This window comes from Harpegnathos saltator, unplaced genomic scaffold (genome assembly GCF_003227715.2).
Source record: "Harpegnathos saltator strain DR-91 unplaced genomic scaffold, Hsal_v8.6 scaffold103, whole genome shotgun sequence".
NCBI lineage: Eukaryota > Metazoa > Arthropoda > Insecta > Hymenoptera > Formicidae > Harpegnathos > Harpegnathos saltator.
The window spans coordinates 277,827-416,204 of record NW_020229877.1 but is presented as its reverse complement, the minus strand read 5'-3'; the positions used below and the strand labels follow the sequence as shown (position 1 = coordinate 416,204).

Genomic DNA, 138,378 nt, shown 5'->3' with positions numbered 1-138,378 from the left:
ACCGCTCTCTTAAAAATTGCCTCGGGACATTTATCGCGCAAACAATCGTCTCGCATGAGCGAGTCACTTTATGTTGCAAATGAGCGAGCCGGTCCGCGTTACACGAGCGCGACAAGTTTTCTTCCGTCGCCGTGCGGAGAGAGCAGATTGAAGATACGCACTGTGGTTGGTGGTGGGCAAGTCGCGTTCATCGTCGCGCGCTTTATATACCTAGCACACACGTCCGAGGACGATTCTCGCCCGAATCATCGTTTCCCCGCATTCGGCTCAATTTTCCGACCTAACGTGTAATTTCGCGGCACCCTCAGGCAAGTGTTTTGTACCGCGCTGCAAAGCAGTGTCTCTCAAACGTCATCCACCTTTCATCCTCTCGCACTTTTAATCTTCTCCACTCTCTTTCATCCGCGGAGAAGAGCGCACGCGCGTCAGTGTGAGAGCAATCCGTAATAATATCAAAGTTAAAACTTTATCCCGGTAAGCGTATGGGGTGTCACACATTGTCAATTTCTCTTCACCGACTCGAGCACATGGAGGCGGATCAAGCGCGCGTCTGCGTGTGCAATCGAGGTGATTATAATAATAAAACGTCGTAAATAATCGTGGTGCAAATTTAAACGCGAATCCGCGTTTGATTGACACAAAGCAGACGCGTGAGTTCGGGGAAACGGAGCGGCGGGTTTCGCCCCTGACGAAGTTAATTTTCGAGTCTCCGAGCCGAGACAAAACTAGGCGAGAAAGAAGTGGGGGGAGAGAGGGAAGAGGACGCGAATCACACGACTGAGATAAAACCGCAACATCATGGAGAACCCAGATTTTTTCTCACGTGCCTCCGCTCGAGAGACACTGCTGCAGGAGGGCTCGAACGAGTCATTTAGGGGTTGTTAGTTCCGCCGCGGGAAAAACACGGACAGGGGAAGCGAGTGGGCATGCAGATGCAGCCAGGCGTGCATACACTGTTCTCCCATGCGTTTCCCGGTTACATCCCCCGGTCGTGTTCACGCTAGAGGAAGAAACGGACTGCGACGTCCGTCTGCTGGATACTTAAGCGTGACGTGCAATTACTCCGACTAGCGCAAGAAAGAAAACATGTTTATGAACTTATGCAGGAAAACGGAAGAGATGCCCGCTGACCTGGAAAGCCTCGGAAAATAGAGATCATCCCCGATTTTCCCTCCGACGATTTTGCTGCAACGCGTTTTGTCGCGCATTAATCATTTTCAATGGCGAATTCTTCTCGGATCGGAGCGGACAGGATGGTCGCCGCCGGTGCGCCGACAACTTTTGATAAACGATAAACTATCACGAGTGAAGGGATGAAAAAGCAGGACGAGCAGGAAATTTGCTTACGTGTATCGCGAATATTAAGCACATACTCGCGGCCCGTAAATAATCACATTCTCCGATTTCGTTCGCGAGCCACTTCCTCCCTCCCTCCCTCTGCTATCTGGATATTCAAATAACGCGATGAAATTTAAATATTTATCTCGCGTGTGGAGCGCTCGCATGCGACAGGCGGTGAGGCGGCGCGGGTCGTGCCCGACTAAAATCCACGGCGACATTTGCATTCTCGTGTCGCGCGGACGGGCCGGAAATTTAAATATATTCGCGCGGCGAGCGATTGTGTCGCGCCGCCTTTAGACGCGGATGAACTTATACCTGGTCTTTTCACCTTTTCCCCGCTGGCGCGAACCGCGAGAGCCCGCATCGAGCCGGCTCGAATCAAAGGTCAATGGGGAACAGCCGCCTTTGTTTAGTCGATAACGCGAGAGCCGCGAATAGAATCGCCCGCGAAATTCTGCACGATCGGCCCCCGTCCCGCCGCGCCGCACCGCCGAATCTTCGCACTCACGCATTCGCGCTCAAATGCCACGTTCTCTCGTACGTTAACATTTTACGGCTAATCCGGTAAATCGTCATTAAACGCGAGACTGTGACAGCCAATCTGGAAATTCGTAGCGACCTCTCTCTGTCTTGCCAGTCTCGCCGAGTCTTCTCGGTGAAAGTTGCCAAACTGGCGAAATTGGCGAAATATGACACTTCAAAGCGATGAAATATTACATCCGATATAATTATAAGCAATTTGAAAAAGAAAATATAAAACAGTTCCGCCTGTTCGCTTGTTCGCTTGTCAACGGTCAACGGGTTATCCGTCGAACACGTCGAACACGTCGAGCGATTCCACGAGAAATAAGCGGTATGCAATCAAGGTAATGCTTTAAGAAGAATAACCGAGGAAACGCAACGGCGCGGCGATGTGATAAACTCAAAAGCGGCGGAGCCACTTTTATCAATTCCTTCGAAAGTCCATTTATGTCGCTGAGGATGGCCGAAACGCGCGAAAGGTGCGCCGGCCACATTTTCATGAATGAAACGTCCGTGTAATCGATTGCGACACTTCTTGCGGCTGAATGGAGGCAGTTTAAGAATGAGCACGTCGCAGCTCCTACTACTCTCCTCTCGTTCTCTTTCTCTTTGGCCACCGTCGGTGGTGTCGCAATCGTGGATCTGCTCGAAACAAGTCGTTACCTTTTTCAACGCGCACGCGAGGACCGGCCCGACCTTTAATTCGCCCGGCGAGAGAACATTCTCCATTTTACTTGCGTCGTTGAATCGTACGCTAATTTTGTATAGAGCGCGAACGAAGGCGATTAGACAGACTCTCGCGTCAGAGTCGCGCGCGCATTTAATTCGTTTCACCGTCGGGTATTTTCATTTCTCGCGCATTCAAGTCCAATGCTCTCGTGTCTACCTGCGGCCGCACGTGACAATAATTAATCAACCTAATTCCGACAATTTTTCTTCGTTCATTTAGCTGTTTTCTCCGCGACGTCATTTCGAGGCACGGGGTTCTTACCGCGAGGCGATTGCCAAAGTTGCTGCGCATATACGTGGCGAACAACACAGATATTTTTCTTCATAATCAAGGAATCGTTCTTAGAAACGATCGAAAGTCTTGGCGCAAAAATCAGTGCTAAACACACCGAAAATTCCGCGCGCGTCGCCGACGAAACACCGAGGACCGATTAATCTCATTAAAGGCCAGGAAGTAAGTCGACTTTGGCGACGTACTTATGGAAAACGACGGCAGCTAAAAAATTAGTTATTACCTACTAAAGGACACTCTCTAGCGGGGCTCGAGGATGGCGCGCCGAGCCGTCGCCTTTGTCGCCTCGACGCGACGCGACGAAACGCGTAACGCCACTCTAATGGATGCCCTTGTCGTGCGATGACGCTCGCGGCGAGGCACCGAATGCATTTAGAAAGGTCGTTAAGAACTTTTTATAGGAGCACACCGTGCACCACCCGGTGTATCTCGTGAGGGTGAGGTAGCGGGATCCTCCACGGCGCGCCCTCGAGCTCTTCAAGTCCCCTCTCGTGTCGTTGTACACGGTGGCGCATTCAGAACGTATCGCCCCGTTAATCTCTCCGAGTCTTCGAAAAAAAGAGGGGAAGGAAAACGGGGGAGTTTCGACGTGGAAACAATTTGCAGCCGCCCGCGCCGGCGCCGTGCCAAGAGTGAGGAGAGAGAGAGAGAGAGAGGAAGAGAGAAACCGAGAGCTTTCTTCTATTACCTCGTGGCCTTGAACGAGCACTCTCGCGATTACAAGAGAGAGAGACCGAGGCTCGCTCGTCGATTTTCAAAATGATCAGCACGATAATTCACGATAAAGCCAGTCGCGTGTTACCGGTCGGCCGGGCTACGAGCGCGAATGATTCATCATCGTTGCCGTAGGTCACGCGACGGCTAACATTGAGGGCTTAATCACTCGCGTGACGCAACGCGCAATGATACTTAGGAAATCGGGGGAATAAAAAAGGCTGTTTGATGCAAAGCGAGAATGGACGAAGCGAGCGAGGCGCAAAATCGACGGTGAAACTTACTTCACGGGTTCGCGGAAATCTGACAAATTTCCCGCGTACGCACGTAGCTTTCGCCGGAAGCTTTCTTGCAGCGCGACCAACTTTGCTACGGCCAGAGAAAGAGAGAGAGAGAGAGAGAGAGAGAGAGAGAGAGAGAGAGAGAGAGAGAGAGAGAGAGAGAGAGAGAGAGAGAGAGAGAGTGAGAGAGACAGAGACAGACAGACAGAGAGAGAGAGAGAGAGAGTGAGAGAGACAGAGACAGAGACAGACAGACAGAGAGAGAGAGAGAGAGAGAGAGAGAGAGAGAGAGAGAGAGAGAGAGGGAGGGAGAGAGAGAGAGAGAGAGAGAGAGAGAAAGTTACCAGAGTTATAATCGTCTATTTAATAACGGCTACCAGATTGAGCTGACGCTAATAAATTGATAGAGGATGGAGCACGCTCCTCCGTAGAGGAATGAAGAGCCCGTAAATCCGCCGAAGAGCGCGCTCACGGATTCATAGTTCAATCAAAAAGTTCTAAACGGCCCGCTCGTGTATTCATTAGCCGTTGGTGTAATCGGCGCCATAAATTCCGTCGCCAACATCGCGTACGTGAAACGCGGCCAGAGTCAGGCTGGGCGTCGAAGTCGCTCTCCGCAATGTCGGTATTTATAGGCGTCATGCCGTTTGCTCTGTATTAGCCCAATTTGCCGCGCTTCCCCGCGCCCACCAATTAGCGGATTAGCCGGTGCATAACACTCACGCTTTATCGGCCACGCGAATCGCGAATTCCAGCTCCGGCGAACGACCCGGACGTTTTAGCCCGGCGTAGCCACGAATTTGACACTGTCGAAAGAAAAAGAGCGAGCGCGCGCGCGAGAGAGCAGCTGTATTTTTAGAAAAAACTGCCGCAACTCCAACGCTATGCAGTCGCGGGCATCGCGCGTCGGAGTGAATGGCAAGAGCATGTTGGTCGCGTCGCGAATGTGAAACGATACTCTAGCCGAGTGATATACTGATCTCGCAAACCGTAATGACAAATGCCCGACTGCCCGCGGGCTGATGGGAGAAATCTTGCGATTGTCCTTTGTTCGCGCGTTGGGACAATCACGCTTGCATCCGTGTGTGACCAAAGTCACGGCGAAACAGCGGATTAATTACGCGCGCGCGCGCGATCAGGCGCCACGACGAAATTCATGTCGCCGAGCTCGCGCCGAGCTCGACTCGAAACACAGCCTTTTAATTCGGCGATTATGAAAATGAGCGTCGTCCCGAGGGACGAGATTTTTCATTTCGCTTGTGACACCACGACCGCGACGTCGACTTTAGTGTAGCCAAGCTGTTTCGCAGGTGCAAAACTTTTATGCTGCCAAAAAATCGTTCACTATGGTCGCGTCGCGCGTCTCTATCTAGAGACTACCGCGAGACGAGAAACGACGGCGAGAAACGACGGCGAGATCCGACGCGCCCATTCGCTCGTTCACACACGGTGCATCTCCCTACCGCATGATTTACATTTTCCGCAACCTATATATTCTCCCTCTGTCGTACGCCAAAACCTATTCTCGTAGTCGGTCAGCAGCGCGATTTTCGCCGTCCCCGTCGCGCGTCGCGCGTCGCGCGTCACGCGACCGCTTCATTTTCGTTCAAGAAACTAATTGAGAAACTCGTCGCCGGGAAATGCCGACCTCGAACAATTCGAGGTCCAGCCGCGCGCGTAAGAGTATTTCAATACGTCGAGAAATATTCCGCCGAGCAAAACGGCGCCTCGACGTGTTGCAATGTACGTGAAAATTGTGCACGGCCGAAACTTTCCTTTTCCTTTTCTCGCCGGGTGACATATGCAGGGCGAAGGACGCTTCAAAGATGTAAATATCTCTGAAATGTTCGCGCTGTGTGTGTTCAATTAAAACGGAACTCTACGATGATTTATTCGCGGCCAGTTATGCATTTAGGCGCAAACATCTCCTCGCGTTATCCCCCCGTCCGGCACTGGGCGGAATTAATAGGCTTTGGCGTCCAACTTCTTCGTTATTACGGGGCAATTATCGTACGGTGTAACGATGGCGATACGTACGTGAGTGCCACGAAACGAGGTATCCCATAAACCTCGCACGGGACCTTTGATCGCGCGGCGATTACTCAAAGTTAGTGCACGCGCGCGTTTCGCAAATGATACTAAAACCCGCACTTATAAGCCGTCGATTCTCGAGAATCGTAATTACTAATTTCGCGTGCTGCCTTTCGGGAGCGTAAATCAATGCGCAACGATTGGGAATTGGTAGAAATTTAATTACGGAATCATTGATCCCGCGTATTAATTGCCGGCTTGATTAATGTTACTTATGCACCGTTTGTCATAGCTAGTTTGCAGCTCGCCTTAATCGAGACTATTTACGGCGCGATCTACCGCGGGTTTAAAATCTACGCGGATCATTCAAACTTTAATAGCCTCTATACACACTGTGTTGTGGCGTTAACGTTAACGGTCGACACGATCTAAAGCGTTTCTCGAATTTAAAACTCGCTCTTTGACTCTTGCTCGTATCATTGCGCGAACAATGTTCAATAGCTACCTGAATATACACAACTGATCGTCCAAAACGACCAGCGTTCAAACGAATCGCGCGATTCGACTGCAAGTTTTATTCGTGATCGCGCGCTCCTGTTTCATCGCGAAAATATCTGAAAGTTCGATATTATTTGAAAATACACACGAAGGGAGAGAAGTTTCCGCTTTTGGCGGAATCCGATTCACGTGTCGATTCGGGAGAGTCGTTTTACCAAAAGTTTCGCTCGGACATCATTCGACGCGCCTTTTGAAAAATGTCGTTACACCTGTTTCCAGCGTCAGCAGGTTCATCGACCCTGCTGCTCGCGCCACCTGCACCTGTCACTACTGCTCCCCCCTTCCAACCATCGAAATTCCACAGATGAGTTAGCGAAATATTATTTTAGACTAACTAGACGGCTTCATTCAACGAAATAAACCGTAAGATCAAACTGTCGCCGGTCTCTTTGTTAGCAGATTCGGTTGTTACGGCTGCAACTTCGTAGTAAAAATGAGACGTTAGAAGGAACAATTCCGAAGAAAAGCAACCCTCGCGCAGGACGCGGAAAATTTATAGACCTTCGTGGTCCAAGTTAACACGTGCGTCCGATAGACCGCGGGTGCATCTGGATGCGTATGCTCGAAAACAAAACGCAGCTCGAAACACGAGTAGCAGTGTCTTTCACGAGCGACGGCTCCAACTCGAATGTCGACTCGCTGTATAAACATGTGTCAAGCTACGGATGAAGTAGGAACGGAAAGAGGCTTCCCGATCTATTACGCGCGGCTTCGAAGAAATCCCAAAAGATTGCTCGATATATTTTTTCCTTACTTTCTCAAACATTCTCTGTAACTTATTAGGGAGAATCGAAAATTTAATTCGCGAGATATAATTATACCATTCGCGTTTGTTCCCGAGTGAGAGAAACGAGAAGCAGAATTTCAATGACTCATAAATTCACGTACCATGTGGAAAGGTTCACTTCGTGTCGATCGATCTGCTAGGAGAGATACCGATTCTCATACCGATAATTCAATATGTATCGAGGCTCGACCTCGACGTATGACTACAAAGGGTTAAACGACTCGAAAACGCGTGCTTTCCACTTTGTTTGCTGCTTATTCGAGCATCGATTCCCGCATAACCGGTCTCGACTTAACCCGTGAATACTCCGGTAAAATCTTAAGTGTTAATGGCCGTACCGAGCGCGTCCGGCAAACGCACGTAATTTCATTAGCACTCTGAATTTTCTATGCGTTTACATTTTTCCACTCATGCAATGCGACGGTAGAAAGCCCGCTTGTGAAAATCGCGTTTGTATGTGACTTCACCGCGCCAACTAGAAAATATCGGCGAACCTAATACGCGCGATCCGACATGCAGTCTGTGGAGCTTGCATAAAAAAGTGTCACGCGAGTCTTATTAAGCACTAAGATACCCAGCATCATGAGACGATTAAAATAAATCGCGTCGATCGCTGGAACTTTATGGAAAGAAAGAAAGAAAGAAAGAAAAAGGACGTTTCTATAAATATATCACGCGCGTTATTATTAACCACTATGTAGCCGGTTGCGCTCACTTCTGTCTGCCCCGTTGGCGTGTAATCTCCCAACGTTATACATAAAGCCGTGTAAATGTTAATTAGCGGCCGTTTACCGGCGGGTTCTCATTTTAGAAACCGCCTCTGCGCGCTAATACGTTTCGATGTTCAACCGACGTCGCGATAAATTACGAGATGCATTCCTCTTTCGCGAAATATGAAAGGACAAGATCACAGGCGCTGCTACATTCTACCGCGGCAGTTAAGCGGTTATACCCGCGAAGAAAAGATCGGTCGCGGTGATACTTCTAAAATTAGCGCACCGCCGCGTAACTTCCTCTCTCTCTCTCTCCCTCTCTCTCTCTCTCTCTCTCTCTCTCTCTCTCTCTCTCTCTCTCTCTCTCTCTCTCTCTCTCTCTCTCTCTTTCTCTCTCTCTCTCCGTGGCGCGGCCGCGAATGTCGCGCGTAAATTCCTGCGTGCCGACGTGGACTCGCGTGAATTAATCGCCGTGGGGCTTCGGAAAAGTTAAAACGCGGAGGAAGCGCACTCAGCGCGCAAAGTAATCCCAGCCGATGCCGTAAATTTTCCAGCCACTCGTCGTTCCGCCGCGCGTTCCCGCGTCACCGGCCGTTAGCGCGAGACGAGCAAACCTGGCCGGATGATGATTTTCCGCGCGGCCACGCATTTGCGCCAAGCGAGATCATTATCCGCGATTAGGATTGTGAAACGTCTCGAGAAACGTGAAGCCACGACGCGATACCCGACTTTACGTCGACGCGAGACAAGTCGATAAGAGCGTGATCGAGATATAGCCCAAGTCGTCGTGCTTCCCTTCTTCTTAGTAAAACGCCCTAAATATATATCTGCATATTTCTGTCGATAATGCAATTTCGTAACTTGATAGAAAAATGCCGCTCGAGAAACAAGAATCTTCAATTGCTCTCTCGTCTCAAGCTCATCATCAATCATCCCCCTAAAATATTTTTACCGTTTCTCTCAGTAATACAACTTTATCACTGTCTGACATCCTATATAGAGAAGAATGACTCTCAAAAAATAAGAATCTTCAATATTCCGTCTTACTCGTAAATTCCATTTTCTATACTCCCCCCCCTCCCCCGTTCCTGCAGAGCGCAATCAACAGAGTCACATATTCCCGGAATTCAATTTTCACACAAGACCAGAGATAAATTATCGGAATATTCACTTACCGCAGTTTCGCAGTTTGCGGAGGCGTATCGAAAACGCGTTTACATCCGCGCGCGCGCGCGAGCAACTCTAGCGGCGAGTCGATAGCCCGCCGATGCATCTCTTTCTCTCTCCCCCGCGGTGAGATTGCAACGCGCTTAATAAAGCCGTGATGTATCTGGCCGGGTTATCAATTAGCGGCGAACGCGCTTAATCCGCGGCGCGGAGGCATCGATAACGCTCGGCGGAGATGGAAGTCTTAATCGGTGCGGCGGGTTCGCCGCGGAGGAAATTTATACCCCACGTCACGGTTTCTCGTGCTGGTCGCGCGTTATCGCGGCGCCCCCGGTATTACCGCTTTTTCCGTCGTCTCTCGGCGCGACGTCGGAGACGCGTTGGGCATTAATTAAGGGCCCGGCGCGCAGCAGGTGTTACGATAATTCCCTCCAATTGGCCCCGAGACGAGGCTCATTATGCGCGGCTATGCCTCGCGTTATATGCGGGCCACATACGCGAGATTGCGTCGCACGGAATTATTTATCCAACTGTCAATAATGTTGCTCACGCGGAGGACTCACACGTAAACGCGCAACGTACGCTGTCACTGTGATTTATCACAACGTGGACAAGCCGCGTCGTTTGATTCATCGAAGACGACCGAGCGATCGTCGCTGCTTTTGCTTTTTCTTTTTCTTCATTTCTCTAATACGCTATCGACGCGCTATTAATCTCTCGAGGGGAGAGATTTCACCTGGCCCTTCCTTCTCGCCGCTGTGTTTGCGGAATTGCAACGTCAATCGCAACGCTGACACGCTGTCGGTATAGCATGACAGCCGTTTGACTCGCTTGTCGCGGTAATGTCGACATGCAATTACCATGCGTCATATGGGTATAGACCCCGAATTCCATAACTATCACTAAACTTGATAAACTGATGACTGTACGCCATCAAAGGGCACTAGCAACCTCGCATTCCATCGCTTTCCTCGTCGGATATCTTTTCATCGTACTTAATATTTAAATCGCTGTATGCATTCGAGTCGAAATTTTGCTTCTACATTTATCCCGCAAGTTTCGTCCTATTCAGTCAATGAGCAATCTATCGTCCTCTTTCAATGCTACAATAACAATATTTACTGCTATTCTACTGCCTCTACTGAAGCTTAAAGATTAATGGGTGAATGTGTATGTGTAAGGGTATGTAAAGGTATGTGTAACGGATATATAATAAAATAACACACTTTATTTTCTCAATATGTTCTTTTTTCTTCTTTTCGAGCTGAAAAGAAAAGAATTATAAGAACAATTGTATATCTAGAAGCTTCAATAGCAATTTGAATTTGAATTCGGAACGACAAGAGAATTGGACAAAAAAAATTGGAAAGAACACGACAGTGAACAAGCTCATAACGAGACTTGCAGGGGCCAAGAAATATTATTAAATGAAAAATCAATATTTGCAAGACTTACGATAGATGAATATTAAATTTCGAATCGCATATGTTAAACATATGAAAAAGCGGTAGTATATTCCACAGAAATTCAAGTAACACAGTATAAACAAACGAGATAAAATCACGTTTCATAAAATACAATTCACTATTCAAGGCACGTAAAAAAGGAGCAAATAACATTTATTTGCCGTCATCGCGCGATGGCATTTTTAATTGCGATGAAACGGGAAAACGATTAATGGTTATCCGTTCCGCGTTTCACGAAGCTCTCTTTCACTCGCCAAAGGGACGACGTAATGGCCGCGGAACGCGCGTTAAAAATAATTTCGAGCGCGCTGCCCTTTAAAAAACGAACGCTCGCGCGGAGTCGTCGTCGTCGTCGTCGTCGTCGTCGTCGTCGTTGTCGTCGTCGTTGTGAAATACGATCGCGGTTGAGTGTCACTCGTTATATTCCGACACAAAGGGTTAACGCGCGACTCGAGCGATGACCCAGAGTTAACCCAAAGCTAACCGAGGGCATTCTCAGAGTTGGCCCTCAGGGTTAGCCCTTGTCTCCGGGAAATAAATAAATCATTTTCAGTGGAAGAGCGCGAGGGTCCTGGCTGTGTGTCAGCTAACCGGTAGGACCGATGCAATTTGCCAGCCATCATCTTTTAACGCGTATAACTAGTGCCCTTCTTTATTAAGTTACGCCGGAAACCCGGGAGAGAAATCCAAGTTTTAAGTAACTGACGCGACACATGATGCACGAGCAGGAAGACTTAAATTTCTCCACTCGAGAGATGTTTTTTTTCCAAGAAATAACATGGCCGCGTAAAAAGATCTGCTCGAGTGCTTTCAAGAGGCACGATTTATTTTCATTCTCTACGCTCGTTATCTTTCGTGTTAATTAGAAAAAAAAAACATTCCAAAATCAATAGAAACGTCGAATTAAAACTCGCGACGTTAATAAAATGACTCTCTCGATAATAAAAGAGATCATTCGGGCAAGGTAAAATCGTACTTTTTTATCTTTCTCTCAACATCTATTTTATCTGCAGCTAAAACAGAGATGGGGCAACTTTTTTAATTATCCATAATTGAAAGCCATAATTGTGAAAGGCATAATTGAAAGCATAGAGGGGAACATTGATGTAAAAACTATCGAGATCTCTTTTTTCACTTGTATCAAGGTACCGAACAAAAGTGCACCTTGTGGCAACATTCTTTTCATAGAAGACTGCTTCAAAACCCGGCGAACCGAGCGGACACTTTTTTTTCGCGGAGGAAGAATTGCGCGCTGTCGCTGCAGCAATGTAATGCAATGAGTAAATCGGCGATCAGGCCGATGATTGTGTTTTCACTCACCGTTTCGATGGCTTCCAGCGCCGCTTCAGCACTCCCAGCATGAGGAGACCGATGAGAACGAGGCCTAGACGCCAACGGGCTTCCGACTCGCAGCTACGTATGAAGCACCAGCACCAACAACACAACCGATCACTACCGGGACCACACAACCACCGGATGACCTCGTCGATCTTTCCGGAGGATCTCTATCGGCCCGCACGAGTCACACCATGATCGCCCCCGCGAATGAGTTCTTTCTTTCGCGCGCGGTCTCTTCTCAAGTCTCTCACGACTTCCGCCGACACCGACCGATCGAGCTAGCCGATGATGGGATGGACGGCAACGACGGGATGGATCGTCAGCCGTGTGTTCGACGCTTTTGCGAAATCGCCACTTTCAGTCACGGTACGGCACGGATCGCGTTCTCCGGCTCCCTGCCCGGCAGCTTCTTGTCATCCTCGTTACTGCGCGCCCTTATTCGCCGGACATCTGGAAGCAGAGTGACAAAGGCACGTAAGATCGACGTGGGGTTTTAAAACGTGCGTGACACTGGGCGTGTTGCGCGGGACTAGGTTGTTAAGCGCGTCAGTAGGAATTCTCTTAATTTCTCTTCCCCAGAAGAGAAGAACTTGTCTCTAGAAGAAAGCGGCGTTGCGACCGACCTTGACTTGAGAATTTTCGAATCAATTGACGCGGTATGCGTAAGAAAATATAGCGAGTTCAAAGAGTACTTCAGTCACGATTACAGCGACGTTTATTGTCCGAAAATCCGACGAAGATCCGCTGAACGAGTCTTTGGAAAAGCTGCGAAGGTATACGGGTACGAGAGTTCATCGACGTTGGGACGCAACGATAAATCAGAGATATTATTTCAGCTTGAAATTATAGCTGAGTGAGATATTTGTAAACGCGACGCACGGTGATATTATTTCTCGCGGAAAATAAATTCCGAGCCCGATCGTGCGTTGCTTCGCCAGAGGAAATTCGAAAACAGGTAACAATAATTCCACACGATCGTTAACGTACGCATTTTACACCAAACATTGCTCGCACGATAATTTACTTTTTTCATTGGTGCGACGCGGTGCGATATCACGTTGCTCCATTTTACGACGCGAACGCGCATCACGTAACACAACACACGCTCGCAAAGATTCTATTTTCCATTCACAAAGGATCGCATAAATGATAAAGTGTGTCGTTCCGAAAATATTTATACCGACGGTCGCGGAATAATTTACGGTCCTTCGCGGGATCGTCGTCCTGAGTGAAAATCTGATCGATAACACGAGCGCCGCTTCCTCAAAGAAACGTTCCAAGTGCGATTATTTGAATATCGAAAATCACTTTTACATAGCTGCTTAATTGGCCGAGGAGAATCGAGCCCGCTCGAGCCGAGCCGCCGCGCGGAACCCGTTGATTAAGGGTCGAATAATAAATCACGTCCTTTTAATTAAGACGATAATTAATCGGCAGCACTCTCTTCAAGTGCGCGCGTCTTTTATGAACTGTCCGAAAAAATTGATTCGCCTCGAAAAAGACGCGTTTTTCCCTTTCAACGGAGAGCAATAACGAGATGCTCTTGATTTGTGCGCGAATTATCTCGAATACGAATTTATTATTCCTACTGCAAGTTGAGGATGTGCGTCGTTGTTATTTTACTATAATTATGTTCCATTAGAAGCAGCCGGTTTCAATAAAAGTTGAACTGAACGAATTTTAATTATGTAGCTCGTTAATTGTGAGCTTGAAAATTGCAAGTCGAATCTCAAACTAATTATCCACACGAAGGGATACGCGAGCGAGAGAGAGAGAGAGAGAGAGAGAGAGAGAGAGAGAGAGAGAGAGAGAGATCGACACGTTTCTTTCTTTTCTCACGTGGATTGAAAATATTTTGCAAGGATTTTTTTCTCGCAATCATCCGACATTAAATCTGTACGTAGGTGTAAGAAAAATACTTCGTGATTGATACACGTGGACAAACAAGAGCGAAATAGAATTTTATTTTTCGCTCGGAAAAAGGTAGAAAAACAAACGATTTTGCGCGTTGCGGTACGAGCGAAATGCAAACATTGATTTCCGATCTGCGGCGTGGCGAGCTGGGAAATGACGTTCGTATCCCAGCGCGTCAGAGCGACCTTGCTTTGCTTTCTGAGACTATTGGTTTGTAACCAATCACGATCGATGCAGCTGAACATCCAATTGCTGCGAAATTGCATAACCCGCGCTGAAAGGCTATTTCGATCGTTTCGAGCGTTCAGCGTGCGTAAGTAAGGGCAAAGTACAAATATGAATAGACCGAGCGGTATTTTATTTGCCGTGCCGCTTAAACGTCGCATCGCATCGACGACGGCTATCATAATGTACAAGCGTGATACACGAACGCAAATAACACGACTGTAATGACTTCGCGCCGGCGGACAGATACTAAAAAGAGCATCGTGGAAGATTAATGACTACCACTGAGAATTGTCGTACAATTCGAATCGTGCATAGGAAAGTGTATACGCGCGCGGACGACGTACCGCGCGGATTCTCACCTTTCTCGCATTGGAGATGTAGAAATAAACCCTGTGTAAAATTAAAACCCGACATTATCTCCGTTTACGTCGTTAATAATGAGCGCGCATCGAAAATAACATATGGTATCGTCACGGTAATTTTCTGGGCTGGGATAACAGTTTCGCCCAGTTTCGTTTTCAGTAAAAGTGAAGTAAATCGTAGGCATCCATTTTACAATCTGGTGAATTAACGCATCGCCACCGCCGCGGATGGGGACGAAGCTGGTTTTTCTTTAATGACCTTGCTCCGCGCGACATTCAAGGGGATATTCGTACAGAGCGCGAGATTCTTCGTATTTCTAATCAATGGACTGCTGCAGAATTTTCTCTCTATGCATTATCGTCTCGTTATAAATCAATTAAACACGCCAGGCATAGTTATAAATGGAAGATTCGTTCTGTCAATTAATAACAACTTGCTGATATCGAAAAAAAAAAAAAACTATGCTAATACTCGAACCGGTTGTGATATCTGATTGCAGTAATTTATTTGCATGTTATAATAGCTTAAGCTACGCGGCGATAAATTTCATGAAATATTGCAAATCGTATCGGTAATCGGATTACATGTTAGAGATAAAAGTCGAATACTGCAGCATTATCGTACGCTGAAACGCATTCTTGAAATATTCATGCCGAATTCGACCGCATCGATACACAAAATCGACCCACCGATTAAATGGAGCGAATTACGCCGCCGCGCTATGTTCGTATAAAAAGGCGGAAAAATTACGAGATTAATTACGAGAAAAATTGCGAGATGTATTTTCGCAACCATAGCGCTCTTACCTGACCTAACCTGTCTTTCGAAAATTCGAACGATCCGTCACTCGAATGGCTCAATTCCAGGCGATAGCGACGCGTCGATATTCGCGACGAAGCCGACGTACCTAGTAATTTGTAACAACTACGCCATTACGGCGTATAGTATTATTGAGATACTTGAGCGGCGCAAGGTGCCTCGAATATTCGACTGTTTGAAACATATCGCGCGCTCGTACATACCTCGTCCAGCTTGACCTCTGTGAAGTTTGTGTAGCCCAAAGCAGCGTGTGTGTGTGTGTGTGTGTGTTGGAGAGAACGAGTAATTAATGCCGAACGTTGATCAACGGGAACCGCGAACGCGCACCGATCCGTGCACGCACGAACAAGTATCCATCGATAATGGCCGCTCATCGAGATCAAGTTCCGCGTGAAGTTGGCCGCGACAGACGCGACAAACGACGCCGTTGTTTCCTACGCCGCGCGACTACGACTCAACCCCCCCCCCGTGTTTCCGATCGTTTCCGCTGCGAAAAGAGATCGCACCATCGATTCAAAAGGCCTGCCGCGAGCCGCGACCGGCTCCGGCAGCCGGGGGATCACCGACGCGATCAATAATTGCGTGCGCTTTCGAAATTGGAGCATCGCGCTGAGAGACTTCTCGCTATATCCAAGTAGTCGGTTGATCGAGAATTTTCCTCCACCTACGCGCGCGCGCGCGCGCGCACGCACGCACGCACGCACCGTCACGTGACTCCACGCTCGGATCGTTCAAATTTGTCGAAACGTACGAGATGCAAATATGGCGAAGTGTAAAGAAAGGATATATCGATCGGCTCAGTGCTTACCTCATTTCGCCGGTTTCGAGGAATCCAAAGGCAGCGCGCGACCGCCGGATTAGGACAGAGGATCCACCAGCAGCAGCAGCAGCAGTAGCAACAGCACTACCACCACCACTACCTCAGGAGACGTGCGATGCGATTGGGGATCCTGCTGTTGGCACGGCCGGCTTCCTACGCATCTCGGCTCGCTCGGAAAACGACGCGAGGCACGACGTCTCTGCGACCGCGCGCACGCGACGAGACGTTCTCGAAATTCGACCCGGTGACCGCGATTCGCGCGATGTGCGGAACGAACGAACGAGCGGAGTGAGACTGACTGACTGACTGACTGACTACGAGAACGTAGCACGGCGGGGCTGAGTGTATATTCACTTTAACGCGCGCGCACGAAACGAAGCGATACGGATCGGGAATACACACCGTCTGCACGTCGAACTCGGACTAAGCGCCTGTGAGAGACGGAGAGGACACGCGCCGAGCAGCCCCCACTCCCTCCCCAGCGTGCGCACTGGGCGTCTCCCCTCTACTCGACCGGGCAGCCGACCTTCTCCCTCCACAGGGAAACGACGACAGGTGCGGCGAGAGCCTCCGCGAGCCGAGCGAGTTCCCAGAATGGTACGTAAGCAATGCCGAGTTTTTTTGCCGATGTTTGGAAACTGTATTGTCTCATCCGTGTTGACGACGTTTGTTTTGACCTGCAGCGATCGAGATTCGATGTGGCGGCGAGTTTCGAGCGAAAGGCGCGAGACCCGACGCGACGTTGAACATCGATGAATACGTAGATCCACGCACGCTGAGAAGAAAATAGGTATTCAAAAATGTTTCTGCCGAACGTCGCACGTTAACAGTGACATTTGCTTCCGATTAAGATGTGTCATTTGTAAAACTTACGTTCTAGAGTAGATTTTTCTCACCCTTCGCACCCGAATGTGTATGAATCGTCAATAGTAGCCGATGCGAGCCGCGAGAATGGACGGGACGAGACGAGCGTCGAGGGTCGAGCGTCAAGCTTCCGCGTGAAATTAGCTGACGGTCGCGAGAAGTAACGACGCCATGAAAATGTTCAAATGATCAACCTCGAGCGACCAATCCATAGCATTCCGTGGAATGGGAGAAACGACTGGAAAGGACGCTCGGTGCTCTCCGAATATTTGTAGCCGGCATCATCGAGGAAATCCGTCGAGTAAGTTACGAATGTCACGCAAATCAGTGGAATTTGCGAGAACGGCACGTATCGCTATGCATTTGAGATCCATTAAAATCGCTCGCGAGGCGAGTGCTGCGCGAGCGACTGCATTCGTCTTTCTCGCGACGCGCGATTGTAGGTTAAGAGTCTTTTTGTCATTTGAGTATTTTGTGCATCAGGCTATTCGTAGGTAATTTATATTCGCCCAAGTTCGAAATACATTTTGATGCACCCAATGCACATGGATGCAACGCACGGCACTGACGCGAGCCCAGCTTAAGGCACTGACACCGAACACTTCCGCGATGCAACGGCACATTTTTTTTCTCTCACCGAGATGTAAGGTGCAACGCGGTGGCGCGTTATCTTATCGCGAGCGATTTTCGCTAATGCATTCCAACGTCGTAAAACGTACAGCCGGGAGGGGGGGGGAGGGGAGTCGGTGTGATTCGGTCAACAGTGAGATTAGACTTCATTTGCGCGATAGCTGGCATCCCTAGAATGCATCACTAGCATCCGCGATCCCGTTGTTCATCGTACATATTTTCAGAAGATTCAGAAGATTCTACGCGTGACAAACATATCAAAATATGCGACGAGTTTTCTCATTGCAGTATATTATGGTGACTCGATACACATGGATAAAAGCGACTGTGACCGATAAGATAAGATAAATAATGTATCTCGCGTGTGTGTTGACCTAAACTCTCCGGGAAATCGCGCGGAAATGTGCTACTGAATTAATCATACTTGGCGATATGTGCAGCCCGATGATGGCTACGTTGCATCGGCGGCGGCGAATATTTCCGATCTGTCACAAAATGTAAAGACAAGATAATCTTCCAAGTTGTCGATTCACGTAGGCACGAAGGTGAATTATGACGGCGCTCGTGAGCGCAGAATTACTCCATTGAATCGACGGTGAAGAACTTTTCGACGCGATTCGAAGCGAGCGAACGCGAGCGTAATTGCAGATTGCCGCTTCTTTAAGTACGATTCCGCGTGCAATTTGTCGGATACGTTAGCGGCCATTTATCACACGCTGCAAAATTAATTTAGATGCGTACAACTACGCCGCAATACAGCGGCGGTAGCGTTAAATGCCTCGGACATTTAACATCTGTCTACGCCATGCATGTGCGCACGCTACGCGCCTATGCAAATTCATGTGTTTTACTCCCTTGCAGCATCCATTCGAAGCGGAGCAGTGAAACCGCGCGAATGCCGGTTAACGTATTCAACGGCGTACAAGATATATATACTGCGGCTCGCCCACAACGAGAATCGCGCAAAAATGCAAGACATTTTCCCCGCGCCTAATCGCCTGCGCGCGTTCGCGTACATTACGTACAGATTTTCATAAATCATCTTCGTAAACACGCCGAGGGGCTTAAACCTAACCTAACCTAACCGGCGAGACGTGTCGGAACAATTACGCCGTTCGCGAAAAACACTGCAAGATATTTTTGCAATTGTAGCGATTACAATGAATAATCTCAGCTGTGAAAGTTCGGCGCGAGAGACGTGCTTGCTTCGACGTGCAACGACGTGAATCCTGCTTTCCCCTTTCCTCGATTTCACGTCTCAATATCGCAATTCGGATTTTGACGACTACCGGAAAAAAGGAAATCCGGTCATTCCCGGTGCGAATATATGCATGAAGACACGTGTCAAGTGTTTTCCGGCGCATCCCGTCAATTTCCCGCCGCCCCGAATTCTCACCGAAAGTCCATCCTCGGAAATGAGCGTGTTTTTACATTCAAATGAGATTTAGCTCGGGCCCGCGTCGTCTAATTTTGCAAATACCGTCGTCGCCGCCGTCTTCATCGTCCTCGCCGTCAGTAGACAGTGGACGCTGATCGTGCGCAACAACGGCGTGCCAATTGTTTCAGCTCTGACTCACCCTGTCACATGACACGCGCTCATTTCTCGGGGACTCGTCCGAGCTCGAGCGGCACGCCGAGCACAGCTGAGCCGCCGGCCTCGACGACGCTCCTCGCCAGCGGATGCATCGATTTTTCCCGCTGCCGCCCGCACCGCGCAGCACCCGAGAACTGCAGCTCCGCGCGCGGATGCATCGCCTTGCACGGCTGGACTACTTGCCAACACCCCTTCCCATCCAGGTCCGATTCCCCACGTACTTCGTCAAGCGAAAGGACGGAAACGCGCGGGCAACGTTCCATCGAAAATTTTGACGACCGCAAAAGCTGACGTAAAAGACATTTTATCCAACAATGAGAAAGAGAAAAAGAGGAAGAAAGCGCACAGGAAGTTTCTCTTACGTTCCGCTCCGGTTTCCGTCCGCGGTCGTGTGCATACGTGTGTGTGTGTGTGTGTGTGTTTAAATATAATGAACTTCATCAAAGAGATACATTGCCGCTGAAAGAACAGGACTCCTTTAAAAAGTACAGGCGGTCATTAGCACGAGATTTATAGCAGGAAATTTTCGTGGGATCTCAACATGAAATTAGTTCGTTGTAAATTTAACTTCGGAATTAGCGCGGAGTAACCTTACGTGAGAGCTTCGCATAAAAAAGTAATTCTATAAGAACTTAAATGCGGAATCGATACGTAGGAACAGGAAGTTAATCACGTGCGTTATTCACGATATTAAGCGTGCATCGCAATGGCCGGGATCTTCGTGCCGTGAATCGTGACGCGCTATCGAGGAAATCATGGGAAAAAGAATGGAAAAGAGGAATGGATGGGATGGGAGAGGGGTAGTGAATCATTTCTCATCAGGAGACAGGATCAAAGAATTCGGGGTCAAGTTCAGCCAGCGTGAATGATGGGCCAAACGAAAGAAGCTGCAGGTGAACGTCGCCGATGCGGTCGGCCACGTTAACGACTATGCGCACGGGACTGGTTTCTCAAGATTTCACGGCCCTTCGGACAGGTAGTCCCCGCAGGACATGCGCGAGCAAGGGTGGAAGAAATCGAAGGGCTCGAACCCGTCATTGAAACTGATCGCTCGACGCGGGCGGTATCGCTCTTCGCGTTTTATTCATGAGCGATCGTCCACTTTCGAACGATCATGCCGCGTCTGCGCGATGGTGGGGCCCACCTGTGGGCCCGAAATAACACCGTCGAATCGTAACTACGAATCGAGGCGCATAGCGCGTTTGTCAACTCTTAAGTGCACAATGTATCACTTTGAACAGCTCGTTCGAGTAACGTCTCTTGGAAGCCTGAAGCTAATGATTTTTAGGGATTCCGGCGAGGAGCGTAATTAAGTCGGAATTTATTATGGAAAATATGTCATCATATTTTGAAAGTTTTACAAATATTTATCGACGACAGATTCGTGAAAATTAAAATCATTGCTTCCGGAACAGATGCACTTTATATATGTTCGTATAAATTGCAGCGTTTCCTACAAGTTTCATCACGTAAAGGATTAATACTTAGAACATTTCCTGTTTAATTATTTCAAGATGGATGTTTATATATACTTTATCTCTTTTTTTTTTTCTTTTTTCTTTCTTATTGCTACTTTAATTGTATAATGGGATTTCACTGATGCAAAACTTTCTGTATTGGAGGGTATAATAAAACACGGGGATCTCATCTCTTGCCTGCAAGACGATGCCTAACACTCGACAGTTTTACTATCGAGAGGGACTCTCGCGTGGAGAGTAAAACTTTCAAGCTAGTGTCCATTGAAAGTTTCATGCTCCATTCTGTGTCTGGACGCGAGTGGCTTTCAGATAATAAAACTCTCAAGTTAAACACAGCGGGATCCCTTGCGTAGATTGCAAATAGATTTTGCGCAAATTAAAATAAATTTCAGTTCCTACGCAGATTGTCGTATTTCACGGATACTACTCGTTAGGTATGATTAAACAAAATATAATTAATGCTAACTCGGCACAGGGCCTTTTAATCAAGTTCGCAACGCCGAAATCCTTTTATATCCGTAAAATATTAATACAGCTAGAGTACATATAATAAAATTCTCCTTTTTTCTGCTTTGTTTATATATTTGCTCGCTTACAATTATATTAATTAATTGAGAATGAGAATTGAATCTGTCTGAAACGTACACAACAGATACATCTTAACTACACATCGCTCTCTAATAATATGTACAAAACAACAATTAAATAATTATTAATTTCTGTTTATCATCTTCTCATTACAGTCTTGAAGCTGAATCGACGAGAGGAAGAGACGGCGAAGGCTAGTCAAAGCTGTTCAAACATCTCTGTTAGACTTTCGACCACGGTGAACGTTTCTCGAACGACCTGGTACTCTGGTGCAGGGTAAGTAACTCAACTAATGATCTTTAAATATTTCGATACCCCGAGGGCAAATAACGCGTTTCAATATCGCGAGAGTACACTGCGACTTGAATGAAGTTCGAGCGATGTCGGAGCGAGCGACTTCAAGTCGAATGTATCCGTACGTCACTCGTCTCACAATCAATCGATCATCGTTGTCCGGCGTGACATCAGCGAGAAAAGGGTCGAGCGACATTGCGAACGGAAGCGGTAGAAAGTCGTAATTGATTTTCGGCCGATGCACTCGCGTCAGTCTCGTCTTTATATTCTCGGCACGGAGAAGAGACGAGAATGAAAGAGAAAGAAGCAGAAAGACAGAGAGTATCGAATGTTCCCTTCAGTCTTTCATTCACTGTCTCACCGAAGCCGGACCATCTGGTCTTCCACCTGCGTTCAGCCAACTGTTTCTTTGCCATCGCGTCGCAACCAGGGCGGATCCGGTTTTCATTCGGGCCCCTTGCAATATTTTATCTCGCGACGACAAGCATAGCGAGCGAGGCAATGTCGACGCATGTTTAAAAGCTTTCGAAGCTTCGCTCCTTCTTTGTCGCTCCCTGGTCGGACAAACGAAATTTCGCACTTCAGTGTTGAAACAATCTAAGACCCCTGATACGAATGTGAATGTGTGCGAGTTTCTCGTGGATATTTTCAAAAATTATCTCGCAAGCAGTCTCCTGACTTCTGACGTCGAAGCTTGTACCTTTATATCAAATTTTTCTTTCAACTTTTCATAAACTTCTATAACCTCGGGAAATGTGCAGAAAATAACGAGTTTTGTAATAAACTTTCTTTCTTCTGCTGTGTTCGCGGAGAGATATTGTGAAGTTCAGCTTACATAACGCCAATGTATACGCACATAATACTCTCATGAAATTATGAGTGGCCGTTGGTTATACGTTGCTTCTTTTTCCGCGTATACACACGTACTAGGTACGGTCGATACGACCCCATGAGGGTTAAATGAAGGGCGTGATAACCCTTCTTTCTCTGTATACTGAACGGTGTCCAATACAATTACAATATAATTCCGCGTTGCTTAAGTTTCGTCGAACTCTCCTTTGATCATTTCTCAAACAAGAGCATACATACCGAGAAAAATAAAATAGACATACTTTGCGTATTGTCTCTCCGTAATTTTCTGCGATATGATTAATGCAAACGACTTATCACTCAACACAGCGATATTTATGGAATAGAATCTACTTGAGTGCAATTTACTTTGCAATATCATCTATTTCTTAATCTTCCCGTCTGTTAGGCGACATTTGTCAAATTATTTCGTTTTTCTTAAAAAAAAAATGAAATAAAAAAAAGTGGCTCCGGCCGGGATCGAACTGGCGACCTTCTGCGTGTAAAGCAGACGTGATAACCGCTACACCACGGAACCGTGAGAAACTTTCCTCAATATTATGTTCAAACGGACAGGCTCATATTTTTTAATATAATTTAAATTTTTAGATATTCGCGTCTCACTTTTAATACAAATTCGTGAACAAAATGTTATCGTATATGTGAGTTGTAAACAAAAAAAAATCATTTTTAATATTTTCACTTACACGTCATCCATACTCAATCGATAAATGTGCACTTTGTTTCAAGCCACACAGATGGCAACTATGATCCATTCTTATATATTGAATACGAATTGGACACTTTTCTGATGTATTATATATAAATTTACTACATTATAATTATTGTCTTTTCTATCACTTAAGGTGAGATTATATAATATATAACGAATATACAGGATAAAAATAGGATTTCATAATTTAAATTATACAATTTTTCTTCCTTTCCCCAATTTTTTTAGTTGTTCGTTGGATAAGAATGTTATTTTGCAAAAATGAAATCCAATTTACTAAATGTTAACTTAAACATACATTAAACAACAACTAAAGTAATAAAACAACAACTAAATGTTAGTATATGTTCGTAATACATTTTGTAAATGTAATATATATTCGTTATTTGAATTGAATGTTAAATTAAATCTAAATTTTGTTATAGTCAAACATAGAACGTAATTCACGTAAATTAAGAATACAGTACTAGTTATAGATAAATCCGCGGAAAAGAAAATAGAAAACAATAAAAAAAAATAGAAAAAATAGAAAACAGGTATCCTTGAGATATACTAGATAGATAGGAAATCACTTATATTCGTCATCATATCGATAAACACAGACGAGAAATGAGAGTCGCTTGGTAAATGTAAAGATATCTTTTTTACAAAATGTGAATGTGAATGTTATCAAATCAACCTTTTGATCAGAGAGTTGGAGAAAGAGGATTATTTCTTACGTAGGGAAATCTGGACATGTCATAAAATATTTGGAAACTATGTAAATGTAACTTCAAATTGTTATTATTAGTATTTTTTTATTTTCTGTTGCCACTTTCAATCTTTCGTGTTGTAAACTTTATCATATTATACAGTACAGACATATGGTTCCAAAATATTCAAGAAATATAACTATGATCATGAAGATAAATATGAAGGTTAAAGATGAATGTGACTTTATCGCGATAAATCCGCTGTGAAAATTCTATGCATAGCCGTGACATCATAAAAACAGTTACTTTTGCAACTATGATTGTATCCGAGGTATCTAGATTTTTTAAATAGTTATCTCGGTAATTATTCTTCTCGCTTTACACGACAAAATGTTCTGATAATGTACATTTGTTACTACATTTGTACTTTAAACTCTGTGCGATTTAGTACAAAGATAGACTGTAACGATAGGTCATGAGAAACCGATTGCGAAATGAAAATTCAGATAGAAATTGTTCTATATTATTTAAAAAATTCCTAACGTATAAGAAATATTTAAAGGACGTGGAACGTTTGAATTTCTTCGTAGAATACACTGTAAGTTAAAATAGAGTAATGGAAAAGCTTCAATGTAGTTTCTCAAAAAAAACTCAGAAATGTTTGATTTTAATTATACAATTATATCTGCTACCAGCAAAGAAATAGTACTAAGTAGTCATAAAGAAGCAGAATATCAGTGAAAAATTTTTGCTCCGGTTCACATTTATTGCGTCTGTCATATATTGACTCCGTTAACTGACGATTTTGCGATAATCAGTTATAATCTTTTACACTATATACAACGAGTAATATTGATATCATATAAGCAAGACATCACTTAGTGCAGTTGAAAAGAATGTACTAAGATATTAGATAAGACGTATCAAATGAAAAAGGCATTATTGGCGAATGTGTATCATTAAGAGCATAGCCGTCGAAGAATCGACTTCTCGACTTCTATGTAAAATTTTCCCGAGATTTTCATACTTCTTGTTATTAAGTGTATAATTGTACCGAAAAATATATGATGGCGTTGACCGTTCTGGAAGATTCAGTGCAACGGAGTGTGCTGCGGTGGATTCGAACCTTTTATATACTCTGTAATCTCATATTAGCCGTAAGTGCATTATAATATTTATTATAGAAAACACTAAAGTAATATTATATTATAGTATATCATTGTATATGTATATTTCAATTATTATTTTGCCGAAAATCGGAACATCGTGTTTTAGTTTTTAGTTTTTTAGTTTTTAGGAATAGGAGGACTAGCCCTGGCTATTATCAGCAAAATAAACATGTTCGGTGAGCTGACACTGTTGCATCATTATCAGAACATAGAAGTCGATATTTTTTTGGCCTGCTCAACTATACTGATTGTGATCGGTTGCCTTGGTATTTTTGCGGGTTCGAGAAATTGCTATAAATTAATGCTGACAGTAAGCACGTTTATTTTCAAATTATTCCCTGACTCGAAACAATATGCACAACGGATTATATTTTATCATAATTTCAATGCATCCCGTCTCTTGATACGCGCGATTTACGATCATCCAAATTGGGCGACGTTAAATTACATATTGGCAAAATTAATTCGCTTAAAGCGTTTATTTACGGTGCTCTTTAATTTTATCCGCTTCAATAGAGAGCGCATGAAAATACGTCAGAAAATATTAACATAACTACAAAAGATGAAAATTGATATATTACAAATTATGTATATTATCATATTATGTATTTTATCATAAAACATTGTGCTATTGCAACATGTAATGAAGATACATTGAGCAATTTATTATAGCGGACTATTTATATTTTATAATATTTGTATCATATGTATACACATATGACGTCTCATATCTCATAACATGAATATCATGGAATATTAAAAATTGTAATTATTTTATAGAATGGTTTACTGCTAGGTGCCTTTCTAATATGCACTATTGCTTATATTGTTACGACGAACATAATCACGGATTATAAAAATATTTTGCTTCGACAAATGAGCAAAGATATGAATAATTACAAAAAAAACATCGTTGATAAACTACATGTTAAGGTAAATTTATATACTCATTTATAATTATTCATCAACAAATTCTTATATTGAACTTTTATAATCAGATTGAATTATTAAACCAATCGGTTACTTTTCTTCAAAACACATTGTTCACAGTAATCAAATTTTATTTATAATTTTTTAAATATAATTAATATAGCTACAAACGGTAATCGGTAAAGATTTTAGTATTATTGCTAATGTGAAGACGTTGTTATATAATAATAATAATAATAATAATATGATATGTATAATCATGTGCATACAATATCTATAAAAAAAATTAGCAATTATTGCGTTTTTTTAATCTATATTTAAAGTCTGTTGAACTTGTGTACCATTAAAAGTAACTTACATTTCGAGAATCCTCGGTAGTATAGTGGTTAGTATCCCCGCCTGTCACGCGGGAGACCGGGGTTCGATTCCCCGCCGGGGAGGTTTCTTCTTTTTTTACTTATTTTTTCTCCTATACTATAATTATATAAACGTTATCTAGATTATTTAAATAAATTTTTAAAAATATTTTTGATTAATTGAGGAAATCTTGCATAATAATAACGATAAAAATTGCAGCTTTCTTGTTGCGGACTCCATGATATCACTACATGGAATGCAAATAATATTCCTACATCTTGTTGCCGAAACATTAAAACGAAATGCGTCTTAGGTTCCCCTTATTTGAAAACTAATGGCTGCTTTGAAGAATTTATTCGTATGTCGCGTTATTACGTTTGGCTTTTCTACTCCGTTTTCACATCCGTTGGGCTTATTGAGGTAAACAAGCATTTGAGAAAAATTATTAAGTAATTAAAATAATTAAAATGTCAATTTTGTGCCTGCACACGATATTAATGTGAGATGATAAAAGTACCTAAAATTTACTTCAATAAAAACCTGTCTAGTATATAAAACACATGTCAAACATTTCGGCCTTTTGTATTTGGTCTTATTATAAATTATAAATTATAATATTAAATTATTAAGTATATAAAGTATCCAGTAATTATCGTCAGTGTCATTTCAACAAATTCTTTCACCAATTTAGAATTATTTTTTATTTATTCAACAGTTCTATCTCTCCATCTCTCTCTCTCTCTCTCTCTCTCTCTCTCTCTCTCTCTCTCTCTCTCTCTCTCTCTCTCTCTCTCTCTCTCTTTCTCTCCATCTCTCTCTCTCTCTCTCTCTCCATCTCTCTCTCTCTCCATCTCTCTCTCTCTCTCTCTCTCTCTCTCTCTCTCTCTCTCTCTCTCTCTCTCTCTTGTTTTGTAACCTAAATTCTTAATCAAATTATTGCCCGTAGATTTTCGGGATCATGTTGTCATATCTGCAATGTGGCATCATTAAAGATACTCAAAAAAAGAAATGTGCGACGGATGATTTGAAAATTCCAAGGCCTCAAATGACATCTGTTCATGTCGAAAAAGAGACTCAGGTGAGCGAAGAAGAAAAGGGAGAAGAAAAGGAAGAAAAAGGGAAGGGTGAAGAAGAAAAGGGAACAAAAAAGGAGGAAGAAGATAAAGAGGAAAAGGAAAAAGAAGAGTCGAACAAGGAAAATAATGCTAAAGAGACGAAACAAAAGACATCGGATAATCAAGATATTGTACTTGAACATGTTAATATCAATGAAATTTTTGATGCCTAGTAATACTTTTTTTAAATAGTTTTATATAATATATAAAGTCACATATATTCAATTTTTTCTCTCATTAGTAGATCATTTGATAGATTTCATGTCGCTGTATTCCATCAGTGAGAAATAAATTAATATTAAAATATTTAATATGTAAAATTAGAAGATTATTTCAGGTTTTAGGTTATTTGCAGTCTTCCATCAAAATCTGTCCTTAATGAGGGATTAATTCAAAATTAGTAAAGAAATCTACTTTTGGGAAAAAATTGATTTGAAACTAAGAAATGCCTTATCGATATTTTTTTTATATCTCCACAATTCGAAATTCTGTTTGTCGCAAAATACGATTAATAATTAATATTTTTTAATTTACAGAAAAATACAAAAAATATCTTAATAAATATCTACTGACAACGAATTCAATTTTTATATAAAAAATTTTACGAGAGCTATGACTTCATGAATTAATAAATATTTGTTTTGTAAATACACAATTTTTGTAAATGCAAAGGATTAACATTAAACTTGAATATATAACATACATATCAGACATTTTATTTTCATAAAGAATTACCGTACTACTATTTATTTATAAATAATAAATATAAAATTACGTACATTTGTGTGTAGATGTATGCGTACACTGAGAGAAAAGTATATGATATTTGGAACTATAATGATATAGTAACTAAATTATAGACCGAAATATCATATTTATAATAAGTATTACCATAATATCGGTAATAATTACGATATAGGCATAGCATAACCAACCATGTAACATTTTTACTAAGAATTATAGTAAGTTAAACTAAAATTATTGTATGGATACAAATATAAAATCGTAGGTAAAGTAACTCTTTTATACAGTCAATATTACCAGAATATTTGCTAAATAATGACAGATGTAACTATATAAATATTAAATCTCACTATATTTGTGAATGAGAAATTACCATATATGTAGTAAAAGTAACTAAATAATTATTTCAGACAATCATTGACTATATATTTGTGTTTATTCTAATATATTTTGCAGGTTCCACGAACTATAAAAATATGGTTGACGCCAAAATGAACTATAAAATATAGTGAGATTATAGTTAATTCAACTATATTTTTCTATCAGTGTACAATATAAACTGAACGGACAATGATTATGCTGGGTTGAAAATATCTTTAGTTATTATCGTATATCAAAACGATGACAATATAAATCTATGAAAATTTGCCGAAGATAAAATATACATACAGTTCTAACCTAAAGAAAGAATACATTATTTATGATCGAAGTAGATAAAGTCTTTGTTAAGCAAAATATTGTAAAGATAAAAAAGTATCAGCGCGATATATATATATATATATATATATATATGTATGTAATATATTATAAATATGTATCGACGACACCAATTACTCACGATTATTCTATATCCGGTAGTGTTTGCATATGTTATAATCTAACGCTCAACCCCGTATTCGCGTTAATCGAGAACAATTATTTCAATATATAATTGAAATAACGTTCCAAAAAAGAAATTTGATGCTTGCCTACTCTAGAAATATCTCTCTAATTATTCGGAGTGTATGCTTATTGCTTACGCATATAAGGACAAAAGCACACGGCTTAATTTACAAAATACGCATAATACAAACGTATTGAGTGATTAGAAAAGCTTGAAATAAATTCGTTTCTGTATGCCGCAATGAATTCGATGAACATGGAGAATATCGCGAGCGAGTAAATTAATACGCGAATAAACGATAAACGGGGCAGTCAATTACATTCAACTCTTCATTCCTTCGTCGATAATTGAATGTAATTCTTGTGACAATTTGTTCAAATTGCGCGGTAAATTATGCGACTCGGTCTAATGCAACGCGAGATGAAGTCAAGGCATCTCGTTTCACTTGTCGCTTTCCCTTTTTATGGCTGCGGCGAGACAGCAAGCGAGGACAATACCAGCAATCTGAAAGAAAGAGGAAATACATAATTTCGAAACGAAATTAGCACGACGCATCTCGCCATGCGACAACACATTTCCAATGCTCGCATTAGTCCCGAAATTAAATGATTTTTTCGAAACATGCACATGATATATACATTAATCTCTCTCACATTAACAAGAAATACACATTAACAAGAAAACTCATGCATTTATGCATCTTCCTTGTTACGCTCGCATTCGAAACTCGTTTAGTTTGATCTCGACGGGACGAAGTGAATCCCGACATGGTATCACACGGACAGCGCATCGGCTTATCTAACTAAAATATCTCGCGAAACAAATAAGATAAAACGTATTTGTACTCGCCTCCACGAAAGCTATTCCGATGCCCACGCCGATCAAGACCGTAGCACCCTTCTGGACACGCATTTCCAGCTTGCTGAAGCATCCGTCCTTGTACACGTTAGGGCCGTTGACCTGACATATCACCTGCATGTCCTCCGTACAGCAGGAGGACGGGAAGCCTTTCGAAGGGTTTGCCGTGACCCAATCATTTGAATTATCCACGCCACAGCACTGCAGCTGTTGAGCGCACGAGCGATTAAGCGATCATTAATCGGACGATCCGAGGAGATCGAGTCATGAATAATTTAAAGGACGATCACGTCACGATACGCGTCGTGAGGCCGTCTCGGCCAAGTGGGCGAAAGGACTAGTGGTAGTTCAGGACACGAAATAGTAGTCAATGCACTCGCGAGATGAGGGAGTGCGACTTTAATCGCTCGTCCCATTATTCACACGCGACGATGTTTTCGTCCGACCTAGCCCACCACCACCACGGGAAGGCAACAGCGCGCACCACCATTGTTTTCCTCGTGGCACGAAGGCTACATCGATTTTATCACCTCGCCAACCCAACTTTATATCGACCGAACCCATTAGCGGCGGGCTACGCTCCAGATTCAGTATACTGACCTTTTTCTGCACGTTGTCCCAGGCTTGCTTGTCGACGTCCGAGTAATTCTTCATCGATTCCTTCAGGGTGTCCTTCATCGCCATGCTGAAGTCGTTCTTGAACACCGCCGCCGCAATGCCGACCGCGAGCTCGATCACGAAGATTATTAACAGTGCAGCCGCGAACTAGATCATTTTGCAGATTAATTTGTGATCTCACAGATTGACAAATCAATAAATGACACCCTCCCCCCGACAAAAAAACGTAGACAGTTTTCAGCGGGCAGATTCCCGTGGAAGATGATAATTTCTCTTCGTTATTTTCCATGCCACGTCGTCTAATCGTGTTTGGTGACGCACGTCATCCAGTTTAATTTTACCTCGTACATTGCGCGCTGTTTCTTCAACTTACGACTATCAGCATGTTGTAATGCTCCTTGATCGCACCGTAACAGCCGAGGAAAGCTATAATGAAGACGATAGATCCTGCGACTATGAGGACGATCGGCGGAGCTATTATCCTCCCTTCTATAAAGTGATTGAATTCACCAACATCTGCCAACACCAACGCCCCAGCCGCGATAATACCTATGCCGGATATCTGGAAGATAAAATTTTGCCAACTGTGTACACACGTTCTCGTCCACACGTTCCTCGCGTATTCGATTTCTCTTCCGAGAAATTAAAAATCGCTTCACGCTAATAATAGAACCGGCCTCGAGAGGAGCTAATAATAGAATCTAAAACCACACGAATCGGCGCGCCTCTTCGCGTGTCCTCGAAAAGTGGTCGAAAAGTGATCGATAAAGAAGCGCAGTACATGCACGGAAACTCGAAGAAATCTTCGATGAAGATGAAGACACTTGAGTCACCTCCAGAAGAAATTCGCTCGAAAAGGCCATCCGCGAAGAGAAGCGCTCCATCCGCCGCGCCGTTCTCACGCTACTCACCGCGAACACCAGGTTGAAGATGAAGAGGATGTACTTGATGACGTTCATTCCGCAGGACTCCATGGCGTCGCTCTGTCTCTTCTTCGTACCGTCCGTCCGGTTGACCTTGTAGATTTACTCTCTCCCAAGCAAGAGACACTTCGCGGGAATTCAGAAGGCGAGACGCATAATCGGCCGCTTGCGCCCCGTGCGACGGCCGTCCGGTCAGTGCGAGTGATCTAGGTGGTGCCTCTTCAGGCCTAGGCGACGAAGGGCTTCGATCGAAATCCTCGGCTACGAAGCCGACACGAAGAGGCAGCCCCATTGGTCGTCCGGGCAGGGCGATGCACGAGGTTCCACCGGCGAACCCATCGGCGCGTTACCAGCCTGCCATTGGTCGGCATCCCGGACGAAGGTGTTATGTGGTCACCGAAGGTAACCATGGTCACCCAGGCGCACCGCTATAATCCCCGGGCACAGTTTTCTGTGGGGAGGAGGAAAGAATAAACAACGAAGAGATAAGAAGGAGAGGACGATTGGTATTTGCGAACTCGTAAAAGCCGGCCACGAACTTCCACGGGTGAATCCACTACCAAGGGCCAAGGGTTCGGTGCCCTCTGTGGCCGGTGCCACCTAACCCGCTAGCCATCGATCCGGAAGCCATCGACTGACGACGTCTCCACGCGAGATTTAGAAGATTAATCGCGGGAAAGGTTCCTCGACGGCGCGGCGGCGGTTCGATCGCGGCGTCGATACGGCTCGAGCTCGCGTGTACGCGTAACGTTAACTGTTGACCCTGTTGACGTTCCACGTACTCATATGGGTTGATTAACCAATTGCCGGTTTTATTTTCTCTCTTTCTCTCTTTCTCTTCCTTTCTCTTCCTTTCTCTTTCTCAACGAGTCCTTTCGGACGGCGGCAAACGCGGTACGCGTCTTCGATTCGCGACTTTCCCGATCCCTCCTCGTTGTGTTGGCATCGGGTCGACAAGGGCGGGCGAGGGGGGGGGGAGGATAAAATGCAAACGGTCGCATATGGGTGGGCATATCGTGCCTTTTTTTTTCGCGACATCGCCGTGCGAACTCGCCGGACATGACCGCAATGTAGCTTCAGCGCGTACGCGCTTTAATGAGCTCCGAAGCGCAGGGGACTTTGCGCTGCATTGCGGTGACGTTTATCGACGGACGGACGCAACCGCGACGCGATCTTTCATCAGGATCGGGCGAAACGCTGAAATGTTAAAGTGCGCGCTCGCAGTTCAATAAAGTCACATTATTTACTCGTCAATCGTCGCAATATGGGTCAGCGGCGCGACCTGCGCACGATATAATACGCTTTTCGTGATTCGATACCTCCGACCGACTTCGCGGGAAAAGAAAAGCTTCGCTCGTGTCTCGCATGCGAGGCCGCCGCGCCGCGCCGCGCCGCGCGGCGATTCGCGCTCGAAAATCCGTTCGTGCCGTACTACAGACGCGTATATGGGTTAATGGAAGCACACGATAAATATAGTTGGCACGCTCATTCCTCAGGTAGCTGCGCCTACCTACGTAATAGCACATGCATAATGATAACACGGCAACTACGTACTTAACCGCCTTAACCGCCGCGCCGCTGAAACATCCTCGCCGGCGCGCTCGTGTTCGCACATTTCGCGTTCGCTCGATATCCAAACGGCGAGCATCGAGTTCTGTTAGCGTTAGCGTTAGCGTTAGCGTAACACCTGATCGCACATTGGTAAAGTCGGCGCCCGCGAAACTTGTTGAATTGACGTTAACGGGCCGGGAAGAACGGCTTTTACAATCGAGCTCGGGACGAGGTGACGACAACAGATGGCAATAACGAGACAACTTTTACATCAAACGAAACTTTATTTTAACAAATTGCCTCGTTACAAGCAATATTCACAATAAAGAAAGAATATCATGGACGAGTAATAAAGAAAAACGCCGGGAGAGCGTACGCTAGGGAGAAATTTGCGACTTGATCGATAAATATGTTTGCGTTGGAGATCTCAGTGAAACGACGACACATTCAAAACACACTTGTGTTTATTCTAGATTTATCAAGAGCAAAAGTGCGTACGCCATACTCGCGTAGATCATACTGATTTAGTGCATACGATAACGAATAACGATATTGACTGAAAATGGACTGTTCTGTCACGACTGTTTTAACACTTATACACCGAGTCACATATTGCACGTCTTCCGTAATTAAACGATTAAATATACATTGCGAGTTTCACAATACGCTAAGCGGACAATACCTGAGATGCATAAAGTTTTAAGTGAATCGTTTCTCGCTCGCGCGACGAATTAAGTGTTCTTAAGTAAAGCTGAAACTGATGATTACTTGACACAAGTGAGATTCGTTGAGATACGAATCGCGCGCTCGCACGTGATCGCGAAATCGATCTTTTCGATGTTTCAATTTAACCTGACGAGATTTCCTTCGATGTTCGCAAGTACACAGTAAATGCAGTTAACGTGTCAATTTATCACACATTTATACACGAGAGTCGGCTCGCGGTTTTGCTGAAACAACCATCGACGCTGTCGATCGATCTTCCTCGACGAATTCCGAACGACGAATTGTCTCGGCGAATAGCGAGGAACTAGGCCATTGAAACTTTGTCTATTGTCGGCCGCACGGTCGAGGTTGCGATAATCATCGGATCGCGTCAGCCGGACAATCGATGCCTCGCGGGCTCCGCACTTTGTACCTACCTCTTGAGACGCAAATACGAACATAATTGATTTGTCTTTAGACGAGGACATGAAATTACTTCGGGCTCCCCCACAGGGTCGTTAGTACTTGAGATGCTGATAAGCGGCCATGAGGAGGAATATCACGAGAGTTAGCACATTCGGCGAGGTGAACGTGCCGGAGCTGTTCCAGCTGTCCGTCGGCGACCTGGAAGGCGAGGAAGGAATATTAAGAAAGGATCGATAATTACACCCTTGACTGGGCTGTTGCGTGTCATCGAGGCACGATGCGTCGACATTAGGACTTCCGGAAATCGACGCAGGGGAGAAGCGCACCTCGATCGGAAAGCTGCGCGTCGCGGCGCGCGCGAGTCTAATTACGTAGAAACGCGTTAATGCGCGCGCTAGAAGACCCGTAAGATTCGTATCTGCATTTAAATGCGAAGCTGTATCGTATGTATCACGTGTCTCGTGCGTATACATGTGCCGGAATTGCGCGTTGTAAATAAACTTACGTCACGCATTGCGCATTGCGGCATGATTATGAGAGAGCAAATGTAGCACGTCTTCGAATTATTTATCGGCTGCATTATTAATCAGTGCTCGCGAATCAGTGTCGCGACGACAGCCGGAAAGGAGACACTCGCGCGGAATTTCGTGCGACGGGAAAGCATTGTCCAAGGCAACGATATTCTCGGTAAATTGCAAACATTTCTGGGGATTTTTCACAATCACGTACATTCGTACGTGCGTGCGTGTATATATATTATTGGCAACATACTGACACAACGCTTCGCAATTAACATATGGTATACGGTATACGGTGTACGGGCATGGCGTGTATCCCTCGAATAATAAAGTTGCGGAGACGGCATAGTGGGGATTAATTTTCTCAACTTTTATTTCGTATCTCACAGAGAGTTCATGAGTTAATCAAATATCGCTAACATCGCTAGGCCACTTTATTAGCACAACAATACAGTCTCAGAGAGAAGGTAGCCAGAGTTAGTTACGCAAGTCTACTCATAACTGCCATGGGAGGATACACATTAGATAACGTATCATCATCTAGATCTAGATGTGTTACTACGCGTGATCGTGAAATAATTTATAGGAACGGGGGGAGGGGATGTTTCCCCACACGCTCTGGCGATGTGTATTTCTGTTAATCTAATCCTTCCTTACGTAATGCGTTAGATACCTTTGTATCGAATTAATTATAAGTCAGTTTTCAAATTCAAATATTTTCCTAGCGGTTTTAAAGCCCACGATGAAAAGCGGATCGAGAGCGGATGTAGGAGGATAAAGTACGAGACAGAAGAGGAGTGAGCACGGAGGAAGTAGAATGTACTCTTGTTGGGGATATCGTCGAGTTTACATATAACAGGGCGAGCATACTGCGAAGTAACAAGTCGAAGAGCGTGAAAAATATTACATCACATACGTGTACATCGTGCGTCGTTTCTACTAATTGCTCTACATGCGGCTCGCTTTATCGCGAAAGCGACGGAAATGCCTCGTGCGCGAAGGCGCACGATGTCGATTTTTATTACAGAGGGAGAATTCTCGCAGAGAGTAATCACCGCGAGAGTACCGGGTCAACTCTAATCGGGGCGTATCTCTAATCAGTTCTATGAACGTGATGTGTGTGTGTGTGTGTGTGTGTGTGTGTGTATGCATATATCGATCCTTCTCTCTCTCTCTCTCTCTCTCTCTCTCTCTCTCTCTCTCTCTCTCTCTCTCTCTCTCTCTCTCTCTCTCTCCCTCTCTTTCTCTCTCTCCCTCTCCCTCTCCCTCTCTCTCTCCCTCTCGTCCCGTCGTCGATGGCTGACATTTTTCTTCGGAAGAAGTACCTCTCAGAATTCTCTGTAACGTGCAGAATGAAGCGTGCGATCCTGGAGCGCTGCGCGCTCGCGACTATTTTCGCTCGACATCACCGATTCAACCGACAACGATGACATGACACATAAACGACGTTACAACAGCGATTGTAATAATGACATGACAAAATAATAATTAACACCGTATTGTCACATGGTGCGACGTCACAATTAACGTGAAGAAAAAGAGCATTTGCTAACGCCGGGCGAGAATATTTCGCTTCATCCGTGCTTGCGGGATGTGCTTGCGCGGCCAAATTGCAACGAGCGAATATTTAGTAACAAATTGATAAACAAGCAGAAAGCAAATCGACGGTGAATTTAATGTCGTCGCGCTCCACCGGGGAAATGGCAATCTGGAAATGGCAATTCTGGCGAGTTACGAGTGGCAAATACACGTACGATGACGGACAGAGCTGTTTGTAAGTCGAGGCAACGGATACACGACGTGACAAATAACGTGGCGAATAACTCGCGGATAATAAGCGGAAACGAGAAAAAGTATGCAATTCGCGAGGGCATAACCTACTGGATGCCAACGACACCGCAAGCCCAACGGTCCCCGGAGTTGCCGGTCGTCAACGAAAGAGTGCTGTTGCCTTTGCCGAGGTCATCCTCGCCGGAGTGGACGACGAAGGATCGTCCCAGAATATTGTTCGGACCGTTCAAGGAGATGATGTTGTCGGTGATATTCACCACCGCCTCTCCTTCGGAATTCGCTTGGACGTTTCCCAGATCGCCGACGTGTCTGACGTTGTCTTCCGGCGCGCCATGAGTTACCTGACGGATTTATTAGTCTATTCAAGTCTCCGCATAGCGCATATTATATAACTGAGCGTATTTAATAGAGGGGAGAATAAAAGCGCTTGTAGCAAATTCTCCGCGCAAACATCCGTTGATTAATCAGGACGTGGCGAGTCCGAGAGATCTGAGATTAAAATAAAGAACATTAGATTTCCGCACGTTCTTTCTGAGAAATAACATTCCCCGGCGATTTTCACACAGCCAAGTCACTCCTAAGTTGAGAGGACAACTTAGTCAGCCGAGCGGGAGTATTTCACTCCCGATGACACGATAAGCTAAACAACTAACTCGAATTCTCTAATGATTTGTTTGGGGACATCAACTTGGCGGAAAGCGGCAACGTTCACGTATACAGAGGGCACTCACGTTCTCAGGATTGAAGTGCGCCCCCGCGGAGATACAGCCGTCGGTCAGATCGCCCTTCTCGTGCACGTGGAAGCCGTGAAGTCCCTCCGAAAGACCGTAGATCTTTCCGGTGATGGTTACGGGCCCATTCCGCACGGACTGAACGATCTTCAGGTTACCCGTGACGTTCTTCATGTTAACGTCGTTCGGTGTCAGACGAACGACCGCTATCATCTCCTAATCGAGCCGATTCGATACTTATCAGACATGATGATGACAGCGGCGTCAGCGTAACGTGCTATCCGGAGGAGGATATCGAGAGGGGACTTTCGTCCGGATTCAAGTCCGGATTTTTCCTGCCGATCAACTGATCGAATCTTCGCGCCGCGATGTTCAATCGATCGTCAATCGAACGTCGTTGAGAAACGGATATTGGACACTTGGATTCATTAAAGCGACGTGTCTATATATATATATATACTATACGTGAAATTGGAGTATTTCGAGATATTCCGAGTGACTTTTAAAAGCGCTCTTTGCAGATTACTTTGTTATTTGTTTTACGAGCGCGCACACATGTGCTTGTCAATATCGTGTAATGATCGTTCCAATTTGGAACTGTGTCATATTACTTCTGCTACTAATTACAATCGACGCGTTCGTCACGATACAATACAATTCGTTATACAATTGTGCTGCACGCTGAAAGGCCGATTTATTCATTATCGCGAAAGTGGATTAGCATGGGACGGATTAGCGGTGCGCAACGTTCGTTTGGATTTTCATACGTACCTCGGCTGCAACGACAGTTACAGCTCCCAATAGCAGCATAACCGTTCGACTCATTGTGTATCGGAACTGAAAGAAGAACGCAAAGCAACTGACGAACTCGCGTTTTAAGTATACTTAAGCATAGTAAGTTACTCGATACATAGTAAACTGTTGAAAGTTATCATATCTAGCGGAACCGTTTCCTTGATAACGGTCGAATGGAACATGGGAATGCATGCATAAATAATGAGAAACTCTTTTCTTAAATGACCGGTTTCGTTCTGAATGGTCACCTCGGAAACTAAAGCGCAGATATAAACGTATCGTTAATAAAATTTACTGTCGTAATTAATGCACGCACACCCACGTGTTTATTTGCACTTGTGGACAATGTTCATCATGTCGTTGCTGGTGATATATTAAGATTGCGACTTGCAGTATACAAGTTACATGACTCGCCTTGCAAATGTCGCCTTACAAAAGAACAGAGAACCGCTGCAATTGTGGCGCAGGATGTAGAAAACTGTGGAAACCACATTTGCGATGTTTCAAAGCTGCGTTTTTTTACACGAAGGAGACGCGGACACCGCGAGTGTCGGACGTCGTCCGAATTACGACTCGGACAACCGAGGCATTGATTTTCCAAATTGAATTCGTGGTATCCGCAGCGTGTCTCGCGTCGCTCTTCCCAAAGGAAAGATCCCTCCGACCAGGCGCACCTGCCGCCGTAATTCAATCTGCACGTATGTTTCACGTGCACAAACGCGATTGATGCAGCGCATCTGCAGCCCCCCCAACCGGACGACGAGTCCACGTCCGACGGAGGCCATTAACGTTAAGCGACTCGACTCGATATTAACTCGTAGCGTGTTGTCCTACGGTAATACGCGCACGCGAGTAAAGTACAAATCGGTACGCCCGTGCGACGCGACTCGAAGAGAGAGCCGCCACGGCTCTCTCGTGATCACCGTGCGTTTCAGGAAAGCAGGCCGCGGCTTATGTAATTCGTACAGAAAATGGGAGACGCGCAGGTGGAATGAAAAAGAGCCACCGAAGTGAAGGTGAAAGAGGAGGAGGAGGAGGAGGAGAGAAGGGAGGAAGAGCCGAGAACAGCTCAAGTCGCGCACTTTCACCTCGTGCGACTCGTGTTTACGCGATCGGCCGACATCACGATTTGTCGATCGTAGTACTAATAAACCCACGCGCTGCTATCCATTTGCCCTTGCCGTTGCGTGCCTATCGGACATATGCGTGCGCGATTTATCTCACGCTTGTCTTCGAGCTACCGGATGGCCTTCGTGATATCGAGTGCCCTGAAACGCCACATGCGCGCTCTCGCGAATGTGATGAATAAGGTTCCAGTGTCGTGAAGTGTGTTCCCGTTCATTTCCTCCTGCTCTTCCTGCCAATTACTTTAATTCATCTCGACGCGTTCCTGCGCTTGTTAGCATAATGCAGAATTCCGGGCCGTCATCAGCTCGCGCGTTTCCCTCTCACTTCCCTCGCCTTTATGAAACGCGAGCGCGCAATTATCGGGCAAGGGACTCTCCTTCCTTTTGATTTCGATATAATTAAACACGAATCCTCCTCGCTTCCCTTATCTCACCTGGCGCTCGCGTTTTGTAAAAGATACAGAGACGCCATGGTGTCGCCGTGATCTCTCTCTCTCTCTCTCTCTCTCTCTCTCTCTCTCTCTCTCTCTCTCTCTCTCTCTCTCTCTCTCTCTCTCTCTCTCTCTCTCTCTCTCTCTCTCTCGTCTACGTTGTTACGTCAGATCTATTTTTACAAATGTAAAACGAAACTACTTTTACATTTTGTCGGCATTTCGCGCGCGAATACTCGTTGGAAAGTTTCCGCCGCGGCTCCATTCGAATATATACGTATGTCGCGGAATTTTTCCATGACGAACCAAATACCGCGAAAGGTGGACAGGACGAAAGAGCCACACACGGGCGCTCACGGCAAACACGAAGAATTTCCACGCGACGAAATATCGATCCACGCGAATGGTGTTCATCTATGCTGAAACACCTGCGCGACTTCATCGATCAGCCTGCTCGTGCGTGTTTAAGCACGTAAGCACGGCGAATTAAAGGCGCATTTCGCGCAAACACCTAGTATACGTATATTCAGAGCAGACACATTTCTATTTCCACCGTGGGAACGACTTTACTGCTCACTCGCTACTCTCTACGTTGTTAGATTAATCGGAACTACTTACTGCAATGTATGGTCTGATTACGCGCGCATGTATTCCCTGAAACCTCATATTCTTTATGAATCACGAAGAGCTTTGCAGCTTACAAAGTGTCGGCAAAGTTTTAAAAAGAACAAAGAAAGAGAATGCTCCAAGTATCACATCGAAATTTGAATTCGTTATCAGATCCCACACGACTGAAATTAAATCGGATCACACGCTAGTTAAGGGACATGTGCAATTTTCGCAAGCATCGTTCGTAATATTGGAAAGTTGCGGAAATTGGCAGGAAGGTATTCCGGCGCACCGACGGATCATTATGAATCTAACGTAATCGTAAACGGGCGATAATGCGGCGAAATACGTCCGATTGCATTCTCCTGCAATTGATCGTGCGAGGCGCAGCACGTTAATCGAAAGTGCTACCGCCGCGAGTGCATGAAAGTTTAATTTCACCTGTCAGCTTGAATGTTAAACCCCGCTAAACCGCGCGGGATTGCTCCACGTAATTACTGAATTTAACATTAGCGTATCTATACATCGCGCGCGCGCGCGCGCGCGTATGATATCGACGTTACGTGGGGATCCGATGCGTCACTCCCGCGGATTATATTCCTGCCAACGATGCACCGATTGTTACCAGCTTTACAATGTAGTTTTGCATTCGCGACAACAAAGCGGCTATATTTAACATCGCACCGGCGGAGAGCTACTACGCGATAAAATCATAATTTCCGGAAAAAAAAAACCCCGCGAGAGCCGATATCGCGCGATTATTTACGCGCGTACGTTACCGCTTGTATTTTACGCAACAAAAATATCGATCCGACGCGCACGCGAGCGTTATCGCGTCGGTGTCGCAGCGATAACTGCGACCCGAATTTCCTTCTCGATGATCGAACGCGCGTGTACCACCACGCACTGCGACTCGACTTTTCCGCGTTCGTCTTTCGTACCGCGTTTACGGACGGACTTCTCGCGTCGCGCACATCAAGAAGGAGAGAATCGCCTCGAATAATTCATTCAACCGCGAAACTTCGTCCGACATGGCGACCATAATCGCGAGCCAAAGGCGAGCCGACAGTTTCGCGGCAAGAGGAACGGCAAAAACAAGTATGCGCGATCTCTTGGCGATTCCATTTCGCGAGAAGAACAAGAAGAAGAAGAAGAAGAAGAAGAAGAAGAAGAAGAAGAAGAAAATGATGTGAAGAGGAAAAAACACGATCCTGCGCGACGACTTGCCGAGATCGCGCGATCCATCGTGGATTACGCAACGGGCGCGACGCGGAATTCCTCGGGCGAATTTCGACGCAACAACAACCGGCGACTGCGCGGCTGCGACAGTATCGCGAGAGGAGCATGCACACGAAAAGTGAAAGGGACCTACCGGGCGAGCACGATTACCGGACACTGAATGACTGAATGACTGACTGACTGACTGACTGACTGCGGATGCTGGGCCCATGTTCCGCTTATATCAGTACGTGCCCGGCGTATACCCCCCCCCTCTCTCGCTCACAGCGCGAGCGAATCAGTCGCGAACAAGCATCTCGTAAATTATGCACCGACGACGTCGTTGCGACCGGATGACCGTCGAAGTTGACGGAAGATTCTGGACTTTCCGCCGACCCCGCGCCGCTCTTTCTCCTCGGTCTCTTCTCCTCTCTTTCTCTCTATTTGTTGCTTGCGATTTTAGACCCGATGACTGCAGATGCGCAGCTGTGACTTGAGGAAATCGTAGGGTTCCAATACAATTCGAGAATATCGGAGACGTGAATTTTACTTTCCTCGGTCGAGTCGACAGCGTGAGAAATTCAGCGTTCAACTATTTTTACCAAAACAATTTGCTAAAGCAACAAGAATCATCTCGTTCCCTTGGTAATCCCTTGGAGTCACGTTGTCCTACGGTGATGATTGTCGGCAATTAGCGCGTCGTTTTGATCGTTCTCGTCACGGTCGTTTGACCAAAGCGGAGTGCAAATGTCATGGGTCAGATTGGAGATCCGGCCAGGATCGAGAAATATCACGAGGAATCCTTCGCCACGTGGAATCTCGACGATATCATCGAAGTGACATTTTTCTCTTTGGTTCTTTCTCATTTTTACTCCGCACGACAATTTCGCGCTTTTTATCGTAGAAACATGCGGGGTAAAATTGACACGGCCGAATACTCGAAAAAGTCGGCAAGTGTGAGACCGCTTTAATTAATGGCCGTGCATACTCGCGACGTAGATTCGCATGTGTTTATTGACTCGGGCGTTAGTAGCTTACTTCTGATTGACGCTGACTGTTACAAGGAAGCGCGGCGCGCGCGGCACAACATACGTGCCATTTAGATTAATAGGATAATAGTGAAGGATGTTAGATATTCACGAACGGTGCTCGGATCCGTTGGAGTAATCACCTGCAGTAAGTATGTCAGCTACGTACACGAACTTGTCGTCGTGAGTGCGAAATTAGCGTCGTTAGCGACGCGTTACGCTCGGCGAAGGAACCGGCGGCGGCGAACCCTCCGGACGACGCGCGCTCCTCGCTCATCGTGAGATCGATCGCGAGAGCCAGAGAGACGACGACGCCTCGCCTTCGCTCCCGACGGCGATTCCATTTTCGAATCTCTCTCTCGCTGGATAATAGCTCGATAATACCTCGGTGACCTTTCGCGGTCGACGTAAGGTCGATTCTCTCTCGTAATGAAAATGTGTCGAGGAACATTCAGCGGGCGGCGATTTCCGCCTCGCGAGCGATCGAATCGATCCGCGTCTCTCACGATGCGCGCGCGATCCAAGCGGCGAAATGTCGAGAGTGCCTGCGCGATACATATATCTCAGGCGAAGAGGAATATCCGCGCGCGAATGAGGAAGAATGCGGCGCGGTCGCGACGCTGTTATTTTCGACGACGCGCGGCATTCCTTTCGGTGGCGCGCTCAACGCGCGTCGATAATTAACAACGTTCGTATCGCGTGTATATGCGTATTATAATCGGTCGGCCGCCGGCCAAAGACTTTGCTTCGTAATGCCGCGAAACGGCGAGAATTCCTGCGTATCTCTCTCTACGGCTAGTCGCGTTATCACGCACGACGACGGTTAAAGTGAGGTCAAAGCCGACAAGCGGCCGATAGCGTACGATATGTTCGTTATCGCGTAATTATCGTGCTGGGAATGAACGGGTGAGAGAGAGAGAGAGAGAGAGAGATTCGCGGGGTTATTATCAGAAATAATTCGCCGCCACCTCTTTCCTCTTTCCTCGGCGAAACCCATTATAACTGACGCAAACCTTCCTCGGTCGCCGCGGTCGATTTCTCCGCTTCGTCGTTATTATAAATCGCGCGACGTGGCGGTGTCGTCGCAATATCGGAGCCGTCGCGGAAATTGTTTATCGATGCTATTATATTTCCCGGGATTTCTTTTTCTCCCCATTTGACCGTTCTCTAGCGTGATATCTCATATCGGCGCGCGCGCGCGAGAGAGAGAGAGAGAGAGAGAGACAGAAGTTCGCTTCCCCACACGCGAGCACCTTCGCCCTTGCGCAATCGTTCGCCAGGCGTTCGTTCACGACCGGAGACAATTAAAGCGGACTTGTCCGAAACTGAACCGTTACACCGCGATCGTCCGCCTCTCCTGCGACGACGGGGATCGGACGGACACGATGGTGAGTGTGTTTTTCGAGCGAATCGAACGAGAATTGACGGACGTTTATGTCGCTCGCGAGCGCGCGAGGTGGGGATAATTATGCTTCGGGCTGAAGTCGCCTTTGTGTGTCTGGATCCTCTTTGTAAAGGAAACCGGATATTGCATTTGCAGAGCACCGATTGGCGGGCCCGATTACGCAGTAACGTTTCGCACAATTGGGACTTTGTAATTATTGTTTCCGGCTAGATGCGTACGTAGACGCAAAATTTAATTAACGGCGCATCCGCGATGCGAGAAAATACGGGAAATGTCGCTCGGCGGCGCGACGCGGCGCGGCGCGCCGCGCCAGGCCGGGCCGGGCGCGCACGAATCGCTAAAGGAACGACGGGCGTATCGGCAATTTCGTTCGAGCTCGTGGGCTTTTCACAGAAAAACATGTAATATTCGATTAAAAACCAATGAGTAATTAACGGACGTCAAAGAACGCGTCTCGTGCGGGCTTTTTGCGTTAAATCCTGGATTCGTTTCTTCGGTCGCGCCGGACGTTTTGCTTCTTATTGCAAATTCTCGTCCACGATCCAGCGATGGGTTTTCTCTCATCTCACTGCGACGGCCACAAGTCTTAGTCAAGTTTAGTCTTTTATCGTATCACCGTTAACTCCATTAACGGGACTTTTAAGGAAGGTCAGATTACTGAAAAATCGTGCTTGTTTTTGACAATGATTTTGCGACGAACTGAATAAATGTGCAAGAATGAAAATTTTACATATATTTATATAACATATGAAGAGTAGAAAAATTTTATTTTTAAACATATGCTCACATAAGTATTATACGTCCACTTCAATTTTACGTGTTTTTCTCGAAAATTTATTGTTCAACCTTTTGCAGTGATTTCTTCGAAACTGAGCTTCGCATCGATTTGAAACTTTAAAGCAATAATATTTGTTCACGTGGCTCTCAGGTGAACCATGAACAACTCCGTCAAGATATTTCATTTCGAGATATTAATTTTTTTATTGCAAAAGAACTTAAAAATTTGAATCTTTTCCTAACAATAGCTGTCATTTTGTTAATTTTGTTCGATTTTTTTTGTAATGGTTCACCGGATAATAATAAGACTCTTCAAGATTTCTAGCTAAAATTCGCTCTGATCGGATCACCGAGAGCCGAGATATTACTGCAAAAACGATAACTTGAAAAAAAAAAAAGAGAGTATATTTCAGCTATTATATATATCGTATATTTGTACGAGTATTTGTTAATAAACAAAATTTTTCTACTCTTCATATGTTGCATAACTATACCTAAAATTTTCATTCTTGCACATTCATTCAGTTCGTCACAAAATATTATCAAAAACCCTCCAATCCTCTTAATGCATCGTGTACGCTTTTCGAGCAACGAGCCAACAGGAGGAGCAGCAACAACAACAACAGCAACAAGAAAGCTACGCTCGAGCGGTCAACGTGGCACGAGTAACATCTCACAACGAAGCGAATAATTGCATAATAATGGCGCTATTACATAATGAGCATAATTATCCCTCCCCGTCGTTTGTCGGGAGAGACGAGAGCTCGACGCGACATGATCGACGACGAACGTCCATCAATGTGTCGTCCATCAAAATGCCGCGGCATTCGCTCGAAAGCGAACCTTCGCGACTCGCTCGGATTTTCGCCGACGTAGCAATAACAGTAATCTCTACGCGCTCCCGTCTACGAGACGCCGGTCGTAAAAACGCTCTGAAAAATCCCCGGCCCGATACTCGCGCTATTACACGGGGCGGGGGGGGGGGGGGAACGCTGTTCCCCGGGGGCATTATGATTGATGTAATATAATGCCTGTGAAATTGATCGGAAATTACGCGCGCGCATATTCACATGCAATCGTTCAACAATTACAACCAGTTTGGATCTCTCGGAAATAGCGCCAGCGAAGAGAGCGGAGGCGCGCTCGCGAGGGATATATTCGCGTAAGGGCGTACAGGCTTCGTCGCCGGCCCCGCGGCGTGATACGTCGCAAAATAAAAGAGCCCACCGTGGGCTTTTTGTAATACGTCGACGTCGAACGTTAATGTAGCTGTCGCTCACAGGTAAACGGTGCTAGACAAGTCGCGGATCGAAAAATAAGACGAGGCCCCGCGGAGCCGGCGCGAAGATTACGATGCGATTTTTCTCCCTATTTCTCCTCTTTTTATTATACGTCGATCGTCGTGCGTGCGGGGAAAAAGCGTTTCCCGAGGGACTCCGGTGTCCGGAGTTCGGGGAACAACGCGCTACGAGAGAGAGAAGAGAAGAGAAAAGAAAGACCTCTCTTTTCGTGTAATCGAATAGCGAAAACTCGGTGACGGCAAAAATGATGTCTCTGTCACGCACGACCGGGAACATTAAAACATTCAGTTAAAGCATTAAAACTCGGTGAGGATGGTTGACAGAGCCGATTGACTGAGGACAGAGATTCTCCTCTGCGGGGATCTTTCTGTCCCCACAAGCGAGTTTAGTCTCGTGGCCAAAAGAAAGAAGGGGAAGTATCTCAGAGAGAAAAGCTTTAGCTGCCCCTACGGAATTGTTTCCTCCGCGATGGACGTGTCGTATCTTCAGTCAGAGTTGCGATTTCAGGGGATGTGAACGAAACAGCAGCACCAATCACGTCCAGTCGGGCGTGCGGACGCGCGGTATTTCTCGTCGGAACGGGCGCGAAGCCCGTTTTCAGTTCGTCAGGGGACGATCGCGTTGTAGTATTAGGTGTACAAATGAATAATCCAATCTTTTCAGCTACATTCGAGGTCTATTTTAAAAGAAGGTAAATTAAAAATGTTCAATCAAAGTATTCGCCGTTGCTTTCTAATAACTTTAAGCCATCTTTCAGGCAGCTGATAAATTCCATGTCGGAAAAATGTTACGTCTTTGGACACGATAAAGTCGTCAAGCCATTTTCGGATCTCATCCACTGATTGGAAGTGCATGGTCGGACAAGGCGTGTTGCATCGACCGCAACAAGTGATAATCGGACGGAGCAATGTCTGGTGAATACGCCGCAAGTGCTGCAAGACGTCCCAGCCAAGACTCATTATGGTGTCTTTTGTATTGGAAGCAATGCGTGGCCTGGCGTTGTCATGCGACAATTTCACTGGACGTTCTCCTTTGCCAGTATACGGGCGTTTTCCAATTCTCCAATTCTTGACTCAAGCAGATCAATTGACGTTGGTAGCAGTCCGCAGTAACCGGCCGGGTTTCACCCGGTTCCAACAACTCATAATAAAGCACGCCCTTGATATCCCACCAAATGCGGAGAAGAACCTTCTTCTTTCCGAAGCGATTTTGATGATTCGCCGGGATTTATCCATGACTTTCTGCGTTTCGGATTGTCATAGAGTATCCATTTCTCATCGCCCGTAACGATTTTCCGCAAGAAAGCTGCTTTCGACGCTGCTTATTGAGAAGAGAAAGACACGCTGCCCACTCGTGGATTTTTGGTTGGTTTCAGTGAGTTCATGCGGTTAGCCACCCATTTTCCTTCTTTCTGGATCTTTCCCATCTCATGTAGGCGTTTGGAAATCGTTTGCTGCGTTACTCCCAACTGTTCTGCAAGCTCTTTTTGTGTTTGTGTCGAATTCTCCGCGAGCAGTTGTTCCGAATCATCATTATCGCACTTCGGAGGGCCTCCAGGGCGTTGTTCGTCGATTAGACTGAAATTTTTTAAACCGCTTTTAAACCGCTTAAACCAAAATGCGCACACATCGTACGATACAACACCTTCGCCGAGAAAGGAACAAATCGATTCGCACGCTCTTGCAGCATTTTTTCCTTGTTGGAATTCGTAAAGAATGCAGTGTCGGATATGCACCTTATCTGTTGCCATTTTCGACTGTACTGAACTGAATACTTTTGAAGGTTATGTTTCAAGGTTATACGAAGGTTGTCTTTCGCCAAACTATATGTTCTTTTTAATAGCTATACGTCAATATTGCATAATCACAAAAGAGCGGGAAAATCTATTCAATTTAAAATTGATTTCATAACTGCTTAAAATAATATTTGGATAATTCATTTGTACACCTAATACAACACGCAATGCCGCTTAACAACGAGCGTTTCACACGATAAATAAGTCATCGAGATAATCGCACCGCTGTACTTTGCAGATGCGCCTCGCGCTTCGCGATCCCCGGACGCGGCTTACCTCTCGTGAATCCGATATTCGCGGGACAACGAGCCGCGAGTAATCGCAAGCAGCACTCGTGTGTTCGCAAACTCGTGAGAAACGTCACGAGTTTGCGAACAAGCGGCCGCTTGTAGCGCCGCGCCAGAGGCGTTTTTCCAATGTAAAAGACTTTGTTTTTATCGCGCACTCCTCACGCGTCCGGCGATTATTGATGCGATGGAAATTGCGCTCGATTGATGACTAATTGAGCTTAATCGAGCGAAACACGATAAATATGGATATCCCTTCAGGCTGATGTATGCAATACATACGACGATAATATAATATGTTACGTAAAAGAGGAAAAAGAAGACGCAGAAATTACGGGCGACTGCCGCCCGATTATACTCGACGATTTTCTCCTTGACGTTCATTCTTATCTCACGTCGTTAATCCCGTACAAACTATAACCGCGAACTGCTTGATAAAAGGAGCCTCCTTCGTACTTCGTACTGTGGTAAACTTTCGTTCGTTCGGGCGACATGAAAATACGCGAGCGACGTTTAATTCGTGCGGAACGGACGGCGTCGCACGTATTTTTCAAAAGCTCGCGCGAGATGATGAGCGCGACACGAATAGTAGCGTCGCGTCGGTATGCATTATTAATACTCGCATACTCTATCAGCGTACTCGATATCTTCGTGGAAACATCCGCGGGGAATGTAAATAAGCACGCCGGGATTAACGCGCGGAGGCGCGCTCAAAGAGTGCGCTCCGAAAATAATCGATCTCAATTTTGCGCGGAATATCCCGAAAGCGCGCGGAAGTAGAGCGGAAAAGCGCGACCGGTCGATTACGCTAATTGAATCGGCCGATAGCGCGAAATCGTCGAACTTTCACCCGCATCGACCTTACCGAATACTCCGATAATTCCACATGTTTCTGTCTAGATTATTATGTCTTCCATTTCAAGAATACATGCGCGATAATCAAATCATGCGATATCCAGACGCATGAATCATCTTTACGAGGAAAATTGTTTAACGAGAAGCGCTCTGAATTTTCTCCTACGATGCACTTCTCGGCTCTCATCTCCCCTCCCGCTTCAAGATCCTCCTCTCCAAGACTTGCTTTACGACAAGAATATAAATGAGCGAGATGTAATACGCCAGCCGCGACAACCGCGACTCAACTTTTGGACGCGATAGTTCCCGGAAAAAGCGATATCTCTCTCTCTCTCTCTCTCTCTCTCTCTCTCTCTCTCTCTCCCTCTCTCTCCCTCTCTGCAATTTCTATCTTCCTCTTTCTTTCTCACCTTTTGAAGACTGCGCCCAGAGTTTCCACGTGACCAAGACTCGTGCTTCGCGAACAACTGCGGGCGTGACACTGCTTTTCCTCGATATTGCCTCACAGTGAAACGCACACTATTGACGCCCACTCGCGCGGATCGCGCGGCTCAAAGCGCCGAGCATCGACTGCGTCTTACGACGACGACGACGACGACGACGAGTAAACTTGGAGAATCGAGAGAGCCCGAAAGAGAGCCGCGATTCGCGCAAGAGAGCCGTGAGCAGAGCAGTTCTCTCCCTCTCCCTCCCTCTCTCTCTCTCTCTCTCTCTCTCTCTCTCTCTCTCTCTCTCTCTCTCTCTCTCTCCTTCTCGCGTTCCTTCGCTTCCTTGCCTTGCCTTAACGTTATCGCGATTGCGGGAGACGCGACTTTGTGCTGGATCCTTTCAGAGATCCACCGCTCTCGAAATGTACCGCGTACCCGCGCGATCGGTCGTCGACCCCGCGGTGTCCCCTCTCGGAAGGTTCACAGAGGACCTCGACCTTTTGCCTGCCGGCGACCGTCTCGTCGCCGTTTGCGAAAAATCTTTTGCTGAAAATGTTTCTGCCGAGCGCTCGGTTCCGAGTGGTCTGCGGAAAAAAGACGAGGCTCGACCGTACATTTCGTTATCTGCTTGCGTAACCACTTGGGTGTGACTCAGTGAAACTTAAGAAGGATTTCCCTTCCAGAAGAGTAGTTAATATTCAAGGTTTCCAATTATCTTGCTTACTGCGATAACAAGCACTATTCTTTCTTTAAATAAAAAGAAAGATTACATTAGGAACACGGTAAACACTGCACCGTGAAAGTACGTGAAAGTATAAAACGCTCTCTAGGAAAGAAAATCCCCTTGTTCCTTCGTCAAATTCAAGATAATGTTCGCTCCGGTTCCGAATAGTTCCCTTCGGACGAACGAGAGAGATATTTCTTTAAGACTCAACACGGAAACGCGCATATATGAATAATGACAGCTGATATACCAATATGACACGAGGAGCGTTCCTCCTGGGTGCACGACGACGGGTCGTCGTCCAGAGGTCGGTCAAGTAACGAGGTGGACTGCCGGGAAAAGCGGGAAGAAGCGCGACAAACGTGCGCGTCGACGGTAGCACTGGCAAGAAGAAACTAAAACCCTATGGAAAGCGACTGTGACACTCGCTTTCCTTAGACGACTACAGGCCGCTCGTACATGCCTACGTGTACGCCTCGTAATCGTATATCCCCCTCCTGGAACATTAGTCACTATAGCATCAAGGTTTCATAGTTACCTTGTGCATTAGTTTATAGCCAGGCCAAGCTTCGATCGAAGCGCGCTGCTCTATAATGCCTCGCCAAGATTTTTCTGCTCGGCATTATTTCCTGGAAATCTGACGACGATGTATCGTATGATCGTTCCCCATAATTCACCACGCTGGATCTTTGGACAATTTGGAATTCCCTTTGGTGCGTTTTGAAAGCGATCTCTCTCGGTCGCTCTTTCTTCTTATCCTCCTTAATTCGGCAATTGAATATTCATAGTAAGCGAATAATTAAGAATCCGGACCTCTTTCATATAATCCGACCATCGAATATCCATAACCTCTCTCGAACTCGACCGAACGACAAGTCGTACGGAAATTGTTCAAGTACCTCTGCGTATCTCTTCGTCTGGGAACAACTCATATAAAAAAGAAAAAGAATCCGAATCCTCTCTCCTCAATGGGCGCGGACTCGTCGCTTCGCGCGGCAGGGTCGCGAGTCTCGCAAACCGACATCGCTCGACGATCGACGATTCAAACGGTGACGATAATTAGGCATCGTCAATGACGAACGCGATGATTGACAAGGTCCTCTTGCGCAAGAATCCCTGCCCATCAACGCGAAACACACGAGCCGCGTGTTCCTTTCATCGACACACTCAAGTCGTGGCGGAGTCACCGCACGGCACGGCAAAGCGCGCTGGCAATGGCGTAGAGAAGGATAGCGCGAGCGGCAGAAAGAGGAAGACGTCGATGTCGTGAAACCGCGAAAGTTACGACGCACCTTCGCGCTCCGCCGCCTTGACCCTGGATTTCTGATATTTTTTCCCTTCCTCTTTTCTACAAGATAAAGATTACCGCTTGTACGCGAAACCTTCGAAACTCTCGTTGGCTTCGCGACGCGTATCGTTCACCGTCTTCGACAGTCAGCGGCGAAGATGACTACGCTACTTGCCGTGCGAACAGAAGCGAATAACATCGCGCCGTGTAAGCTGCTATTTTCCATACGCGCTGGAGATTTATGATCACATATTATTGTATCGTTGTGCCTCTCGACGATCGTTGGAAGAAGACGTTGCGAATCGCGATGCCGCGTGCGATCGCGTTTATTTACCTGCGACACCGCGCAGGAAAATCCGCGCAAACGGCGCGTCCTCAAGGCAAGGCCTATGGATCGATCGAGATTGATCGGCGAAGATAGCGGCTTAATCGTCGCTTGATTTTCTCATCTATCACCGCGCGTATTGATTAACCTATTTTACGGGCCAATCGCAATTAGCAGATTTTAAATATCAATGAAATCGCACTTCGCGTCGACATTATCCCCTTCGTACATCGCCGTACGTTCTCACATGACTCGTTTCGCAACCGCCGGATTGTCGCCGGCACCGGTAAGTTGCCTCACCGAGAGAGAGAGAGAGAGAGAGAGAGAGAGAGAGGGAGAGAGAGAGAGAGAGAGGGAGAGAGAGAGAGAGAGAGAGAGAGAGAGAGAGAGAGAGAGAGAGAGAGAGAGAGAGAGAGAGAGAGAGAGAGAGAGAGCCGCGATATTGAAATGTCACGTGTACGCGCTGCGATAGATAAGATGCGTAATATCTTACTAAGAGATACGTGCCATTGCTCTCTCCCTACTGAGAGATGATAGAGTCGGGAATATAGGAGGGAGAACGAGAGGAAAAGATGAAGAAATTAATACTTGCGCACGCAGAGAACACGGTACTCTGCGCGGCAGCCTTTGTGCATGGACCTCGTTGTGCATGGACGAAACTTTGCCGAGCTCGGCTAGAATTATACCGCCGAATATCGAACGAGTGCCGCCTTGAAGTATGCTTGACCTACACTCGCGTACCGTACAGCCGCGGCCACTCTACAGCCTCCGCCGCGCCACGTATTCTCCTCCTGGTCCTCCTCCTCCTCCTCCTCCTCCTCCTCCTCCTCCTCCTCCTCCTCCTCCTCGTATTACTCCTCGCGGCTCGCTATCTCTCGCGGTCGTTTTCCACAGCCGAAGGAGTCGTGATCGTGCCGGGCATAATCGTAAATCGCCGCTTAATGCGATGAAAAACGCGCAGCGACACGGCGCGGCGCGTCGAACGCGCAGCGCGCTTTCCGAGAATAATATCGGATTATGGCATCTCGGGACTAAAAGGACGAATCGGCGGATCATTAGCGCGCGCGCGCGCGCGCGATAAACTCGCAGCACGACTCTCGTCTCATTTTCATCCTTTCCATAATACGGCTCACGTGACAGTCGTAATTACGCGTTTTATACTTTTACATGAAATTCGCATGCCGCGCGCGCGCGGGCGCTCTTTGATTCGCGCGGCGATTAATCCGCCTGACGTCCCGACGAGAACATTTCATCGCGCTGATATCAGCGCTAACGGGACGCCATCGATCGTGCTATTCATAGCGATCGTGCCGTCGAATTTTAATGGATCCCATCCTGCGTTATTTAGCATCATTAGCATTCCTCTTTCTTTCTTCTTTTCTTTCTCCGCGAGTTACCCGAGGTGAGAAAGCCGACGCGCACCGTTAGTCTTTCCTTTTTCTCCCACGGCCACTCTCCAGCAGCGGCGTTTACGCGTTATTTTCCACTGACGACACCAGCTCGGAGGAGCTCGTCCCTGAGTCCTGGAGTCGTCGCGCGCGGCGCGCATCACGTTCGTTCGCACGCCGCGCGACGCGATCGATCGGGTCGATCGATGGCTGTTAGACGCGGAGTCATCCCATGGCTCCAGCTCCGAGTCCCGTAGCCAGTTCGCGGTCGATCACCGCTGCATCTCTGGACTAAGGAACAACCTCGCTCGAGCAACGGCCGGAACGTCGCGTTCCGGCTGGCTAGCCGCGAAAATCACGCGTCCCGCTTTCCGCGCTTTTTCACACACTCGCCTCGGCCGGTCAATCGTTCAGATTAGCTGGGCAATCGCTCGGCGGTGTCGACGACGGCGTCTAAGCGACTCGCCCGGGGCACCGAAAGCCTACCGGCCGGCAGGCACGTCTCGCTTTCACTCGACTCCCTCGTCGCGAGCCTCGTGAGCCACGTGCGCCGTCGTGAACGGTGAACGTGCGTTCACGGCGTGTGCCGTGAGCGGGCCGACCGCGACGCGACGCGAGTGAAAGAGGAAAACGTACGCACGAGCTTAGGCAAGACCGTTTCGCATTTCGCACGTCCGATCCGATCCGATCCGATCTGATGCCGGCAGCGGCAACGGGACCGGGATCCGGGGACAGTGATCGGTCTTGCGAGCGCGATCCGGGAACGCGGCTGCTTCAATCGATCGCGGACAGCGGCTAGTTGTGGCGCGCTCACGCGCGCGCGCGCGCGGAAGATCTCTGCGCGATCCGAGGACCCCCTGGTGCTTCGCCCTCTCCAACGAGCGGGCGTCCAACAACCGGCCTCGTCCTCGTCGTGACTCGCCGATGACGTAACGCATAAATACACGCCACGGGAATCGAAGGTGGCTGGCTGGTGGTGGCTGCTGCTGCTGCTGTTGCTGCTCTTTCTTCTTCTTCTTCTTCTTCTTCTTCTTCTTCTTCTTGCTCTTCTTTTTCTTCCTCTTCTTCTTCCTCTTCTTCTTCTTCTTCTTCTTCTTCTTCTTCTGTCGCTATTCCGAGGGGGCAGTCTTCAAGGTACGGTCCTCGAAGGCAGCTCCTTGATCGGTACGGCGCGATCGTTATCGCGAGCAAGTGGATGAATCCCGACTGCCAGGTCCTCGTTGCAATCGAGTCGAGAAGGAGAGGAGAGGTACAGCAAGGGAGGAGGAGGAGGAGGAGGAGGAGGAGGAGGAGGCGCAGTAGATCTCGTAGGCGCCGTCGAGTCCTGCCGTCAGAGCCGCTTTATCCTCCGATCGACTTGGAGGACTGCTCGCGAGGACCAGGAACTCGCTGTTCTATCAGTCCGGCGCACGCTTTCGGGACTCGCACGCGGGATCATGTGGCGGCTGTCGATAGTGATCGCTATAATCGTAACGGCGCAGGCCGGACCCTACGACAGGATGGCGGTCTCGATGAACGACAGGACGCTGTTTGTCAGGAGCCTACCGGGTTATCCTGGGACCAGGAGCGATCTCTACGAGGTCTACATGGAGCCGTATTACTTCGTATGTATGCCTGTTGCTTCTTCGCGTCGATCGCCGCGCTGGATTTTCCGACGACCGGACGACGACTCGTATGTGTACCAGGACGAATTTCGCACACGTGCTCACTTCACGTGTGACACTTCACGTAAAAGGGACAGGGACGAGGGTGCTCCGTCGCGGGAGATTCGATCGATATCGCGATAGAATTTCGCTTTCGTCGGTCGTCCCAGCGGGGATTCTACCCCGCGCGATTTAATCTCGACGATCACGGAGTCAAAGCGCGGGACTAAAGGGCGGGGGATTGTAATTTCGTTACACCCGCTCGTAATTGTAATTCTGTTCTGTCCGACGGACAAACATTTCCCAGCTGCTTCTCTCTCGGCCCGGCGAGAGAAAGAGTCGAGCGACCAACGCTCGCGAGAGCTTGAACGCGATTAAAGTTGCAGCCCGCCGCAAAATCCTGGCTTTCGGTCGCGCGATTGCTGATCCAGCTCTTTCCCACCTTCTTACTCTCGCGTTGTTTCGAAACCTCACTCGAAGAATATTGTGTAACCGTGATCTCGTTGGATCTGCGTGAGAACGTCCCGCGTTTCCACCTGAGAGAGAGAGAGAGAGAGAGAGAGAGAGAGAGCCCGGACGAAACTGCACATCATTTCACGTCTACGAAATTTCGCGGAAGACTTCGCCGATGAATGCGTGCGATTAACAGGAGATTTCCCGATGCGTTCAGTAAGTCGACAGCGCGCTTTCAGACGCGCATTCTCGAGATGTTAGAGGCAATAGTCACCGCGAGCATTATCTCGGAGCGCCATTGAAGCGGCGATCATCTGTCATGGCATCATCGCTCGCGAGGTGGTGCGGATTTATTGGCCGCGTCCGCGCAGCTTACGTCGAGGGAACGACGATCGCGCAGCGTCGTGCTGCTTTCCAGCGATTAGCGATAACGAGTAACAACAATATATAAATCACCCACACCGCGAGTGAAATGCCAGCAACGCGAGTCACCGACGCGCTGTATTAGTGCATTCGCGCGTTCATTATAATCCCGCCTCGCGCATATTGATTTTAACGACGACGACCGCGAAATCCCAATCAGCTTCCTCGTGTTCCGCGAAAAGCGCACGCACGCACGCACGCATAAACACACACACACACACGCGCGCGCTTTTCGACACGACAGGTGCGAGTACGCGCGTAAACATCTCCACGTAATACTTGTCTTCGGCGAGGCAGATGAGCGCAACCGATGGCCAATCGATCGCGTTCCATCCGCCGCGCTCGCGTGCGTCTATTATTAGTCATTAACCGCGCGCGTAGACGGTCCCGGCTTCCCGTACGCGGAAATTTGCATAATTAGCTATTAAGCTATTTAAACATCGCGAAGGACGCCGGATAGCGGACGCCGTCACGAGGACGCTTTCACTACAAAGTCCGTTCACGCCGCGCTCGATTCTGCGCTTCTCTCTCTCTCTCTCTCTCTCTCTCTCTCTCTCTCTCTCTCTCGTGTGCAATTCTAATGAAGAGCAGCGACTTCCCCGCGCGTCGCTCCGACCTTGCGCGTACTTTCTGCCGCTTCATCGTCGCCGGCAGATTACAGCCCGGCCGCGGCAGTAATTGCAGATTTTACCCGTGAACCTCGCAACCTTGCTCGCGCTGAGAAACTGGACGACCACGCGAGCAGCGTCCGGCAAATGACAGTGGCAAGTGTAATGCGATTCAATAAGCAGGTGGATTACGTTCCGAGGCATTAGGAGATACCGTTCACGGCGCGGAAGCCTCTCTCCTCCGTATCGTTCGATACGTCGCGGATGCGTCATTATCAATTTCCGGCCTCCGCTGCGCTCCTGGGACTTGGCTTGCGCTCTCGCTCGCGCACGTACGCGGTTGCATTTATAGATTAATCGAGCAGTAACAAATTGCTTCCGTGGACAAGACGGGTGGCGTGGATTTTCGTTGCGCAGGGCTACAGGGCGGCGCGCTCTTGGAGTCTCGAGGTCGCAAAGCGCAAACGCGCGGAATCCAAAGCGTTGTCCGTCACTCCAGCTCCGCGGCTGAACTTTGTATCTGACTTGCGTGATGAAACGCGCGCTTCTTGTGCGTTTGCATGTGTCTTCGAGGCCACCCGCTCGTGTCTCTGATAAAAAATAAAAAAAGAAAAGGAAAAGAGATCGCACGCAGTATTTCTTCCACCGCGTCGAGCGCGTAATTAATTTTCAAGGATTGTCCCGGAGCATAAATGTGAGCTCGAATGATCAGAGTTACGGTGAACATCATCATTTCCGACGCGTGTATCTGCTGGCTGATTTCGCGCGTCAGCCAGCCCTTTCTGTCTCTCTCTCTCTCTCTCTCTCTTTCTCTCTCTCTCTCTCTCTCTCTCTCTCTCTCTCTCTCTCTCTCTCTCTCTCTCTCTCTCCTCGCCGCATGTTCAGTGCGCCAGGCGCAATTACTCCCGATTTATGTGTAAATTAATAGACGAAATGATAGCCGGGCGAAATGATGATGATAGCGTTGGCGCTCGACGCGTTAATCACTCCCGTCAAAGTATCAATTTGCGAAAGTACACATCGCACAAGACCGACTCGGTGCGGAATCATCTTTTCAACGCGCTCGCTTGATGACATCATGAGCGAGTCCTGGAGACGTGTAAACGTGACTTTCCTTCGAAATGTGCACAGGCGGTCGGCTTGAAGGCCGTGGTGGAGCTGAAAGCCCTCGGCGATGATGGCACACCGATGGACGATGGACCCCGAGGGATCCTAACGCTGGAGCAGCATCCCCAGGGGGTCAGGGTCGCGGGTACGATCTCGGGCCTAAACCCGGGCCTGCACGGCTTCCACGTGCACGAAAAGGGGGATTTGACGAAAGGCTGCAATTCGGCCGGGCCGCACTTCAACCCATACATGGTAACGTAACGCCTTCCCTCTCCTATCATTTTATCATCTTTACGCGTATTTATGCGCGTATGGATAATAGAATAACAAACCTTGGAAACAATTGCGAGACACTCGACCCGCCATCGTGCCGAATAAGAATCTCTCTCTCTCTCTCTCTCTCGCTCTCTCTCTCTCTCTCTCTCTCTCTGTCTCTCTCTCTCTCTCTGTCTCTCTCTCATTTGCGCGATGTTTAAAAAGAAAAAAATTAATTAATTAATTACATATTATCGCATCGCAGAGATTTCGCGTCATAGGGTCGCCTTCATCTGCTCGGCGTATTAATCCGAGGATATTTTCCAGACATTTCTTCTCCTTTTCCTTTTTCATCGCGCACCGCGCAAAACACCTCCGCTCATTTCTCGCGCTTCATGGCGATTCGTGAGAAATTCACTCGGAAATTCTTCGCGGCTCGCGCTCGCGCTCGCAATCCCACGCTGACGGCGCGAGATTTGCATTTGCAAATGAAGGCCTCACCTAGTAACAGCGATTTAACTCCTTTCTTCCTTTTTCTCCCTTTTCCCCCGAGAAGCTCAGAAAAATTAATCCGAATGAGTCAGGGGGTCGAGCGCAAGGGGAGATGAGATTTGCATTAATCGACTGAAGGTTCTCTCTTCAAAAAGCGGGTTAGGACTCGCTCCTCTTCTCGCGACTTCTCCTCCCTCTACTTTTCCTCGCCGATGACGTTACGGGATGATCCCTCCTCACGCCTCACGTTACGGTAAAACGGTAAGTACGCACGGCTTTCAGGTGAATCACGGAGCACCCAGCGATCCATTGCGTCACGTCGGGGATCTCGGCAACATCGAGGTCGGGCAGGACGGCACGGCGCGTATTGATGGCTTCGATCACTATCTGAGCCTGGTGGGTGTCCGAGGTGCGATCGGCAGGGCCCTGGTGGTCCACGAGAAACCCGACGACCTCGGCCGCGGCGGAACCGAGGAGAGCATGAAGACCGGATCGGCGGGCGCCCGTCTCGCCTGCGGTGTCATCGGGTTCTTGTAACGTGAATTTGCGAGTTGCGAATACGGCCGGAGCGCGCGCGTTACGCAAATGATGCTCGACGGTAAGGCCCGTTCGACGTACGGCTGGAGGTCTCTTCTCTTCGCCCGCTGTAAAAACAGAGGCGAGCTTCCTCGTCGTGAGATCCAGCGGACCGTCTCTCGCTCTCTTTCGCGGCTCCGGAGACGCGTTGAATTCGTTAGCTCGCGAGCCGAACAGCTTTCCAGCTGGAAAATTGCAACGGAGGGACGATCCTTCGCGCTCTTTCGCGCTTTCCGATGTGCTTTGGATCAATAATTACTCCTAGGATTTACTGAACACCCCTTCGGTCGGTGGCAAATTTGTCGGAGAGAAGGATTTCTTGCGATTCCTTCGGGAGCAAGATTTCGCAATTGAGACTCGGTGCGTTCCACCTGAGATGTGCGGCTCGCTGTGAAGCCCGCTCCTGCCGATTCGCGAGCGTGACGCGAGAATTATTTAATATTAGGTAGCGTCCGACGCACACAGAGAGAGAGAGAGAGAGAGAGAGAGAGAGAGAGAGAGAGAAAGAGTAAATTCCCGCGTATACACAGCGCCGGCTTCCGAGGCGCAACGGTGCGCACTAACGCGCCCGGCCGAATTCGCTAAAAGAGACGTCGCACGCCGTAATTCCGTCCACTGCTAATTTAATTGCGTCCATTTGTACCGATCAATAAATCACGACTGTAACCGAGTACGTTACGAGCGTATTTCACGCACTCTTACTTCATTAATCCTCATGGTCATCCATAGGCTGCGGAAGCGGGAAGAACGATTCGTCGATATTATATATAGGTGATTTAATTGAAACGATTAATTATTAATTCGCAATTAATCCCCCTCGCGTGTTTTACTAATGCTGAAAGCGCATAAAGGGAAAGCGCATACGCACGACGCATAACAATATCGCACGATAGTTAAGTATTAATAATAAATAATTCTATCGAAATGTATATTATTTTTTATATACATTTTATTAAATTTCTCTGGACAAATATATGCAACGTACAACTTCGTGAAAAATCGTGTATGAAAGGAACGGCGACACTATTCCTCCCCGTTACATAGAGAATTCAAAGAATTGTACGCGTCGAGATTTTGTATCATTGAAGATGCAGCCATTATCTGTATCAATGTGTACCGAAAATAAAAATTGCAACGAGAGTCCAATTCGACGTAGCTGTGTGTAATCGAGTTTTCTACAACGAGATTTTACTGTAATAACTCTCGTCGCCGGTGCGTTTTCCGATGAGACAATTTCAGCAATGCGGCTCGGCGACAACATGCAATCCGTTCACACCGCGATACGTTAAACAGTGTAACAAACATTTTCCGATAAAAGCAAACGAGAAGAAAGGAAAATCCTGACGCAAGTCCTAAAATTAAGAACGCATCGTGCGCGCACGCACACGCGACCGTTGCACACAACGTTAAACGTTAATCGCAACGGCCCGACGGAGAGGATGCAATATAAGAAAAATAAAAATAAAAGTCACGGTGATCAGACACAGAGGCTTCGCACGGTCAGACAGGCGGCTGCCGGGAATCCGAAGTCTGAGATACCAAACGGACTACCAAGAGAACTGATTCGTCCTGATATCGCCGAAGAAGAGGCTACGAGTTTCCCCCGTTCCTCCTCTCAACTCGTTCTCGCAGAAGGCGCACCAGGGTGAAGCAAGAACTCCAGGGACACGGCTGGGTCAGCGCGCACCTTGTCGGTCGCCGACGGGCCCACCGGCTCACCCATCTCCTCCAGAGCGCGCAACATCTTGGTCACCACCTCCGGCGACGAGGTGCGCCTCGCGCCGGGTGCGTCCGGCCGGTGCTGGAGGTCGTCCTGGCGTGGCTGCCACGAAATCCCGAAGGTCCGCGGCTGGAAGTGCACTGCTGGAGGACGTTGAACTGTTTTCAGCGCTCTGTATGGCGCACAGCGCCGGGCCGGTCGGCCGCGACATCGATCGACTCCCCACGGCGCAATCCGCCGCGGGCCCTAGAGCGAGCCGCGGACAAACGGCAAACTCGGTCAGCGATGATGGTTCTTTATCACGTATAGCTGCGATTGTTGCGATTAGTAATCGCCGGCGGACGTGAAACGCAACGCCCGTCTCTCCGGTGCGTCGCGTTTCCGCACGCGACGTCGCGAAGTCGCGCGTACTCTCGAGACGCTTTATATTGGAAACGCGACATCTCTCTCTCCTCTCCTCTCTCTCTCTCTCTCTCTCTCAGGTTTATATCTCAGGGATTACTGCGACTTGTCGCGCAACCGGTTTTTCTCGTTGATCAATTATGACATAATTGTGCGGCGTACGTCACTTTATTCCGGAGATATGTGCTGGTTTCTTGTATATATCGTATAATTTTATTAATATAATTGATCGACGAGGCGCCGGACTCGTTACTCGAAGGCGATGTTAACAGTCAATTTTCCTCGAGATGAGCACGCTCGGTTTCACACCAACGATCTCGCCGTGTGTCGCGTCGCGGACGTCGTCTCGTATTTTTTCGCAAGCACGCGCGACGTCTCGCTCGGAGACGTCGCTTTCTGCAGATCGATCGTGTAAAGGTGAGACTGAACGAGCACTTTGCGCGCTCCGATCAACGCTTTCGCTCTAAAGCGCGACGCGCACCGCTTCTCGCGTGATATCGCTGCGTTACGCTCGCAGGAGAACGCGTTTGCACGAGACCGCAAAGAGACGAACGTCGTCGTTGTATTACCAGGAACGTCCTGAACATCGTAATCCGACACGTCATCCAAATCTTCCGCCTCGAGGTTACGACCGCATCTAAAGACAAATTGTACGCAACTGACGATCAGCCTCTTTGATGACCTCCACATAATCACACGCGAACATTTTGAGACGGATCGTCGCGATGTGACGGACGTGTGAATTACATTGTCACGACGGTCGGCTTAGCCTGTCAGCGTAAGCGCTGACAGAGACGATTGGACGAATGCACGAACTATGGATACTATGTGTGTAATACTGCGTTGAAGTTCGCCACGTGGCAACAAATGCGAATTTGAACCGCGGTAACCAATGAAGAACATCGACTGCGCTCTGTTCAATATTACACCTTTGTATTTTTCTACTTGTGATTTTTTCTTTAATCAGAAAATTCTTGCGACTCGCGCGATGCAGACACTCAAATTCCAGAATAGCTATCGTTGAATCGCACATTCGTCTTATGATAACGTCGCTGCAGAATACATGTAATTTGTACTAATACTTCGATACGATCACGTCGCATCTAGATATTTAATTAATTTGTAATCTCGTTCTCCTCTCATAAGAACTTATGTTACTTAACATTTCTATCAACATTAAACATGCTTTACATTTCGCTTTAAATTTCAATCAACACCGATCGCATCCTAAAAGAAAAAAATATATATTGTAACGCATCAGAAACGATAGAAAAATACATATTGTTATTGTGCAGAAACTCATTCATAAATATCCCTATTAATTTTTTTTCTCCTTTCTTTCCGGAATGCATATTAGAATCAAATGAATGATAACACAAAATTAAAAATATCAGAATGCCTTTATCAGTAGATGCCACACCTTCACTTGATCAGAAAAAGATTTTGACGCCGCATTTGTGAAACTTATACTGCCAAGGCAGCTATCTTCCACATTAGAGCAATTCCTTGTAAATTTACATCCTTATTAAATTAGTAGAATATAAATCATCCATTTGATGAGTAGAAAAATTTGTATTTTGAAGATTTGCAGAAAGTACACATGGCATCACTATCGCCTGCCTCTTCCTCTACCACGACCACCTCTGCCGCCTCTGCCACCCCTAGCACCACGTCCTCGGCCACGGGCAGCTCCTGCAGTTAAATAATACAATTAATGATTAAAAAGAATATTGCTTTAAATTTTCCCTCAGCTTTATAAGTCAAAGTATCATTCCACTATATACCTCTTGCGGCTTCTTTCTTTTTAGCCTTGGCTTTTGGTGTATCGTCTATCAGCAAGGTTTCCAAAGGTAGGGAGTCAGGTAGGATGTAATACCTTATGTTATTTCCTCGCAAACTCAATGTCTCCAATTGTACAGGATCACGATTCTTTATTGTCATTTTTACTGTTTTCAAATGTGTATTCATTGCTACATCCACACCTGCGATAAAGTAATAAAATATAAACAACTCTTACTTCTTAATTATCTACAATTGTAAAGATTAGTAATGTTACAATCCACTTTTCTTCATACGTAATAAATACTGTAAATTATTAATACTTTTATATTATAATTTATAAATTCTAAGAAATACTAGGTTATGTTAGATTAAATAAATATACCTGTAATCGTGCCATTGACTTGAGTGCCATTTTTTAATTCTATCGTCACAGTTTCGTGACTGAGTTTCATCAAAAATCTGCAAATGAAGTATGATATAAGTTTGTTGGGAAATAATTACATTTTTAGCATGTGAAATATCAGCGCGCCCTTTCATCACAAATTAGGTTATGCTGTGAGCGTCATTAGTATTCTGCAAATAAATCGTTACGTACGAAAAAATCTATTTATTCTGTAAAGTCCTTTATAAATAAATAGCTTCTAAATACATTTTACACACCTTACTAGCTTCATGATGCTGCTAAAGTTGTTATTTAACAACAGGTAACTCACATATACCGGCAATCACATCCCCTTCTCAATCCTGTTCTCACATATAAGCGAGAATCGATATTCGATCTTTTTTGTTAAAATATCGTTTTATCTTCTAATGTTTTAAATCTTAAGCAACTAACAGTTACATAAATCCTTAATAATCCTAATAACCTATAGAAGTATTTAAAGAATTATTAGAGTAATAATTTAATAATTATATAGCCTGACATGTTATTGATTAGTACTACTGGAGGAGAAGTCTGGCTGATCTATTATTGAGTTGCATCACGACCTCGCATCTTTCTAATGTTAAGTGGCGGTTCATAGCGGAGATCTCGGAACTAATGGCTACGTTCAGAAAACACAACGGTTACACAACGGTTGAATAATTCGTCAACGTTATTAGTCTGAATGTAGAGATCTAACAGTAAGGACCAATAGTTACTAAGCGCTCAGTGAGCGCTTTGTTTTCTGAACGCAACCACTGAATACACCCAATGTTAGAAATAACGGGTCTAATAATTTCTTAAGCCAGTATTTATAAACGAATCTTATATTTGAAGCCGTTTTAAGTTCATCTTCAGATGCTGTACAAATTATTTTATTGGCATGAATATCGGCCATTGATCCGCTATTTGCATCGAGGAATAGGGGTCTAATGTCGTGGACCCACTATATGTATCAAGTGGCGGCTCATAGCGAAAATTTGAGAACTAATGTTCAGAAATAACGGGTCTAATAATATCTTAGACCCGTTATTGTGAATATTATTTTCCAAACTTCCGCTACAAGCCGCCACTTACTATTACGAAGATTCGAGGTCGTGATAACGTGACGAGAAGCACTGTACAGTGTTCGTATTTTGTAAGGGTTAGATAGGCTTTGTACCTAAATCTAGTACACCTTTTTGTACAACCTTTATTTCAATAAAAAAAAAAACGAGGTCGTGATGCAACTCAATAATGGGTCAGACATCTTCCCCTAGTAATATTACTCAATTACAAGTCAGCCGAATTTCTATTATACAGGGTGTCCCATTTTAAAGGATTCACTTAAATATCTCAGAAACATTGCGTTAAATCGAAAAATGCTTAAGACAAAAGTAGCTTGAAGGGAGACATAGGACAGCGATAATATTTTGTTTATAGATGGCTTCATTTAGAGATATTTACTGATTATAAATTTTCTTAAATGGAAATCCAAATTTTTTATTATATCAACTTTTTCTACCAATTAATTTGAACAACTTTTGTTTAAAATACTTTCTTATTTGCTTGATATATTTCGAGATATTTAAGGAAAACTTGGTAACTTTTCCAACATTTACCTTACGATAACTATTCGTCGAAAGAAAAAATAGTATTAGACTTTTTTACTTTATTTACTATCAAGAATATACCACTATAATAGTGCCCTAACTTTTATCAATTTAATAATTTTGAAATTTCCATAGGTCAATAAGTTAATAAAAGTTAGGGCACTATTATAGTAATATATTCTTGATAGTAAATAAAATAAAAAAGTCTAATACTATTTTTTCTTTCGACGAATAGTTAGTGAGATATCGTAAAGTAAATGTTGGAAAAGTTACCAAGTTTTCCTTAAATATCTCAAAATATATTAAGCAAATAAAAAAATGTTTCAGACGAAAGTTGTTTAAACCCATACAGCACAACACCGTTGCAGCAACATTGCAGCACCGTTGTTTTGCAATATTGCAACATTGCAGAAACGATGCGAAATGTTACTGCAATGTTGCTGCAATCTTGCAGCAAAGATAAAATGTCCGCTTGCAGCAATATTGTAATGAAATATTGCAGTAACATTGCAGTGTAACATTGCAGCAACATTTGTAATATAATTTGTATGCAATAATGCTTTATATATATATAGATATACACACATATATATATATATATATGTGTGTATATGTATATACAGGGTGTCCCATTTTAAAGGAGCCACTCAAATATTTCAAAAACACTGCGTTAAATCGAAAAATATTTCCAACAAACGTTGTTTGGCTTGAAGGAGGACATAAGACAGTAATAGCATTTTGTTTATAGATGGCACCACGTTCGAGATATTCACTAATAATCAATTTTCTTAAATATAAATCCCAACCTTTTATTATATTATCTTTTTTTACCAATTAATTTGAACAACTTTTGTCTGAAACATTTTTTTATTTGCTTGATAGTTTTTGAGATATTTAAGGAAAACTTGGTAACTTTTTCACTATTTAACTTACGATATCTCGCTAACTGTTCGTCGAAAAAAAAATAGTATTACTTTTTTATTTTATTTACTATCAAGAACATATTACTATAATAGTGCCCTAACTTTTGTTAACTTATCGACCTTTGGAAATTTTAAAATTATTAAATTACAACAAAAGTTAGGGTACTATTATAGTAATATATTCTTGATAGTAAATAAAGTAAAAAAGTCTAATACTATTTTTTCTTTCGACGAATAGCTAGCGAGATATCGTAAGTTAAATGGTGAAAATGTTACCAAGTTTTCCTTAAATATCTCAAAAAATATTAAGCAAATAAGAAAATGTTTCAGACAAAAGTTGTTCAAATTAGTTGGTAGAAAAAGATGATATAATAAGAAATTGGGATTTCCATTTAAGAAAATTGATGATCAGTGAATATCTCGAAAGTAACGCCATCTATAAACAAAATGCTATCGCTGTCTTATGTCTCCCTTCAAGCCAAATAACTTTTGTCTGAAACATTTTTTAGTTTAACGCAATATTTTTGAGATATTTGAGTAGGTCCTTCAAAATGGGACATCCCGTATATATTGAGAATCTCCTGGAAAATTTTTATTTAATGACGGCAGAAGCGAAATATCGTATGCCAAAAATTGTTTTTGTTATATAGACACATTTCAGAGAATGATATTTGTGATCGATCTAACAAATTTATAAAATATTCTGGACACACTTTCCTCTTGTTGTGACAATCAATAATTTTCCATAAAAATTCTGTAACAATAATCATGAGAGATAATATGTTCAACTCAACATTTGTATAAATTTCACTAATTATTTACAGTGAATGATTATCATACAGCAAAAGAAAAGTGTTCAGAACATTTTACAAATTTATAAAATCGATCATAATTTTATGATCGTTTTTATAAATCGTCGTTTTATGGAAATCTCTTATTTTAACGTACATGAAAAAAAAAGATTAATATACCATTGTTTTCATTTCTGACATCAACCAAGAATAGTCACAGAAAGTTCCCAGGATCTGTAATATTTCAAAGAATAAAATGATATCTTAAAAAGACGCCGTTTTATTGACTCAATAGAACGTCAGTAAGATGTCACCTTGTTGTTTGGAATAATACAGGTCTTAAAGACTTGCGGTAACTATTCTTGAATTAATAAGACGTCTAAGTTTGGGATATGAAACTAAATCATTGTAAAACTAAATCGTGGTGATTAAATATAATTGGTGATTAAATATGAGAATTAGAGCAATATATAAAGTGTCCCATAACTGTAACATATCAACTCCATAGGGGTGTAGAGCTAAGCGAGAGGGACGAAAAAGTGCTCTTCTATTTAGCAATATCTTGTATAATTTTTTAATAATAACCGCAATTTGAAATGTTGCTACAACATTGCAAATATAATAATGCAAAATATTGTTTTTGCAATATCTCTGCAATATTGCACTGCAATGTGCAATGTTTAATAATAAAAAGCTTGGATTTCCATTTAAGAAAATTGATAATCAGTGAATATCTCGAAAGCGGCGCCATCTATAAACAAAATGCTATCGCTCTATCCTATGTCCCCCTTCAAGCTAAACAACTTTTGTCTTAAGCATTTTCGATTTAACGCAGAGTTTCTGAGATATTTGAGTAGGTCCTTTAAAATGGGACACCCTGTACATCCTGAGAAATAAGTGAAATTTAATAGACTGTAACTTCGACAATAATTATGGTATCAAGATGGTTCAAAAAACATTTTAAAGCATGGAGTCTCTATTTTTTGGTCATATTAAAATTATAGTATTTTTTACGAAGATTATTTAATTAAATAAGAAATAGGATCACTTGATCTGAGTGTGAGTTTTCAGCTAAACTTTTACATTGGAAAGTAGTTTTTATTAAAAATGTGATAAATACAACTTAAAAAGAAAATTTTAAGCTATCTATTTGTTTCTGTATATTTTTAGTATTTAATAATTGTGGTATAATCAATTCAATTTTATTTAAATAATGTACCCTTTTCTTTTGTTTAAATAATGTAGCTCGATAACTTCATAAAAACTGTTAACATTTAAAGATCTTTATTAATATTTTTACACAATCGAATAAAAAAATGACAGGATCTTCTGTACGAAAATAAAACTGAAAGGATAGATTTCAGGCATAGGTGGATTTCTATGAAAATACTAATTCTTTATTTTATGTTTATTAGTAGTGTTTTATTTTCTGTGTTCAAATCATGGTTTAACACGCATTAGTATTAGCGTATATATGAGCTGTGACATAGTGATTTTGAGTCGCTTGTCACAAGAGGCTAAAGACCTTCGAGAAGGTCGAGAGAAGGTCGCGCCCGCCCGCGACCACGAGACGAGTTGCGCGCTTTTATTGTTTTTTTATTAGTAAACAGTTTTGGCGAGACACCTCGTATATCAAAGTACGAGGTTACCCGGGTGCTCCCGGGACCCGTTCGATTATATGTCCCTACCGCCATGGATGGCTTCCGACCAACCGGAGCAAAGGATCGAAAAGGACGAACTGAGGAGGATTTGGTGGAGACAGTGATGCTAGATGCAATATATTGCGACGCTATAGCGCATGCGTGAGAGGATGTAAAGCTCGCTGCCTGAGTAAAAAGCCTCAGTATCGTATCTTTTTTAAGGTATTATAGCGCCCGTATTATATTATGTATTGAGAACTGCAATCGAGTAAATTAGATAATCTAAATCGTGGTTATTTTAATTGGTCCGATAGTAATTCTCAATCTACATTACAATTTTTCACTTAATAATGTCATTGTTACATAACACAAGTATTATGTAACAGTTACATAGTCGAGTGAGAAATTATAATGTTAATGTAACGTAATTGTTACTTAGTATCCACTGGACAACATAACCTGGGATAAGGCACTCGCGCAAGAAACGCAGGAAAACCACGCAGGAAGGCAGCTGTTCAGATAGCGCGGGTCCCTCCGTGGACCATGCGATACGCTTTATTGCCGTCATTGGCATATGTTTTCGTAGAACCTACGTCTTCTCACGCATGCGTTGTAGCGTCGCAATATATTGCATCTAGCATCACTGGCTGGAGGACTAGGGAGTGGCCGGGATCCTCGGTCATAGTGAGCGAGGATACCTCAGGTGATGTCCTTGTTTCCGCAGCTATCGTTTCAAGAATTTTTCCGCTCGTCACCGCGCTGATACCAATTTGTCTACTTTTTGTTGATAGCGGAGACAAACAAGGTGCACGACAACAAGGAGCCAACATCACGCGGAAGCCTCTCCAGGGAAAGAAAGAAAAATTAGAAGCAACATCCCAAAACCGCGTGATCGGAGAAGGAAAAAAAACGGGATAAGGAGCGGAACGGTCGGTACCGCAAACGTACCGCAAGCGTACCGCAAACGTACCGAAGCTATCGAATACCGGATATCGAGGACACGAGGACACGAAAACGTGAAGAGAGAGAGCGAGCGAGAGGAAGAATAGCGGCAGGAGCGAGGCGAGAAAGCGAGCGGAGGAGCGTGACGTCGACGGAGAAGGCTACCGCACGGCGAGCGTGATTGTAAGGGCACTCTTTTGGAATTACCATTCTGTATTTCGCAAACTGTGTAACGTGGCGGGACCGGTCGGCGGTTGTCGGGTATTCGCGTAGGGGACTGGATGTAACGTGGTTAATTACCGATGTCGTCCGGCGGTCTTCCCGCGGAGCGCGAAGAAGCGAACATCTCTCTCTCTCTCTCTCTCTCTCTCTTTCTCTCTCTCTCTCTCTCTCTCTCTCTCTCTCTCTCTCTCTCTCTCGACTGCTACCGGGTGTCGATCGTTGTCGAGATCGCGGACATCATCTAAAGATAATGATAGTTGCCGTCTTCGCAGTCCCGTCGGGAGTCTATCGGTTTTGGGTTGGTCGTTTGAGCGAGATACCGATTCCCGTCAGGGAAAGTCTCGAACGCTACCGCGTGTCCATAACTGCTTTATTCGATCTAGTGAATATATTTCCGAAATATTTTTTTATTTAAAGTGTTTTATTTTTTTGCCTTTTGTCGTCCCTTTCCGTGACCCGAAAAAGAAGGACCCACTCCCTACCACTCCGACTTACAAATGTACGTGTAAATTACCGGAGCTGTCGGTTTCGTAAGCGATCGAGTCGCCCCGTCGTCGTTATTGATCTCTTTTGAGTTTGGTGTTCGTGGGCACGAGAGACGTGCCTGGCGTCCAACATTTCTTTTAGTGACGTTTAGAGAAAGATGCGATGCGACCGGTGGATCGCCGCGACCATTTGCCCGGCCGCTAGGCGTGAGGGGCGGTCGCAAATTTTGATGCCCAACGTGGGGCCCTTTAGTCCGTTAGCGTTGTAATAAATGAAATTGGAAAGAACCTCGGGAAAATTTCGGTGAAATACCTTCCTTGGCTTATTGAGAAAAGCTATACTCGTCGGTGAACGCCCGGCGGAGGATCACTCCGTCAACAACTTTCTTTTTCTTCGTTGGCCAAAGATTATAGAGACACTCACCGAGAGCGAACGCGAGAAAGTTTTTTCTCCTCCCATCGTTGTCTCGGAGAGAAAGAGAGAAAAGAGCCTCGCCGAGCTATTGTTCTTTTTGTTAGTGCGAGGTTGTTGTTCTGTCTCGTGTCGTCTGTATATCGATCGAGCGACGCGCTTTGTTAAGCTCGTGCGCGTTTACGCTTGTTATTGGTCTTCGAGAGGCTCGTACCGTATACTTTGGGTAAAGCCATTTAAAGAGAATTTGTTGTCGTCGTGAAAACAGCTGACGCGACGAGAGTTCGGAGATGCCGGAGACGGTTAGATTGGACGCGTGGCTATACGAGTTAACATTAGAGCAATTGCGCAAGCAAGCACAAGTTCGCGGATTAGACAGCAAGGGCACCGCGCAACAGATTCGCACGCGCTTGCTGCGTTACGAGCAGGCAGTGCGAGCTGCAGCGGAGGGCGGCGAAAGACTACCTCCCTCCCCGGCGCTAAAGGCGATACAATTCGATGCGAATAAGCCGGAGGGAACCTTAGGTTTCGAAAGCGAGGGGGCGCGAAATTTACCAATGATAAAGCCAGTAATACCGAATGAACCCCCGAGTAGGACGCTACCGCTACCGGAGGTATCGCGTTTTGACCTCGTGTGAAGAGACGGCCCCCCCGGAGGGAAATGCGTTTGGGATGCCACCAACCGCGGGTGTTCGAGCCTCGTGCGCGGAGCCGCGCTACGCTGCCGACTAACGAGGTGTACAACGTCATGCGTCGGTGGAGTCTCAGTTTTTCCGGGGCGCGAGGTAGCGATGCGGAGGCCTTCTTGATACGTATCGAAGAGGGGCGAGAATTACACCCGTATTCATAGTCAGGCCTTATATTTAAGGTTTCCTTAAGTTTATCTTCAAATTGTCTGTAGCCAATGAAATAATCCGTGCAGCATCTAAAGATGGATATAAGGAGATCTCAAATATAAGGCCTGACTATGAATACGGGTATTAGTCCCGGTAGCGGACGAGGATTTATTTCAATACCTGCCTTTCTTTTTGACCGGCATATCGCTTTGCATTGGTATCGCGCCAAAAGATCGCAGTGACTGTCGTGAAGCGAGTTTGAGGATGCGTAGCGCGCTCGATTTGGTGATCCCGATTTTCAGTTCGCGTTGCGCAATGAAATAATGCGCCGTACGCAGGGAGAGCACGAGTAGGTAGTCGATTATTTAACGTGTTTGTTGGCATTGTCCGGAAGACTCAATCCACCGTAGTCTATTACCGAACAATTAAACTACGCCCATCGGAATATGCTGCCGCGCTTACAAATCGCGATTCACCGGGACGAATGCCACCCGGGTGGAACGCAGCTATATCGCGGCTGGTCAATACAGCGCACCACCCTCCCCGGGGCATTCGGTGTGCCCTGATTTAGCATATCGACCGCCGGGGTTCAGTGATGTCAGTGAAATATATTGCGATGCTACAGCGCATGCGTGAGAAGACGTAGGAGTTCTACGAAAGCATATGCCAATGACAGCAATAAAGCGTATCGCAGGATCCACGGAGGGGCCCGCGCTATCCGATCAGCTGCCTTCCCGCGTAGTTTTCCCGCATTTCTTGCTCGAGTGCCTTATCCCAGATTATGTTGTCCAGTGGATACTAAGTAACAGTTACGTTACATTAACATTATAATTTCTCACTCAACTATGTAACTGTTACACAATACTTGTGTTGTGTAACAATGACATTGTTAAATGAAAAATTGTAATGTAGATTGAGAATTACTATCGGACCAATTAAAATAACCACGATTTGGATTATCTAATTTACTCGATTGCCATTCTCAACGCATAGCATAATAATAGCGGGCGCTATATAATACTTTAAAAAAGATACGATACTGAGGCTTTTACTCAAGCAGCGAGCTCTACATCATCTCACGCATGCGCTGTAGCGTAGCAATATATTTCATCTGACATCACTGACGGGGTTCGCAGCGGCCGTGGGGTTGCCGGATCTGTCGCCGCGACAGGAGCCGGCTCGGGGAGAAGCGAATGCGCGTCCCGCCGTTTCACCCTCCCGGCCCAGGAGCGTTCTGCCCGCGCGGGGGCGCGGGGGGAGGAAAAGTCACGAACATCCGAATCCTGATCGATCGGGCGTTATCGCGAAGGCGGGATCGTCGGGGGATGCAGCTGTCGCGAAGTGTTGGAACTGCGACGGGCAGGGACATTTCGCGAGAGAATGTCGCGGCCCGCTGCAGGTCCATTGTTACCGATGCGGACGGAAAAAGCCGTGCGTACGTATTCGTCGTGTTCGGGAAATGGACGACGGAAACCGTAGAGCGGGTCGCTACGGTTTCTTCTGTCCTGGAGGCCCTCGGGCCGTGCGAGGAACGCGAATTCGCGTCGCACGGCACTTATGACTGTGATCTCAGCGTGCTTTTGCGATATTTGGAGGTCGTTATCGGTCAATACTTACTACTCGTCTTAGTCGACACGGGATCAAATCGGACAATATTGGGACGGGAAAGACGGAGAAATTATTAAAGGTCATTCTACGATACGTGTCGTAAGTTGTAAGCCGTAAGAATTGGCGAATCACAGTCGATTATTACAAAAATAATCGGCTATAATTGGTCAGTTCTTACGGCTTACTACTTACGACACGTATTGTAGAATGATCTTTAGAAGCTGGGATTATCGATCGTAAGGGACGAAATCTCTCGACTTCGGCTGACCGACGGAAAGGTCACTGAAATAAACGAAACGGTAGCTGTCGAATTCAAACTCCGAGGAGCGCAGAAAAAGCTTAAAGTCGTGCTGTTACCGAGCCTCGTCGTGCCCGCAATATTGGGGATCGATTTTTTGTGCTCATTCGGAATAATCATTGATTTCACGGCAAGAGACTGGAGTTTTGCCAACGATTCGACCTCGAAGTACCCGTTTATTATTAATAGTAGGCCGAAAGAAGCGTGTCACGGAATTCAGGAGTTATTGCGTGAGGAACGAAGCGGATTGGACACGTTTTTAACAAATTTACTACCGACCGTGGTCGCGAGTCCGGGCGTCATGTCTCTTAACTAAACATAAGATCGATGTCGGAGAGACTACGTCCATACGATAACGTTGCTATTTGGTGTCGCCTAAAGTACAAGAAGCAATTCGCGATGAAGTTGATAAAATGTTAGCTGCCGGAGTTATTGAGCCTTCGTTTAGTGATTGGGTGAACCCCATCGTAATGGTTAAGAAACCAAATGGGAGCTATCGTTTTTGATTAGATTGTTTCCGGAAAGTGAATACAGTCTCAAAGAAAGATGCATATCCGTTGCCAAACATGACGAGCATCCTGGATAAATTACGAGCCGCTCGATATATATCCACGATAGATCTGAACCAGGCATACTATCAGATTCCCCTCGCTACCGATAGTCGGGAAATTACCGCTTTTTCGGTCCCGGGTAATGGCCACTATCACTTCACGTGTATGTCGTACGGTTTAACGGGAGCGCCAGCCACTTTCCAACGGCTACTAGATAAATTGATTGGGCCCGCAATGGAACCTCACGTATTCGCCTATTTGGACAATATAGTAATCGTGACCGCTGCTTTCAACGAACATCTCAAATGGCTGTCGCGCGTTCTCGAAAAGATTCGAGCAGCCGGACTCGCTATCAATCCGGAAAAATGTGAATTTTGTCGTTTGGAAGTTCGGTATCTCGGGTTTTTAATGAATAACGACGGACTCAAGGTCGATGTCGAGAAAGTAAGTCGAGAAAGCCCATCCTCGAATACTCGACGCCAAATAATATCAAACAATTACGACATTATTTGGAAATGGAGTCGTGGTATCGCAGATTTTTATCGCAGTACGCTATCGTGAGCGAGCCGTTAACGAGACTCCTCCGGAAAAATCAAAATGGACCTGGGGGAACGAACAGAAGGTCGCTTTTGAAATAATTAGAGAAATATGATCGATCACCCCGGTGCTGTTGTGTCCTAATTTCGAGATACCGTTCGTGCTACAAACGGACGCGAGCACGGTGGGCTTGGGGGTCGTGTTGACACAAAAGATCGAAGATATCGAACGGGTGATAGTGTACGCGAGTAGAGCTCTCGAAGACACTGAACGAAAATACGCAGCATGACTGAGCAAGAGTGTTTGGCTGTCATATGGGCGATCAAAAAGTTTCACCGTATTTGGAGGGATATCGGTTTACGGTAATCACCGATCATAGTAGCCTGCGCTGGTTACATAATTTGAGTAACCCCACGGGTAGGTTGGCTCGATGGGCTTTAGAATTATTAGAGTACGATTATGAAATCGTACATCGGAAAGGCGCACTGCATTTCCCGACGCTTTGTCCCGACACAAACAAAGTTAAACAAACAGACTTAAACAAACAGAGAAGCTGAGATTCCTCCTTCGGCCGCCGTGATTGATTTGTTGTCAAAAAAAAGCGAAAATCGATGGTATCTCCGATGCTTTAAAGAAGTAGCGAAAGATCCGAAACGATACCCGACATGAAAAATAGTCGACGACAATTTATATATTTTGCGACCGGGAAAAATCATATCAGAATTAGTAGAAGATCTGGACCGGTGGAAACTCGTGTTACCGAGGGAATTGCACCGCGAAGCTATCGAAGAAGCGCATGATTTCGCTCAGGCCGGTCATTTGAGTATCGAAAAAAGTTACTATCGAGCCGCCGTGAAATATTATTGACCGAATATGTTCCGAGAGGTCGCCGAGCATGTGGGAAAATGCGATGTTTGCCAAAGGACGAAAGTCGAGCAACGCACGCCCGCCGGTTTTATAGAATGAGGAACCGTCGAATACCGTGGCCCGTCATAGCTGAGGATATCATGGGTTCGTTGCCGCGGAGCCGGGCCAGTTATTTCTATTTATTACTTCTATTTATTAGTAATTCAAGACTTAATGTCGAAATGGGTGAAGTACCGAGCCCTGCGCTCCGCGAACGGTAAGCTCATTGAGGAAGCTCTCGTCGACTTGGTGATTTCGCGCTGGGGAACTCCGCGCGTTCTAATTACCAACAACGGTACCAAGTTCATTAATAAGATTATCGAAGCTTTCGCTCGGAAAAATGGAATCGAGCATTCCACGGTACCGCCTTATCACCCTCAGGCCAATCCGGTAGAACGGGTGAATCGGATTTTAAAAACGATGATCGTCGCTTTCCTCGAGCGGGATCACCGGGATTGGGATGCGCGGCTGAAGGATTTCTGTTTCGCATATAATACCGCGCGTCATTCGTCTATCGGAACATCGCCGGCGTTTCTGAATCTCGGTCGCGAGTTAGAGCCGGCTAAATCGCTGAAGCGTCGAGCGGAGGGGAAAACAGACGTGGAATCGAGCGACCCACCCTCAATGGTCCGAAAGAATGCGGAACTTAGTGCCGATTCACGAGAGGGTGAGATAAAATCTCGAGTAGGCATATAAAAAACAGGCTCATAATTATAACTTGAGAAGACGATAACGAACTTTCCGAGTAGGAGAGCTAGTGTTGAAAAGACAACACGTGCTGTCGTCGGCTGCGCAGAATATCACTACGAAACTCGTCCCGAAATTTCACGGTCCGTTTAAGATTGCGAGGATATGATCCTCCGTGATATACGAATTAGAGAAATTAGACGGGAGTCCGGTAGACAAGATCTACGTACAGAATCTAAAACCGTACGTTGCATCCGAGCCCGAAAAGTAAAGAATGGCTATAGTTAGTGAATATTAGTGCATGTTCGTGTTGTCGACTTTAGTATGTGAAGTGACCGTGGTGACGGGAACCGGTCATATGCCGGCCGGGGCGAACTGGAGGTTTAGACCCGTATGACCGATATCTCTTTATATCGTTCAGGTTGAGAGAAGCTGTCAGAAATTGCTGCGAAATTCGTACGCTACGATGTCGCAGACCCTCAAGCATTGGAAAGAATTTGAGCAAGAAAACCAGGAGAACATCAAGCTGATCAAACGGAAATATCCTGAATTTTGGATCAATTTATTGAAATTCATGCATACTTCTCACAAGAAGACGCAGGCCCGCGAGGCCATGGTCCTGAACTATTCGCCGACGCACGAACACGGCACGCAGACGTTCGAGACCAGGGAGCAGGATGTCAGTCAGGGAGTCGACCGACATGTGCAGACCATGAACGTCTGCTTTGCCCATCAATTAAAGATCATAATGGAGCGGCACGTAATGCAGACAGAGCGAGAGGGACGCGAAGGCAATTATCAGAGGAGGGGGGGAATCGGCGGAGCCGGCTAGCACGATAGAGAGTTGGAGGGCATAGAGCTGCGATCGTTCGGGATCGCGGCGCGACGTCCCGGTGGGAGCCGGGACCGGCCGAGACTTCTCCGGGACTCGCCGAGCGTCCCTCCCGTCGGGAAGCCATTTGAGTTCAGGTCCATTGCGTTCAGAACATTGCTGGAACTGCTGGAGCTGCGCCGCCGATACAGCAGATACCCGCATGAGACGGACTCTTGCATTCTATACGATTTAGACATAATAAGAGGGTGCGATTACTGTCAGGAGGAGAGGCAAAGCCAGAGACCGCACGTCTCTGGTCGCGGACACGTCAACCGCTCCAGCCTATAAAGGGCGCGTTTTCGTTGTTTTTTCTCCTCCTTCTTTTTTTTATTTTCTTTTGTGTTTTGACAATAGCTCTGTCGGTATGTACTCCGTGTGAAACAGTATTGTCGTTGTAACGAGAATGGCCACAAGTAAAATAAAGGCCTCAAATAAAATAAAGGAAACCAAGACAATGGTAGGAGTTGGGAGTTTTCTTTTCCCTCCCCATTTGCCTTCCCACCTGCTCCCCCTTGGTGTCGAATATCACCCGCTTCACGTTGTGAGTGAATTATCCCTTAACTATCGGGACCGGAGAACGAAACTTTTGGGTTTTGGTTGTTACCTCACGCATGGAGATAAGGGGAACAAGGAGTCACAGAGAGGTGTTCGGTAGCTGGCTTCGTCGAAAAGACCGTCCTCGGTCCTCCCCAAGGAGGGGGAGTTGTGACATAACGATTTTGAGCCGCTCGTCACAAGAGGCTAAAGGCCTTCGAGATGGTCGAGGGGAGGTCGCGCTCGCCCGCGACCACGAGGTGTTTTTTTTTATTTGTAAACATTTTTGGTGAGACATTTCGTATATCGAAGTACGAGGTTATCCGGGTACTCCCGCATCCCGTTCGATTATGTGTCCTTACCGCCGCGGATGGCTTCCGACCAACCGGAGTAAAGGACCGAAGAGGACGGGCCGAGAAGGACTTGGTGGAGGACTGGGGAGCGGCCGGGACCATAGCGAGGATATCTCGAGTGATGTCCTTGTTTCCGCAGCTATCGTTTTAAGAATTTTTCCGCTCGTCACCGATGCCGATTTGTTTACCTTTTGTTGATAGCGGAGACAAACAAACAGGGTGACAGTGCACGATAACAAGGAGCCAAGATTACGCGGAAGCCTTTCGAGGGAAGGAAAGAAAAATCAGAAACAACATCCCAAGACCGCGTGATCGGAGAAGGAAAAATGGAACAAGCAGCGGAACGCTGGGTGCCGTCCCTTAGGCTAGCTCCCGAACTTACTCCATGCGAAGATGCAGCTTGAGAAATACCGACCAGTTTGTATAGCGAGCATACCGATTTGTCGAAAAATTGTACCGCGAGCGTACCGAAGTTATCGGATACCGGATATCGCAAGGAGACGAAAATATGGAGAGAGAGAGCGAGCGAGAGGAAGAATAGTGGCAGAAGCGAGGCGACGGAGGAAGCGAGCGAGCGGAGGAGAGCGACGTCGACGGAGGAGGCTACCGCATAGCGTGCGTGATTGTAAGAGCACCCTATTGGGGAGATTACCATTCTTTACTTCGCGAACTGTGTAACGAGGCGGGACCGGTTGGCGGCTGTCGGGTATTCGCGTAGGTGACTGGATGTACCGTGGTCAATTGCCGAAGTCGTCCGATGGTCTTCCCGTGGAGCGCGGAGAAGCGAACATCTCTCTTTCTCTCTCGACTGTTACCAGGTGTCGACCATTGCCGAAATCGCGGACATCATCTAAAGATAACGATAGTTACCGTCTTCGCAGCCCCATCGGGAGTGCATCGGTTTTGGGTTGGTCGTTTGAGCGAGATACCGATTCCCGTCAGGAAAAGTCTCGAACGCAACCGTGTGTTCGTAACTATTTTATTCGATCTAGTGAATATATTTCCGAAATATTTTTTTTGCCATATAAAGTGTTTTGTTTTTTTCCCTTTGTCGTCCCTTCCTGTGACCCGAAAAAGAAAGACCTACTATCTACCATTCCGACTTAAATTACCGAAGCTGTCGGTGTCGTAAGCGATTGAGACGGCCCGTCGCCGTTCTCGAACTCTTTTAAGTTTGGTGTTCGTGGGTACAAGAGATGTGCCTGGCACCCAACATTTCTTTCAGCGACGTTTAGAAAAAGACGTGGTGCGACCGGCGGATCGTCGCGATCATATGTATGTCCCCCGCTAGGCGCGAGGGATGGTCGCAGAGCAGTGCATTAGCATTGGCGTGTGTATGTGTATGAATACTTTCCAGCCACCACTTTAAAACATAAGATATTCTGCCTCATGGACGATATACATAACCGCCAAATTATTGTAAAATATCCTTTGAACTATTTCCGTGGTCCCTACAGAGCCAGATTATGAAATTAGGGAGTCAAAAATTAGGCAGTCAACAATTTATCATTAACAAATAAAGCGTCAGCAGTATCAAGCGTCGCAAAGAGTCACGCGCGATACAATTTTATTAAAAGAGATATTGCGCCTCGTGGACGATATATTAGGTGTACAAATGAATAATCCAATTTTCTTCAGCTACATTCAAGGTTTATTTTAAAAGAAAGTAAATTAAATTGTTCAATCAAAGTATTCGCCGTTGCTTTCTATAACTTTAAGCCATTTTTCAAGCAACTGATGAATTCCATCTAGGAAAAATATTACGTCTTTGGACACGATAAAGTCGTCAAGCCATTTTCGGATCTCATCCACTGATTGGAAGTGCATGGTCGGACAAGGCGTGTTGCATCGACCGGAACAAGTGATAATCGAATGGAGCAATGTTTGGTGAATACGCCGGGTGCTAAGACGTCCCAGCCAAGACTCATTATGGTGTCTTTTGTATTGGAAGCAATGTGTGGCCTAGCGTTGTCATGCAACAATTTCACTGGACATTTCCTTTGCCAGTATACGGGCGTTTTCGTTCCAATTATTGACTCAAGCAGATTAATTGACGTTGGGTCTGGCACCAAAATAAAGTCCTCTCAAAACCCTACATTTTCGACTACATTGACGACTCTACTCCCAGTAGAAGCGGAGATATCAACGGAGAAAGGTTGGAAAACTTTAATCTTCGATATCTCCTAAATGGTTAGAGATACAGGCCTGGGTCTGGCACCAAAATAAAGTCCTCTCAAAACCCTACATTTTCGACTACCTGGATGACTCTCTACTCCCAGTAGAAGCGGAGATATCAACGGAGAAAGGTTGGAAAAATTTAATCTTCGATATCTCCTATACGGTTAGAGATACAGGCCTGGGTCTGGCACCAAAATAAAGTCCTCTCAAAACCCTACATTTTCGACTACATGGACGAATCTCTACTCCCAGTAGAAGCGGAGATATTAACGGAGAAAGGTTGGAAAACTTTAATCTTCGATATCTCCTAAACGGTTAGAGATACAGGCCTGGGTCTGGCACCAAAATGAAACCCTCTCAAAACCCTACATTTTCGACAACATGGACGACTCTCTACTCCCAGTAGAAGCGGAGTATCAACGGTATCAACGGAGAAAGGTTGGAAAACTTTAATCTTCGATATCTCCTAAACGGTTAGAGATACAGGCCTGGGTCTGGCACCAAAATGATGCCCTCTCAAAACCCTACATTTTCGACTACATGGACGACTCTCTACTCCCAGTAGAAGCGGAATATCAACGGTATCAACGGAGAAAGGATGGAAAACTTTAATCTTCGATATCTCCTAAACGGTTAGAGATACAGGCCTGGTTCTGGCACCAAAATAAAGTCCGCAGTAACTGCCGGGTTTAACCCGGTTCCAACAACTCATAATAAAGCACGCCCTTGATATCCCACCAAATGCAGAGAAGAACCTTCTTTCCGAAGCGATTTTGATGATTCGCCGGGATTTACCCATGACTTTCTGCGTTTCGGATTGTCATAGAGTATCCATTTCTCATCGCCCGTAACGATTTTCCACAAGAAAGCTGCTTTCGGCGCTGCTTATTGAGGAGAGAAAGACACGCTGCCACTCGTTGATTTTTATTGGTTTCAGTGAGTTCATGCGGTTAGGCACCCATTTTTCTTCTTTCTGGATCTTTCCCATCTCATGTAGGCGTTTGGAAATCGTTTGCTGCGTTATTTTTCACTGATTCACAGAAGTCTTTCACTTTTTATTAGGTCACGCTAGGGAAAAGATTCATGATCGCTGCCCCGAGCAGCTGCAACGCTTTTCGAATCATCTATGTCGGCGTACTTTTACTCCTCAGATTTCTGTCATTAATAACTCGATAATTATTGCGAATCTCGCAAAATGATATAGGACTTTTATGTTTGTCTGAACCTAATCTACCCTCACATTTTGGGTTGGCAGCTAATTATCGAACACTTCGTATGATCTTCTTGATATTAATCATACACAATGTCAATTCTTTTTTTGCACATGTTAACGTGTTAATTCATGTTATAAACGCGTAACAATGTGCGAGACCGTGATTGTCAAGTACGCTATTATGGTTCTAACACGGACATAAACCGCCTAAAAATGGATGTAGCACGGACTGCCACCACATACAGGTTTTACCACCGAAACTTGAAAGTGGATGTAGCATCGTAGTTCCCCTCTCAAAATGGATGCAGATGGCGCCCTTTCCCAGTGCGGAAAGTCGGTGTCGTCGAAAACACCGTTTTGGCCGCTCTCACGTTTCTCTCTGGTACGAACCACCAAATTGATATGAAATATTCCTTGAACTATTATCGAAGTCCCTACAGTGCCAGGTTTTGCAATCCAGCCGCCCATAATTTATGAAAAATAAATGAAGCGTCCGCCATACCAAGCATCGCAACGAATCACTCGAAAAATTATTTACGAGATGCAAAATATCGCCTCCGTTGACGATACGTATAATTGCCAAACTGTTATAGTATCTTCCTTGAACTATCTCTGAGGACCCTACAGAGCCAGATTTTGCAATCCGTCAAAAATTTATAATATAAAAATAAAGCATCAGCCGTACCAGAAGTTGCAACGAGTCAGGTGGAATACCATTTTACAAGAAGCAATATTTTGCCTTGTTGACGTAATATATGACTATGAACTTCCCAGACAGCACACGAATGTCCATTGGACGTCCGTTATATGTCCATATTTTTTACAAAAGACGTCCACAGGACGTATGTTTGTCATAACTTTGAACATAGGACGTCCTACAGGTCCGATATCCAATAAGAACATCCTTGTTACGTCCAATTTATGCCCACGGACGTAAATCGGATATATGGACATAAATTGGACGTGAAACGTACATCCATTGGATGTCCGGTGCTGTCTGGGTAACTATTATATAACACATGTGTTATATAACAGTTCTATTGTTAAATAGGAAATTACAACTAACACGCACGTTACATGTAATATTAGGTCTGTTCGTTTTGTCTGCATTGCTGAACTGGTGCATTAAGTTAAAGTGAGACAAACGTAGGTTTTCTTACTTCAACTTGTTGCACCAGTTCAGCAATGCAGACAAAACGAACAGGCCTATTATGTTTGCTGGGATGATTCCTCTTGATGATATATATATATAATTTTTACTATATTCTGTGTAATAGCTCAGATATGAACCAAACTATCTCAAACACATCTCGTTACCGAGCGACATCGACATAATTGACATTTATTTTCTCAGGGGGCGTATCGAATTCATAAAAATTTCTGAACCTTCGCTGATGATCGCTCTCAGGTTTCTCTCTGCTTTATAACATATTTCAAAATGAAAAAAATCGGTGAGGTATACCCTTTTCTATATATTTACCGCAAATGTGATTGGTCAATTTAAAAAAAATAACCAGATGATTATACATTGGCTGCATTCAGCAGACTCAACAGTTGGACAACATTATTAGATTTTCCACTGAATCTCGCTCCTGATTGGTAAATACTTCTGGGTCTATGAAGAATCTAAAAGAATGCTCCAATCACAGACAATAATCACTAAGCGCTCTCTGATCACTTTGTTCTACTGAACGCGGCCATTAACTATAGTTGGTAGAAGCGGGCATTAGTTTAAGGCCGGGTCTACAATAGGTGCAGTAAGCTTTAAGCCTTAAGAAATTGGCTAACCTTATTCGATTATTCTTGTAAAATTCAACTAGGATTGGTTAATTTCTTAAGGCTTAAAGCTTACTACACCTATTGTAGACCCGGTCTAAGGTTGGCTCCCCATGGAGCGTAAAATGCGTACGCGTAACTTACGACAGCCAATCATTCATCACAGTTATGATTTGCGTATAACAGCTGAGACAATTGATTGGCTGACGCACGTTAGAAATATGCATTTTAAGTTCCATGGGGAGCCAGCCTAAACCAGCCTAAATCCTACTAATCTTATAACTATAATCAAAATTTCTGAAACCGATTTCGGAACAAGCCTGAAATAATCGTGGTGAGAATGTGAGATTGCCTATCGGGTAAAAATTACATCTAAAATCTTATATTTAAATGTGATGAATTAGATGTTACAACACATATTAATTAGTTTTTAGCATGATTATTAAATATCCAGTTGTATTCCTTATATATCCTTTATTTGTTCTTGTATTTATTTTCTAGTATTTGTCTAATACAGAAATTACAGAGCGCTTGTTTTACGTTTCTATTGTATGATTGTAAAGAGAAGTCTAGTGCAAGCTTCTGCAAGTTTCGTGTGTAATAACAAAATTAACAAACATTTGTTTATAATGTATAATATTGCTACAAATATTAAGTTCCATTCATATTTCGTATTGTAATTCTAGTTGAGTGCCGATTTAACCGAAAGTAAATCACGAAACACAGAGGTTATATTCGAATCTAATTTAATCTAACTTAACCTAATCAACAATTAAAATACTTAAATAGTATTATCATCTATTTTTATTTATATTTTTAGATTGAACATATATATAGTATTCTTAACATATTTTGGAATTTATTTTTTCAGGAAACTGGTATCATACGTATATATATTTGTACCATATATTTTATTTGCAAGGAATACACAACAATGTCAGGAACATTTTTAGTATTTGCTAAACACAGATCAACATATAGATGGTATGTAGGCCTGCATATTCTTATAATATAAAATTTCTTCTACTGTTTAATATAATTTTACAATAAATATCTTTTTGTAGTATACAACAATGTTGTATTCCATATTTGTATAAAAATGTTAAAGACATGAATGTACATAGTGCAATGCAATACTGCACTTCTATAAAAGAGGAAAATAAGCATTTAAATAAGGTATGTTTAAAAGTATATTTTTCTAAATAAAATGTAATGAAAACAGTTTTGTTCAAATAAAAATATTTGTTTTGATATCATAGGTAAAAGACTTTGAATATGAGGATACGATAAACACAAATAACTTAGATATAAATACTAAATCAGGAAACATAAAAGGGGTAGGGAATATATATCAACAATTACAATAATAAATTTATATTATCAGATATAACACATCAAAAATTTTCATTAACAGCAATATATCGATGATCTGCCCAATGATATACATAATAAGGAAAATATTAATAGTTTCACATCCAATAAAATATTAAAGGATGATATTCTAATATCTAAAAGTATGTATATGGAATCTTTTTCAAGACTAAAAATGTTTCATGATCTAGAACAATCAGAAGCCATAAGATGATGAAACACCTGTAAGATAGTTATGTGAAATATTTGTTATTTCCACCTGATTTTTTTAACGAACTGTTATTAAATGTTATATATTGAAGGAAAGAATAGATCATATAAGTCGTGTGTAAAACAGTTACTTTCTGAGTTACAAGTATTCCTTTTTGCTTCAATTATTTGTCAGTTTATTTAGTTTAGCGATGAGTGTTCCTAAGTTTCTAATTCTAATTTCAGAACTGAAACGGTTGTACCAAGTACCAAAAAATTCCTTGCTGGAAATTTACAGGATGGTGTGTCAAGAACTAAATGATCAAACACTTTTAACTTCAAGTTACAAGCAAAATCATACTTCACAATTATGGGAGTTTACTTATAATATCAAGTGGCCAGAAACCATGTCTTTCACAGCAGTTAGTAGGACAAAGTCATTAGCTGACAAAACTGCAGCTTTGAAATGTTTAGAGTGGTTGGAAGTAAATCGCAAGTTAAAAAACGGCGTACCGATTATATACAGTAAGGAACAGATAAGGAATGTGCTATTAAAGCGCTACGAATTAAGAGTTGCCCCTGAAATTTTGGATAGCATGGAAAACTTGATTGAGACTTACAAAATGGTAATTGCCTGTGTCGCTGATTTATAATTTTCTGGTGTATAAACATTTCATTTCGATTTGAAAGATTTATATGTATCTATTGTATAATTTGATAATCAATATACCTATTCGTAACATTCAGAAAATAAAAATCCCGGCCGATTCTCCTACTTTTTCGTACAACGTGCGCACAATTGTGCCTGGCTACAATGCTTTTGGACATCCTGACGTAAATGTGAAAAGAGTTCAATATCGCAACCGACTATTGCAGAGTAGATTGGCAGAGAGATGCGTACGGAATAGTGATCTACCGATCTTCGAATTTAGGTAGTGCTTAAGCTGATTTATTTCATTCGTATAACTTGCAGTGTAATAACCGCATTCTAATCTGTATACGTGTCGCTTATTTTATAGGGACAAGATTCTTTCCATGTTAGAAAATAATCGAATTCTATTGATTGAAGGAGATACAGGATGCGGCAAAAGTACCCAAGTTCCTCAGTTTATATTGGATAGTTATACGCGTAATGGAAACGCCACCGATTGCAATATCTTGGTGTCGCAACCGCGTAGGATCTCGGCGATCTCTTTAGGAGATCGTGTTGCGTATGAGAGAAGAGAGATCCTGAAAGATGTCGTTGGTTACCAAGTGAGACTGGAGAATCAAACACCGCAGGAGCTCGGCAGGATAGTCTATTGCACCACGGGTATACTGCTGAAGAAGTTGCAGTGCTCTCCTGGTTTAGAAGGATGCTCGCATGTAATCTTGGACGAAGCGCATGAACGTTCTATCGACACCGACATGTTGATGATTCTGCTGAAGAGAGCACTCGATCTAAATCCCGACTTGAAGATTCTGGTCATGTCGGCGACCATAAACTCACATTTGTTTCAAGAGTACTTTGATTGCCCCGTCATCAAAGTACCCGGCAGACTATATCCCGTGGAAATGAACTTTCTGGAGGACATAGAAAACCTGCCAGATTTCGACAAGTACAAACCGTATTTGCGTCAAGTCAATGACAACAAGGAATCGATCTTGGTCGATTACGTGAAAATAATACAGACAATAAAATGGATTTCCGCGAACAAACCGCGCGGTACTATCTTGTGTTTCCTACCAGGATGGACTGAAATTTCGCAAGTGCAGAGAATGCTCGAGGACGACCCAATCTCTTGTTATAAACAATTGCTCTTGCCACTTCATTCGAAGAAGTCGCACAAAATACAACGGAGGATTTTTCAGGAAGTAGCCGACGACACGCGCAAGATTATTTTGGCGACGGATATCGCCGAAACTGGTATCACCATACCCGACGTGCGTTACGTCGTGGATACCGCTATACGAAGAGAGATACGATGGGACGATACGCAAGATTTACTGCGTGTGAGCAACGAATGGATCACCCAGGCGAACATTAAACAGAGGTGCTTACCGTTATAACATTACCATTATAACATTATATTCTTATTTAATATTGTTAAATCATAATATTTTTATTCAATATTATTTAACACATATATATATATATATATATATATATATATATAATTAGATATATATATATATAGCCTCATGATAATTATCTATATCACATAATAATCTTATAAAAAAAGTAGTAATTAATTATTGTGGATATTCGTTTGCTTATTCTCACACAGGAAAGGAAGAGCTGGCCGAGTTCAATCAGGTATTAGTTATCATTTGATCAAAAGATCAAAATACGACGATTTAAAAAAGTATCCGATTGCACAGATATTGTCTAGTTCGTTAGAAAAGATAATCCTCGAGAGTAAAACGTACATAAACGAAAAGGCGGAGGTCTTTTTTAGCGATTTTCTGGAACCGCCTGCTCCGAGCAGAGTACAGAAAGGGGTGAACTATCTGATAGAACTCGGAGCTCTGGACAACGAGGAAAATCTCACAGCTCTGGGCAAACGAATGATAATATTCTCGGCACATCCCAAGTTCAGTAAAGCATTGGTGTACTCCACTATTTTCAAGTGAGTTTAATTAACGATGCGTTTTGCACTCTGCGTACTCGCCAATCATCCTTCGATTGCCTTCTCCATTTTAACAACATTTAACAACATTTGTTTTTATTTTCACAATAGATGCATACATCCTGTTGTAACTATAACCAGCATCTTCTCCGGTGAAAACACTCTTTTCTCTGATATGTTGAGCGACAAGTCCAAAATGAGGACGAATAAAGCGACGTATCACCCGTCGAGCGACCACGTTGCAATGTCGTGGATCTTCAAAACGTGGTACGCGCACAATTCAGTGACATCGCGTTTTGCACAGAATTTCTGTACCGAAATGGATCTTCGACATAAGAGAATGAAGGTGTTATCCTGTAAGTGGCATCAATATGCTCGAACTTCCATTTTTATCAGCTGTTGTCTGGTAACTGTTTGGTACTGTGATTAAGCCATTCCTTTTCTTTGGAAATATTTCCTCCTATAAAAAAAATTGTATCGATATGTTGATCCTATAGACTTTACAAAAGTTCGTAGGATAAAGATTTATATGGACAATTCAGCTACGGAAATATTTCATTCCATCTATGCGAATCTGTCTACGTAAACAGTAAATTCGCTATTTGTTATAGCGTTACGGGAGTTATTTGTTCAACAGATGATCACGTGTCGCCTGTTGAGCAGTGATAACACGCACAATTACAACGCCGCCGACGATGTTGCGAATAAGTACGAGAATAACGACGAGCTAGTTCGAGCTATACTGTATGCTGCCACGCAGCAGTTGATCGAGCATAAGAATGTAGGATTTAAGAAAGGAATTGTGAGGACAGGCTTAAACGAGTTGCGAGTGCGGTAAAAAGAATTACACGTAACATATGTACAAACACTAGGTGCATTTGTACCGTATTAAATTGTAAGTTACCTAATCGCATCTTTACAGAGGCATGAAAGTCATCATTTCGGGGGATAGTGTCAATTACAAGCGCAAGGCTTGGCCGAGCCCGTACTTGACATATTTCTACAGTGAACACTGTAACATGAGGCAACGCATGGTGATTCGCGAGACGAGCATGGTGTCACCTCTGACAGTGTTACTTTTTAATCAGAAGAAAATTCAATGTCACAAGGTAATTGAAACGGTTTTATGATTGAGCTCTGTTTTCGCATAGTGAAAAATGTAGTACGATTATTATAATATACGTTGAATTTCAGCGAGACGACAGGACAGAACTGGAAATCGATATTAATAAACAGCATACTATCAACTTTTCTTGCGACAAAAGGTGAGAGTGTCTATTATATCTTATGTCCGTTTTCTTCTGCTGTATGTGTGTGTCAACCTGCATAAATGATTGATGTCTTTCAGAACCGCTGATACCCTCTTAAAATTTAGAGACCTTATGTGGTTTATGGTACAGCATTCGTTGGAGAAGCAGGGAGTCGAGTACGATGATTATGGATCGAGACTAATGTCATCATATAAAGATCAACTATTCGAGACTGTCGTGAAGGCTCTGAATAATTCGTCCGAATGTATAGAAGACATGACGAGACTAGACAATGACGAGACTAGACAATGACTCAAAGACAATGACGAGACTAGTGTATAATAAACTACGTTCTAATAATAATCCTCATATTTTATATGAAACTTATACAGAGTTGTTTCGATCTACCTTTAGTCTTACGTCATGATATTTGTAAAGGTGCAAAGCAGTGATACTTGCGTGTCACGTGAAAGGATAGGGCATACGGTAAAAGGAAGAAGTACAAGCGATTAAGCAGAAGGGCAAGTAATATTAAAGAGACAGAGAGAGGGAGGGGGAGAGAGAGAGAGAGAGAGAGAGAGAGAGAGACGCGCGAAATTTGTAACTTCTAACAATGATATATTTTAGAACATATTGTCAATGGGGGATAGACATTATAACAGATAAACTATATTTCGAAATATAAGATTCCGATGCTGATGTTAGCCGGCGCCGTGAGCTCGCTCTTCCATCCCGTATTGATATGCACGAATCATATGAAGGAAGAGAAAAGGATGAATTTAACGCAAACGAATCCGAACATGATATACGAGAACGAGATGTGGAGTTGCGAACGCTTAGCGAAAATAATCAGTTAAATATTTAGCGAGTTTGCAGCCCAAGTGCACTATATGTACAACTATTCTATTGCATGACTCATGGAATGAGCTGAATTCGGAGAGTTGTACAGACGAATTGTTTAGAAAAGAGAAATGTATATATATATTGTAGATACATATATTGGTAAATTAATATAACATATTGTGAATATATATATATATATATATATCGATAAATTAACATAATAACATTCACATAAGCACTCTAATTACGCAATAAATCGAATGTTGTAAGTCCTTAATTTAACAAATGTAAAACGCGCGATTAAATAAACGAATAATTTTTTAAACGTTAACAAAATATATCATATACTTAAGACCTCTCGACAATCTGCTGTGCAGAGAGAAAAAGAGAGAAAAAACAGTCTACACTTTCAATAAATGATCTAGACTTAATTGCGCTTTGGGTTTGCTCAGCTTCATTCCATACTCTCTTAACTAACTTATCTATATAATATAATTGTGCAGTTCTTGATAAGCTCCTAATCTTGAGTGCAGAAAATACTCAACGAGAGCGTTATGAAAAGTAAAACAAAAAAGAAAAAAACATTCAATATCGAAAATGAAGCAATCGCAACGAATTAAACATCGAGGCAGTACAAACGTATGATGGAAACTTATTTTCTGATTAATTTCAACCTTGTCTTAACGAAGACGCACGCTCAACAAACTCGTCGTTGGAATTATACTCTGCACTCAAGTTTAAGAGCGGATATATATATTTATATATATATTGATTAATTTCTTATTACACTACTACGATATATCTATGATCTCGTGAATGAAATTCAGAAATACGCAGACAGAGATACATTTTCTCACGATACATGCTGTTCATACAATGTTCAAACGGCAACGAGTGCATCGTAAAATGGCGGTATTACCTTTCCTTCTTCTTCTCTTTCATTGAATGAGAATTTAGGGTCTCGCGGTCGCGAGAAACGTGCGATATGATGAAACATCTTGGCCGTGATATCGCGCATAACACCCTGACACGCTTTAGACTAGAAAAGTACAATCGCCACTTGACCACGCTGTTTAATATAACAGAAGCGGATTTCCTTCTTTTTGTTTTTTACATTCTCTATGTTACTTTGTAGGCACTTTCTACGAGTAACCGGAGACTCTCAGGATACACGATGGAAATTAAAAGCCACGATACGGTCTCCTCGACGTTAAAATTAGTTTCGCGTTATCTATGCGACACAACACGTTCATGAGGGAGGGTGACGTTAGGCTGACATTGGAAAACGTGCAACTTTCTCGCGTATGCTATCGTTAATGATATTCATTCTGCCTTATACTTATTACTGTATATGCGCAGTTTCCTTATCGTACGTTTAAATACTACCGCCTTATCTGTGTATTTCTCCTAGTTGTTCGTTCATTATGGATTTATTGCTTTAAATCTAATTGCAAACCGATAAGATACTCAATATACAGGTGTTAACTCTAAATCGCTACAGCTAATGATTGGAAAGATATAATTGGTACACTCTCTGAAGACACACTATAGACCTGTTGAAATGCGTGAGACATGATTCAATATTCATTGTATATTAAATAAACTTTCCATGTACATCACAAGATTTTGTTGCAATTATAATCGAAACTACATCCGTACGAACGAATTTCGCAAATTGCCAGTTAAACGGTAAGTAAAAGCAGTCGCGCTTGATATACGGGAAAGTACACGAACGATCACGAGTGTTTCAGCAATTAGCTCGATACTGATGACGTTCACCCTTATGTAATTTGTAAAACTTATTATTGCCCCCATCGATAATACTGTATCGATAAACAAACTATTTCGATATCCGAGTTACGTCCGAGTGTGAGCCATCTAATTGTAGATTACAATTTTACTGCTATAGGGCTGTATAACTTGCCACTTCTCTTTAATGTTTTATCGCATTGGACGAATCAATACTGTGTTTCTTTTATTTTTACTCCAATCCAATCGCATTCCAAAGTATCCTTAAGATGCAAATCAGAATGTTTCTACTGAACTGCAACGGTTCTTCTCCATCGATACTCTACGTATGGATGCGCAATGATTCTCCACGCTGCCACGAGAAACGGAAATGTTGATGCCTCCGTTAATTTAGCTACTCCTTGTTCATGGTTTTTAAGGCACCTGATATACATGTACGGTATGCAATACAATACTTAAGTATATAAATAATCTCTTATGACTAAAAAAGAAAGAGAGAAAGAGAGAGGGAGAGAGATAGAACCGATTCGCCATCGTAACTTAAAAATCATGAACCGGCGCATTGGTCTTTCTATAAATTTCTATAATCTCAGATATACGACAGATATATCAACAAAGACGCGAAAAACCAAGAGATATACATCTGCGAAAAGGATATTTCGCACTGAAATATACTCTACCACATGTGTGGCGTTATAGTGTGTGCTACATACTAAATGCGTATAAAATCGTAAACACACGAGAGATTATGTCTCTCGAAAAAAAATTCAAAAAAAGATAAAATATGTATGTATAGCAAAAAAGAACAGACAACGTAATCGCATTGTTGTCGGGCAATCGTCCACAGATGTACGCTGCCGTTGCCCTGGAAACTTCCGCGCGCGAATTCTTACCTAAGATGCGTACAATACTATGATAGCCGTTAGATTCATATACGTACTAGTGAAATTGGCTTGGTAGGATGAGTAGAGTAGTACCGCTTTGCGTGATTTTCATAGGTAAACGATAAAAATACCTTTTGGATGTATTGACTAGTTTCTGTCATCTTTTCCACTTCCGCCGAACGCGACGGACTTGTCTCAGTTTTTTGTTTCTTTAGCGCACACGTTCTATCTAATATCCGTACAACGACAACAGAACACAAGATCTGATCCACTTGGTGATTCATCGGCAATAACGTTCAATATTATATCTATGTTACATCTCTTTACGGAGTGGTCGACGTTAAAAATGTAGGGTCTACCGCGGCCACCTTCGCCGTCAGAAACGCATGCATGCAGAATAACAAGTTTTGCAACTGGGAACACTCCAATTCCTGTCGAACATATGTGAAGGAGAAAAGTTAGAGCGCCGGTAATCGGTAACCTCTCGATCGTATCACGCAGGAAACGTGAGCCTCACCTTTGTTTCGATAGTGATGCTGTCCGGTTCTTGGAAGTGCAATTTGAGCCTGCTCTTACCGTCGTCACTGGATCCTCTCAATTGGGAGAATTTGTAGCGCCACGCAATTTCTCCAATTCCCTCGTAAGACAACGTGAAACCCTGAGTCCATTCCAACGTTAGACCGGCGCTTCTGCTGTTGAACGTTACTGGGAAGGTTTTGCTCTACAACGGAAGAAGGAATACGTTAGAAAGAGCAAAACTTTAAATATGAAGAAAAATATTAGATAAGAAAAGCGAATACTCGATTTACTTTCCTTCTTTTAAATAAAGATTATCTTCAACAAAGAATATTTCTTTTTGTAATAGCCTTAAAATGCATTCAAAACAAATTTTAGAAAGACTCATTATCACATATGTATTTAAAAGAAGAATTCACCCTCTCCTCACAGGAATGCTTGATAAAACTTGTACTCTATATATGAAGTAAGTCGAAATTTTGTTTTTTGTATAAATTTAAAATAAATTTTTGTTTTATATAAATTTCACGGATTGCATGTTCACCTTTAGATACGTGACAGCTGAACATATAGCGGTATGCCAGGCCGCTTCGACCCGCAGCAGTTCTTGTCTGGTCTCGACGCTCAAGTAACGCGGCGGTTTCCCCGGGCTCTGCGCCAGGAAGCAGTGCTGCCTCTCGTCCACATTCTCCGACTCCCGCATTACGCGAAACATCGTCTGATAAACCTTGAAGGTTAACGCGCAGCGTGACCAGTCACCTATATTGCACTGAAAGCGAGGAACGACATTAGGACAACGGAACGAGCTGACAAAGCTTTAGGAGACTTGAGAACGAAGCGATAAAGTCGCAACTCTTACCGGCGGTGTCTCGAATAGCAACAGGTCCGGTCCTTTCAACGCTAAGAATCTCGGTCTGTAACTCTGCCACGGCTGATTGCTGTTGCTCACTGCCTCGTTCACCCAGCCCATGTATTCTATGCGCTCGCCAACGCCGAAATTACGATTGTACAGCTTCATCTGCAATCAATTGCAAATTTGACTCACAAAACGCTATTCTTCATCGAATCACGGATTCATCGGCAGAATTCGACAAGGACCTGACGATACGTCATGCGATTGATCGTAATAATGGTGTCACCTGTAAATGCGTCAATCCTGTAATATTATCGGTTATATATTTTAACCATTGGCTAAGAATAGCGCTGTCATCGCAATGTATCACGCCTGTACGCGCGCCGTTGAGACCTCTCACTTCGAATGCGTTCCTCCTTAGCTTATCGGTGCCGAATATATATCTCGTCACATACGCCATCATCAGCGGGACTGGAACGTAATGTTAAAGCGTTAATGAATTGCACTGGACGACGAATACGAGTTACGAAAAAGACTTATCAAGCTTTCGGAGACGTAGCGACAAGAAATAATAAATAAAATGAGCCAGAATTCGTCGTGCGACACAATCTAACAATTAAGACACGTGAGTTAAACAATGCTTAACTCGTAGAATATTTGATAATATTTCAGCACTGAGAATTGAGTTTAATATATCTTATTCGCAAACGAAATAAGCTGGCTCTCGCTGGCTTATTTGAAATTTGTCGGGACACGAGTTTTGTTACCTGTAATGACGTCCACCCATCTCTTGTACTGCATCGAAGTGGAAGATGCGTTCGAGCTCTGTCGACTGTGGCTGCACCGAGGACTGCCACCTTGTCTGTTGGGCGATATCCATCCGTCTTCCGTATTGGCCACGTTATCCAGCTTCTCTTCTTTCTCTGTCGAAGGATCGTGAGAGGATATGAGAGAGAGAGAGAGAGAGAAAGAATAATAGAAAATCGTCATTTTACACAGCGATGGTGTTTTCGCGCTGATATAAAGCTTTATCGTACCATTCTTCTGCAAGAACGGCTTGGCGGCTCGATAATGCTTGACCGTTAGAACCACTATGTCACCGGCGTTCCTCAGGATGTTAACAGCATCGTCGTGGTTGCACGCCGTGATATATTCTCCGTTCACTATAAGTTCATTGCACGGATCACGGTAGGTAATTTTAATAAATTTTCAACATTGTGCCGCGGGCAGAGTAACGGTGTGGTAGCGGAGGGGGGAAGGACCGATTGTTACAGGTGGTACAATACGGTGCCGGTATTAAGTTTGTTTCAATAGGAGGCGAGCTCCGGCAAGAGAAGTAGGAATCGAAATCAATACTCATTAACTGTACCGCTCAACTATCGTCAAACTGTCCGCGTCACGTTACATTGGGATCGAGGATGCGAATAAACGAGGAACGAGTGCTCTCCGACGACATATCGCAACATCTGATCTGAGAATAATATAATTTCGGATGCAATTAAGCTGATGAAACGTTCCGATGCTACTGACGTTACGAGTACAACGGCGCAGCTAAACCACACATGCGTCGTATAAGCTTCATCCCGAAGATACCTTTGATAATTGCGTCCCCCACAAAAAGCTGGCCACATTGGTCGGCAGCCTGACCTTTGTAGATCCTGGATATGAGTACAGGAAGCTTATGTTCCGCACCGCCCTTTATACTGAGCCCGAGACCTCCGACCTTTGACCTAGTGATCTGCACCATGCGCTCCTTCGCGTCTAAAGGTGGCTTATTGTGATTCGCTGCCTGCTAAAAATGCGTTCTTGTCTTTGACACATTTCATAAGCGCGCTGATCGATGAAACGCCGGCTGTCGGCGGCGCGATCGGTCAGCAACAACGAGATTCAACGAGCGGCACTTTACCTCCAGGTCCTCTCGCTGGAGCTTCAGTACCTCCATAGACAGGTGCAAACGCATCGGCACAGGCTTGCTCTTCCCATCGCTGACCGTCACCATCCCCGTCCGTACCTGTCAACAATCATCTGTCAACAATTCTTGCTGACAAAGACTTTTCATTTCATTCGTTTCATCAACATTAACAATCGCTCGCTCGATCGGCGTTACATTAGCATACAATGTTGTGTCTGCCACTTTCTAAATAAAAGAAGAAAATCGATACAAGTGAATTGTGCAGATATGAAAACAAAATATTGTAAGGATAAAGAACAATTTTATAGAGATAAAAATTAATATCGTAGGTGCGAGAATAAATGTTGTGCAGAGGTAAAGCGTCGCGGAAAATAGGAATGTTCTATAAAACTTTGATCTAGAATCGACAACAAGATGAGAGAGGCCACGGGGTCAAGAAGAAAGCGGAATGAAAGCGCTATTTCGGACTTCTGAAAAGCTCTCGATGCGGAAGTACTCTGAAGATTAAAGAAAACGAGCCCGTGCCGTCGTTCCGATGCCAATACTAACGAGAGACCTGCATATTGACTGATCGCGCGCGAGCTGTGCGCCGTGCCGGAAAGGCATCGCACAGCGAAAACATGCATTTATGCATGAAGCCTGAGCGACCGTTTCGGCTCGTAAATAAATTCTTAATTGAATGTTCGCGTTCTATCGAGTTACGGCGGATCCTGCCTAATTATTTCCAACGGAGTTATCATCATTACGTCAGCTTCCGCTCGTTCGTCGGACGGTACGAGCGTGTGATGAGACACGACATAAAGCACCCGTTACATTTGATCCACGATAGGTCGTGTAATTAATTCGCATTTGTTAACCCGCCGTTATGATTCGATAATAACCGCGTGCTCTCGCTCCTCCCGCTGCGCGGGAGATATTCAGCGTGGATTTTTCCGATGACGACAGCGATTCGTTTCGTTTAATTAATCGATTTTTCCATCCACGATGCGCGCGAGCCGAGTCGAAACCTACCTAAATTACACGGTCGCGATTCAATTCCGCCGCTTCTTCCTCGGCGATAAGCTGCAGGCCGGGAAGAAAAAAGGTAGTGAATTATCCAGAGAGTCTGGCGCGCGCGTTATTTGCAGATTACACCGCGATATCGCGCGGCACGTACGCGGAGAGACTTTTCCGGCGTGCAGGTTCCTTGACCGAAGAGCAGCAGCACGACGCGAAGTCGATTGCTCTCTCGCGATGTGCGCGAAAATGTCGGTGGCGCCTAGGCGTAAATATCGCGGAAGTTTCCGCGAAATTTTCTCGTATTTGCATCGGAGCGTGTAACTATACGGACCTCCGGATCTCCGCGGCCGATAAAATACGACCGAGGTTTTCGTAAACGTAAAACGCAATTTCACGGCAATTTGCATGCCATGAATATGAAAACTCGAATCCGCCGACACGTGTAAAGTAAGTCGACGAGCGTATGCCGAGCGTCGCGAGCGAGCGGGAGAGTCGATGCCGCGAGCATTCCGTCAAAGAAAATCACGCTTGATTGGCCGTGAGAGAAGTCGCCAAATTGGCCAGATCGGGACGCGAGAATGTGTGCATTGAGTGACAATCGGGACGTGACCGAGCAAATGAGATTTTCGGGTCGTTAAATCGGCGACAACGGCGACAAACGTAGAGAGCGCGATATTCTCGCGGAGATGAGTCGCGCGTGCTCTCGTTACACTTTTAACGCTGTGTATTTTTAGTAAAACAGATCCGCGGGCGGACGAATTCATCCGTCATTCACGTCACGGATTCATCATCATTTAGCGTCGTTAACAATGCGACCGTTCCAATTAATCCTACGTCGATTCGATCGTTGAAACGGACGCGTGACGGCCTGACTATTCTCGAGGCCCCGAGGGCGACGAGGGGGCGGCGCGCGAGGAGCGAAAACGAATTCCCAGATTCTGTGCTTGTGCAAAATTGAACGGGTCGAAGGAACGATCGACGAGCGGCCAATTTCGATAGCCGAGACTATCGAGCATCGCGTTATCGTTGCATCGCGCTTTCCGGCACATCCGGTGAATTCACAGCGCGTCGAATATCATCGTGTTTCGCGCACCACGGCTCTCTCTCTCTCTCTCTCTCTCTCTCTCTCTCTCTCTCTCGTGTTCTCGACTTTTTCCGTAATAGCAATCTTCGATGTTCGGGCAGAGTGGTAGCGCGAAAATAATCGATGCCATTCGTACCGCGTTTTCTCTTTCTTTCTCTCTCTCTCTCTCTCTCGCTTGCTTTTCTCTGCTGCAAAAACGAACGGAACATCCAGTTGTGCACGGTCGCGGAGCGTAAACTTCGTTGTGTAATAACGAACCATTGTTGTTTTCGCGAAACCTCCAATACGACAATATCCCCGTTTTTCCGTAGAGAGATAAAGACGAGCTTCGCATGCTACAACGATACGTAATACGATATTAACGCATATTATTAATGTAAAAGCGACTCGGCGTTTCCTTCCGCTGCTGTGAGTTTCGGATTTGTTCTTTCTTTCTGATTTTCTACATTCGAAACGGAAAAGGGGATTACTTGAACTTCACTTTGCTTTGAATAACATTCACGGGCAGGGTCTACCGGGTCGATTCCGCCAACACCGTTTGGCGTTGATCCCAAGTCAACTATATCGCCCCGCCGTTGCCTGTGTCGCAGCTAATGCTGCGATTTAGGGGGAAACGGGAAATCGATTGAACCGCGATCGATTGCGGAGAGGATGCTCCGCGAAAACAACGAGCGACACCAGCCTGGCTGTTGGCGCGAAACTTTGCCCATTTTTCAACGGCAATCGGCGAATCGTCGGCCGTTTAGGTCGGATTAACGACGTTACACGGTTCGATCGGGAACATTTGCCGCACCTGCGAACTGGGAATTTCGCCCCGAAATGATGAAACATGCCAGCAGCGAGACGATATGAAAAATCGCGAGAATACGTTGAATAAGGACGCACATGCTCGCTCGCTCTCTCGGAAAATCTCGGACGGCGAGATTTACACCTTCGAATTTTTCGACGTTTTGGACATCCAGACTTTCCAGCGTGAATCGCGCTTTTAGCTGATCGAATTTCGACATAACCGAAACGTCGGGAAAGTCGTTCGAATGAGAACACGTTCCGCGGCCGGAAAGTATCTCCTTTTGATCGCTTTTGAATGCTCCGTATTAAGCTGGATTCTCGTTATTCATTTAAGCTGCGGCAGACCGGACACCGTGAATCCTCCGTCGACACATTCATCGTTACTTTCGCATTGGACTCGTTGCATCTCGATCCTACGTCTGACATTCAAAAATTACTATTAAAATAATATAATATCTTATTAAGAAGAGAGAGAGAGAGAGAGAGAGAGAGAAAAAAGAAAAATGATCTACGGGCTTTTGTACGCCGCAGTCTTAACCTGACACGTCCGTAAGTATCCCTTGCAACCGACAAGGCTATCTCGGCTTCGTCGCTTCGTCAGAGACGACGTATTGCGTGCATCTGTTCGGAGTGAAGCGCAATTACATGCAGCGTGGCTGCCGACTGTAATACACCGCAGTCGCATACAGCTCTCTTGACCTTTCGCTCGCCGTTATCGTATGCAAAAACACACGACATCGTGGACGTCGCTTGCACGGCGCGTACCTAGCGGTGAGCACGAACGTACCTGAAAGCTGTGATCAATGTCAGTGAAACGCTCAGTATGGGCGAGCGTGAGCCGAAAGCAGAGGAAGAGATGAAGTCGCGCTGCTTTCGCGCCGCGAAAAGAAACGGCGGGGCTGGAAAGTATACATCGCGAGGGAGAATCGCCGACACTCACTCGCGTCGCGATGTCTCTCCCCGCGAAAGCGGATGCACCGGCCAGCAGCGCGACAATGCATCCGCGATTCTACAGACTATCCTGGAATACCCATCGTTCATCCGCGCTACGAAACATATCCGGGATGATTATGCACGCGTGCTGCGCGTGACGGTTGAATGCAGACGCGGAATGATAATTTCGTTCCCGATACTGGCGGAGATGAGAGGAGGATTCGCTTCCTGTCATTATACGCTCGCTCTGGACTTAACTTTGAACGAGAGTGTCGTTACATTGTCGCTGCGCAGGTACAATAGGCGACGAAAAAGATGCGCGACGAGACGACGTGACGACACCGTCGCGAAGAGTTGCTGAACAGGTCCGTTGTTGATCCCGCCTTTTACCTCTTTCGGGAATCAATTTACTCAACTCGGAAGAAAACCTGACCTATCGATAAGTCGACTTATCGAGACAATTTTATATCCGATAAGTGACAATCATGTGACTAGACTTCTCTTTTCCCCGTGAAACCTCGCAGTGAATATTAGCCTACCTAATGACATTCGTTGCACTTTCGTCGACGATGTTTGATGGATGAAGGAAAAATTGGTCGTATCTGAGATCCGTCAGTCAGCCTTGAAGAGGTTAACGTAAGTAACGAGAAGGAAAGGGGAAAAAGTCACGTACTTTCAGCTTCTGGTCAATCTTCTCCTCAATCGGAGTGCTCATCTTCGTCGCGTTGATTCTCATTATTCTCGTGCGCGATCAGTGGATGTCCTCGAGCGCGTGTCCTCGAGCGCGGAGACGTCGTTGGCGACGATGACGCTGCTGCTGCTGGCCTCGACGACGAGGCTCACGAATACTGCCGACATCGGCGCGCACACACTATCGCGGCACCGGGAGGTTGTCCCTCACGGCGACGACGGCGACGGCGACGGCGACGGCGGAGGTAGCGGCGACGACGCGGCGACCACGACGGATCTTCATGGCTTTCCCTGCGGTCGAGAAGCAGCCGCACGAAGTTAGACGAAGCGATAGTGAAAGAGAAAGAGCAAGAGAGAAGAAGAGAGTAAAGCTTCGCGACGTCGGAGCGGCAGCGAAACATTTCAACCGTACGACAACACCGGTGCGAGCGTGCCTGCAGGCGCGCGAAAAGCATCCTTACAACCTCGCCGAGAGTGCTTCTCGACGAGGCGACGATGTTCTTTCGCGTGCCTGACAGCGTCGAGGTCGAGGATCGAAGCCCTCATCGCAGTGGAATTTGATTTGCCGACCTCGGCAAGTTCAGGCCGTCATGTCAGTAATGTCATGCGCGCGCGGGGAAGATTCCCCACGTTCCCCGCTGCCACGACGACGACCGACGTCGCGATCCTTGAGCGCGTACTCGCCGATACACCGGCGATTGAATTCACAAAGCGCGACTTCCTCGGGAAGATAGACCACGACGCGTCTGTGTCCCCCCGTGTCGTCCGCTCGCGACGACGATCGACGCGTGAAAAATGCACAACTCTTCTCGTCCCTCCGACTTGTGTGACAGCGGAGGAACTCCGAGCTCACCTAAATTTGCAATTTCACTCTGAAATATGTTACCACCGGTCTCGGTCGCGTCTAACCAGGAGAGACGTGCAGGCAGGGTTAATAAACGAGCCCGGGTCCGGGATTTTGCTCCAGGCGGCCCTACCTGTGCTACGCGGTCGGAGGATGGAGGATTCGTTTAGGCTGAAGACCGCTGCTAATCGACGATTGCTCGAAGTCACGGCTCGAGAGAGCGAAACGACGCGACGCGAGCCGATGAGACGGGACGGGACGGGACGCTCCCGGGCGGCGGAGGCGACCGGGAACCTAGCACGGGCAAGAGCGAACTACCGTGTAAGCTGGAGCTGGAGTCGACCGGCACCCACATACATCTCGCAACCGAAAGCCGCGGCGCATCGATTCGCGCAGGGCACAAGTGGAGTGAAGTCAAGCGTGGATCAAAGCACCGTCGCGGCTCGCTCCGCGCGGCGCTAATTTCGTGCCGCGATGTTGCCTACTTCTGCGCCAACCTCGTTCGCGGCCGAGTTCAGCGCGGCGGGTTATTTCAAGATCACTTGATGCCGTTGTAATTCGATTTTCGATATTTGATCGGTCAGATTCTAATTAGCGTATTAGCACCATTAGCGTCGTCTGCTTTTAGATAGTCGGAGCTATCGCTCCATTCGCTCGGGTACTAAAATCCCTTTCCGTTTTTACTTTCTTTTTATATTACGAGAGAATTACGGATATTCAACATGTGGAGGAGCACACGATGTCTGAATCGGAGCGGAATAAAACACTAGCTGATATCGAAATTGTATATTGTATTTTACATAACTGCGCGTAAACATTCCACGAAGGATAAATATTATTCATAAGATATCCGAAAGCGTACATACGTTTCTTTTTTTATTCTTGCGAGTATTTCGTGTAAATTGACTTATCAGACGATGTAATTAACAATATCACACGTAACGTGGTCTCGTTAATTGAACTGTTTTCGCGACTGGTGTAGAAACCTTTACACATGTCGCAAAATAAAAAATACATCACTATATATTTGATACAAAACTAATAACATATGAAAAATAGTATTGTATTTAAATAATAAATTGTCTAACTTTCGCTGTAATCATTTCTATTATTCTGAGGTCCTTGGAACATTGTCGTATTAAAATATAATATCACATGTAGATTATGTAATATCAAATACTTATACCAATTATTAAGCACTCTAAAATTTGTAGAATCTTTATAAAGAATTTCAGAATGATCAATTTATATACAAGTTTTAAGACAAAAACAGGAAACATGTTTTTATCGAATCACAATTAGATAGCACTCTGCACATGAATTGGCAAAAATTCTTCTATCTACTTATTCATTCTTTCTTTAGTCTATCCTTTTGTTTTTGTCTTGTTAATTAGATATTCCTAATATATTTACTTATTTTAATTTGTATAAAGTACCTAATTGTATTTAACAATAAATCATTAAAGGATTTAAAAAATATAATTAATTATATCTATATTTACAAAAAATATAGTTTTCCCGCGGGCAGAAAGAAAATATGACAGCGAATTTTTGTAAATTCATTAAATGATTAATCGTATTTATTTAAGAAAGAAAAATAATTTGGTCAGCTAATTATTCGTTTTTTTTTTTCAGCTGAGCTAGTGCTGCACTCAAAGTTTCTTTTTCCTTCCATGCTAAGTTATATACAATTGTTTCACTCCGAAGACAAAAAGTGCAACCTGGTTTAGTTAAAAGAATCTTTACTAGTTTAATTAAAAGAATCTTTACTTCACTATTAGATCTTTACTTGAAACGAACCATAATCAAAGATAGATTTGAAAATTCATGGTACGTATACAATGCATGTAGAGTACATACACACAAACAGTACTTGTGTTTTTGATTAATTTCTTATTAGGAGTTCTCTCATCGAGCTATTGCGTTTCAAACTGAATTGTAAAAAAGAAATGTTCAGTTTTGAAATCAAGTGTATATTAGAATATTTATATATATTGATAGTTCTCTTATAAATTATTTTAAATTATATTGTCTGAATTATAGATTGTTTAAAGACATCAATTACTGTGTCAGGCCTCCATAATAAACCTTTTTCTGTGTGCAATCCTGTTCACCTTGATGACCAAGAAAAATGTGCGATTAAGGTATTTGCTTAGGTATACAACCAAATAATATAAAAACAAAAAACACCTTTCCTACTATTTTGCCTAATATGCCAATTAATCTATATAGCGGTCGTATGAGAATATATTTCCTAAATAAATATAAAATAATATTAAATAATCTAGAAAAAGATCTTCTTCAGGAAGTCGTACGACGCGTTTATCACACCCCAGCTAATGAAAGACCTCATGTAATTGAGATGCACACCTTTATAGAAGTAAATTATACTTCGATTTCTAGAGATGTATACCTCGCGCATGACGGCCAGGAATTGTTCGAAGTTACCGCCTATCTTTGCCTGCATGTGTATCTTGATGATATTTAGCGGGTACGACACCGTACTGACGAAACCACCGATCAGAGCGCCGCTGACGAAATTCGTTAGTAGAGACTCATGTTCGCCCATCAGCACCTTCGACTGGTCGCGTAGAGTGAAGAACATGAGATTGGACAAGCCATTTCTATATACAATAGGCAAGAAGCCGCGATAACATTCTGTCATCCCATAATTTGTTAACAGATGCTTGAACGCGTGCGACGTGTTTTTGAACTTGTCATGATAATGCCAATCTTGCAGCAGTGTTTGGACTCTCTCAAACGGCATCAAGAGAGCTTCCGTCGCGCCGGCCATGTTCGCTGCCATCACTTGAGCTAACATGGGACGTCCGGTTAACAGAGTGAGCCTCTGCTTGCATCCCTCATATACGCTGAACATCACACTAACAGACAGAGTCTTTTGACATAGGGGGGGCAAAATTCCACGATACAACAGTTGTATTCCCTCTCGCGACATCTGCCCAACTGCCGCAGTCACCGGTACTCCTTCCAGAATCTATATGGACAAAAATACAGTTTAATATCAATATTTAAAATAACCCAATAATAATATAATTATTTATATTAAATCTATACAATAACTGATTGTAATTTGCATTATATACCTGTCTGAATATAATTTTATTAATCGGAAAGGTAATGGTGACATTGATGACAGCTGCACCCCAGCCACAAATGAATTCTTTAAAATCATTGTTGTTGAGTCTGAAGATTGATCTCAACGAAATCTCCTGTGATGTGATGTTACTCATATTAGTATAATTTTCAAGAGTACTACAATCCAATATGGAATATCTGATCCAATCGTTACAATTTTCTATCCTGTCCAAAGTAATACTGCTAGCTGTAGCATTTTCTATCTGAAAAATACAGGCAAGGACATAAAGCTCTGCTATCTACCATAATTTTTTATCATTTTATCAACTTGTTCAAAGTGGTTAAAAGATAAGTACTGTTTGGCTCTTGCTCTTTCATCCTCAAAGTGATTAATCACTTACTGAATTGGTAGACCATCAGTTTTGAAAATCGTGCGAGTGATATATATATTTTATCATGTTAGCAATCAGTGAATAAATTAATATTCATTCAATTTCTAATATTTATATAAATCCATATAGATATGGTATATCATGACGATCTCAATGAGTGCAGATTTTTACAGCCAATCGGCTCAAGTATAAACGCGTATTTATACGTTCGTTGTTTTTAATTAGCAAATGAAAAATTTGAAATCTCGTTGAGAACGGGCAAAAAATCGTGATTTGCCAATCGCGATTACATTATATAACCTCATCACGTGGCGACGCACGTTGATTTCCAACTTACGTGTGCACGCTCGCTCCTCGCTATTCAACCCATTGTTCTTGGATACCTGCGGCACCCAAAGTTCGGTTTCATCAGAACGGTGCCGCGGAGATCCATGCGGCACGCGTCACATTACACGGTAATCACGACCATCTGATGGTTTTGAAGTCAATCACAGCCATGTCACTTGCGATCGGTCGCGCACGACGTCATGGATCTGCTCCCTTCGATTACACTTTGATGCTTCTTGAAACGCGAAGTGCATGAAATTTAAATGTGACTCCCTCTGCTCGAATTAGTTGAGTATCACTGTAACTTTGTTCCATTCACTAAAAACGATCTCTCATTTGCCAACGATCTCTCAGTTGACAACATATGTGTTGTCGTCGAACGTATTGATTGGTTGTTAGACAAGGCAATTGAAGCTGCGATATGGAAATGCGATATGGATTAAAGTTTACACAAGTGGGAAATTTATTTAAATTGAAAAATTCCGTGTGACGAGGAAAACAAGTGTAAACTCATGTATGTCTTGCAAATATGACGATAACGATGATGATAATTGGAAAATTATGTGAAAAGAATTCGAAGGCAAAAACTACTTCGGGCAACGTCATCAGAGTGTACTGTAACCTGATTCATACATTACTGTTCATATAAAAGGCATTTCTGTCGAATGACGCATTAGTTATATGATAGCAACAGGCAACGAAAGGTAGTTCGTGTACGGGTCATCGTGTCAAAAAATATCTCGCTTACTGCGTCGCACAGAGCGAAGTTCCTTACTTTAACGGTGCTTGACATCTGTACCAACTTACGTATACAAATTTTAGCCCCGTGGTAACTGTGCATCACTGAAGATGTTTCGTATCGCGAGAGTTTTCTCTGCGTCCAGAAATGTTAACAAGGCACTCGAAACGTCCTTAGGTTCATGGAATGCGCCCAGGTAAAATCTGATTTCGATCATCCTTCCTCTTTTAAACAACCTGTTGCTAACATCGAACTTTGATCGATTTGTTGGCAGAAAGCGTGTCAATTGGCTGATAACTCATCTGGATTGACTGCATTGAGATCGAATCAATTGCTTTTGTCTCTTGTTTGTACTCGGAAAATTCCAAGCAAACCATAAATTCGATTGGAACACAAATCGAGAAAATAATAATATTGGAGAAGTAGATTTACACAATGCTTTCTTTTCGCAAAATTAATTAATGAAATTAGAGAAAAAGACGAAGTTTGAGAAAAATCGTTGCGACAATATTTAGTTGTGCACAATGACATTAAATAGAAAATTATTTAGTTTTAAAGCAATTTGTGAGATACGTTCGTTTACGTCATGTCTCGATTTTACATTGATTATAATTATATATCGATGATATTTTTAGTCGTGGGTAATATATACATGTGCATGAAACCTTATGGACTTTGACCTTTGTCTGCTCACACATATCAATTTCTTTAACGTCCTATGCACACACACACACACACACACACACCCACACACACACACACACACACACACACACACACACACACACACATATATATATATATATATGCATATTTATATATATATATACTGTATGTGTTATTTAATATTTTGAAACCAATGCATGATTAATTTATATATTGTTTTATAGAAAGCATTTATCTGATAATAGTTGAAATATTCAATGGTTATGAATCATAAGGTATAAATGGAAATTATATATATGTATATATGCATGTATAAAGATATATAAAGATAGAATATAAAACATAAATATAAGACACAAGGCAAATAATATAAAAAAGGATTACACCATTTGAGGGAAAAACAGCAATTTTGAAAAAGTACAGATAAATAAATACGAAAAATGTACAATATCTTAAGTAATAATCTATTTTAATGATACTAAGAAATTATTGATTTGATATTTACTATTAAACTATTAATGGAAATTATTTAAAATAATTTTCAAATTACACAGATGTTTGGCTACTCAAGCTGCAGTGAAAGCCACTCCTGTGGAAAACTCTCAGGAAAATGCCACTGTGAAGGAGTCACAGTCCTTCACCATGAATATCTTCCGTAACCAGTTGCAGTTGGACCAAGTATTTCCCTTTCCCGATCCTATGACCGAGGAACAAATCGACACAGTGAAAATGCTGATTGATCCTATGGAGAAGTTCTATGAGGTAAACATCTCTTTGAATGACTATCTGTGTCAAGTCAGATCATTGTTCAACGGATATTAAACTCATCTGATCCCCTTCTTCTTTTAGGAAATAAATGATCCAGCGAAAAACGACCAGAACGCAGCCATAGACGAGAAAACAGCGACCGCTCTTTGGGAGCTGGGAGCGTTTGGTCTACAAGTGCCCCAGGAATACGGCGGATTGGGATTGACCAATACTCAGTACAGTCGATGCGTCGAGATATGCGGTTACCACGATCTTGGGGTGGGCATCACTCTCGGTGCACATCAGAGCATAGGATTCAAGGTAGAGTTATTATTTCTAGATTGACCGAGGGTGCTAAATTACTTTGTACCGACTCAGACGATGTTAAAGCAAAGAAGAAATTAACAATTGCTATCGATAATCCTATTGCAATAAGACACACTCTGTACGTGTGTATTTCAGGGTATACTTTTATTCGGCACTCCGGAACAAAAAGCGAAGTATTTGCCTCGAGTTTGCAACGGCGAGTACGCTGCCTTCTGCCTAACCGAGCCGAGTTCTGGCTCCGACGCCAGCTCGATACGTTGCCGCGCTGTCAAGGCAGCAGATGGGTCGCATTATATCCTAAACGGTAGCAAGATATGGATATCAAACGGCGGTATCGCTAACATAATGACCGTGTTCGCGCAAGTACCCACGAAGGATCCGAATACGGGTGAAATGAAGAACAAGATGACCGCTTTCATCGTCGAAAGGGGTTTCGGCGGTGTCACCAGCGGACCGCCTGAGAAAAAAATGGGCATCAGATGCAGTAACACGGCAGAGATATTCTTCGAAGACGTCAAGATCCCGGCGGAAAATGTTCTCGGCAAAGAGGGTCAAGGCTTCAAGGTAGAACGATTTGTAAAAAAAATTCGACAACCCATATTTTCATATATGTAATAATTGAGCAATTTGTTTTTATTTTCGTCACATTCTGGATATAATTGCACGTATGGTGTATATTAAATAAGATTTCTGATATCTCTCAGTTTTCGAATTTATAGAACCAAGAGAATTTTTACATAAATTGGCATAGTCGTGACTTTTAATTTGTGAAATATATGTAAATTCAGTCTTCATGTAACTTATTTACATTAATTAATGCTGCATTCATTAATGTTAATAAAAAATTGTTATTTTTGGAAGGTCGCAATGAATATTCTGAACAACGGTAGATTCGGCATGGCAGCAGCTCTTTCTGGCAACATGCGTTATTGCATCAGCAGGGCCGTAAGTCATGCGACACAACGCGTGCAATTTGGCCGTACTCTGGATAATTATGGTACTATACAGGAGAAAATAGCGCGCATGGCGATGCTGCATTACATTACCGAATCTCTCGCATACATGATCTCCGGCAATATGGATCGCGGAAGTCAAGATTATCACCTAGAGGCGGCTATCTCTAAGGTTATTCTTCTCTTCTATTAGTTAAACATAATCTGTTTCACAGAAAGTATTTTACAATAGCAGGGTCTATTATTCATCATATTTTTGACTAAATAAATATGCAAGGCATCTTAAAAACGTATTAGGACATATGAATGTTTAAAGTGTTTTTGATAACGGTGAAGTACGTTACTTCTGTTACAGTGCTTCTCATCGGAGTCCGCATGGTGGGTGTGCGATGAGGCTATTCAGACCTTGGGCGGCATGGGCTACATGCGCGATGCCGGTCTTGAGCGCGTGTTGCGTGACTTACGTATATTCCGAATTTTCGAGGGAGCAAATGATATTCTGCGTCTGTTCATAGCGCTTACGGGAATTCAATACGCTGGTAGTCATTTGAAAGAACTGCAGAAAGCCTTCAAGAACCCCGGCGCAAACGTAGGCCTCCTCTTCGGAGAAGCTACCAAGCGGGCGACCAGGGCAATAGGTTTAAGTTCACCGCCCACTTTTACACACTTGGTGCATCCGAAATTGGCAGAAAGTGCAGCACTTTGCTCAAAGGTAAAGAAAACGGAAAACATTTTTTGTATCACAAAGATATAAAGTTAAAATATATAGGTGATAAAAAGATGATGTTTATACTACATTTTAAATGTCAATTTTTTTAATTTAATTCATAATTATTAATTTGTTGTTAACCATACTTGTTAACCAATTATATTGCTGTCGCATAGAGCGTGGAGAGTTTCGGCAACACAATAGAAGCTTCCCTTATCAAATACGGACGAGGCATCGTCGAGGAGCAATTCATCCTCAACAGGTTAACACAGGCAGCGTTTGACACGTATACGATGGCGGTTATACTGAGCAGGGCGACTAGATCGTTGAACAAGAATCTGCCCAGTGCGGAACACGAGCTATTGATGACTCAAGCTTGGTGCGCGGAGGTACGAACTCTGTCACTAGATGTGATCGCGTTAGTGACGACGTAGATGTATAAAATTGTCTTCTTCGATCGTCAAAATATATCTGAAATCGTTTCAGGCATCGAACCGTGCTGCCTATAATCTGCAGCAGGTCAATTCTGGAAAGCAACTGGACTTCTTCAGTAAACTAGGCAAAATTTCCAAGAATGTGTTTGATGTTGGCGGATGCGTTCAGTTGAATCCTCTAGGCTTTTAACAATCATAAGTATATCTTGCAATAACCCTGACAATAATCTTGATGCTATCTTGAATATAAAAAGAAGTGAATATTAAGTTTCGTGTAACTTAGGTTAACTATCATGATTTTTATCGTCAAAATTGAATTACCATTAGTTAGATTGAAATGACTAATTGAGTTTCTCCTAAAGTTATTAAACTGTGAGAATAATAAAATCCAATGAAGAAAGTTTGAATCTAACAACTGTTTCTCGGCCAAATTACGTTTTCCATTTTATTCAAATTTTTCTCGTAACGAAATGAAATAAAAATATCGATATCCCATTTTTAAATCGGATTTTATCTAAAATTAACCTGTGTATAAAATATTGTCATTCTTCCTAATCGAATGTAAATATTTTCCATGACAAAAAATGCTAATAGATTTAAATAATTAACGATATAAATAGAACTCTTTCTCTCTTTCTTCCGCTCTTCTCTCTCTCTCCCCCCCCCCCTCTCTCTCTCTCTCTCTCTCTCTCTCTCTCTCTCTCTCTCTCTCTCTCTCTCTCTCTCTCTCTCTCTCTCTCTCTCTCCTTCTCTCTCGTAAGGTATTGTAAAGCATGAAGTGTCAAATGTATATATAAAATTATGTATTTTTAATACTCTCTTCGTACCTTTACACGAAACAACGATTTCAAATAAACAGCTATAAATAATGCGATCTATTTGACGTTAGAGATGTGTTTATTCATATATATCCATCATTTTCGTTAAAATAAAAATAATGGTTTAATAGGATCACACGATGTTATAAATTGTCTTTTACATAATAAATTAAATAAAAGACTTTAAATGGGAGAAGTGTATCGTTATCGTTATCGCATATATGTATACATATATATATATACACACACATATATGTATATATACATATATATATATACATATACATATATAATCTTATACATTTAAAAATATTTATATAATATTACCGTAGCTGTTTTTTCTTTTCCCACTTAAAGAAACTTTTCGGCACAGAGACAGGTGAAAAAAGTGTATCATAAATAGGAAGCTACAATTGTCAATCATAGTAAACCGATCGTTCGTTCTTCTAATCGTTAAATGCATAATTCAACAATATCACAACATTATGCGAATATAAAGATGCATTTTTCCTTTTCTTACTTTTTCGGTCGTACTTTATCCGTTTTGTAATGAGTGGAAGCACACTGAATGTCTATATAGGTTCCGTCTCTTTTATCCTTTTTTTCTGTTTTTGTTTTTAAGATGTACAACATCCGTACATGAAATATTAATAGTTTGTGTAACGTAGAACGAAATCGAGGCGGGGGAAACACGGAGAGCTGCACAATTCGCACAATACATGGTATCGCGTTGCTCAAGTTTGAGATCCAAATTGTTTCGTCTCTCTCTTTTTCTCCCTCTCTCTCTCTCTCTCCCTTTCTCTCTTGCATTTTGCGCGATTAACACGAACCCATTTAATCCTTAACTAGTCGCATGAGATTGTACCATACAATGGACTAGCTGTTCGAATAGATGACGTATAGAGAATGCGCTGAGCAAAGTGAAATTATAACTACCTTATGTTCTTGCGATGATAAGCCTGACAGACAGAAATTTGTTGTTTATTACTTGAAATGAAATCGATCATGAGAGATCGACAAGTCTCCCTGTGATCTATCTATCCCTTTTCAATACAGTGGGAAATGTAATCCCGCGATTTACACAATTTGAATCAGAGTGCGACTAATTAAGGTACGATCGTTTTTACGTATTTGTAAAGATTCAAAGAAAAATTCTCGTCACACGCTTGCAAAAATTATACATAAACGGGTTCGTTATAGTATCTTTTCCTTTTTTTTTTTTTTTTTTTTTACATTTTAAGAAGCATATGCGACAACTGCAAATTCACTAGATCTTTCGATAAGCACTTGATGAGTCTTACTCAATTTCCTTCAGTTCGGTGGCAGTGCTGCTTTGCTCAAATTCTCACAGGACAACGTGCCGACAACGCAAATTCGCGAGTGCTTTGATTCTCAAACTTGAAGCCGAGCTTGAACACATAACGAACGCTCGATAAGTCAGCCAATTTTTACCTCTCGGACGATGACTCGACACATGACACAAAACTAACGCGCGACGAGGTCTCGATTACGTGTCTACAAGTGCAAAGAAGGCGACAATGTCGGGCGGCGAGGGAGGGAGGGTGGCAAGGGTAGGAGGCGTAGGCAGCGGGGTGTCAACCTACGAACGTTGATAGACATCGTAACAATGGCTGCAATTTGTAACTTCTGAGAAAAATAGAACATCTGACTATCCTCTTTATATACGTTCGTTACTCCAGGTATATAATCTTAATCATCGAAGGGAGATTCTCAAAGACTACCAGAGATTATCGGGGTATCGTGTGCAATCACTTTCGCCGGCTAGAACTTCGCCTTGCGTTCTCATTTCACGTCACTTAGGTCTAGTAAAGGTTGCCGCGGTTCATGTGACACTAAAAGCGAGAAACGGACGAAACAAGGTAGAAGGATGACAACTCGTGGAAACTTGCGACTCATCTCCAGCAGAACTCGCAGATTATCGTCATTCTCGGGTCGGAGGCGCGATATCGTCGGAATCGCACGCACACACGCATACACGCCGCTATATACAGCATATGCAGCTAGACAACAGAAACGCAACTATTCCGGCTAGAAGACAGCTATTTCGGTAGGCCGTCCAGAAAGCAATCAATTTCCTCTCTATCGTTACATGACACACTCGACAGCTGATTCCGACGATCGCGCTTAACGGGCGGATGCAACGATCAGGTCCGAGTCCCGCGTATTACAAAGCCTCTCTTCTCGTACACCTACAGAGGAGTAATTCGAATTTCTCGTAAAAGCTTATACAATCTCTTCGTATTATCCTTATACTGTGAATACACATGCGTGACCCTGATTATTCCTCGATACGAAAATAAATCTTTGTTATCCATCGCTACCGTTGCTACGACCTGCTTATAAGTGTAATAATGTACTCGTACTTGGTGTTTTCAAAATGAAGCAGAACGCCGCTGTGACACATGTTTTTTTGTTTCTTTGTTTTCTTTTTTCTCTCTCTTCGTGTCTTTTTTTTTTCCATTGTAAAAATAAAACGGACGATCGGACTTTAAAACGTCGAAGAACATCGGCACGCGTATTTTACTTCGCGAGTGCGAGCGAAGGTGATATACATGTTCGATTATACGATCTATGAGCGAAGCAACAGAATCAATTGAGAAAATATACCGCCGATCTTTCAGACTGATTTCCGTGATGGCTGGCGTATACGCGCGATCATCAATTATTATATTTGATTCCAATCGCATCAATTCTCTTCTCGCGCGAGCCTCAGTTTATTTCGCTTTCGATACTTAAAATCTTACTTTCGTTGCACTTTGCTTTTGTTCTCTTTATTAGCTTAAATAATCACCCTTCGCTCGTAGGCAACGCCTATACGAAAAACCTATAGTCGTTAGTTACTTCGTAATAGTAATGTTGTCTTATCGTGATCGAATAATTCATAATCTCTAATACTTAATATACACTTAAAGATTGGATGGGAAGGGACTGCGCGTACGGAATAATTTGATAGCAACTCTCAATTACCATGTATTAAGACTTTCATGGGATCGGAATTCTATATATCAGTGTATCAGAAAAATATCTTTATATGTTCTCAATGAAAGATCCAAAATATAGATACAACGTTTCAGATGTAATAAGCGAAGAAGTGAAAACGTAGTTGGAGCGCGCTCAAAGTGTCGATTCACTCGGCGACACTTTTCGCATAGACGATCTCGTAATACACAATAAATTACTCCGCGCGCTGTCGTTTGGCCACAGTATATAACAATATTGCGATCTACAATAATTATAATACAACGACCGTAACTTTATACACATAAAAATCCGCAGCAGGAAGCAAAACGACTGTGTGCTTGACTGCTTCTTGCGGATGGAGTCATTACATGATACACACAGTGATACACAATTCAGATATGTTGAATACGCGAAAATTAGAATGACTGGAAATCTCATCCATGAGAAAATAGTAGAGCTTATCCGACCGTTTGTCGTCTTATCGTATTAGCAGCCACACATACGCGTATCTCGCGCACGATTTAACACCAAAGTTGCGACTTATCTCGCTCGCAGCACATATCCGTTAAAAAATAGAGATATATGTATGTGTATATATATATGTGTGTGTGTGTGTGTGTGTGTGTGTGTGTGTATTCGTGAAGTGTACGTATACGGTGCGTATTTTAGCGGAGGACAAAGAACACATTCGAAGCGCATATAGAAAGAAAAAAAAAATCATTACGGCGATCTTACGACGTAGACACAAAATCCATGTGAAAGCGTTTTCGAAGCACAAATCTTCAACGTGCACGATTCGAAGATTGTGTCATGTCTCGCCGTACATCGTGAAGATACATCGCAACTTATCGTAACTTTAATCGAGATGTATCTAAGCACAAAGTGAAAAAACGTTAATTTCCCGCGGTCGTTCAGGGCGTATTACATAACTTTTGCGAGCTCTTATCGAGTCTGAATTATACAATATCACTACCTGGAGTAACTCGAGAGACAGAGAGAGAGACAGAGAGAGAGAGAGAGAGAGAGAGAGAGAGAGAGAGAGAGAGAGAGAGAGAAAGAGAGAGAGAAAGAGAGAGAGAGAGAGAGAGAGAGGGGAGGAAGAGCGTGCGCGAGTCAATCGTGTACAACTAACCCTGCGCTATAGACAGATTTTTCAATGTTTGTCCGTTCCAAGCGATGGCGATGCAGTAGTGTTGGAGCAGCTGAGTAAGGAGCTCCCGTTCGTCCAGCATCTCTATGTGCTCGATTCGGGTACGATCCATTTCAGGCAGTGAATCATAAATCTCCACCATCGTCCATGCATTCGAGCCCTCCCAGTTGTTTATGGTGAATCTAAAGATAGTCAAGAACGAATTAGCAATTCGAGATCAAAAAGGACAAAAAGGATCACAAGGACAAGGCAGACGGCAGATAGCCTATAAATGCCTCTTAGGATCTCAATCTTTAGCCAAATATGAAAAAGAAGAAGCTACTGCGGCACACTAACGGCGGTGTACTCACCGTCTCTGCTGAGTCTCTAACGATTCGCAGTCTTCCACGCCTGCCAGCAGGCAGCCACGGCTGCGCAAATTCGACAGCATAACTTGGCCAAATTTGTCCTTCATGTTCACCTGCTCGTAGTTGACGAACAGACTGTTCGGGAACTTGACTGCTAGCCACTTCAACAGCGACGAGGTCGCGCTAGCGTCTATATAAACTAGAACACATTCTGCGAGGAACATAGTGGGTAAATTGTAATTGACCTCAGCTTGGGTCAATTTGTTATTCAGCTCCGCTATGTGTCGCAGATCCGTACCGACCAGGTGATAATTTGCGGCATGCAAGTCTGTGGTCGAGAATCGAATTTCTCCATCTGCAATCAGCATGACAAAATGATGTGCAATCTAGCGAGAGGCGATAAATGACTAAGTGTGACGGGGGGTACCTTCGGTGTTTAGCATATCGATCAGTTGCTTGTGCTTCTTGATGTGATAGCATTTCTTGGCGGTGATACTGGGAAAGTCGAGCTCGACAAAGTTCGCGGGACTGTTTCCAGCCTTCCTGAGCCTCCAATATAGTGTGTCAAAGCCAGCACCCAAGTTTATAATCTGCCCTTTACCGCCAGACAACTGCAAATAGGCATATGTGAAAAATTCAATTTATCTAAAAAGGTAACATTACACTCTTTCTTTTTCTCCAGCCTCACTTGAGCCTCACTCAAAACGTTACATTCCATAATTAACTTCAAATACTAAGACCATATTTTCTTTATTCTGTAAAAATAATTTGTATCCGTTTGACAATCAACATTTTTTATAGGAACATGCGTACACACATATGTTTATATTTTATTCAAATATAGTTTATCGATATATTCTACAAATTCGGATGTAGATTACCGCGTTTGTACAAACTCGTGACAAGTTCTAAAAAAAGAGAAGAAAGAAAGAAAGAAAGAAAGAGAATTGAGGCTCCTCCAGTTTACATAAACAAGCAGACGAAACATGGTTGTTTCCTCGACATCGAGCGGATTTCGCAGCGAGCGTCGCGCTGCGCCGGTGCCAATTCGGAAATGAGAAACGCGAACTTGGCACGCGTCGCAGAAGTGTTTTTCATTGACCTATATATCGGCTTGCTGCGATAAAAGCGGGGAACCTCAGGGGAATTAGGACAGGGCCTCGGCCGGCGGGTCAAGGTTTCCGCCGCTGCACGCTCCTGCCGCCCGGATCAGCTGTATTCTCCCTCCCCCTTACCGACCGATTGTTTCCGATTCGCGTCGTATGTGCGTTCTAGGTTATACTTTTGTCGCGACAGCGAACAGATTCGCCGCGTACGTCGCGCTCGTTCGCATTTTCCGCGTCTGAAACGCACTTCTCATGCATTTCCCACGCTCGGGATAAATTTGATGTGTAACGGCGGATGTACGCAAAATCGGTGCACATTCGGACGCCTCGAAAGCACGAGGAGAAAGTGCAGAGAGTGCAATCGGGAGAGCGAACGTTATACCAATTTGTAACGGACGAGCGAACGACTTCTTGGTCGTTCGTTCGCATAAATACACGAAGAGACGCGCTTCCTTCGTGCGACCGATGTTACACTTTTCTCACGCGCGAAAAGACACGCGGACAAGACGCGCAGGATGTGTTGAAGGGCGAGAGAAAGAGAGGGGGGGGGAGAGAGAGAGAGAGAGAGAGAGAGAGAGAAAGAGAGAGGAGACGCAAAAAAGATCGTGACAGAATACACACGGAACATAAATGCGAAAAAAAAAAAACAGATTCTAGAACATCGCATTTGCGCTACACTTTCTGCACTTGTAAGGCGAAATAGGCGCGCCGAAGGGAGACGACAGGTGGAAGGGAAGAAGACAAGGTTGTACGATATATCGCAACGTGTGGCGCTCACCTTGAGGAACTTGTCGACGAAGACCTCGATGCCCTTGACTCTGGCATAGTAACCGCGATTGATCTCGGGCGCCTTCCGTGTGGTCTGCTTCACGAACAGGCTGATGAACGGGTCGCACCAATAGCCGAGCGTAACCGCGCAGCGCTTGCACTCGCTGGCGTCGTCGTTGGTGGCCTGTATGGCCTCATCGTCCGCCATATCCTTGATCATCACACCGGCGCCGAGGATAGTGGCGGTTTACCGCTTGTTCTCCTTGTACCTCTCCTTCTCTCTCTCTCTCTCTCCCTTTCTCTCTCTCTCTCTCTTTCTCTCTCACTCTGTCTTTTCTCTCGCACTCGCACCACTTCTTTGTGTGTATATATATATCTCTCTCTTTCACTCTCTCAGTTAGGAACGATCATTCTACCACTCGCGGTTTCGCGCGGCGCGCGCGGACACCTCGGGGTTGCGGCGAACGTCGAGCGGACGATTCACGTATCTGTCACTCGCGCACCACTGCGCCGCCGACGGCCATACTGCCCCCGCGGTGCTGCACCACGGGTGCATTAAGCTACACCTATGTGCTCGTCCGCGGCGGAGGCGTGTGCAGGGCTGGCGCAAGGAAGATCGGGCGCCCTGGCTTATGTTCGAGGGGTTGACTATGCGCAGGAGGTGCTCATCCCGGGAGCGAAATTTGAATGTTTGAAAATATAAGGTTTTCATTACCTTCAAGATTTCAAGCTGCTTCAATCTCGTCTCGAGAGGAAGCACATATTGATCTCTAGATTTTTTTAATGAAAACAACAGACTTTATTAAAACTTTATTAAAGATTAAAGATTATCGTGCCTTAATATATGTTCCTTCCCACTGTGAAAGCAAAAAATAAAATGTGCTCTTTATGATAATAATACATTTCTCCTCAACGTGATATATATATTTTGTTGAGAACAAATATCGTGTTATAGATCTGGCATTGCAATATATGACTTTGGCGAAATTTTAGAAACATTTGTATCATTTCTCATAAAGCTCTCAGTTATATTACAATAAACTCTCCTTGAAAACTTGGAGTGCTTTGTACACCACCATGTTTAAAAAACATCATGGTTTGCATTTAAATTTAAGTAAGCAAGTTATCTGTAGATACATATTTCTGTATGAATATATTATTAGAAATAGATGAATTCTGTGGATAATTAACAAGACAGAATAAAAATACACTCTGAAAAATATAATTTAATATACATGGTATATATGAGAGTGAAAGAGGAAGAGAGAGGGAGGGAGGGGAGAGAGAGAGAGAGAGAGAGAGAGAGAGAGAGAGAGAGAGAGAGAGAGAGAGGGAAGGAGAAAGAAAGAAAGAGAGGGAGAGAGAGAAAGTTTACAAAAGGATGAACAGTTACTAAGAATTATCGCGTAATATTGCTGTTTTCGCAAAGTAATATCGCTCTCTCGAATGTAATAATATAGCATATAATCTTCTCTCTATTGCTCTTGATAAATTCACAAATTTATAACAAATTTATATCTTTTATAATTTATATTATTAGCGAACTTTCGTTCATGCAGATATCGTCGATGCAGATAAGTACGCCACAACAAGATTTTGCGCATGTGATATTGCTCCATATATAACGCATATATATTTATAAATAAAATATAAACTTCATGAGATTTTTTTACAAACGTGATTAACGAGCAAAAACGATTTGCGCTCGACATGATGCGACAATAATATCGATTTACCGACTTTACGAATTACGAATTTACAATAATTGATAGAACGTTACGACTATGATCAATCACAGTTAATTTTTCCTCTCTCCTCCGTTCTGAAATACACTCTGCTGCATCACCATTGCACATCAAAGCAAGTAAACAAAGTATAAAATACTCGTTGAATATTATAATGGCACTAAGACGCGTTGAAGTCATGTTGCTCAAGCAGTTGCCAATATATTGTCCGAGGAGGTTCGTGGATCCTGCTTGGATAACAGCGACTCGCGAAAAGAAAAAAAACGATAATTACAAGAATACGATACTTACGGAAAAACGAATTACTACGACAAAAGCGAGTGCTACGGCTTAGCTTTGGGAGTGCGAATATAATTAATTAAAAAAAAAAGGAGGACAATTAACACGGTGTATAAATACGGATTACAAATTGTGCTGTCGATTAAACTCGGTATCGCTCGATACCTCCGACGAGCGCGGCATATCAAGCTCAACGGCAATAGAAACTCTTGTGATATATTAAAAGTATCAAAAAACTGTAACAGACTAGCAAATGTAATCCTTTTTTCAGCGTTTTGTCTTTAACCCTTTCGAGACAATGTTCGTTGTTGTTGCATTCTGAATTTAGCAGAGATTCATAACGATATATCATTGTACATGACGTAGTATAAATCAATAATCATACAATACGACGATGACATATATTAATAAACAACTGATTTCGCTCCACCTACATGTGACATTTTATGTGCTATTTTCCATGTTAGTTTCAACTTCAGACAACAAAGCTTCTTGAAAGGTCTCGAAAAGATTAACGTTCGTAGGATTCCATCATGTTTCCCGTCCAACGCAACGAACGCCCGAAAGCTTCCCTCGGACGTCTTCCAAGCCCCTCTGCGTCGGTCGAGATCGTTATCGTCAATACGAATCGATCGATCACTCTTCAGCCTCAGATTTTTTTCCGGCCGTTCCTTTCGAGTTCGTGCTGGTGGTAGTCTTCGTTTTCCGTTTAGGCGGAACGGGCACGTCAGGGGTGGCGGTGGTAGAGGTGGTGGTTGGAGGCGGTGGCGTCTCCGGAACTGTCGTATCGGCTTCGAGGCTCTGCCCGCTCTTGGCGCCGGCCTTCTTCGTGACCTTCACCGTCTTCTTCACTTTGCTCTGCGAATTGTCTCCGGTGGCGGCAGTAGCAGCAGTGGTGGTGGTGGTGGTTGTGGTTGTGGTGGTGATGGTGGTGGTGGCGGCGGCAGCGGCGGTAGCGGCGGCGGCAGCAGCTGCTTCTGGAGCTGCCGCGGCTGCCTCCTCCTTCGATGGTTTGAACTTCTTCGTCACCTTCTTCACCGTCTTTTTCGCCCCTTTCTTGTCCGAGCCTTCGCCGTCTGTACCGTCCGCAGAATCGGACTTCTTCAGGCTCTTTTTCGACGCTTTCTCCTGACTCTCCGCCGTCTCCTGCGCGCTCTCTACGGACGGGCTGGTCGGTGGCGTGGCCTCGATCACCGTTGGCGTCGAAGGGATGGTCAGTACTTTCGCCTCAGCAGGTTCTGCCGGCGATTCCTGTGCTTTCTCGGCGATCGGTGACGCTGGAACTTCACCCGATGACTTGGCTGGCGCTGTTTCTGCTGCCGATACTTCGGCCTTTGTCGCTTGCTCAGTAGGTTTCGCTTCCGTGGGTTTCGTTTCCGCTAGTTCAGTTTGCGTAGGTGCTTCCGGCTTCGGGGTCACCGCTCCGGTTGCTTCGATTTTCACAGGCTGTTCCGGAACTGCAGGTTTTTCTTCCGCCTTCGCTCCGGACGTCTCAGTTTTCACGATCTGCTCTGGCGGTTTCGCCTCTGCAACTTCCGCTTTCGCTAGCTGCTGTTTCAGAGATTTTGTTTCCTTCGCTTCCGACGTCGCGATCTGCGCCGTCGGCGCTGCGTCTGTCGTTCCTGTGACCGCTGGGACCTGTTCCGCGGGTTTCGCTACTTCCTCCACTTTTGCTGCCGGTGTCTCTGCAGGTATCGCGCTGACAATAGACTCTACTTTTTCCTGGGGAACCGGCTGTACCCCCGACGGCGCATCTTTTATCGTGCCCGAGTCACTCGCTGGTTCCTTTGCCGGTTCAACCGCAGCGGCAGCATCAGTCTTCTCCGGTGGACTTGGAACCGCAGCCGCGACGTCATCGCGCTTCTCAGAATCGCTCGCCAACCCGTTCAACTGGACAGCCTGTTCTTTTGGCTCGGCCGTTGCGACGGGAGCAACGTCCGTGACGGCCGTGACAATCGTGGCGATTGCCTCATCACTCGCAGTCGCTGCCGTGCCCGACACGGATTCCTTAGGTTCAGCCTGAAGAACGGACTCCGCCACTTGAATGGGCACAGGACTCACGGTCGAAATCTCGGAAGCTGCCAACAGCATCTCCGCGTGACGCTCGCTCGGGTCTATTGTCAAAGGCTGCGTTACGTCGGTCGCGCATTCAGTCGTGGGTTTCGCGGTGTCTTGAGGCGATGTCTCGCTCGGTGCTACAGCGGGAGCAATGATGTCCTGCGGACTACTAGTGCTGATCGGAATAGCCGCAAGCTGTGTTGTATCTGGCGTAATAGGAGCTGGGACCTGTGACTTATCGTCGGTAGGCGTTGCTGCACTTACGGCTTGCGCGACGGGTGCAACTGCTTCTGGAAGCTTGCAGACTGTATCTGCCAAGAGGCACACGGGCGCTTGCGGTTCTGCTGATGGTGCACTTTCTGCAGGCAATTGGACGCTTGCGCTTTTATCTTGAGACGCAGCTTCCTGTGTTGTCGGGCTCGCAAGCTTGCATTGCTCTGCGATCGGTTCCGATGGCGATTCTATAGGCGATTTCGGAGAAGACACTTCGGTACACGTCTCGCACGGTTTCACGTCCTGCGATTCCTGTGTTGGCGGCTTCACGTCCTGCGATTCCTGCGTTGGCGGCTTCACGTCCTGCGATTCCTGCGTTGGCGGCTTCACGACCTGCGATTCTTGCGTTGGCAGCTTCACGTCCTGAGATTCCTGCGTTGGCGGCTTCACGTCCTGAGATTCCTGCGTTGGCGGCTTCACACAAGTGTCCTCCGTCGTAGCTTGTACCGACTCACCGGATACTTTCGTCGCAGCAGCTTCCACCGTGACGCTCTTTTCAGCAGGCAACGCAGGTGTCTTCTGTTCGGGAGGTTGCGCGACGATGACATTTCCATCAGGAGTCTCAGCGGGAACGGCTTGAGCTGGAAGCTTCTCCTCGGGTAGTTTACATGTTTGAGATTGCTCTTGCGTCGAATCCTTGCCCGTCTCAACTAGATGAAGAGAGAAAAGTGAAGTAAGCACGTGGGGTTTTGGATTATCAGGCGTATGCAAGATACAGAGAAAAGACTATTCTAAGAGAAGAAGAAGAAAGAAACTGTGCACAAAAGTTCTACGGTACATGTGCAAAATATACCGTTTTTTGATCATTGATGATGATAAAAGTATCAATTAAGGCGGGATGTCACTATAGACGTTACTATTCGTAACTTCAGGCGAAATAGGCAATGATAAAAATAACCCTGTCGATCTCGTTCCAGCATCAACCAAAATGAGCTACGAATTTGAATAATGCAATATGCTCGAGTGAAAATGCGAATGACTTAGGGAGAAAATTACAAATGAATACGTGATTTTGTACGCGGAACGTACGTAATGTGCTCGTGTGTACCTTGGCTGTGTGTTAATATAGAGCGTAAAAACTATAATAGCATAATATTTCGCATACGTACAGCGCGATTTATTTGAAGCGCTACGAACAGAAGTCGTGTTATTCCACTCGCGAAAAATCAACAAAGCAGTGTTAAAGTGTAAAATGTTAACATTAGTGAGCAGCGATACATAATTCACAGGAAGCATATTCTGAAAAGTACGTTCATGAAAAAGGCGCATTCATGTAAGAAAAGTATCGAGTCCTTTCAAAATATTCGTATTAAATCATAACCCACACATTTGTTCGCGTGATGTCATATAAACGTATATGCAACTTTACCCCCATACTTTGTGTAAATGTAATGTATCGCGATATTTATTACAAGTAGTGCAAGCAAGACCGTTGAGTTTTTCAAAATAGAGAAAGATCTCTCGTGTCAGCTTAAAGATGGCGAAAACAACTAAATTGCAAAGATAATTTAATGTAAATTGTGCAAATAAATTCATCTAAAATTTAACGATCAGTGATAATTCCAACGTGTTTCAAAATGTTTCGTGATCTTGTGGACGTGCTTCAGAATATATCACGTGATGTCATGGTGAACGTTTCAGCGCACTTGAAATATTTACCCCATTAAAGCAAAACGACAATACAAGACTCAGCAATGCTATGGCGCCAGGGTCTGTTAGTTGCTGTCCTCAGTTCCTGCTGCAAACGCTCAAACTTGATCAATTGTATTAACCACAGTATACTGTTATCGTCCGATTTCCGATTTCAAATGTCGCAACCAGTACTGGTACTTGTTGGTATCAACGTAAGCGCCTCGTTTTTGAATACACAGTTTCTTCGCGCGTTACGATAATCCCGATTCAAAACTACGATTACGGAAATGTCCGACTGAATATCGCATGCTGTATTAAATGAAAACGAAAGAAACAAACAAAAACGCAAAGCATACTCGAGGAATCAGTTAGAGGCTTTATATTGTGAGTAACTCAGGTATCTCGCAGATCTCCCATTATTTCGATAATTCAATAGTGCCCTTGGAATCAAATATCGTGTCGTTATTGAAATTTCTAATGCGTATGATACACATTTTACTTAATAAGACGTTCTTACAAGTAGGCGATGTTAATTATATGTCAATTACAAATTGGATGGTGAGAAGACGTACCAGCTGGCGTTTTTTGTCCAACGATATCTGCAGTTACAACGGGCGCAGCGATGATGGAGATCCCTTCATCTTTAGACTTAGTCTGTAAACACATTTACAATATAAATTATATGTTACCAGAACCTAGGTTAGGATTATACCTAGAATAAACTCGAAACTTGTCTCGCGTGAGAAATTCAAATTTAACTTTACAGTACTGATTTACAGTACTGAGAAACGATGCCATTTTATACTCAATTACCTCTTTGGGTGGAGTTGGTTGCCGTGGCGGTGCCTGGGAGACTGTCTCGCAGATCTTTTTCCATATATTCTCGAAGCTATCTTGACCCATGTAATCAATCTGTCCTTGTTCCCAGCTCTGCTTCCTCATTTGTTCTTCCAGAGCTATCTGTTGCTCGCTTCTGGCCGCGCCGAGAGTCAATTGAGCCAGAGCACCGGCAATACCTGCCTGCATAATCAACGAGAATGTCTTTCAGTTTGGGTTGCTTGCGATATAACGAAAGGCTCGGATGACATTCCGACGTATCGATATCACGAGTAAGCCGTGCGCGATTATTGCAAGCGCGAGCAATTTCGCATCTCTTCCGCGTGGATTATCTCAGAACAGATCAGGTCTACGCACAAATCTAACGCTACTTACATAAAGTACTTTTTACATGGGAGTAACATGTGTTAGTGTACATATAGACAAATCGAGAAAAAGCGTAACACACTTTAGAAAGCAAACGAGGTTACCTGATTACATTGTCGACAGCACGGAATTATCCCGACGGACTTAATCCGAGAATTTAGAGAAAAAGAAACGGTGAAAGAAAAATATATGGGAACAATTACTTACATGGTTGGCTGCGCTCGGATCAGTTTGAGCGGCTATATTGTGGAGATCGCTGTTAGGTGCGGGAGGGAGAGGACAGGAATCAATTCTCGGTTCGTTCGTGTGCTTATCCGTAGCTTCCAACGACCGTTCATTACTCGTACTTTTACTACTTTCGGAGCTATGTTGAGCATGGAACTGATGATAGTTTACATTTTGATGACTGACTTCCTTATTGTCACTAGTGCCATGTTGCGCATGATTTTCATGTTTCACTTCGATGGGATGCGATTGCCTCTGGTGAACGTAATGTTCGTGTGCCGGCTGATGTTGAGTAGAGTAATGAATCGTTTCGTCGTTGACCTTGTGATGATTGTCCTGTTGAAGTTGCTCATAGTGCTGATGTTGCTCGATGAATCGTCTTTTCTCCTCATGAAATTGCTCACGATGGTGTCTTTGTACATTATGTTGCTGCTGTTCACGGTGATGATGTTCATGTTCGTTACGTTGCCAGTGATGATGCGTAGTATGTTGAGCGAAATGCTGACTATGCTGGTTGTTGTCTTCCGAATGAGGAACCACATGTTGATAATGTTCACTGTGTGTAATGTGATCACGCTGATTGCACTCAAGCTCAGACCGACGCTCGTTGTGGTCGGCTTGCCAAGAAACATTCTCCTCCTGTTTATAACTGCGACTTGATGTTCGCGACAACGATTGGTCAGCTTCGTAGGAATCAGTCACGTTCTCGTTAGTGAACACGACACGCTCGTCATGCGACTGATGCAACGTACCGTAGTATGAATAATCTTCCCAGGGATCTTTAAACTCGGAGAAATCTGGCGCTTGCTGAGAAACGTTGCTGTATTCGTCTTGCTGGCTTACGTTGAGAGGTACAAAGGGTGCGGGAGCGGGAATGTAAGGCTTGGGAGAGATGTCGGGCAACATTACACCCGGTATTCTGGTGGCAACCTATGAAAGCGTCATGCAAAAACAGAAAAATATACATTCAATCGGTTAGTAATAAACCAAGTGGGGCGGTGCCGTTTTTGTAACAACGTTACTTTCTTGTATCATGTATACATGTGCTTATAATAAAGATTACGTCGTCAAAACGTGTGCAAAATTAGAAATATGAAACTTAGCGGCGAACAACAAGTGCAACTATGCGTGTCGAGCGTTACTTAAAAATGTCATTCATCAGTGAAGATAGCTATCATATTGAACACACACTATCTACTCACCATTCGATCGTCAGTCGAATTGAACTTACCATAGAGGTAGACAACTGAGGATGCACTCGCTCGCAGAATATGTCCCACCAGAGTTGCAACAGCGGTTGCAAGTAGCCAGAACCTGCCGGTGGTTGGACGACACCGGACAGCGTGTCGAAGTACTGTAACCACGGTTTTGTTATGCCGATGAAGTGTACTATCCTTACTTCATCGCCGAATCTGAAACGATACAAACGATCGATTGGCGTGAATTTTTTACAATCACGAGGAAACGGAATGACGCGATACATCACACTTACTGCTTAAATGCGGGAAGATAGCAGTAGGTCGCGACAGAGCACATATTATAGATGTACGGTAAATGCTTGGAGATGTCTTTGGTAGCCCAATCGCTGAAGTACATGTTCAGCAAGCCTTGATCCCCGCCATCAAATGAACCCTTGGCTGCGGCCAACGAAATGAGTGACGAGAACGTTTGGTGAGACGGTCTGAAGACGAATACTCCGGAGTTAAAGCAGTCAGGCCAGCTGACATCCGGCGCGGCTGATAGCTCCTCGCGTTCGAACAACTCATCACAATTTCGTACGACCTGGATAAGATCCACCAGGAGTCAAAGTCGGTTAAATTACAGAGTACACACGTGAAATTTTTTGCATGACTCACAAGCACGTCTGCGTCGAGGAACACACATTTCTCATATTGCGTTAACTTCCAGCAGTGCAGCTTGGTGAAGGTGACGCCCAGTTCCGGTCTAGCGAGCAGAGCTAGATTCACCTCGTCCTTCGAGTCGAGAACGTTGACTTCCAGTACCAAAGAGAATACTGCCGATAATTTTTCTCTGCCGCAACGAAAACGACGATTACTCGAGGTATCACATTTCCATCAAGTTACAGGCCATACTCCAGTTACAATATCTTGCAACTATGTCGTCGCATAGAATTCGAGTAAAGGATTTATACCTCATCGTCGCCGTCACTCCAGGAGTGACCATGCAGACCAGCTCGTGCTTGGTGTCGACCCGATGTAGAGAGTGCGCCAGGACCAAAGCTCCCAGAGAGTAGGCATCGTTTGTAGTCAACGTGACCCATGCATATTCTGAAAGGCAGAGAAGCATGATAAAACGCTCAACGACGCATTCGTTTCTAGACAGACACACCCCGGTCGAATCTATTTTCGGCCGACGACGACGACGACGATTCGCGGCAAAGCGAGTCTCAGCTCGTCGCACCGCGCCGCGTCGTTGCATCTCCGCTGGATGTCCAGATGACGTGCGAATGTACGTACGAATAGAATTGGCGATGGTATCGTTTTGCAGCCAAGGCCAATCTAAATAAATTTCGCAGAGACCCGAAACGTGTACGATGTATTTTATTGCATTTTCGAGATTCAGCGCGCCGATAAGGCACGGCTCGTGCGGCGTGTTAATTTAATTTCACGGTTAACACTGATGCCGCCGAAAATTAATCGCAATCTTACGTACACGTAATAAAGATAGACGACGAAATTATGCCAACGACCTCCATGAAGTTCAAATGTTATCGTGCATGGAGCGGTATGCGTATCTCTCAAACGTTTGATAAACATGATAAACGTCTCAAATATTTCGCGATGCACGGATAATTTGATGCATCCGATTTTGTTGTCCCCACCGTGAGAGAGTACGATGGAATGCAAGCGAAGAGGCGCTAGACAGAAAGAAATATAACGAAAACGAAAATAACGCTAGCGGTACATATATATATATATATATATATCTCTCTTTCAACTCCGGATGTATAATTAGATCTTTCTCTCTTTCCCTCTCTCGAACCGATCTCACTTCCTCTCGACGGGAGAAATGTGTTGGGAGAGAAAGAGAAAGACTTTGCGATTACAGCAGATTCTTTCTCACGACACTGACGTTTTATAATTATTCTACGCCATAGATAGCTACGGATATCTCTACCTGTAAATCACTAACGCGTCGCATTTTTCAATGAAATATTAACACGAAGGAAGAACGTGACAAATGTTGTAACGTTCAGTCGCAAAACCTGGCACGCTCGATTGCGGGGTGCGAAATGCGGATGTTGCGCGGCGTTTGTTTTTCACAGAGACGTAAAATTCATAGCGCTTTATTTATAACGTATCCTATTTCTATGTGGCCACGCGATATCTACCGAGAGCGTATGCGGACTCTCGAAAATGTTGGCTGCGCTATTTTCCCTCTGGACAAATCACCTATTCTTAGGAGGGTCTACGACGAAGCTCGGTCTCCGCTCCGCTCGCTCGTTCACTCTGCGCTAACGTCGTCTTTTGGAGGCCGACAAAAACATTCAAAAACGCACGCAAGACACGAGTATACTTGGCAGCCTGCAGCTCGGAGCTGCTTCGTCGCGTGCTCCTTACAATGCGTCGCTTTGGTTGTCTCCAGTGGCGCCAAAGTTAATGTTCCCCTCGTTTGTTTTCGTTATGCATTGATAAAGAATAACAAACGAGGAGAATGGCGTAAGAAATGTACAAGTGAAGTATAACGCAAGTTGCCCGCTCAAAGTTCACTTATCGCCAGAGAGATCATAGAAAATATGGATAACATTTACTTTTGAAATATATCGAGAGGCTGATAATTAAATATTTGCGACAACTCATCGCGAAACTTCCAATAAACAGATTCCACTTCGAGCAAAAGATATTGACAAAGTTAACGTTACAGAATGTGATTCTTTAATGTGTACGGAAGACATGTTCTCCCTTTCAAATAAATAATGTAAAACTCGTCATTTTCTTTTTAATATCGCAAAACTGATCCTTAATAAGATCATACCTCGTGAAACATCTTAATATTAACTCTACACTCTCGCAAAGTACGCGTAGGCGAGTGTGACGGAGATGCGTTAGAATCCAGAACGGATAAGTGTCGAGTTGAACAATAATAAGTCATAAAAGCGGGGAGAAGAAAGAGGCAGGGAATGAACACGAGGTAGGACTCGAGGATCGAATTTCTCAGTCGCCAGTGTTCTCAAGAACACACGGAGTCGCGCCAAAGCGTGACGCTTATTCCGCCAGGACTTTCGCTACCCGCTCGCCGCTCGTTTATCACTATTTAAAGCTAGACGTACGAAAATTATTGCGAGAGAGAAGCCGCTCTCGACATTTCTCTTCGTTGAAGAGAAAGGTGTCGCTAAGCGAACATTTTATACAATGGAATTCTTTCGTACATCTAATCTCATAGCAGGACAGTTAATCTTCCAACCGGAGGCGCGTGCGGAGAACTATTTCTCTCTCTCTCTCTCTCTTTTTCATGCGTAAATTACAACGCAGGATGCGAGATGGGAAAAACGTTTCGTCGATGCTATATTTAAATCTCTCTCTCTCTCAACAGGAAGGGCTGATCCTCCCTTTGAGAGATGTGGAGATATCCGACGCATATATAACGTTATGGTGTACCAGAGCAACCGAAACCCGAGAGGCAGAGCGCCGGCCGGCACTCGTTTCTCGTTGTGGCGCGCATAGGTTTATATTTATACAAGCCGCTCTAGCTTATAATAGCGAGTCGGCCTCGCATTCGCGACGAAATGCATTCATACGCCTTGTCTTAGGTCAAGCGCTTGTGTCGCGAAGCTGAACCGGCTACTTTCTTATAAGATTCGCTCGCGACCGTAGAAATTATCGCGTACGGCGACATTAACGTTAGTATGCAACTTTCTCGTCATCGAAAACGTCGCAACTGCGCTAATGTTAGTCTCGAGCAAGAGCCAGACGTTGACGATTAATATCTCATGCGTGCGAATGAAACGGTCTATTGCATGTTTCAATTTTAATTACTTTTATTATTCGCAAGCCGAGCGATTCTTCATGTTTTTCTTTCTATGTATCAAACTCTAACGTCAAAAGTCTAAACTCTTGATGTGAAGTAGACGAGAGGGTCAAGATTGAACTCGTATAAAAATAGTACTATTAGCTATTGATAAGATAGTTTAATGAACTTAGCTAGAACTGGTTTGTTTCGAATTTTCATCCCTTCCATTTCACATTAATCCTTTAAATATTCAATTAGTAGAAATGTACGCGAGTAGAAATATACGCGAATTATCTTTAACAAGATCTTAATCCAAAAACATTTCTAAATGTTAAACCGAGTACTTTACAATTTTTTCCGCGCAAGGATAAGAATAGAATCTTATTATCGAGATTGATATGCGTGATATTCTCGTTTTACTCTCAATTACATATGCTATGATTGATATATCAACGTGAGACACTCGAGACTAGCAACTCGCTTACAATCATAATGATAATCATAGAGACACAATCATATCGCTTACAAGATTAAATTTCTACGTTTCAATAACGAGAGAGCCGATCGCGCGGTTTCCTACCCACAAACTCGATAAAAGTATCGCTTGATGAGAATATGCGTATGATTCTTCCGATACAAGATCGATTTCTTCATTTCTTTTTATTTATATCGGTGGTTCATTTCGTCTACGTCGAGATATGAATAGAACAAGAGTTTTCTCCTAATCCCAAATTAGAAAAACATCAATTTATTTTCATTCGTTCGTGTTGCAGGAAACGTCACGCGGCTTAAACGACACGCTAAATATATCGTCGGCGAGTGTAAGTGTGGCTGATCGATTCTTTTGACATTTGGCAGATATTCAAATCGCCACCTGCCGCGATCGCGCGCCGACAGGTTGACGTGCGATATTGTAGCGCCCGACGGCCATAGAATCTTTTTTCGCCGGCGAGAGTTCACTGCAGTCTATACTTTGTTGAAGAATAAAAATAAGCGCTCGTGCGCGGCGCGAGACGCCCGACATCGTTTGGCAAGGAGCCGTCGGGTGCTTCTCCCTCTCAGACAGCCAGGAATAAACCTTTAGAGATACCGCCGACGGTGACTTATCTTATTTCGTGCGAGAGGAATCCGGCGTGTCTGTTAAAGAATAAAAAGTGCATACTGACAAGTGAAACGCACAGTTAAATTTCCATCGTCGTCTACCTTACAAAATTTCACGCCTCGAAGCCTTACGTTCGTTCTCTTCGTGCTAATTACACGATTAGTTAGCTCCATCGGTCAAGAAAATATTTCGTAATTCGCAAGCGAGCTCTCTATAAATCAACTGGTATCAATATTAAGTTTATATCGCTTCAAGATATCGACTAATCACCCATCTCTCTCTCTCTCTCTCTCTCTCGTTCCTCGCTCGTCGCGTACTATCACAGTTTTTGAATTGCCGCCAAATCTGCCCGGAGTAGGCGCGCGCCGGATACGACTCATAAAGCCGGGCGCGAATTACATGTGTAGAAAAAAATAAAAACAATCGCTCGCACAGTGTGTACGCATACGTCCGCATCATATCGAATATACGTTCTCGCGAGAGTGTGATTCGTTCAGCTTAAAATTCGTTACGCACGACGGCTCTTCAGATCGGCTCGGCTGTGGTGGCGGTTTAACATTCGTGCCGGGCTGACTGTGCGAGGCCGACACGAAGGTCATTGGGTCAAGATCGACGAACGGCGTTATCGGCGCCAGCCGCGTGCCGGACTTGAATGAACGTAACTCAAAGGCTGCATGTGCAAGAGAGAAGATTCGTGGAACGTCGAACTTACTGCCCATGACTGATGCTTGCTGTGAACTGAAGCTTGAACGCTGTTTTTCTTCTCCCTGAGAGAAGTGACCAACGAGATCCTCACACACCCACTACTCGCCGGCACAGTGCTGCGCGACACTGACGGGAGACGAACTTGCTGTCCTGCTCACTTTGTCACTGCCGCAACACGAATGACGACGATGGCAACGACGGACGACCAGTTGGCTTCGGCAGCTCCGCGAGATTATTCCTCCCTCCTCCAGGCATCCGCCAGCAGGTATAAGCGGCGCTCTACCCTAACCTCATGACGAGCGTAGCGGCTGCTCCAAAATCTGAAACCACCAACGAGGTAATACTAAAGATTGTCAGCCCTGGATAAATTTTCGTACTTGCAAAAGGGTCCCGAGGAATCCGGAAGTAATTCCAAAAGAAATGACAATACCGACAATGTTGAAAGTAACATGACGTTTGTTCCATTAGATTTCGATTATCGATGATACAAAAGCATCGTGTAAATGTATCGTTACTGTTACAGGTCTGTTCGTGTTGTTTGAACTTTTCGCACTCCTTCGTTCCTACTTCCTCTTCAGCGTTCGAATATGCGACTTGTTCTAAGTACGAAAAGTGCGAAAAGTTGAGGCAACACGAACAAGTCTAATAAAAGCTCTGAGAAATAAAGTATTAGTGTACAATGTAACGTAACAAAGATTATACAAAAAAATCACCAAATAATTAAAATCTTTGAAAAGTGATACGATTAACCCAGATAGCTAAACTCGAGTGAATAGATTCTGAACGGAGCTACAAATTTTTGATGCCAAAGAGGCAAAAAATTCAACCCAAGATCTATTCTCTATCAGATTGTGTTGCCACCAAAAATATGACAGTGCTTACTCGTAGGTAATGCAAATAGATTTGCCGCAGAGCTTGTAGCGGTTTGACAGTAGATTGATGACAGAAACCGAGCAGACTTTGCTACACACTGTTTGGCGGCAAGAACTGCTCAGTTTCTGCTGTTAATCCGCTGTCAAATCATGTCAGCAAGCTCTGTCGCCAAAACACGAGCTGAATGCGGACATAGATGGTTATGGTTTTGGTGTGGGATACCGATCACATTTGCTGCCAATCTGCTCACAGTCTATGCTCAATTTGCTCATTGGGAATATTTACGTAAACATTAACCTAATGGTAATACGTATTAAATTGTTTGGAATGTAATAAAAGTTTGGAATACAGTTACTTCCATTCGTGGAAGTGTAGAACGGATTAAAGGGAACAAAAACGTCCCATGTTCTTTTGCGATATTCCCAATAATTATCAAATTATTAATTATAAAAGTCGGATGAATGAGTGCGCGCCGAGATGATAAGAAAGAAGTCTTTGAGTCGTTCACGGCCCAATTGCCCTAGAAACAATTGTCGTCGCACCGTCGAAATATTTTTCGATTTTTTCCGGTTTTTACAGTTTCAATATGAGTCATTCTGCTATTTTTTTTTAAATAACCTCATAGTTGTAATTGCGAGTACTTGCGAGTAGTGGCTATATTGATGTTTAGGTAAGTATACGTGCGGCAATGTTCCTCTCCTCGCCGCTCTTACGTCTCGCCGTATCTCGTCTAATTTCTGTTATGTCATAAAATGACCTCGTAATTGTAATTGTGAATAATTAGCGACCATATCGATGCGAGCTTAGGCGAAATGCGGCGAGACGTAAAAGGTAACAAAGAGAAGAACCATGTCTTTATACGCGTAATTATCTAAGCTCTTATCGATAAGAGCTGGCTGCTAATATTCGCAAATACAACTTCATACAGGTCATTTTATGAAATAGCAGAAATAGTTCATATTGAAACCGTAAAAAGTTCTATAATAAAAGAAATCGAAACATCTTGATAAAAAAATTCAAAATTTTGAAAAATAGCCTAAAAAATTTTTCAATTCTTTTTATTGTTACTTATTATATACAATATAAAAGAATTTTTTACGGTTTCAACATAAGTTATTCTGCTGTTTCAGAAAATGACCTCGTTATTATAATTGCAAGCATTTAGCGACTAATATATGTGCGAGTTAGGTGAAGTGCGGCGAGACGTAAGAGTAATGAGAGGAAAACTATGGCTCATATTCAGAACACGCTTGTAACTACGTCAGCGCGCTGTTAACCAATGAAAAGCCACGCAATTGTGCCTTCCGATTAGATAACAGCGCTAACATAGTTGTAAGCATGTTCTGAATATGAGTCCATGTATTTACCTAAACGTTTATTTAAATATTATTGTACTTACCTAACCTTATATCGATATGGCCGCTAATATTTGCAATTACAACCACGAGGTCATTTTATGAGACAATAGAAATAGCTTATATTGAAACTGTAAAAAATTCTGTAACATTATTCCGGAAGAGAATAAATCGAATTTGACTGGGTGCGAATGTAACGATATCAATGAGATATGATAAAAAAAAGATTTTAACGTTAATTACTAACGACGATATTAGCTGCGTAAGAAGGAAAAGATATGTAGAGATTTGCACGTGCGCAAGCAGATTTGAATTTGGCGCAATTCCACCACTCTCATCACTTGATGAGATTAGTTCACCATCTCCCGAATGAGTCGCTAGAATCGTTTCCCTTGACTGAAGAGGGGAGTTTGCATCCCCTGGATTTTACAGGAACACAACAGTGACGGACATCATATTTTGAGAGGTTACCAAACAACACAGGGATGTCAGAAAAAGGTTTATTGAAGAGCCTGGGTTCTGAGAAAGAGGAGAAAGATCCTGTAACACTGTCAGAACTGTTTGATCACGCTTTTGAGCTATTCAACAGTATTAATAAGACACAGGAACCTACAAACAGCCCAAAAGTACAGGTATCGGGGATTTAAAAACATGTTTCTTTCGGTAGTGAACATTGAGCGTTCATTCAATGTATTTCAGTTCTTTCTGCATGCAACTCATTAGAGAGAAAAAAATATATTTGATTTCTGTGCTGCAGTTTTTTTTGTGGCTTCTTCTTGGATTCATATCTTGTTGTTTTTGTTATTGTTTATGACAGTCGGATATAAGGCGGACAATGAATATGTTTGAAGATGCAACAAGACTCGTCTCTATGGTGGATATGTTCAGTGACAATGAAAGTTTTGAAGAAGTGTCTACAGAGAATGTTAAGTATTTTTTGCTGCCAGCCCTACTAGGCACACTTACTACTAAAATCTGTGGCAATGACGACAGAATGCACATTGTCAAGGTAGCAGAAACCTATTTTGTAGATTTCTTGAAAAGAGTTAAAGTTTATGGTCTGACAGATGTTGAAATACCAGAAATTAATTCAACTGATGGAAAAGACGATACAGGCGATAATCAAAGCAAATCAAACAAGGAAACTATCACAGAAATGGTAAATTTCTTATTTGAACTCACTTTCACTATTGAGAAAACAATTCATGATTATTTCAGTGATGATTTTGTTCACTTTGCAGGTATGTCGAAGAAATACAAAATTACAGAGATATAAAGAACAAAAGGACTTGGAGTCTCGATTAGATATTCTAAAGAAGAATTTAGATAATCCAAATATTGATGACGAATCCAAAAGGGAATACTTTGTTACTCTTCTGAAGCTATATGTAATCCAAACAATCGAGGAATTGAACTCATTGGCTGCAGAGAAAACAATTTTGGAACATATGAAGAGAATGGGACGGCCACACAATTTGCCCTCACAGATGTCTCAAAAACAAAAACCACCTACTCCAAAACTACAACCAATTATCATTACCCGCGATGAGCTACAGAAACAGGTTTATGGTGCTGGCTATCCAAGTTTACCTGTCTTAACAGTCCAAGAATTCTACGAACAAAGAGTTAAAGATGGAGAGTAAGTGCACATTGTTACATCACTTTGAAGTATGCATCAGTTCTAAGATCTCTATATAAATTTCTACTATTTGCTTTAGTTGGCCTGATCCATCACAGCGTAACCAAATGAACTCTCGATGCCTACAAGATATGGCAAGCAGTGACAAAAGTTCAAACGAGCAGGAGGACACCGAAGCCGCCGAAAAGGAGGAAAAAATCGAAAGGGATGATTCTGACTTCCTCGCACAAGCGCGTGCCATGGATGACTACAAGGACACGCATCGTCGCGGTTGGGGTAATCGCGCCAACAGAAGTTAGACGTTTACGAAAAATATTTCTAAGATTCGTGTACGTGTCGCGGTATATCGTGCCGATACCATTTTCTAAATTTTCATTTATACTTCGCCGGATTTTGCGCAACTCTGCAGGATCGTCTTGAGACATCTGGGCTAGACGCGGTAGAGGAAGATACTAAATTTTTCGAATAAATTGAAAACGTACACGTGAATTCCGCGAGCAAATTAACGAGCGAAACTTTTGTAAAGAAAATAAATGGAGTATCCCGCGAAATCCAGATGATTTTTCCGTCCGACAGAATAAGAATAAAACGAGGAAATCTACCTCCACCCGTTCCCGAGTTGATGAAGACAATCCTGCACGTCTTTCCCAGAGAGCTATATTATATACTTGCGCATTAAGTCTATGAAATAAGATTTTGTTAAGTTTTAACGATGCGACGGCGAAACGGAGGATCGACCTTCTGTTCAGCGTTCAATACGCTATTGTTGTCCATTAAAGAGAAGAATAAAGACATGAGTAATTTATTACGGAATCCAACGTGAATCCGTAGAGAAAGAGAGAGAGAGAGAGAGAGAGAGAGAGAGAGAGAGAGAGAGAGAGAGAGAGAGAGAGAGAGAGAGAGAGAGAGAGAGAGAAGATTCTTCGCGTTCACCGTCCCAGATTCCTCGCGCGTTCGGAAAATGCGTCGCTCGCTTGCTCGAGCCTTGCCCGCTCACACGTCTCGATTTCGATGTTAATGATTCATGATGTTGTAATACGCGCGTGAGCATCTGTGAATGGCTGTCCTGATATAGCATGCTCCCACTAGAAGGCTATTGCGTATGTACCGGTAGTGATGAGCTGGAAACGCATTCGAGCGCACTACGAAAATCTTGGGATTTTCTACATATCCCCGTTAATCTAATGCATGGATGTACTCGAGAGATTCTTCAGATTCTCATAATTTTTGAAGGTTTGTTGGAACTTACAATCCCAAGATACTCCAAGTGACTTGAAACTTTAAACATTGGAATTGTTTGAACATTCAGGGTGAAAGAAGATTGGAGCACCCATCACTACGTATACATGTGTGCCGCGTGACCACGTAAAAGCTGTGTCAGACGCGCACACCTACACAGCGCGAGCTGAACAGTCGCGTGTATGTGTGTGATCGGTGTGTGATCACAGTACCGTAAGCTAATGCCGCGGATACGCTCGATACGGTACTTCATCATAACGATAATTGCGATTCTAATTTATACAATCGATGGCAGTTTTTGCGTTCTCGTAATAATCATACCTATTGCTTGTTTTGTTCGCTGACGCGACTGACGTAGTTGTGCTCATGCGCGCAGATTTAGCTTGGCTCGATGAAATTACGTGCTTTTTCAGCTCCTTTTATCGCGCTTACTTGGCAATTATTCTTCGCTCGATCCTAAAAATATATACACCGCTATATAAAATGATGCGAGCGCAATCTCGACGGGACGACGATCGGTCGACGTAAACAGCGAATGGGAACTTACGTCCTCTCGTCTTTGTAGCAACATCTCGAATATCGCGTCGTACTGCTGGGAAGACACTTGACAGAAGGTCTCCGGCGAAAGTTCGATGATGGCTCATCTTTCGCCGTGAAATTTCTAGATGACCTACCAATAAGGACATGAATTCTCGATGTTTCGACATAAAAACCTGTAAAAAGTAACCTCGTGCGAGCAGACATTGAGAGACCAAGCTTTTCGTCAAGTTCAGACTGGACGGTAATGCACGAGTACACGAGAGACGACAATTAGCCTGACGTCCTCATTCTCGCGGATATTTTCTGTCTTAGTCGGGAATCGAACTTACTTTATTCATATATCGGTTTCATGCTTCTTATTCGCAGCGGTTATCGCGACAAAGCGCGTCATTCGTTCGATTTTAGTGCGTGGCGCCGAAAATCACAGCCATCTTCCTGTCCGGCGCGGTCGTTATAGAAGATGGCGTCAACCCTGAAGTTGCCGCGGCGCAGCAGGTGTCTCTCCGGGAATAGGTAAAAAAGGAAGAAAAAAGTCGACGCGTGTATGCGTGCGCGCTCAATGATTTGCGCGCGTGCGCACCGCACGCATACACACCACCATTGCAGACGATACCGACGTCGAGAATGCCCGTGCGTGTACCTGCGTACGTGAGTAAACATGTGTACGTGCGCAACAGGTTGCGGCCGCGTTTGAACGCGTCTTTTTTCTCGCGGCGTGTTTGTGCTCTTGGATTAGCGACGCGCGTATTCCACGAGCGAGTGCACGCACGCACACACGCACGCACGCACGCGTGTACGTACATACGTGTGTTCGCTCGCATCGTGTGTTTGCCCCCGTCGCCATTGCCATCATTGCTGATATTCGTCGCGATGCGCGTTCGCATGCAGAATACATTAAGACTTCTCGGAAGCAACTAGCCTCGAAAAGTCGCACTTGGCATTCTCGAGTGACTCTATAGCGCGCGAGTTCCTCCGTCGTAGATCAAACAGTTGTTGCTCGCAGGAGTTGTCGCTCGCGACGGGCCGAGATCCTCTTCCGTTGGTATCTCCGTTTCTCGTTCCCTCTCTTTCTTGCTTTCTTTCTCTTCCTCTCTGTTTAAATCTCCCTTTATCTCGCAGAGCGGAACTCGCTCCCGGAGCACGATGAACAGCCGCCTGCTGCACACGTCATTGAGGCCCACGCGAAGGAATCCTGTTCACGACGTGCGTACTCCATTCATGAAGAGGACGTTGCGGTGTCATAAGGTGCGTTCGTTTGATAATCGTGGTTACGAATTAGGTTATGTGTTGAAATGTATACGTGGTGCGTATGGGTCGCGTAAACGATAATATTTTTGCATCCCACCACGTAAGGTGTGTTCTTTGCGTATGCTCTGTGTGTATGTGTCTGTGTGTGTGCGTGTGTGTGTATGTGTATATGTGTGAGCTTCGTGATGTACATGCGTGTGAGATACGCCATGATACGCGTACGGTTAATTATTCAAACGATGACGAATAAATTACTGGTATTTTTGTTTATCGTTCTTTTACGTCCGTCTATTGTTTGAAACATTATCATATACAGGTATATTGAAAATTGCGCTTGGGTAAGGATGGATGTGTATGTGTGTGTGTGTGTGTGTGTGCATATTAATGGAAGATGCGCGATTCGATCGTACTGAAGTTAGCTCATTTTCACGAACTTTACGAAACGTTTAGTCGTTCGAATTATGACGCGCAGAAGGAAGCTTTCCGCTCCAGACTCAAGTAATTGTTCACGTTCTTTAACTGCCAATTGCATATTCGATTAGATTCTCGTTTGAGTGAGTTTCGAGTGAATCGCATATTTTCGCAATTTGCGCTTATTATCCTAATTGCAAACGACACGAGTACGTTGTTCAAATCGAACCATTTTGTCTTGATCGCGCTTCAGCCATTTTTGTTTTGTCTGCGTAGTCTCAAAGATTAAATTTTACAAGTAACAAACTCTGTTCTTTTTAAATTGCCGCGCCTATTGTTTAATCTTGCACAGGACAGTTATGGTATGACTAGTAGCAACCATGTAGAGCAATTTTAGAGCTGAAAGAATTATCTTTCTTACACTATTTGTGTGACACTACTCATAGTAAAGATTATCTTATGCTTGTAGTATCTATCTGAGTGATGTCTCAATAATCGTCTTATCTTTCTGAATCATCCATGATTAAGCTAAGAAAAACATAAATAAGGTATAAGTAGAACAGAGCTTTTGACACGATTAACACAATCTGTCCAGATATCAAAGTAGTGGTCACGTATCCAGAAGTGACAGAATTCTTAAATGCTCCCAATGGCTCTTTAGTTGGTGGATATATACATAGTACCAAAGATACAAGAATAAAGGAAACGGAAACATGGATAGAGGGCATAATGCTACCTACGCAAGAGATGATAACCACCTACTCGAATACTGGGAGGAGTATCAGAAGATGATAGAGGAAACAAAAATGTTGGATGATTACTTGGATGAAGAATGCAGCCCACGATGTTATGATGGTTATTAATATATATATATATATGTTTTTTTTAATTATGTCTCTGTAATTAAACAAAACTATATATTTTAACAATTCCTATCCTATTCTGATTCTGTCTAATTTTTTAATATCAGCCTAAATTAACATCAAACTAATATAAAAAATGGTGGTTATTAGGTATTTTATTCTCTAAATTTTATACAGAGGGGGAAGAAGAAGCAGAATGGTTACGTGCGGCGGGTTTAGAGCAGTTAACGGAAGCATGGAAAGCAGGTAGAGAAGTACAACCAGAAGAATTAGGAGCAGTTTTACGCCCTCTGTCGCGAGCCCAGGCAGAAGCTGTGAAACGTCGCGTAAAATCGCTTAATCACACGGTTAAGCAACGTTTCAACCAGCGTCAACGTGTTCGTAAACCAGACATTCGAGATGTCTTTAAAGATGTAGAGGTATGTTAACAAAACTGATAACTACATTAGATAAATGAAATACACACCTATAGTTCCAACGATCTACGATTAATCAATTTTATCTTTTATTTATTTAGGTGTCCAGCACAGGTACACGGTCACGTAGCGCTACTCCCGATTCGTTAGATTCAGTTCCAGGTGCTACACCAGAAAATGCATCACCTCCTTCACCTCCAACAGTCACGGTGATTGATCATCCTCATCAAAAGTAAATTTATTAAATTTATTAATGTTAGACGCATAAACACACACAAATTTTTAGCGCCTCTCTTATGTACTTTCATAATACAAATTATTTTTAATTTTTTATAGCGCTGTTGTCCCGAATTTTGTGTCCATATTTCATCGTACGTCGA

At 44.2% G+C, this 138,378-nt stretch overlaps 16 protein-coding genes and 2 non-coding genes across 37 annotated transcripts in view; 8 read left to right on the top strand and 10 right to left on the bottom strand.

Moving 5' to 3' along the window:
• Window positions 1–16,520, bottom strand: part of LOC105188067 (uncharacterized) — a 245,184-nt gene extending 228,664 nt beyond the window's left edge. For 2 of the 3 annotated variants that reach the window (XM_011149315.3, XM_011149317.3), the window contains exons 1-2: window positions 16,072–16,520; window positions 11,922–12,389 (exon numbers count right to left, since the gene is read on the bottom strand). In XM_011149315.3, coding sequence (XP_011147617.1) covers window positions 11,922–11,962 — 41 coding nt within the window. In that variant the 5' untranslated portion in view covers window positions 11,963–12,389; window positions 16,072–16,520. Of the gene's footprint in view, window positions 1–11,921; window positions 12,390–15,466; window positions 15,603–16,071 lie in introns of those variants that run through there. The other variant, XM_025298990.1, reaches the window with a different exon arrangement.
• A 6,325-nt stretch (window positions 16,521–22,845) lies between these two features.
• TRNAV-UAC (transfer RNA valine (anticodon UAC)) lies at window positions 22,846–22,918 on the bottom strand. The gene has a single exon. It is a non-coding gene; the product is annotated as a tRNA-Val (tRNA).
• Window positions 22,919–24,731: 1,813 nt separating this feature from the next.
• Window positions 24,732–27,549, top strand: LOC109504295 (CD63 antigen-like). The gene is made up of 5 exons (XM_025299350.1): window positions 24,732–24,962; window positions 25,096–25,284; window positions 25,755–25,907; window positions 26,481–26,681; window positions 27,208–27,549. The coding sequence occupies exons 1-5, from the start codon at window positions 24,870–24,872 to the stop codon at window positions 27,547–27,549; spliced, it is 978 nt and encodes a 325-aa protein (XP_025155135.1). The 5' UTR covers window positions 24,732–24,869.
• TRNAD-GUC (transfer RNA aspartic acid (anticodon GUC)) lies at window positions 26,273–26,344 on the top strand. The gene has a single exon. It is a non-coding gene; the product is annotated as a tRNA-Asp (tRNA).
• A 1,095-nt stretch (window positions 27,550–28,644) lies between the features above and the next one.
• On the bottom strand, window positions 28,645–35,805 carry LOC105188077 (CD63 antigen). The gene is made up of 5 exons (XM_011149338.3): window positions 31,391–35,805; window positions 30,853–31,041; window positions 30,462–30,626; window positions 29,853–30,068; window positions 28,645–29,507 (listed from the first exon to the last, which is right to left on the bottom strand). Exons 1-5 carry the CDS (start codon window positions 31,451–31,453, stop codon window positions 29,445–29,447), a joined length of 696 nt encoding a protein of 231 aa, XP_011147640.1. The 5' UTR covers window positions 31,454–35,805; the 3' UTR covers window positions 28,645–29,444.
• A 154-nt stretch (window positions 35,806–35,959) lies between these two features.
• LOC105188079 (superoxide dismutase [Cu-Zn], chloroplastic) lies at window positions 35,960–50,313 on the bottom strand. Of its 5 annotated transcripts, none has more exons than XM_025298970.1 (5): window positions 41,314–41,346; window positions 40,096–40,131; window positions 37,896–37,961; window positions 37,125–37,340; window positions 35,960–36,734 (listed from the first exon to the last, which is right to left on the bottom strand). In XM_025298970.1, the coding sequence occupies exons 1-5, from the start codon at window positions 41,329–41,331 to the stop codon at window positions 36,480–36,482; spliced, it is 591 nt and encodes a 196-aa protein (XP_025154755.1). In that variant the 5' UTR covers window positions 41,332–41,346; the 3' UTR covers window positions 35,960–36,479. The 5 variants fall into 5 exon arrangements, with proteins under 5 accessions (XP_025154755.1, XP_025154742.1, XP_025154760.1 ...); XM_025298957.1 differs by lacking the exon at window positions 41,314–41,346 and adding an exon at window positions 40,712–40,780; XM_025298975.1 differs by lacking the exons at window positions 40,096–40,131; window positions 41,314–41,346 and adding an exon at window positions 50,155–50,313.
• A 3,898-nt stretch (window positions 50,314–54,211) lies between these two features.
• LOC105188081 (superoxide dismutase [Cu-Zn]) lies at window positions 54,212–59,461 on the top strand. Its single transcript, XM_011149345.3, has 3 exons — window positions 54,212–54,509; window positions 57,164–57,391; window positions 58,169–59,461. The coding sequence occupies exons 1-3, from the start codon at window positions 54,342–54,344 to the stop codon at window positions 58,421–58,423; spliced, it is 651 nt and encodes a 216-aa protein (XP_011147647.1). The 5' UTR covers window positions 54,212–54,341; the 3' UTR covers window positions 58,424–59,461.
• Window positions 59,462–59,539: 78 nt separating this feature from the next.
• On the bottom strand, window positions 59,540–61,817 carry LOC105188100 (uncharacterized). Its single transcript, XM_025299344.1, has 2 exons — window positions 60,891–61,817; window positions 59,540–60,428 (listed from the first exon to the last, which is right to left on the bottom strand). The coding sequence occupies exons 1-2, from the start codon at window positions 61,272–61,274 to the stop codon at window positions 60,078–60,080; spliced, it is 735 nt and encodes a 244-aa protein (XP_025155129.1). The 5' UTR covers window positions 61,275–61,817; the 3' UTR covers window positions 59,540–60,077.
• Window positions 61,818–61,965: 148 nt separating this feature from the next.
• On the bottom strand, window positions 61,966–63,145 carry SmD1 (small ribonucleoprotein particle protein SmD1). 2 transcript variants are annotated; one of them, XM_011149344.3, is made up of 4 exons: window positions 63,027–63,145; window positions 62,749–62,825; window positions 62,369–62,566; window positions 61,966–62,276 (listed from the first exon to the last, which is right to left on the bottom strand). In XM_011149344.3, exons 1-4 carry the CDS (start codon window positions 63,038–63,040, stop codon window positions 62,194–62,196), a joined length of 372 nt encoding a protein of 123 aa, XP_011147646.1. In that variant the 5' UTR covers window positions 63,041–63,145; the 3' UTR covers window positions 61,966–62,193. The 2 variants fall into 2 exon arrangements, with proteins under 2 accessions (XP_011147646.1, XP_025154732.1); XM_025298947.1 differs by having other exon boundaries at window positions 62,137–62,276; window positions 62,749–62,939.
• Window positions 63,146–68,353: 5,208 nt separating this feature from the next.
• On the top strand, window positions 68,354–76,551 carry LOC105188082 (uncharacterized). The gene is made up of 3 exons (XM_011149346.3): window positions 68,354–68,436; window positions 68,525–68,858; window positions 75,639–76,551. Exon 3 carries the CDS (start codon window positions 75,684–75,686, stop codon window positions 76,047–76,049), a length of 366 nt encoding a protein of 121 aa, XP_011147648.1. The 5' UTR covers window positions 68,354–68,436; window positions 68,525–68,858; window positions 75,639–75,683; the 3' UTR covers window positions 76,050–76,551.
• A 6,465-nt stretch (window positions 76,552–83,016) lies between these two features.
• On the top strand, window positions 83,017–87,951 carry LOC105188083 (putative ATP-dependent RNA helicase DHX30). Its single transcript, XM_025298886.1, has 13 exons — window positions 83,017–83,129; window positions 83,210–83,321; window positions 83,405–83,482; window positions 83,560–83,659; window positions 83,952–84,331; window positions 84,453–84,637; window positions 84,725–85,738; window positions 85,973–86,314; window positions 86,426–86,670; window positions 86,926–87,148; window positions 87,237–87,423; window positions 87,509–87,579; window positions 87,663–87,951. The coding sequence occupies exons 1-13, from the start codon at window positions 83,080–83,082 to the stop codon at window positions 87,874–87,876; spliced, it is 3,201 nt and encodes a 1,066-aa protein (XP_025154671.1). The 5' UTR covers window positions 83,017–83,079; the 3' UTR covers window positions 87,877–87,951.
• Window positions 87,952–88,510: 559 nt separating this feature from the next.
• Syn2 (Syntrophin-like 2) lies at window positions 88,511–101,116 on the bottom strand. 4 transcript variants are annotated; one of them, XM_025298905.1, is made up of 11 exons: window positions 99,670–101,116; window positions 98,800–99,107; window positions 94,316–94,420; window positions 94,003–94,201; window positions 93,447–93,572; window positions 93,177–93,332; window positions 92,696–92,880; window positions 92,416–92,574; window positions 92,101–92,325; window positions 91,558–91,761; window positions 91,364–91,471 (listed from the first exon to the last, which is right to left on the bottom strand). In XM_025298905.1, the coding sequence occupies exons 2-11, from the start codon at window positions 98,860–98,862 to the stop codon at window positions 91,364–91,366; spliced, it is 1,530 nt and encodes a 509-aa protein (XP_025154690.1). In that variant the 5' UTR covers window positions 98,863–99,107; window positions 99,670–101,116. The 4 variants fall into 4 exon arrangements, with proteins under 4 accessions (XP_011147650.1, XP_025154690.1, XP_025154695.1 ...); XM_025298910.1 differs by having other exon boundaries at window positions 99,794–101,116; XM_011149349.3 differs by having other exon boundaries at window positions 94,003–94,198; window positions 99,670–101,114.
• A 496-nt stretch (window positions 101,117–101,612) lies between these two features.
• LOC105188086 (solute carrier family 25 member 51) lies at window positions 101,613–103,690 on the bottom strand. The gene is made up of 3 exons (XM_011149350.3): window positions 103,486–103,690; window positions 102,765–103,019; window positions 101,613–102,655 (listed from the first exon to the last, which is right to left on the bottom strand). The coding sequence occupies exons 2-3, from the start codon at window positions 102,909–102,911 to the stop codon at window positions 101,945–101,947; spliced, it is 858 nt and encodes a 285-aa protein (XP_011147652.1). The 5' UTR covers window positions 102,912–103,019; window positions 103,486–103,690; the 3' UTR covers window positions 101,613–101,944.
• Window positions 103,691–104,008: 318 nt separating this feature from the next.
• Window positions 104,009–108,451, top strand: Acadvl (Acyl-CoA dehydrogenase very long chain). Of its 2 annotated transcripts, none has more exons than XM_011149353.3 (9): window positions 104,009–104,179; window positions 104,298–104,410; window positions 105,435–105,642; window positions 105,730–105,948; window positions 106,090–106,518; window positions 106,816–107,079; window positions 107,263–107,619; window positions 107,793–108,005; window positions 108,103–108,451. In XM_011149353.3, exons 2-9 carry the CDS (start codon window positions 104,325–104,327, stop codon window positions 108,238–108,240), a joined length of 1,914 nt encoding a protein of 637 aa, XP_011147655.1. In that variant the 5' UTR covers window positions 104,009–104,179; window positions 104,298–104,324; the 3' UTR covers window positions 108,241–108,451. The 2 variants fall into 2 exon arrangements, with proteins under 2 accessions (XP_011147655.1, XP_025154682.1); XM_025298897.1 differs by having other exon boundaries at window positions 104,009–104,188.
• A 4,440-nt stretch (window positions 108,452–112,891) lies between these two features.
• LOC105188089 (leucine carboxyl methyltransferase 1) lies at window positions 112,892–115,754 on the bottom strand. Its single transcript, XM_011149354.2, has 4 exons — window positions 115,232–115,754; window positions 113,775–113,958; window positions 113,351–113,702; window positions 112,892–113,182 (listed from the first exon to the last, which is right to left on the bottom strand). The coding sequence occupies exons 1-4, from the start codon at window positions 115,439–115,441 to the stop codon at window positions 112,978–112,980; spliced, it is 951 nt and encodes a 316-aa protein (XP_011147656.1). The 5' UTR covers window positions 115,442–115,754; the 3' UTR covers window positions 112,892–112,977.
• Window positions 115,755–116,668: 914 nt separating this feature from the next.
• Window positions 116,669–135,201, bottom strand: Gyg (glycogenin 1). 2 transcript variants are annotated; one of them, XM_011149355.2, is made up of 11 exons: window positions 135,068–135,201; window positions 134,842–134,976; window positions 129,422–129,734; window positions 124,789–124,924; window positions 124,493–124,667; window positions 124,129–124,418; window positions 123,868–124,048; window positions 122,619–123,566; window positions 122,022–122,228; window positions 121,781–121,862; window positions 116,669–120,226 (listed from the first exon to the last, which is right to left on the bottom strand). In XM_011149355.2, the coding sequence occupies exons 3-11, from the start codon at window positions 129,426–129,428 to the stop codon at window positions 117,882–117,884; spliced, it is 4,371 nt and encodes a 1,456-aa protein (XP_011147657.2). In that variant the 5' UTR covers window positions 129,429–129,734; window positions 134,842–134,976; window positions 135,068–135,201; the 3' UTR covers window positions 116,669–117,881. The 2 variants fall into 2 exon arrangements, with proteins under 2 accessions (XP_011147657.2, XP_011147658.2); XM_011149356.2 differs by lacking the exons at window positions 122,619–123,566; window positions 134,842–134,976; window positions 135,068–135,201 and having other exon boundaries at window positions 129,422–129,610.
• Window positions 129,569–134,073, top strand: Tap42 (immunoglobulin binding protein Tap42). The gene is made up of 5 exons (XM_011149357.3): window positions 129,569–129,751; window positions 132,075–132,274; window positions 132,460–132,801; window positions 132,884–133,281; window positions 133,361–134,073. Exons 2-5 carry the CDS (start codon window positions 132,128–132,130, stop codon window positions 133,578–133,580), a joined length of 1,107 nt encoding a protein of 368 aa, XP_011147659.1. The 5' UTR covers window positions 129,569–129,751; window positions 132,075–132,127; the 3' UTR covers window positions 133,581–134,073.
• Window positions 135,202–135,521: 320 nt separating the features above from the next.
• The window catches only part of conu (Rho GTPase-activating protein conundrum), a 5,846-nt gene continuing 2,989 nt past the window's right edge, over window positions 135,522–138,378 (top strand). The window contains exons 1-6 of one of the 8 annotated variants that reach the window (XM_011149359.3): window positions 135,522–135,573; window positions 136,180–136,305; window positions 137,315–137,574; window positions 137,760–138,001; window positions 138,100–138,230; window positions 138,335–138,378. The exon at window positions 138,335–138,378 is cut by the window's right edge and continues 150 nt beyond it. In XM_011149359.3, the coding sequence (XP_011147661.1) occupies window positions 137,433–137,574; window positions 137,760–138,001; window positions 138,100–138,230; window positions 138,335–138,378 (559 nt within the window). In that variant the 5' untranslated portion in view covers window positions 135,522–135,573; window positions 136,180–136,305; window positions 137,315–137,432. Of the gene's footprint in view, window positions 135,574–135,611; window positions 135,723–135,770; window positions 136,103–136,179; window positions 136,306–136,684; window positions 136,807–137,314; window positions 137,575–137,759; window positions 138,002–138,099; window positions 138,231–138,334 lie in introns of those variants that run through there. The other 7 variants (XM_011149361.3, XM_025298857.1, XM_025298860.1 and 4 more) reach the window with 7 other exon arrangements.

Excerpts from the sequence above, each read along its gene's own strand:
- LOC109504295 (XM_025299350.1), top strand. The coding sequence starts at position 24,870 with ATGATGGCGTTGACCGTTCTGGAAGATTCAGTGCAACGGAGTGTGCTG. Across the intron at positions 25,908-26,480 it reads TTGATAAACTACATGTTAAG|CTTTCTTGTTGCGGACTCCA; the intron begins GTAAATTTATAT and ends TAAAAATTGCAG. Across the intron at positions 26,682-27,207 it reads CATCCGTTGGGCTTATTGAG|ATTTTCGGGATCATGTTGTC; the intron begins GTAAACAAGCAT and ends TATTGCCCGTAG.
- LOC105188077 (XM_011149338.3), bottom strand. The coding sequence starts at position 31,453 with ATGGAGTCCTGCGGAATGAACGTCATCAAGTACATCCTCTTCATCTTC. Across the intron at positions 30,627-30,852 it reads ATTACAACATGCTGATAGTC|TTCGCGGCTGCACTGTTAAT; the intron begins GTAAGTTGAAGA and ends AAAATGATCTAG. Across the intron at positions 30,069-30,461 it reads GGGACAACGTGCAGAAAAAG|CTGCAGTGCTGTGGCGTGGA; the intron begins GTCAGTATACTG and ends TGCGCTCAACAG.
- LOC105188079 (XM_025298957.1), bottom strand. The coding sequence starts at position 40,765 with ATGTTAAATATAGCCGCTTTGTTGTCGCGAATGCAAAACTACATTGTA. Across the intron at positions 37,962-40,095 it reads TAATCAGACCATACATTGCA|TTCCGATACACAATGAGTCG; the intron begins GTAAGTAGTTCC and ends TTCTTCTTTCAG. Across the intron at positions 37,341-37,895 it reads TAACTGTCGTTGCAGCCGAG|GAGATGATAGCGGTCGTTCG; the intron begins GTACGTATGAAA and ends CGGCTCGATTAG.
- LOC105188081 (XM_011149345.3), top strand. The coding sequence starts at position 54,342 with ATGTGGCGGCTGTCGATAGTGATCGCTATAATCGTAACGGCGCAGGCC. Across the intron at positions 54,510-57,163 it reads ACATGGAGCCGTATTACTTC|GCGGTCGGCTTGAAGGCCGT; the intron begins GTATGTATGCCT and ends AAATGTGCACAG. Across the intron at positions 57,392-58,168 it reads CGCACTTCAACCCATACATG|GTGAATCACGGAGCACCCAG; the intron begins GTAACGTAACGC and ends CACGGCTTTCAG.
- LOC105188100 (XM_025299344.1), bottom strand. The coding sequence starts at position 61,274 with ATGTGGAGGTCATCAAAGAGGCTGATCGTCAGTTGCGTACAATTTGTC. Across the intron at positions 60,429-60,890 it reads ACACGGCGAGATCGTTGGTG|GGCCCGCGGCGGATTGCGCC; the intron begins TGAAACCGAGCG and ends GGCTCGCTCTAG.
- SmD1 (XM_011149344.3), bottom strand. Across the intron at positions 62,567-62,748 it reads AGTCAATGGCACGATTACAG|GTGTGGATGTAGCAATGAAT; the intron begins GTATATTTATTT and ends ACTTTATCGCAG. Across the intron at positions 62,277-62,368 it reads AAAGAAAGAAGCCGCAAGAG|GAGCTGCCCGTGGCCGAGGA; the intron begins GTATATAGTGGA and ends ATTTAACTGCAG.
- LOC105188082 (XM_011149346.3), top strand. The coding sequence starts at position 75,684 with ATGTCGCAGACCCTCAAGCATTGGAAAGAATTTGAGCAAGAAAACCAG.
- LOC105188083 (XM_025298886.1), top strand. The coding sequence starts at position 83,080 with ATGTCAGGAACATTTTTAGTATTTGCTAAACACAGATCAACATATAGA. Across the intron at positions 84,332-84,452 it reads TGATTGAGACTTACAAAATG|AAAATAAAAATCCCGGCCGA; the intron begins GTAATTGCCTGT and ends CGTAACATTCAG. Across the intron at positions 87,424-87,508 it reads AGAAAATTCAATGTCACAAG|CGAGACGACAGGACAGAACT; the intron begins GTAATTGAAACG and ends GTTGAATTTCAG.
- Syn2 (XM_025298905.1), bottom strand. The coding sequence starts at position 98,862 with ATGAGAATCAACGCGACGAAGATGAGCACTCCGATTGAGGAGAAGATT. Across the intron at positions 94,202-94,315 it reads TCCAGCGAGAGGACCTGGAG|CAGGCAGCGAATCACAATAA; the intron begins GTAAAGTGCCGC and ends ACGCATTTTTAG. Across the intron at positions 92,326-92,415 it reads TGCTATTCGAGACACCGCCG|TGCAATATAGGTGACTGGTC; the intron begins GTAAGAGTTGCG and ends CCTCGCTTTCAG.
- LOC105188086 (XM_011149350.3), bottom strand. The coding sequence starts at position 102,911 with ATGAGTAACATCACATCACAGGAGATTTCGTTGAGATCAATCTTCAGA. Across the intron at positions 102,656-102,764 it reads ATAAAATTATATTCAGACAG|ATTCTGGAAGGAGTACCGGT; the intron begins GTATATAATGCA and ends TTGTCCATATAG.
- Acadvl (XM_011149353.3), top strand. The coding sequence starts at position 104,325 with ATGTTTCGTATCGCGAGAGTTTTCTCTGCGTCCAGAAATGTTAACAAG. Across the intron at positions 105,643-105,729 it reads CTATGGAGAAGTTCTATGAG|GAAATAAATGATCCAGCGAA; the intron begins GTAAACATCTCT and ends TTCTTCTTTTAG. Across the intron at positions 105,949-106,089 it reads ATCAGAGCATAGGATTCAAG|GGTATACTTTTATTCGGCAC; the intron begins GTAGAGTTATTA and ends TGTGTATTTCAG.
- LOC105188089 (XM_011149354.2), bottom strand. The coding sequence starts at position 115,441 with ATGATCAAGGATATGGCGGACGATGAGGCCATACAGGCCACCAACGAC. Across the intron at positions 113,959-115,231 it reads TCGTCGACAAGTTCCTCAAG|TTGTCTGGCGGTAAAGGGCA; the intron begins GTGAGCGCCACA and ends GCCTATTTGCAG. Across the intron at positions 113,703-113,774 it reads CGATATGCTAAACACCGAAG|ATGGAGAAATTCGATTCTCG; the intron begins GTACCCCCCGTC and ends TGCTGATTGCAG.
- Gyg (XM_011149355.2), bottom strand. Across the intron at positions 124,419-124,492 it reads TCCTCGACGCAGACGTGCTT|GTCGTACGAAATTGTGATGA; the intron begins GTGAGTCATGCA and ends GATCTTATCCAG. Across the intron at positions 120,227-121,780 it reads TGGACAAAAAACGCCAGCTG|TTGAGACGGGCAAGGATTCG; the intron begins GTACGTCTTCTC and ends CTCTTCATCTAG.
- Tap42 (XM_011149357.3), top strand. The coding sequence starts at position 132,128 with ATGTCAGAAAAAGGTTTATTGAAGAGCCTGGGTTCTGAGAAAGAGGAG. Across the intron at positions 132,275-132,459 it reads CAAACAGCCCAAAAGTACAG|TCGGATATAAGGCGGACAAT; the intron begins GTATCGGGGATT and ends TGTTTATGACAG. Across the intron at positions 133,282-133,360 it reads CAAAGAGTTAAAGATGGAGA|TTGGCCTGATCCATCACAGC; the intron begins GTAAGTGCACAT and ends TATTTGCTTTAG.